This window comes from Furipterus horrens, unplaced genomic scaffold (genome assembly GCF_987537825.1).
Source record: "Furipterus horrens unplaced genomic scaffold, mFurHor1.1.pri manual_scaffold_11, whole genome shotgun sequence".
Lineage (NCBI taxonomy): Eukaryota > Metazoa > Chordata > Mammalia > Chiroptera > Furipteridae > Furipterus > Furipterus horrens.
In genome coordinates, this window is record NW_028327181.1 from 93,689,259 (window position 1) to 93,833,437 (window position 144,179).

Genomic DNA, 144,179 nt, shown 5'->3' on the forward strand with positions numbered 1-144,179 from the left:
TACAGTATAGGAGGAATAGCTCTGTCTTAAAGAAAGAGTTATTTGTATATTGGGATAAAGGAGTATTACTGGGGAGTGGCCCTGAGGTCTTAGAATAATGGTGTACAGCTTTCAGACCATATGATATTTGTAAATGTGAAATTAACAGTTTCTACCAAAGAGGGTTGCGGAACACAAATAATTCTCTAGGGCAAACAGGATGGGGTTCACTGAGACTAGGTTGGAAAAGATCAGACTGGCCTGTGAGCTGAAAGAGATGGAAGAGACTTGTTTGATGTTAGGGAAGAGGCTCAAATGTTACTCTATTACTACCTGTTAAAAATGTTTTCAGCTTAGAGTTAGGCAACATTTCTAAAGCAAAGTCCATGTACAATAGAGCCTCAGCTCTAATCCTGATGGAAAGTTCTTCTGGGACTTCATGGATTTGTCAGTCTTGTGAGTGATAATATCTTTCTGTTTAATATTTAAATCAGCTCTGCTGCAGATAAAACAGAGAAATGAAACTTCTTTTTCTATTAAAGGGCATATTAAAGTTTGTGTTATGGGAACTGCTTGAAAGAAGGAATCTGTTCAGAACATTGAATCCAGAAGCATTAAGTATAAAATCTGTACTCATAATTGTGGACACATACTTTGAATTACAGGACACTGAATCTCTAGGGGCCACTATTAAAATGTCAGTTCCAACAGGAAAGGCTACAGACATTATCATCAGTTCATAACAACTGGACAGGGGTGGATCCTGTAGCCTTCAGAGAACAGAGTGACACCATAACATTTGGTGACAAAGATTTCTAAGGCACATTAAGTGTGGCAGTGCCCAGGCTTGAAAATGGGACAGTACATGTGACCAGTTAGAGTAGCACAGGGGATAAATAATAAAAGAAATTATGAGGAAAACAATGATAAGCTCTGTTTGCATTTATTTATCCATCCAGCCAACATCATTGAGCATCTTCTAGGAGAAATCAAGCTTCTAGAGAAGCCACTTTGAGCAAAGCTGACAATAATTCATGTCCTCATGAAGTATGGTTTCTCATGGGAGGAGTTAAATGATGAATAAAACAAATAAGTCAATTTAACTACATTTAAATTAAGATCAGTGCTATGGATTAAAATCAATAAAGTATGGGATAATGATTGCTGATTTGGGCTTTGGACTAACATTCTAAACATGTATGTTGAAAAAAGCCTAAATGAGGAAGAGATGCTTGAACAAGGATTTGAAGGAGGTAAGAGATGGGACAATGCAAATATATGAAAAAACAGTGTTCTAGGCTGAAGACATAGCAAATGCAAAGGCCCTGAGGCATGAGTATGGCTGGAATATTTAAGAAGCAATAAAGAGGCCAGTGTCACTTTGATGAATGAGCAAGAATAAGAAGAGATGGGGGAGGGAAGTGGCATATCAATAGGGACCTTGTCTGTTACTCAGTGAGATTGGAAGACACTAGAAGTTCTGCACAAATGTGTAACATGATCTAACATATTTTAGCTTTTCTTTTTTTTTTTTTTTTTCTGCTATCAAAATATTTAGAAAAGACTGTAAGGATGAAATAAGGAGATTAGGATCCTAGAGGAGCCTCTGAAAGAATACAGAAAAATAATGATGAATGGTCACAGCAATTCTGATGGAAATGGTGAAAACCATTTTGTAGTTAAAGCCAACGAGATTTGCAATTAGATGTGACATATGGGAGAAAGAGAGGAATCAGGGAGGATTCCTTATATTTGGCTGAGCAACTAGAATTGTCGTGATTTGAGGTAGGAAAGATTTTGGAGAGCAGATCAGAAGTTCAACAGTGGACATTCTTAGCTTGAGATTGCTACTATGGAGACTTCAGGTAGGTAGTTGGAGGTATGAGTCTAGATTTCTGAAGGAGTGGGTGTAGATTGAAAGAAAAAGAGGTCCACAAACTGGACCCTTGAGCAGGCCTGCAGTTGGAGATTGGGGAATTGAGGAGGAACAAGCAAAGACATGGGAAAAATGCCAGAAAGATGAGAGAAAAGCTGTGTGACTATAATGTTCTGGGAACTCAGGACAAGGGCATGGTCAACCGTGTCAGATGAAGAATTGACTCTGGCTTAGAGAGCAGACCATTGATGATCATGATACAAGCAGATTTGGTGGAGTGGCAAAGGCAAATCCCTGATCAGAATAGTTTTATAGTAGAATGGGAAGCAAGGCATTTACGGTGGGAAGGAATACAGACAACACTTTGGTGCTCATCTTTCATACCAGAGTAAACATCATAGCATCTAGGAGTCCTGAGCTCGCCTCCATTGTCTTTCACTTCAGGCATTTGGTTTTTAAACTGACACCATGGACTTGGGAGGTCTTTGAAAGCTCTCCCTAGAATGTACTATTTAATCTCAGGGATCTTGTGGTTCTCTTCACTTCAACTTAATGCACCTGTCACAAACCAGAAAGGAAAAGATGCATCAACAGAGCTACATAGTTGAAGCTTCTCTGTTCTCAATATGAGAATATCAAATTACAATAAGAGAATCACCTTCCATTTATCGACAGGGGTTGTTGTACATGTAACACCTCTATTCTTCCCGTCGCCATCATGAGGGACAGAACCCCACAGCTATTGTTTGCACAAGTCTGAAAAATTCAGCCCACCATTTTGATCTCGGTGGAGATGTCCTACTTGGATAGGCATTGTGCATGCATGTAGTTAAAAGACTGTTTGTAGCACTGATAGTTTTCAGAGCTTGGGAGTATTATAAATGGCAATGCATTGCAAGACTTCGTGGGAACCTCAGACATACAAGTTGGGGTGAAACAAAGGGAGCATCACTCTGAGGAATGGCTTGCACATTCGGTAATATTGGACTCCAGAGGAAATAAGATGGAGCTTCACCTCCAATGTAAATATTGGCTAGTTCCTATCCCATTAAGTGTTCCTGAACATGAAGATTTTGGCCTATCCATCATCATAATACTCCCATTAGCTCTTAAGCAACATGTTTGAATAGGAAACTGCCTCTCCCTATCTCTCCTTCTCTCGTTCTCTATTTTTTTGTCTGTTGATGATTTAGAGACAGTAAGATCTCCAGGCTTATCTTGAAAATATTTACTCAGCTTCTTTCAGTGATTACAAAAGCATATGTTTCTCTGAGACAAAGGATGATCGGAGATGAGGAGCACAGAGAACCTCTGTCTGGCCTAATATTTGGGGGAAGGTGACAGAGATTAGAAAACCAACATACAGGAAATGTTTTTGAATATTTCGTTCATTCAGTGAAACAAAAATAAAGGTATAAACCTCCATCCGGTTTCATTTTATCTTCTCGCATTAGGTCCAGACAGACTCATACCTAAGGCTTTTCTGTTTTCTTCTTCCTCTTGTTTTGTCTGGTTATTCTCTTGTGTTTCTGACTTGTGCTTACCATTTGAGAAGCTCAGCTCTGAGTTTTTAAACATAACATATAAAGATTATAGGACAAGAGCATTAAAGTTGTGTTCTGTCTTCGCAGTGGAGTGAACCAAAGAAGTAGAAAGTCCTGGTTGATATAAGTGACGGTAAAGGACAACTTCAGGCATTATACTAGAGGATCACATTGGTCCTATTAGAAATGACACTTCCTAGGAGTTAAGTGTTTTTCCATATGTTAAAGCAAGGATGCTCTTATATAAGAAAATGAGTTATTGTTGTTTCCTTTCTGTGTTGAGAACTTACTATGTCCCGGGTGTATGTGAAGGGCTCTGCGTGCCATATCTCATGTGATTATTAGTTCAAAAATCTATCTTGCCTATAGTGTGACTCTCATTTTGTAACACCAGACAGTGAACCCAGAGAATCCAACACATCTTCTTAAGAACTTGGGAATCCTCACTGAAGGGCTGATGTTTCATTTGTTGCCTGGCTTGCCAAGATTTCCAATTGAGAAACCATGTCTTAATGATTGTTGATGGGAATCTGTGCCTTTGAAGTGGAGAATCCACCATTGCAAACACATACTCTTCTAACCCCTTAAACATGGGGTACCTCTTGTTGCCTGAAATCATCTTCTTGATGGTGAAAAGGGATAAGAATTTGCATACCTTAGTGCAGTCTTGTGGCTTAGTATAAATATCTACCGTTAAAACATGGGAGTTAATATACCTGAATGCGTGTGCTTATCTTTTTTTCTCCTGATAAGTTTTTAATCTCAACTATTACTTTTGTGATGTAAATGGTCTATATAATAATTAGATTTTATTTCAATATCTTTGGCTTAGTTGAGACTATTTGAAAACTGTGCAGTTGTTATTACATTTAAAGTACTTATAGGAATCCTAGAATATTTGGCAGTAAATCTTTGTGAAAAGAAGAATGAATGATGTTCTCATGGGAATGCTAGCCCATTGGAAGACACAGAAGGTAAATTATATCTCCCAGGACAGAGTTCATTGGTGGGAATAACAATATTAAAATCTCAAGGCTCCTGAATTCCAAATCATTTTGCCATGGAGCCATGATATTCCAAACCAAACCAAATCAAGTAAAAGACCTGAAAAATATTTATTTGTGGAAGAATGCAAAGACAATGTATGCAGATGGGCTAAGCTCTTGGAATCTTTGAAAAATATAATAAAACAAATTTTTTTGGTGGACAATAACTTTATAGGAGCAATACTTTATAGGACAGATATTGAAAAATTGAAACTTTTAATTATAGGGAGCTGGTTAATCTTTTTACCTTTTAATTATTCCCTGGTCTAAAAAATCAATCTTGAACATCTGGTGGCCACAGCATGTTTCACTGGAATACATTTGACAATAGGTAATAGATTTTAAAACTCCAATATTTGCCATTCTTAGGAGTTACCTTGCCTCAAAAAATGAAAGAATAATATTGCAAGCTAACATTCAGTGCATTGCAGAGATAGCGTTGTGGTCAAACCATGTTGCTCAATAGGAGCCTCCTTTTTTCTTGATACAGTTGAAATGAGTTCAAAGAACAGGAATGACTAGGAAAGAAGATGAGCCAACTGATTTATGAATAAAGATTAAAGAAGAAATTAAAGAGGCCAAATGCATACACTGTGCCCAACTTGTCTGTAAGAAAGAGTGTGAGAGGATTAGCAGTATACATAACTGAAAATTTTAAACATACATGAGAATGATTATGTGCTGCAATAAAGGAAGCACAGTATTCATGCTATGGTGAATGTGGCAAAATGTAAAAACAGTATCAAATGTGTTGAGTCACTTTCCTGTGTATAAAATGAGGTCTCTGGGGTAACAGTGGAAGCTGCTTTCTGTTTGGAGCGAGACTAAACTCAGTCCGAGATGAAGTGATCTATCTATCACTCAGGAGTCAGAATGAAAAAATAAAAAGCAATGCTGCCTTTTTTCCATTAGAATAGAAGATCATTGTGTGTTGACTCCTTTGAGATTAAAAATTTGAATTAATTATTATCAAGAAGTTCAGGCCTTAGCTTTTATCATCAAGAAGGTCAGGGCTTAGGTTTTTAAAAATACCCCTGAATATTGAAACAGATAATGTTGGAATAAAGAGAAATTGATCAGTCATCTATTGCTGTGTAACAAATTGCTTCAAAACTTAGTGACCAGTATATATTTATCACCTAATATGATTCTGATGGGACAGGAATTTAGGAATGGCTTGGCTAAGCGATTATGGCTTAGGGGTATCTCATGAAGCTATAGTCAAGATGCCACAGCATCTACAGTCATCTGAAGGCTGCATGAAGATAAAGTGTCCACTTTCAGGGTGGACCACTCACATGCCTGGCAGGCTCATGCTGCCTGTTGGCAGAGGTCTTACTTCCTTGCCACATGGATTTCTTCATAAGGCTGCTTGTGTAATCCCCATGACATGGCAGCTGATAGCCTTCAGAATGAGTGACCCAGGAAGCCACAGTGATTTATATGACCCAGGCTCAGAAGCTACGTCCCATAATTTCTGTAATATCCCGTTGATTTCACAGGCAAGCCCTCTTCAGCTTGGTGGGGAACCATTCATTAGCATGACCACTGGCAGATGAGGATCACTGGAGGTTGTCTGGGGGCTGGCTAGTAGGGAACCCTGTGTGATTTTAAATTTATTTGAACATCTGATATTACTTTCTTTTGCAAAACTGTTCTTTCCTGACTCCTCCATAATAGGACATCGGGCCCCAATCTAGGTTTTAATAAAACTATTGTTATTAACTAATCTTCCACACATATAGTAGTTGAGATTTAACAAAATATTTTACACGTATCAATCATTATCATGTGTTAAATGCGTGTTATGACCCACTTGATCTCCACAACACTCTTGAGCACAAAACAATAGATCAGGAACTTGAAGCAAGAAAGGTGAATTAATTTTCCTAAGTTCGCCAGGCTAGTAAGAGATGAGGGCAAGTTTGAATCCCAACCGATACAGCAGAGCCTGCGTGATAAGGTCAAGATCCCGGAAGGAAACAGAGGCACAAACACATGGGGAATTTTTGAATAGGTTTCAGACAGGGATTAGTACAAAGAGTTGGAACCTCCAAGAAGGAATGCTTTGATGGCTGAGGCCAGTGGCAGACAGCTATGTTAGGGACGTGAGGAGGCAGCAACTGTCAGAAGTTAGAGAGCAAACTATGCCAGGAGGACCTCTGATGGTAATTAGGAACTTCGTTAAGAGTGACACATCATGTGGGGTGTCTGAGAGGACACACACTCTGAGATTGCTCTCCTCCCATTCATCCAGTGCCTCCTCTGAGTCAAATTCAAGCAGAAGTCAGGGTCAAGGGAACCTTTTGATGAAGTCTCCAAATGGCTTGGGTGAAAGTCGAAGAGAGGATCTGAAAATGCTCAACATATTCACTATTGTCCCTTATGCTATATGCTTTCCCAGAAGTTCCGTTAACTTCACGATCCTGAATAAAATGAAGAAACTGAAGACCAGAGAGGAGAATTCATGTGCTAACACTCCTACAACACTCAAACATAGGCCGTGGACTTCAGGGCATTTCAGAGCACTTCCTTTTGCATCAGAGTGTCCCTCGGGAAGGGCCAAGCTTTTGGCAGAAGAGTGGGTAATTCCTAATTAACTGTAGTCCCTCCTATTTCAGTAATACTTCCTATTGCCATGTTCTGTTGGCATTGCTGCCATCACTGCCAACTTCTTCACATCCACATCAGTGGTGGCAAGTAAGGAACTATGTCAGTGGGTTCAATCTTAACACCTGGATATCACCGAGAAGTGGCCTTCCTGTTGGTGGGTTGAGTAGGTTATACAAGCGATGAGCTGGAGGGAGCCATGAAATCTCCCATTTGTAGTAAGTTCTTCCCAGCTCCACTGACCACTCTAAAATTCCAGACACCTAGCCCAATATCTGATATGTATTAAATTTCTGATAAATAATGAAGTGAATGAACAATCAAGTTCTATCTGATCCCCAGCTTTCTTGGTCAGACCCTAGCTAATTCTAATGACACCATCACCACTACCACCACTATCATCATCATCATCATCATTATCATATTATTTGTTAGCACATATAAGATGCTAAGCATCTTGCACTATGATCTCAATATAATGATTTCAATAACCTCATAAGCTTTCTTTTCTTTTTCTTTAATACACCAAGAAACTGAGGCTGAACAAGGTTAAATGAATTATGCAAGATTTTATACCTAGGAAGTGGTAAAGGTGGAATTTGAAGTCAGTCAGATTGTCCCTAGAGACTGCACATTTAACCAATGCTTATATTTTCTCACCACTTCGTCATTGGAGTTCAGGCATGAAAAACAGTTGCCTGTGACTATATTGTTGTTTGTGTTATTTAAAATGATCACTCATAGCTTGGCCTTCTTTCTATTATTTTTTCCTGTCTACTGGAGCATAGCTTCCTCTATCTTTCAACTCTGCTTAGATTTTGTCTTATTTTTAAGAACAATTTAAAGAATTAAAGTATCTGAGAGATAAAGAGAAAGCACCTACACTATTGTTTTCTTAGCCAGTTCATTATAACAAACTAGAATAAAGCCCTGGGAGAAAGTCTTCTTAGAGGCTCTTAGTTAACCAGAGACAGACACATTTGTAAATACCCATTGTTGATGGACTTGTGCTTGGGCTTAGTAATTTGAAATTAAATTTGCTCGTCATTTTGGTTCTAAACCTTTCTCTGGGAGAGAGAGAAAAAAAATGATCAGCCTCCATAGCACATCACCTCTCTGTCTATTGTTTTTTTTTTTTTTTTTTTTTTTTTTTTTTTTGCTTTGTATGCATTTAAACCCAGTTTCCATTCCCTGTGCTGACTCAGGCTGTGTCCATCTGCGCCAACACAAATAGTTAAAAAGGGTTAATTTCAGTCTAATAGTGATGGAGTTTAGTTGACAGAATTCTAAATAAAGTCAACTTCCATCTATCTGGGAGTCTTTTAGAATTGAGATATTCCAGATTGTAGGATTTTAACTCTTAATATTAGGCATTTTAGAAATTCTAACCATCCTAAGTGTTTAATGGACTTACGTTCCAATGATATATGTACTAGACACCTTGAAATACACTCCAGTATGAGTCATCTAGAACTACTATATAAAATACTTTTAAAAACATCTCCTGAGGTCAAAAATGAAGAGGAAACTGGAACCGTAGAGTGAGTTGCCATTCACTGTGGCTATCCTGAAGACTTCGGTTTAATGAAAAAAACTGGAGGAGAAGAGAGAGCCTTTGGTCAGCACAAGGTGGGAAGTTGGGTCTGTCACCATCAGAGGAATCCAGGATTTTTGAAGGATTATACTTCAATGATGGGGTACAAAAAAAATGTCTGCCCACCAGCAAAGAGGTATGACACGGAATCTTGGCTTGCTTATCCTGGCTCCAGATTAGAGGGTAAGCGAGGGAGGAAAACTCTTCTCTGAGGCCTCATAATAATAATGAAGCACCAATGCCAAGTTGGCATGTATCTTCACACTCCTTGAAAGGTCCTGAAAATCACAAGTCAAAAAAAATCAGCATGTGCACATAATGGTCCCAGTGTAATATTTCGGACAGAAGTTAAAAACAGACACATTTCAGAAGGATTTTCAATCCAGGTCGCATAGACTTTCTCCACACAAATCCCTCTCAAACATAAGGAAACGATAGAAAAATAACAAAATACATCCGTACTTGCTACCCAGACTGGCATGTGGACCCGCAGCATCAGGATCACCTGGGAACTTGTTAGAAATGGTGAATCTCAGAACTTAGCCTCAACTGAGTGAGTCAGAACATGCAGTTTCACAAGATGTGCATATGATTTAAATATACCTTAGAGTTTGAGACATACTGCTTAAGGAAACAAGCCACCATGAGCAAGATTCTAACAAACAACATGTTAGGTTTCCAGAAATATTCAATACAAGAATTATCGCATGCAGACTTGAAAGTAAACACATTGGGAGTGATGTAATGAAGAAACAGTGGACCAAAATATATGAACAAATATTATAGTATTGAAAAAAACATAGGAAGATATTTATCAATAAAAAATATGACTGTATAGTCATTGGAATTAAGGTCACTGTAAATGTTAAAAGATAAATCAGTTGGAGAGAATTAATGAACTGGAAGGTAGAGCTAAAGAAATTATCCAGATGCAATACAGAGAGGCAAAAACCAATTCAGTAAAAAAAGAGAAGCTAAGATTCCGTTTGCCTTCTTGTTTTCCTCTGAACATCACCCAAAGATCAAAAGTGAATAGCCTGGTTTATGCGTTGGGGGTACTGCAATAAATTTGGGTAAAATGTGGTCTGAGCAGTCAGTCAAAGATAAGCCACCATATGAACAGAAAGCAGATAAGCTAAAGTAGCAACATGGAAAGGATATTGCCACATACTGTGCTAAGGGCAAAGGTGAAGTGGGGAAGAAGGGTTCTGGCAGGCCTACAGGCTCAAAGAAGAAGGGTGAACCCGAGGAGGGGGGGGGGGGAAGAGGATGACGATGAAGGATAAATGGCTGTCCTGTAATGAGGTGCCCTGTGCTGAGGCAATTGTTTCTCTACGACTGTGAATTTAAGTGCAGTTTCAGTATTAGCTTCAGTATAAAAACGGCACAGATTTTTGGATAGCTGATCAGATGCTTGGTGGAGAAAACACATTTTTAAAAAATATAGGTTATAGCTTTTGAGAGGCTACTACTATATACAGTTTGAGTTTAAGGCTTCTGATGTTAAATGTTTCTCAATAATAAATGGTTTCTTTAATTTCCTGACTTGTGTATGGTAGCACAAAAAAATGCATAGAAATAAATATCAATAGTAACTTTTGGATTTTTTAGAAGGATTTTTAAACATTTTGTAATAAAATTAAATATATTTAAAAAGGGGGGGGGGAGCGAGAAAAGTTGAAAGAATTGGAGAAGATCCCCCAAATGTTTAAGAGGCAATGCAGAATGAGAGAAGGGGGGAGTCATAGGGCAGGCAATGTTCACAGACACAATAAGAACATTCCAAACAGTTTTATGATTCAAATTCTTAGATTCTAGAATCCAAATAGACAAAGTAATATTAAAAATAAAAGAATGTCACAATTAAACGACTAGTCAAGAAACTACAGAACCTCAGAGACAAGAACATTCTCGTAAAACATCAAAAGAGAAAACACAGATTAACTACAGAAGAAGGCCAATTTTACGAATGGAAAATGTCTCAAAAACAACTGAAATCAGAAAATAGGAAGTATCTCTGAAATGCAAGAAAAAGATAACTTTCAATGTCTAATTTCATGTCAGAGTGATGGGGGACTCAAATGTTGAAAAATTTTAGTCTCAGGTAACAGCTAATGAGCTTAGTAATCAATGCATGGAAGAAGCTATTGTTTCAGGAACTGGAGGTATGACCCACCTTAACTCCTTAACTCCTGCAGACCAGAAGCAGCTCTGCCTTGTGCCCCAGGAGGACTGCAGGCAATCAAGATGTTATCTGAGACATTGTGCTCCAGGGTGGGACAACCACCACCCAGAACACAGAAGAAAGAATGCTGCAGCTTCTATCCAATTAACTTTTTCCCTGAATTCCAAACCCCTCCCCTACACTTTTCTTCTTTTAAAAAGGGCCTATTTATGATGTAATTTAAGACAGTCTGTTAGGGTACAAACCCGCCGTCTCTCACCCTGGAGCACAATAGCTCAGAGACCATCTTGATGGCCTGCAGTCCTCCTGAAGCACAAAGGTTTGGAACTGCTTATGGTCTGCTGGAGTCAAGGTGGGTCATACCTTCAGTTCCTGAAACAATAGCTTTTTATACACATTAATTGCTAAACTTATTAGCTATTACCTGAAACTAAAAATCTTCCAACAGTTGAGGCCCCGTCATTCCCCCACTGTTAGTTTAAACTACCTTATTTCTGTGAGATCAGTTTCATTTGGAAGTACTGTTTTGTTGTGGAGCATGGATCTTAGCATTAGGGCTACATTTAATTGCAGATCCACGTAAGGGGGCACATTGCACGCAACAACACGCCATGATAAAGCACAAAACAGCCTTTAGCAAAGTTGACAAAAGGTGCACACTCTCCATCTGGGGCTACATTAGTGACTTTTAAGGAAAACATTTCCCTGTCCTTTAGAGTTACCACAGATCCCCAATTATAAATGTCAGAGCAGGTTATTTTCTTATTGATATGCTTAAACAAAGTATAATTTCAGAGGCTTTCCAGGGAAGTACAAACACCTATAAGACATGCGGTGAAGATCTGTTCAACAGAAGTCCCTCCTGCAGGACAAAATTCAGAGGTGTTTAGAACATTTTTGCTAAATATACCCAAATATTTTCATCTCGTTTGAAAGGAACAAGTTCTCCATAACATGGGGTTAAGCAAAAGTAATGAAAATAACATAAGTCATTGTTTTCGAAAGATGACTTTTGGGTCTTCTCGGGGCTCAGTGGCCCATGGTTCCTCCTGTGCTTTCTTTACTTTGCTGTGATGAATCCAAAGTTTTATCCCTGCCAACTTCACTGCGGTGGTGATGGCGAGGAGTAAGTCCCCAGGTCCAGTCCACTTTTCTCCTAGTTGGCTTTCTGGAGATCCTGTCTTCCAGGTCTTGAGTATCTCCAGGCTCAAAGGAATGTAGCAAACCCTTAGGGGAGAGGCTCTAATACAAGCAAGGTCATTAATTACAGCTAAATTCTGACTAAGCTCTCAGGTGATGCCTACGCTCTTAATCCAATCACCACATTTTGAATAGCAAGACTAGTATTCAGAAAGAAGAATATTGCACTTACCTGGAAAGAATCAAGTATGAAGCAGACATGGAAGAGAGCAATGTGGAAATAAACTGGAAAACAATGATGTGTGAGATGGAATAAGATAATGATACTTAAATATTTTAAGGTCGTTGTAATATTGGGGGAATGTTATTGACTGATTTTTGTAAAGGAAAGTGAAATTGGATCTTTATCTGTTAAACAGTAGATGATAGATTTATAATGTATTATTTTTACTTAAAAAAAAAATCAGCAAATACTACTTTATCTCATCCCATAAAGTTATTTCTATTAAATCTTCTGCCTGTTCAGGATGCTGCTACTTTGTGAGCTTCTGTCCTTTGCTCCTCTTCTCTTCAGCCTCAACCTTCAAGGAAGTACTGTATAGTCCAAAATAGTGCCTTTGGAAGGGATAAAGAATCCAGGTGACTCTCAAACCAGTAGGAGATCATTAACAGATGAATCATGGAAAAGGGGCGAGGAAATGACATTCCTCAGCTCCTCACACATATCTCTGGGATCAAAAGGAGGAAGACTGTCCTCATCAAACACAGAGAAATGGGAAGATGTAGCCAGATAACTTTGCAAATAAGTTGGAGATAGACCTATAACTAGATTAATCACACCCTGAATTAAGTAGTTAATTGTGTTAGATTGTGAACCTGGATAAACCAGTAATGGAGAGATGGGGGAGAAGGAGCGGGGAGGGGGAGCTAATCCTATCAGCGAGGGGGAGCCTGTTTTCTTTGTCTACTTCACACATGCCTGCCCCCGACTGGCAGTGCGCCCGACTCTGCAGACTCATGAACAAACACCTCACTTTGCTGCTCAAGTCCTGTGTCCCGGTGTTTGATTGTCAGTGTTTTTCACACCTTCATTTCAATATTATATACACACTCCTTAAACCCATGCCATCCAGCTTCCTCTGTCACTCTCATTGTTAAAGCTCACCACTGACAAACATCAGTGGCTCATTCTTTGTTAAGCTATAGCCTTTTCTCTGAAGTCTTGCTACTCAAAGAGTGGTCTGCAGACCTGTGGCTTCAGCATCACTTGGGAGCTCGGTAGAAATACTACAGAATCTCTGGCCTCACTCCAGACCTGAGACATCACAATCTGTTGTTTAACAACATACCCTGGTTGAGAAAGAACGGCTGTGAAGCACTTGACATTGTGGGCCACCCGTAGCACTTGAATTTCACTTGTCTTGTCTCCCACTTTCATTATTCTCTTCCTTAGTTATTTGCTTGTCTTTACATCAGCCTTAGCTTATTTTTCTCCTTCCATTACAAAAAACAAAACAAAACAAAACAAAAAAACCCGCAACTATTCTCTAAATTTTATCTTGGTCCTTAACCCCCACCCCACCTCTACTTTCTCTCTCCCTCTTTCTTAATAACTTCTCAAATTAGCACCTTCCATTATCTCCTTAGATAGGTGGTTGGTTCACTTCAAAATCACCCAAGCTTCTTGTTAAAAATAAATATTTAGGGCCCTCCCCAGAGCTTCTAAACCAGCAGGTCTAGTTTGAGATCAGAAATAGGCATTTTTTTAAAAGTACCTCCTCCCCCACCCCCACCCCCACCCCCAGGGAATGCAGATGCAGCCACTTCATACATTTTTATTTGGGAACAAATGCAGCGGATTAGAAGATGGTTATGTAGCTCTCCAGTCTGGACTATTTCATTAGTCGTTATAGGCTAGGTAGAAATAAACTCCCAAATATCATCGGTTTAAGGAAATAAATGTTTGCTTGCTTATGTTATGGTCCGCTCCTGAAGGTGTCTCTGTCCCTGAATGTGATCCAAGGATGTGAGCCTCTTCCTTTGTCTGGCTAGGCCATCCCAGCATACTCCCCTTTCAGACATGAACACGGTGGGGAGGGAGAGCGTGCAGTGATGTTTTCAGGACAAGCTTGGCAGGGGTGTACCTCGCTGCTGTCCATCCTGCTGTCCAGTTCGTCCTAGGGCTACAGACACGGTGCAAGCGACGCTGGAAAATGGAATCTCCCTGTGTTCGTAGGGGGAGTAAGTGGGACCGGGGAGCCCTGAGCCAGTGTCTGTCACGTGTCTTCATCTCTGGTCTCCCACTTCCAGCTGCCCACAGGATACGTTTCCGTTCCCTTGGATGTTTAGCTAGCATAAGCAAGTCACTCTATTTAAACAGAAGTCATCCCTGAGTCTCCAGGCTCCTCTCCCAGACACAACTTCCTCTTCAATTTATTACATTTGTCAACGGTATCACCCTTCTAGCCACAGCGGCTCAAAGCCTGGACTCCTTCCCTCACCCCCTCTCTCGCATACCTACATGCAACCGTTTGCCAAGTTCTGTGGGTTTTGTCTCTAAAATATTTCTTCAGCCTCCTACACAATCACATTTTCAGTGTCGTGGCTCAGTTCTGGCCCGTTATCTGTTTCTTAAAGTATTCCTCTATCTTCCGATGCAGACATTTCCGCCACCCATTCTCTTTTAGGTTCTTTCCCCCACTTGGCTCTACATTTCTCCTTGGCTAGTTGGCCTCCTGTTAATATCTTTTGCAGGATATAAAGTACTATCTCACAGTGACAAAGCACTAATTACCTGTCAAGCCCTGGGTAAGTGTTTTACATGGAGCGAATGGTATTTTCATCCCTTTATTCCCTGAATAGATAAACAAGAGTCAAGGATAAAGTAGTTTTCACTGGCTGGCAAGTGAGGACTAAAGATTTAAACCATGTAATTTGTAGGACCTCCCAAATGCTAACACCATTTTTTCATTATGAACAATTACTTCCTAGCACATGCTTCTTTACAATCGGCTCCACTCCACTTTTTGAAATTAATTGAAACCTAGCTCTATCCTGTGGACTCCGCCTTTTATTGAGTCTCGTCTACTGCTCAGTCCTTATTCGTTCACACAACATGTCACACACATGGTCCAAAATTAGGGCAAGCTTTCCCTCTTTCTGCAACATTCAATCTATTCTTGAAGACAAACAAACAAACAAACAATCCTCTTTTCCTTTAATAGGTCATATTAGTCATCTATACTTCACTCAACCCTTCCTTATCAACATTTATTAATTTCTCTACTAATAAAGCCACTCACCTTATTCTCACCAAGGACTTACAGTTGCCACCCATCGTAAGTGGATAATGTCTTTATTGATGTAAAGTCATATCCAACAGGTCGCCTTTGTATTTCCTTCATCTGTCACTCCAGTTAGTTCACCTTTACTCTTTCAACAACTTTCTTATTCCCATGACTGGCCTCTAGATTTGCCTCTTTTTGATCTTAAAGTCTAATATTTCAGTTTATAGCTCTTCAACTTCACATTTACTCATTCTCATTACACCTGATCTTTAATTTCAGTATGGCCTCAGTCCCCTGAGCTCCTATATATATTTTTTCAGTTTATCTAAGCATTGCAAAGAAACAATGCTCACTTTTCCTTTTTTTCTTTTTTTTTTTTTTTGAGTGGTATTGGGCTGCTGGAGAAAATCAACCATCAAGCAGATCTCCACAATTTCATCTTCACGGTAATACCACCCTTTATAATTTCTTTTACTTATACATCAGTACTCCTGTACACTTCTTCCTTCCAATTTGAGTCATCCATTCACAGCTTATCCCAAAGTTTTTTACCCTATCCCACTTCTGTACATGTCTGCAATTTTCTTCTCTCGCTTCAAATCTTCACTAGCTCTGTCTGCATCGGAATTTTAACCAACATGTCAACCAGCACATCCACTCCCTCTCTAGAAAATGAACAATCCTCAATCTGTTGAATCCTCATTACTGCTTCTAGTCATTTCTATCTTTACTCACTAATTTTCAGGTGCCAGTAATCTAATGCTATCTCTATTACTTCATCTATGGCATCAAGATATTATCCTAGAGAGAAAAGTCAACCTCATATGAAAAGAAGTAAGCTAATTCTGTAGACATGCAGTCATCCTTCATTCACCAAACAAGGGTCAAATAAAAACAGATGTCAAGAATTTTATCTATCATTAACTCATCATTAACTGATTTATTTATTATTAACTGATGGGTAAGATAAATGAGATGTTATGACCCATTGAAAGCACAGACACATGTACATGTACATATAAGTACACATAGATATATATAAAATTTAATTTAAAAAGCTAAGATTGCTGAATCCGATACGATAAAATACTGATTAATGTCATACAGGGCTTTTGGAGTTACTCTTTCATTAGCCAGAAATCATGTGGATCTTTACTGGACAAAAATCTCCAAGCTGCTCTCTGGCCTGTAAAGAGCTATAAAATAGGCAGACAATAGAAAATTAAGCCCAACACTTCCCTGGAAGAATTCCCAGTAACCTCTTTTGTCTATTTTGAAGTTTTGGATTATTTTGGATTATTTGAACTTTTTTCCAAAACTTTTCCCTGTCCACCCTGCTCCTGTGATCACAAAAAATCTTCAAAGCTTGTTCTTCTGACCAAGAAAAGCTGATCTTCTTACATGTGGCCTGGAGCAAGAATGTAAACAAACCATATAACCCTCCCTGAATTTACTCTGAAAATGCAGACCCCACAGTATTGAGCAAAGACAACTGCCAAAAAATTTACTTCTGTTCACAAGAAATCTTGATTGGATTTTGTAATAGCCTCTTCCATTTACTTTTCTATCCTGAGACTAGGAAACCAAGCCCAGAGCATTTACACCACAAAATTTCACTTACAGTATTTATGCATTTGAGCCATTTCTCCTGAAGTTTGAAAATTCTTCTAAAGTCCCCGACCTTCTAGAAAGTGTCTCCTTTATCACTTGTGAACCAAGACCAGGCCCTTGGTTTTAGAAGAATTTTAAGGCACTGGCTCCGCACATAAAACCAAATCCTTATTCCTTAATTACTGGGCTTGTCAGACCTGATGAAATGAGAATCACTCTTAAACATAACAGTCCTGTGTGATTTTGGTTGCACAATCCGTTTGTCCAATGGTGTCCTGGTACAAAGAAGAATAAATTCTTACGAAGCTCAGTAAAAGTATTTGTTTCTGAATTCTAAGGGACAGTAAGACCTAACACCACTTAAATATGTTTGATTTCAGTTTACAAATGCATGGCCTACTAAATTAATATTTAGAGAATGGTCAAGAAAAAGGACAAAAGGCCTCTTTATGTATCCATGAACATTATTTAAAAGTACTGCTAACTGTATTTCATTTAAACAAGTAAATATGATGTGATTTTTTTTTTTTTGTTAGTTCATTATATTTTGTGTAACATATTCATGTTCTGCTGGATATTGGGAGTGAATTGTCTGCTTTCATGAAGTGTGTCTGCCTCCGACTACAAGGAGTTCTGGAAATCCTGACTCAGCTATCAAAGTGGGCTGGAAACATTAGCTCAGAAACCTGTACCAAGAACCTGTAATGGACGTATCAACTATTCAGATAACCTTTTCCCAGGAGTCTGAGACCTGCTTTTATTGAAAACACAAATTCCAGCCTGTAGCGTAAAGCAGACTTCAGGCAATCGCCATAGGAAAACAGAAACCTATTTGATAATGAAAATAAAAGGGTTAGGGTTAATTTATGATATAGGAGCTGACTCTATAATGGTGGGAGTAAAATTTTATTGGACTATGGTACAAAATATTTCATAGAGAGAAATCTATATTTCCCTTTAGGATAAGAAAGCATTTTGAACAGAGAAAGCATTGAAAAATCCCAGTAAAGTACATCATATGGGAACAAAAACAAACACATTAATCACATGTTTACCTACATTAACTTAATCTAAGAAAGTCTCAACATTCCTTCTGATCTGCCAGTTCTTCCCATGCCATTTTTATAATAGAGTTATGCTAATTAGGAAGCATGGAACATGTGAAGCAATAACAATTATTTCTAGCATCTCTCTCCCTCTCCCTCTCTCCCTCTTTCCTTCTCTTCCTCTCTCTCTCCCAGTAAATAAAATAAAAGAACATATCACTGTGATTTTGTAGGGGCCCTTTAAGAAGTCTTAAAGATGGTTTTAGGTGTAAAAAGATGTCCTTATTTTATCCTCTAACTTTAAGACCTGATTTTGGGATGACAAAATCAAGTGAGTTAACAGAGGGGATTTTGTCACTTGATTTAGATAGACTCATGGGGTGCCTGAGAAAGAATCATTGGTTCCCTACTTAATAAAAATAAAATAATATTAAACTATTTTAAAATTAACATAGCAAGGAAACATGATTACAAAAAACTTTGTCATAAGTAAGGATTTTAAAAGAATCGACCTTATCTTGGTCATATCACACTTTGAGAATTGAACCAATGAACACCACATGCATGGAACATCCAAATAGCACTGCAAAGACTCTGGAATCCAAACTGACTTTGAAACCACAGTTGATAGAAGGCAGGTGATAATTTTCAGCTTGAAATTAACTAGATTAATTTCCAACTAAAACAAAAATATCAACATTTCCATAGGATTCAAAAAATAAGGAAAGATTCAGGGTCTTATTACATAATATTATAATGGGCAGCATACAAATCAAAATACGTCAATTTAGTCCACTAAGGAAAATATCAAATCACGTGGAAAAAGATAATTGACAGATGCCACCACTGAGATGACACTGATATTAAAATGATCTGACCAATATTTTACCCAGGTGTAATAGGCCATCACATGCACACTGAAACAAATAGAAATACAAGTATAAAGTCTCATCAGAGATATAGAAGGTATAAAGAAAAACCTAGTAGAAATTGTAGAACTGAAAAACACAATAACTGAAGTTAAAGAATTCACTGGATGGGCTCAGTGGCAGTGACAGAGGGAAGAGTTAATGAATTTGAATATAAACTAGTAAAAATTAACTAACCTGAATATTAGAGGGAAAAAGGATTGAAAAAATGTAGGAGAATAGCCAAGAGTGTAACATTATGTCATTAGATTACAAATATATGTATTTAAATAATAGCTGATAACTTCCTAAATGGGCAAAAGAAAAAGTCCACAGTTTTGAACAACTGAGGGACCCTGCAAAAGGATCAAACTTAAAGAAACTCATGTCCACATTCATCCTAACCAAGTTCCTGAAAATTAAAGATGAAAACACAACCTTGAAAAAATGCAGAGCAAAAACAATGCATTATCTCTAGGTAGTAATGATTAAATTCCTGCAGATTTCTTATCAGGTATCAGAAAAGGCAGAGAGAAACAGAACAACATGCTTTAATTGATGAAAGGAAATAATTCTATATTCAGTGAAAATAGCCTTCAACAATGAAGGTGAAATGAAGACGTTCTGGGTTGGAGGGAACTTCGCACGTTCTGCCGTAAGTGCTAAATGAGGTTCTGAGACAAAAAGGAAATGATAGCGGGCCGAAGTCTGGAACGTTGGGAACGGAAGAAAAGCAACTGAAACGGTAAATATCTGGGTCAAAATAATAGATTATTTTTATCTTTGAGGTCTTCAAAACAGGTTCACTAGGGAAAGCAAACATTGTAACAATGTCTGGCGGAGTTTTCAAGTCCGGAGAGGTACTATATGACTACTGTAGGATGAAGAACGAGTCCAAGATGCCTCTCTGCTAGTAAGGCTTCTATCTTCATCTTGAAGTGGTAAAATTTTACAAGTAGACTGAAAAAGTTTAAGCATGTCGATTATAATCCCTAGAGTCATTATGAAGATAACCACTAAAAGGTATAATCAAAATCTCAATAGAAACATTAGAATGGAATCTCAAAAAGGTGGCAGGGAGTTCAATTAACCTAATAGTAAGTAAGAAAGGGCAAACGGGGCGGGGGGGAGGGGGGCAGGAGGGAAACAGAGAGGGGGAAACAGGAGCATTTAATAATGGTAGACCTAACTCTGAGAATATCCACAACGGCATTAAATATAAATGTCTAAAGGCACCAAGTGAGAGACAGAAATTGTCAGAATGGGTTTAAAAATATGACCATATTCTATGCTGTCTGTAAGAAACTTACTAAGCTATTAAGAAAATGTTATTATGACCATTCTCCTAGCAAATCTGAATTACACAAGGCTTCATAATGAATTCTCCTTATCTCTTCCTCCCATGCATACTTCTTACTACTCCACTGTCTCAAATGTTATTATTTTTGTTTTACAGTGTTCTGTGGCTTATCACAGTGCCAGACACATGAGTCCTCAATATGTTCCCAGTATAAGAAAAAATTAATTTCTTCCAATTGCTTTGGCTAGAAAGTGCTTGCACGGAATTTGCTAATTTTCTTAAATCAGTGTGGCTTATTTCAGGTAGACCTCTAGATCAGATAGGTTCAAACCATCTCATACTTTTCCATAATGGCCTGTGATGCAATTTAAAAATGGAATATCATAACTAATAAATATAGTAAAATACAAATTATGCATGTAACACTGTGCTCTTTACTAAAATAGACAAATGCATTTGTATGATTTTTTAATGAATACTATCTCACAAAAAATACTTGCGTTAAGATCCCTCATTAAGTTACAAACAAACTAATCAACCCTTCACAAATATTTGCTTCCTTATTGAGGCTTTGACTATAATCACAGTATCAACCTTATCTAACATTACTGACCATGTTCTGTGACAGAATGTGCTACATGCTTTTCATTAATTTCCTCATTGAATGTTCGAAATCTACAGAATCAGTATGGAGGGATAGAAAATGAATAGGCTTTCAAACCAGAAGACCCAGGTTTGTGGTTCAGATAGTTAATTTACAAATCTCTTAAATTCTTTGAGCCTTTGTCTCATCAGCCAGAAAAAATGGCAAGGAAACCACCAGGCCCACTTGCACCCCAAGATTATTGTAAAGATCAGACTGCATTTGTATAGCACTTCATAGTCTTTAAGGGTTTTCACATATTTTATCTACTTCCAATTTAACGCTTTTCCTACTACATCAAGTAGCCATCTTTATTTAAGAGAAAGAGCCCTTAGATGATATGATTTAAGCTTATCCATGTAGGTACTAAAACAATGGTTCTTTTATACTCAGATTGTTCTTATTTTCATCAATACAATGTCTTCAAAGAGAGTTGTCCTGTAGGCCTTCTATGAATGCTTTCTTACACCCATGGAGGAGTCAGTACATAGGCCTGGTGCCAGGACACACAACAGAAAGGCAAGGGAATGCATGTGGGTGGCTTAACATGCCAGGCCACTGGCACAAAGAATCCAGGCTCTATCTACATGAGGTCTAACTAGCATTCCAACCAGAAAAAGTAATTTTGCCCGACAAGGGAGACTTCACTAGAAGACTAACTTCCTATATGTTTGCTAGAGTTGCCACAACATATTACGACAGAATGGGTGGTTTGCAGAACAGAAATCCACTTTCTTGCATTTCTGGAGACCAAAAGCCTGAGATCAAGGTATATGGGTAGGACTGGTTTCTTCTGGGACCTCTCTCCCTGGCTTGTGGTTGGCTGCCTGCTCTTTGTGTGCTCACATGGTCATCCTTTGGTTTGCTTTGTATGTTATGTGTCCTGATCTCCTCTTCTGATAATGATGAGGGCCCATCCTGGTGATCTTATCTAACCTTAATTACCTCTTTAAACACCGTATATCCAAACATAGGCACATTCAGAGGTACTAAGGGTTAGGACATCAACATATAAATGAGGGTTGGGGGTATAATTCAGCTCCTAAAAGCCATCCCTAATGATGCCTTACCCATTTTCATGGGTTGATAACTCTCAATTTCTTCTTCACTAACATTAGGAGGTTCCTGACTCCCTCAACATGGAATATGAAATAATCCATTGGATTATAAACACAACTCCCTCCAATGGTGCTGATGCAAAGCAAAGACATGTGCCACTGAACACACATCTCAGGACACTGAAGTGCATAGGACGTGGTCTTTTCAAGAATCATCCATTTGAAAACAAGTGAAGGTTATGTTTGATGAGAAACTTGGAGCAAACTCATTCTGTGCTGGACGGGAGTCTACTCTTGGCAATGCCCAGAAAGAAGGAGATGCTGCTAGATATATTATTGGGGTGTTGGTCCAACAAGCATTCATGCCAATTATATTCAGTGAGATTGAAACCACATCCAAAGTCATTCCACAAGGGGTAAACCAGAGTGTGCAGGCCAGGCACAGCGACCCTGGTCACAGCGCCTTCCACTTGAAGGCAACAGTACCTCTCAGCATCTTCTTTTCTCAGATTGTCCTCTGGGGTTCTCTTTTCTGCCTTACTAACATTTCAAGAAGTTCCTCTCTCAGGCCATCCAAAATAACAATTTCTATCATTTTGTAGTTTCCGAACAGAAGCAGATCAATGAGTCTTTCTTCTGCACCCGAAGAACAGGACAGGTTGCATTGTGCCTTATTAATTTTTTTTTTTAATTTCAAAGAAGAAATGAAGGAAAGGAGAAGGCTCAAGCTTAATGCAAAAGTCGTTTAGTACAGCAAATAAATCAGCCTGAGTCTAATAAACCTTTCTTTGTCTACAACAAAACAAGTTTGCAAACTGATGGTTGTGTCCCTGAATTTGGTAAGGAATTGCATAATAACATCAGTTAGGCCAAAAAGGCACCAATAAATCAATCTTTACTAAACATAAAATGAGACTTGGCAAAGTTGAAGAAGAAAAGGAAGAAGCCGAAACATGCGCATGAAATTTCCACATTAAAAACTCATCGTTCTTGCCTGGGTCCTGATGCAATTTGAAAGGAAACAGACAATTCTATAATTTTAGCAAAAATATTTATGGTACAGTATACAAGTTCACCAAAACATTCTCTCCCAAGTTCTTAAAAAAAAAAAAAAAAAATCAACATTCCTTACCCTAGCAAAGGGGCTGCTAAAATAAATGTAGTTTTAGTGCATTTCAGAACATTCTGGATTCTAATTACAAAAAAGTGCACAAGTGCTTCCATCATTTCTATCCCCCACCTCCATCAAAGGACTCTTTGGCCACATGCCCTGTGCCTCTTCTTTACTTCTTTATTCCACACTACTAAGGAAACATCAGTTTGATAGACATAGACCTGAAAATCAAGGTCAGTTGTTCAATGTTTCAAAGACAAGGTCAAAAATCACATTGCAGAGGAAAAAAAATAAGGAATCTAAATCAAAGACACTGTTTTTAAATTCTGGCCCTGAGAAAACTCTGTAAGTCTAGGTTTTAGGTATGCAATATTCGGGGGAAAATATATGTGCATTTATACAAAGAATATATAAAACAAATATATGAACACACGATTCTTGACATCACGCTAAGTTATTGTAAGGGCTGGATCAAAGGGGAAAGGACATATGGAAAGCTTTTAAAAATCATGTGTTTGTTCATTCATTTACACATTCAGCAAACATTTATTGAGAGTCTATTTTGTGCCAGAGGAGAGTACAATGGTCAGATGGATGTCTTTGACCTCTAGTGAGGGAAGCAGATGTGCCAACTTGTGTTTGTCAGTCAGCATAAGTGCTGGGGATGGAAGGACACACAAGGGTGTGAGGAGAGAACCAAGAGGGACAGATGAGAGTCAGCCAGGCAGACTGTCACCCCAGAAGAAAAGTATTTTATTTTTAATTCTTAAAGCTAGCACAGGACTGATTTTTATCAAACAACAGAGAGATGAAAATTAGTAGTTCTCTTTGGGCCTTGTCTTGTAATCCTCACATTTATATACCTCCCACTGAGGACATTCCTGCCCACCCTACCAAAACAAAAGGAATTCATGCCTACGATGGGAATCGTTTCTAAGGTGGCCCCCAATCAGATCATTCCCACTCTTCTTGCACTTTTGTGCACTCCACTACCCTTGAATGTGGGTGAAAGCTGGGACCTACTTCTAACTAACACAACATTAAAAACATAATGGACATCATTTCTGTAATTCTGTTGTATGAGCTAATAACCTGTTTTGCCAGAGGGTGTTCCTCATTGTTACTGAGCTAAAGATGCTCACTCCATAGGGTAATCTATTCAAGAACAAGACATGGTTCTTGTTAGGTAGTTTTATTTATTTGCAGCGAGTAAAGGAGACATGGGATTCATATCCAAAGCTCTGCCTCTCAGAAGGGCAGGGAGACTTGGCCATGGCTTATATACACTTTTTGGTAAATCACATGTTAATTTTCTCTTGGCAGTTGGCTACACTTATCCCATTGTGTTCCTGTCAACTCATCCTGTTTACAGGTGCATCTGCAAAAATATACTGTGCTACCTTTTAACATTTAGCAAGAAATAATATTTAGAACTGCCTGGACCTTGAGACCCTTGTCTTAACACTATGGCTGGCTTTGATAAAGCAAGATACTATGCAGTAAATTGCTCTACAGACAAGGAAGTGGTCATAGTCTTAGGCCAATAGCCTGAAAGAAACTGAGGACTCCAGTCTAACTGGCCATGAGGAACTTAACTCTGCCAAGAACCATGGCTGCACGGAAGCAGATCCTTCCCCAGTTGAACCATAAGATTAGACTGCAACCCCAGACAACATTTTAATTGCAGCCTTTTGAGAGCCTAAAGTGGAGGACCCTACTAAGCTATGCATGAACTCGTGACCCACAGAAACAGTGACATAATAAATGTATGTTGTTCAGCCTTTTGAGACCCTAAAGTGGAGGACCCTACTAAGCTACGCATGAACTCGTGACTCACGGAAACAGTGACATAATAAATGTATGTTGTTTTCAGTGGCTGAGTTTGTGATCATTTATAATACGACATGAGACAACTAATACTTTAGATGATAGGAAAAAAGAGGGACATTCAATACATAGATTCTTTCCTGTGTGAAAGTTGTTATTCAGTTCATCAAAGAAAATGATTTAAAGAATTTTCTCAGGAGAATGCCTTTGCCATAAGGAGAGCTATGCATGTTTCTACCATTGCTGAAGACTTTACTCCAAATTTCAGAACAAACACATTCTGACCTCAGAATATCCATATTATCCTTTTGCTACCTAACTCCCAGGCATCTGCAAATGGTAAAAATATGCCCTCAACTCCCTGTATCTCCTTTGGCACAATACATATCTAAAAATCAAAGCTCACTTCTCTCCATGGACACCTGAGAAATATGAGCAAATCCTGCAGCTGAAGAGCCTTTAAACTCTATGACTCCTGCAGATTCTTAACTCCCTTGTTTTTGAGAGACATCAAACTTAGATAATTAAATAAAGGTGCAACTCTAAACTGGTGGCCAGCAAACCTGTTCTGGAAAGGGCGAGATAGGAATTATTGAGGTCTTGGTTACAACTGCACAACTCTGCTGTAGTATCAGGAAAGAAGCCATGGACAATCCATAAACAAATGAGCAAGACACTATTCCACTAAACTTCACTTACATTGATACTTGAATTTCATACAATATTCACATCTTCAGAAATAGTCTTCTTTTTTTTTATAAGTATATTTTATTGATTATATTGTTACAATAGTTCCAATTTTTTCCCCTTTACTCCCCTCCGCCCAGCACCCCCCTTCCCCCAAGAATCCTCCCTCCCCAAGTCCATGCCCATGGGTCGTACATAAAGCTCTCCTGCCTCACCCTTTCATATATTCTTCTTCTTCTTTTAAAAAAAAATAATTAATTAATTATTTTATCAATAGTCTTCTTCTTTATTTAAAGATGTTAAAATGGTCTTTGCTCCTGAGACATACAAAAATAGCAGGTGAACCTGATCTGGCCTGACCCCTCCTCAAAACCATGAATTCCCAGGTGTGGTGTGGGGTGATCCCAGGGACTTGGAACTATCATAATTTTTCAAATTTTAATTAGTTAAACTCATATTTGTTTTTAAACTTAGTGTGGGAGGAATAAGAGGTGCTGGGAGATTCAAAGAGGAAGAAAGGGAATAAAGAAAGGAAGGATCAGAGGAGTAAATGGCATCCCATATCAAACAAACATTAATGGGCTAGTTCATTGTAAAAAAAGAAAGGGGGATTATTATTTTATTTTGTCATTCTTGAAACCTAAGGGAAAGGTTAGATGTTATGTTAAATCTGTATCATTATTGTCAAGATGGGGTTAAAGACTAATTTCTACTTTATTATAGTTGTTCCCAGAGGCACAGATAACTCTTTCGGTTCCCTTAAGGATGAACACGAGGTTGGAAATGAAGTGACAAATATGTATAAGCAGATAGCACAGACTGGCGGCACTCCTCAGGGCCCAGACCTTGGGTTCTCAGCCTTGCTTTTCTCCCACGGCGTTCCACCAGGCCGGCCAGCTAACCAGATTGCACAGGAGATTAGTATGGGTTGGCATGAGATGACACAGCCTTGAATGGGCAGAGCCATTCCAGAGCTTGGAAGGTCCCGGCTGCCTTTTAGAAATGTGAACCTTGTCCTAATATGCATGAGAAGACTGGTTAAACTTGGAAGAAACATCGCCAGCATTCGAGCAAACATTGCCTTGTTAATTTGTATGCTTTCATCTTTCTTTCTTTGTTTTTTTTTTAAGTATATATTATTGATTAAGTTATTATAGGTGTCCCAATTTCTTTTCCCCTTTGCCTCCCTCTGCCTGGTACCTTCCTTTTATCTATCTAGCTACCCACCTCCCACTCCCTTAGTTCATGCCCGTGGGTCATACATATAAATTCTTTGGCTTCTCCATTTACTCTATTATTCTTAACTTCCCCCATCCATTTTGTACCTACCAGTTACTCTTCTTGATCCCTGCACCATTTCCCCCATTTTCCCTCTTCCCCCTCCCAGCTGATAACCTTCCATATGATCTTCATATCTATAGTTCTGTTACTGTTTTAGTTGTTTGCTTTGTTTTTGTCTTTTTAGATTCATTTGTTGATAGTTGTGATCTTGTTGTCATTTTACTATTCATAGTTTTGATCGTCTTCTTTTTTTAAAATGCGTCCCTTTAACATTTCATATAATAAGGGCTTGGTGTTGATGAACTCCTTTAGCTTTACCTTGTCTGAGAAGCACTTCATCTGCCCTTTCATTCTAAATGATAGCTTTGCTGGATAGAGTAATCTGGGTTGTAAATCCTTGCTTTTCATCACTTTGAATACTTCTTGCCAGTCCCTTCTTGCCTGCAAAGTTTCTTTTGAGAAATCACCTGACATTCTTATGAGAACTCCCCTGTAGGTAATTAATTGCTTTTCTCTTGCTGCTTTTAAGATACTCTATTTATCTTTATTTTTATACTTTGGCATTTTAATTATGAAGTGTCTTGGTACGGTCCTCTTTTGGTCTAGCTTGTTTGGGCCTCTCTGTGCTTCCTGGACTTGTATATCTGTTTCCTTTACCAAATTATGGAAGTTTTGCTTCATTATTTTCTCACATAAGTTTTCAGTTTCTTGCTCTTTCTCTTCTTCTTCTGGCACCCCTATGATTTGGATGTTGGTACGTTTAAAATCATCCCAGAGTTTCCTAAGCCTCTTCTCATTTTTTTCAATTCTTGTTTCTTTATTCTGCAATGGTCAACTGTTTATTTCTTCCTTATGTTTCAAATTGTTTATTTGAACCCTGGCTTTCTTCACTTCACCATTGGTTTCATGTGGATTTTTCTTCATTTCACTTATTATAACCTTCACTTCTCCCCTTATGTGTTTGCTGTACTCAGTCATGTCTCTGAGCATCATTATCATCAGCGTTTTGAACTCTGCATTTGTTTGGTTGGCTATCTCTTCCTCACTTAGTTCTCCTTCTGGAGCCTTGATCGTCTCTCCCTTTGGGCCATACTTTCCTGTCTCCTCTGCTTGACAGCTTCCTGTGTTTGTCTCTGTGTATTAGGTAGAGCTGTTGTACCTGTCACATTGTAAGGGCAGAGCCTTAGGTATTCATCAGTGCTGGGTGACCCATTTCACCACCTTTTGGTGCTGTATATGGGGGAGGGGCCAGAGAGGGAACAATGCCTCTTGCTCAGCACTTGCCCCTTTTCTGGTCACTTCACCCACTTCCTATATGCAACTGGTGTCCCTCTGGCTGTTGCCCTGGCTGTGGTTCCCAGAGTGGGTGGGTCTGCGGACATTCTAGGACCATGAGGGTCCTCTAAACGACCTCTCCTGAGAGAGCAGCAGTCTTGTCTGCCACCCCAACCCCCACTTGTTTTCACAGCCAGAAGCAATGAGGCTTTATTTTCCCAGTGCTGGAACCGTGAGCTGCATATTCTAGCCTGGGGCTGGGATTACTCCCAAAGTGTTCTTCCTGGATTTTACAATATGTGACTGCTCCCTTCACTAGGTGGCCAAAGCCATTGCCTTGCCACCATTGCTACACTGCATCCTCTCTGCCCTGGCTCCCGGGTTCTGCCCCTCCTACCTGTCTGGATGAGTATTACTTCTTTATATCTTTGTTTGTTGGACTTCCATGCAGTTTTGTTTTCTTGTAGTTCTGGTTGTTTTTTTGTTTTGAGGTAGATATAATTCTTCTTATGGTAGTGGAAGGAGGTGAAGCATGTCTAACTATACCACCATCTTGGCTGGCTCATGTTTTTTGGGGGGGTGCCATATCACTTCTTTAGCTTTAGGTGTTGCCTTATATAAGAAAAAGGAAATGGGGACAGTGAGTAGAAGAATAAGGAGATCTTAATAAAGGACCTTGAGTAGAATATCTGTCTGGTCTCAAGGCTCCTTCCAGTTGCAAGAATGGAGCTGCTTCCCTTTTACTTCTCAAATAATCCACCCCCAGAGCTCTCCTCCTATTTTTAACATGCCTAAGACTCACTCAGTGCTTTCTGGGTGTTTATTAATAGGTATGCTCCTTGCTCTTTTGTGAAGAATCACCTACATTGTCTTCAGCTCTGGGCACCTGCCCAATCAGAGGCATGGATCTTAAATTCCCTTTTCAAAGAGGGTAAGATTTAAAATAGCTGTTAAACAAACTCAGTGATGACAGTGTCCAAAGGCTTCAGTCTGCACAATCTTCCCTTATAGCAATTGTAATTAAATTAATCAGTAGCAATATTTTATTTTTTAATGGCAAGGGGGAAAAAATGAAGATTCATATTAGAGAAAATAAATTACAGAGTTGGAAGAACTCTCTAGAGACCATCATTTCATTTCTCTGATTCTGTGTAGATCTGGGCTTAAGCCATCTTCTAAAAGGCAGGGGACAAGTCTCAAAGAGCCCAGACTCTCAGTGAAAAATAAGCAGACTCAGGTAGTTATTCCCTAGGTTTATTTTAAATCCCTCCCACTGTAATTGTAAACAGAATGTATATTGAGACATTAATCAATGACACTTAGCTTCAAATGGAAAGAACCCCTGTCCTTCCTGAGGTGAGGGTTGCCTGTGGCATACTCTCTCCAGAAATTATTTTTGTCTTCACCTACGAGCCAAAGTTCTGGCTTAGAAGAAGGATACTGGGGTAAAATTACAGACACTTAAATAGACCTGGAAGGAACTTAAAAGAGCTTAGCTAGAGGATCACCAATCTTGGAAACAACATTCTAGAGTATCCTGGCAATTTGATGCAGTTTGCTCAGCCCGGGAGTGGATATACTAATTGGATTAAACACTGTTTTGTTTTTGCTTTTTTTTTTTCAATTCCAAAAGTGGATCAATTAGATTTCTTTTATTCTTCCTGAAGGGGCCTTTATACAGAGAGAGCAGACTCCCATTATAGAACTAAAACAAAAGTCAGGGTTAAAGCCACCTTCCTTTTTCATTGTTGACCAGGTACTGTCAGCAGGAGGTTAGACTCTGACAAAGAGCTAGAGTTCTATTTGCTTGACACTGAGGGTATTGGAGGAAAATGGGTCACCTCTGATGTCATATAAAGGGCCACTATACAGCTAAAGAAAGCAGAAGACACAACTTTCTACCACATTGAGCAGAGATAGAAAGAACCCAGAAGTTGTGAGTGCCAAACGCCATGCCATGTGAGGGAGGTGCCACATCCCAATGGGAGCAGAGCAGGTATTCAAGTCACTCAGTGTCATGAGTGCTTTGGTCTTCTTCATTTTGATAAAGTAATTTCATTTCTTTAATTTTCTCTTCCTGTAAAGGAGAGAGGGGTAGAGATCTAAGCTCATGAGCAAGAGGTGATATAAATGACCCATTATAAATGGTATTATAACAGCAAGCAGAAATGCATAAATGAAAATTATTGTAAATAAATAGTGATGTGGGCCCAAGAATACATCTGACATTTGCAATGGTTGGTCTCTTCTGTATGAGAAGGTTAGCAAGTTAGTGTGAAACTTTATTTCATATGCATTCATTCCCACTGTTTTTTTTCTAACCCCAATAAGCATCCATACATTCTAACCCCGTGTTACATGTCTGCATGAGCACATGAACACATAGCAGTAGACTTTCTTTTCTTTTTAAGTCCCCAGAAGTCCTCGCTGAAAGATGGTTAAAATATTTGCTCCATTGCGCCAACTTGACTTTCTCCTTCACAATCTCTTTGGGAATATTTATCTTTTATGAGTTACAAAAAAGAATCCTGGCCTTGGAGGAAAGACAGATGAACAAATTAACCCCTATGGGATTATACTGGCTGCCTCTCTGGTCATGCTGCCTACTGAAACCAGTATCTCCTTCCTCATATCCCCGTATGTGGTATGTGATTTAATGAAGAAAATTATCTTCGTTGAATATTTATTAAGAAACCCAGAGGTCAATGTTACTCTCCCCTTATCCCTTGTTGCCAGATTAAAAGAAAGAAAAATTGGGAAGCCTTATTAGGTGGCATTTGGTACTTACTGTGTGTGATAAGGTGTTCATCCATGTTTGTTGGCATCGCTTCTACTGCCTTTATGTCTCAGCTTGAGTATTTACCATACATTTCAAATTCATCGTCGGCAGCCGTCCGTCTCGAGAGACGATGGTGTAGCTTCTTAAGAGTCTATCTGCACCGCCGAGAATGGTTGTGCAGTCCATTTCAAATTACAATTGCAATAATTCAGCATTTAAGGCAGAGCAGATTCTTTCAGACTATGTACAACAGTCTTATATGACTCTATTATGGTAACATTTAGGATTCAGATAAGCTTAACATCTGTATACTGACTGTTCTTTAGGCATGCTGAGAGAACTGGGAAGGAAAACAAAATAATGATGGAAAGACTTAAAAAAAAAAAAAAAAAAACTACCCTCGCTTGAATTCGTTTCCTGGCGGTAATTCAGATTTATAAATCCCCTACTGGCTAACATAAGATAACAGTATGGAGCTGAACGAGACCATGAGAAAGGACATGATCCAGTTGTCCACTTGAATATTTAAGCTCAGATGGTTACGCGTAGGAATCGTATTCAGAATGATAACTGCTTTGTCGTGCACACCAGCTAATCAGAACGGGCGAGGGTTGTTGCTCTGAAGAAGGGTACTGGATGGCCCGTCTTGCTTTAGATGCTCCTACCTTTTGTTGCTGGATACTGGGGAGACAGATGGAGGCAAACTGGGGGTGGAACTAGGGGGGCTAGGGTACCCTGAGGATTCAGGGGACTGAGGATAATAGCTATATATCAAACAATTTGGACATCTTGTAATATTTTGACAAGGTATATGAGTATTCTGGAGCAAACCACACAAATATTAGTCTCAGCAACATGCACTTTCTTAGAGTGAGAGTTCCCTAATGGGACATTTTCATCTGACATGAAGCTCCTTGGTGTATTCATCTGAAATCTCCCTCAATGAACTGTCCGTTCTATGGACCTCTTACAAGAACTCTTCACTTATTTGAAAAGAGTGATCGGTTTTCATTTATCTTCTTTTTTTCCAAACACTGTGTGTTGGGTGGGTGGGGATCTAAGGAACATTTGACCTTTGGGGTGAGGTAGACGTGAGTTTGAATCAGTCACTAGCCGTGTGTCTTAGTGTGTGATTTGATAACGCAGGGCATCTGTTTCCTTGGCTATGAAAGGGGCTCCTTGTGGGAATTAAATGACTCTTTGGACAGCGTCCTGAACAAAAAGGATATCCCACAACTGTTTCATGGAATTTGTTCATTAAGTTTACATATTCCTGTAGCATAACCACAAATATTTATCCCAGTTTTTTTCTCCGTTAATGCCTAAAGAGCAGATATTTTGAGGGACTGTGTTTAGAGCAGTTTGTCTTCATTTCTGCCACCTAGAACAACACCATGTAGGCAGTTAATACTCAAACAGCCACTGAACAGCTCTGATTTCATTCTATTTTATTTTTAGGGTTTACTTTGTATCCATTTAATCTGTTTTTCCTTTTTCCTGGATGCATACCAGATTCTCAATGTCCTTAACATGTTACACTGGTCACGTGCCTTCCAGGGCCACATATTTAAAGAATAAAATTGTGTCATTGGAATCCATCTAAATATTTTAAAGATTCTTATTTCCTTAGCTCTTCTCTTTAAATCTTGTTAATCTTGTTAATTTGTGCTGGCTGAGCCTTCCTGTCACTTCAAATGTCACCACATAAATTCCACACACCCTCTCCGCATCCAAAAACAAATGAAGGCTCTGAAATTACCCAAGAACTTTACTTTATTAATCCCTTTTATGGTCATGCTAAGAGTCAGGACAACAGAACTTTAGAAATATGAAGGTCTGTCCAGAAAAAGCACAGCCAGTGTTAATACAAGGAGAACAGTTTACGTGACATTGATGTAATCTGGCAGCCAAGGGGAGTGGACTGGAATGTGCATACATGAACAGTGATGATTTCACTGTGCTAGTTAGCAGGAGCATTAGACGATTTTGAGAGAGCGTGTGTACTGTGTGGCTGTCGCATTCAAAATGATTGAGTGAGCAGAGCAACAAATATGCATCAAATTTTGTGTTAAGCTTGAACATTCCTCTGTAAAAACTCTTCGGATGATTTAGAAGCCCACAGCTATGGAAAACTGGTGATGGGCAGCTTCATCATGACAAGACACCTGCTCATGCATCACGTCTCCAGCAGAGTGTTTTGGTGAAATGTCAAATCACCCAGGTGACTCAGTCCCCCTACTGCCCAGATGTGGTGCCCTGTGATTTCTGGCTTTTCCCAAAACTAAAATCACCTTTGAAAGGGAGGAGATTTCAGACGTCAATGAGACTGGGAAAAATGGGACTGGGCAGCTGATGGCTATTGGGAGAACTGTGTGAGGTCCCAAGGTGCCTATTTTGAAGGGGACTGAGGCGTCATTGTCTTGTGCACAATGTTTCTTATATCTTGTATTTTCTTCAACAAATGCCTCTATTTTTCACAGTATGTGGATGAATACTCTCTGGACAGACCTTGTACAAGGGCCAGGAGTATGTATGCGTTCAAATCTGTTCTTCCATTCACTAGTTTTATGACTTTTAGCAAGGCAATTGATACCTCTATGCCTCAGTTTCCCCATAATTAAAACAAGGCTAAAAATAGTAGTTATTTTATAGGGTCATTTTATTTATTTCATATATTATTATTGGGGTGACATTGGTTTGCAAAACCACGCAGGTTTCAAGTGTACAAGTCAATAAAACATCATCTGTGTACTGAATAGGGTCATTTTGAAGGTCGTTTAGTCAATTCCTATAAGGAAATTAAGAGAGTACGTGGTAAACAAGCAATACTCAACAAAAGTTGCAGTGATCACGACATATAACTACTCTTCCCAGCGTTTCAGGTTAAATTAATAACGCGTGTATTTTCTAGTTAAACTTGAATAGGCAGATTATCTGGGAATTTCTGAAACAAAGAAGTATCCACAGGGTACCACTAGGATATTTAGTACAGCATTTTAGTAGAGTAGCAAAAATTAGCCATAATCTAAATGTCTATTAATTCCCAGGAGGACAGTAAAATGAACTAGAGAAACCCACCCTGTAGATTATCATGCAAAGACTGAAAATAATTAAAATTTTCCAAAGTTTGTTGCTAAGTCTGTGGAAGCACATCGTAGAATAATATATTATGTCACATAGGTTAAGATATTAAAAGTACAAACCATGTACTGTAATTTTAAATAAACACTCCTGTATTGAAAGCAGTCTGAAAAGATGCACACTAAACAAAAAATAGTGGTGACCTCTGCAGAAGGCAGTGGAATTGGACATAGTGAAATATTTCTTGTGTATTTTATTTACTTTCTTGATAATGCAAATATATTTCTTTCATAATGAATAATCAAAATAAGAATGAGTGAAGATTAGAAACTGAGAGCTAATTGGAGTAGTTTGATTTAGTGGCATTGAAAGCTATTGACTTTTTGTTTTTTAATGCTGAGCTTTCTTTCCAGTATTGAGAGAAACATCATGGGGCAAAGTCAGTTTATTGATCAGTAAGTCAACTGGACTAACAAGCTCAACTGATTTGACTCGATGGCCTTGTTTCCTAAGCGTGTGCGTATAACCAAGTCAATCCTACATTTTCAGGTCAATGTTAGGAGGGCTAAGATTTAATGTTGGGTTTCTCCACGTGCTTTTATATGCACGCACCTGTTCTCTATGAAAAAATGAACCCAGACTTCAATAAATCTAAGGAACTCGTCTTTGCAGCTTCTCTCTGCCAATGGAAACTGTACTCCTTCCCGTGGTGAAGAGGTTTTGTTGCGTGCAGAATGCAGTTCCTCTCTTTAGTATCTGGGAACCTGATTTCTCAATGGGGACCTTTCTCAAATCGAAAACAAAAACATCACTATGTTTTTGAGTTGGGGAAATGGTGACATTATGACTGCTCTGATTTTTTCCCCTTCTGCTTTATTTTTGGAAAGCGCTGTATAAACACGCCTTGCTGTCGGTCACCCATGCTCGGAGGCCAGCGGCGTGTTTATGAGCGAAGCCTGAGCTTGTGCTGCACCAGCTGCATTGTCCTTCCCGCCCTGATAGATCGTAATCTGTTTTGTGGACAGGAACTCTGCCCTTTGTTGTGCTGACCATTCTCGTAAACTCAGACAAGGAAATGTGAGCGATGGCAGTGCGCAGGCATCCTCCCGTGAAAACACCAGGTTTCCTGGGATCACGCTGAGGGCTGAGGGAAACCGGGGCCCACAGAGGCAGGAGAGGGGAAGAGTATCGATCACACTTCGCAGTCCCAGCCAGGGTCTGCTACTGCTGCAGCGCCCCACCGCTCCGTACCTGGGGAGTAAACCACGAGAGACGGCATTCTGGGGCTCGGTGGGAGGGGAAGGGCGCGGCCGCTGGTGGACCTAGGGCCCATTCCCATGTAAAAACATGCGCGGATTCTCAAATTAGAACACACAGCCATCAGACTGGAAAAAACTTAAAGCCTGCCAGTTCCAAATATGGGGACGCACATAAAACGACGGGAACTCTCATGACGCTGCTAAAAAAGAGGGTGCGATTGGCATCACCATATTGGAAATTAATTTCATCATAAGGTTGAAGGGTGCACATCTTTTTAAAATATACACCAAAATATTAAACATGTATACAAGGGAACATATATTTGTATGTTTCTACAATCTCCAATATAATCCCATAGTTCTGTTAAACTCAACAGAACCATCTCTAATGACATGGGCCACAAACATAATACTAATCTGTACATGCACACACACACAGATTCAAATCCTTGCTTTGCCATCACCACATGTATACTTTGGATCCAGGTTTTTTTTATTTTTTATTTTTTATTGCTTAATTTTCTCTCTCTGAGTTTCAGTTGTCTTATCCTTAAAACAGACTCAAGACTAATTTCATCAAGGTTATTCTAAGACTTTAACATAGTACATCTAAGGAGAACCTGGGATCTGTAGCCGTGTAGCGCTTTTATTTTTTCATTGGTGAAAGGGTGACAATAGAAGTGTCGCTAAATTAAGAAAGTGTGGTCAGTGCGACAATGTTTAGATAAGATAAGACTATTAAGCATATAAAAGTATTGTGATGACATTTAACATGGGTAGTTGTGATATTATGCTTCGACACTCCACACATCTCCTTATTCAATATTTATGAGTCTGTTAAAATAAAGCAAATGGCTCTCATTGGACTATTGTTTTTCACTATGATTTATCATGCTATCATTGCATTTTTGCAAACGTAAGCACTGCTATATTCAAACCCATCCCAGCAGTAGAGAGACTCTGTTGCCCAGGTTTTATCTAATTTACCCCCCAACCCAGGTATTGAGCACCTCCTGCCAAGTAGACATGTTGCTATGTGCTGCGGAGCCAAGCAGAAATAAGGTGTGCCATTGGTTACCTAGTAGTTTACAATCTAGTGTAAAGGTGGGGGGAAAAAAAGAAGGAAAATCCAATGAAACAAAGCAAAACAAAGCAAAGCAATAGGGCAATTAGTCATGTAGCATCATAAACAAAGAGCTTTGAGAAAAGAAGGAACCCGATTTATCATATGATTCTCTTACCCAACTTGATTTAAATCTAACATAAAAGAACTTTGGCTTGGCATACAAGAGCCCTCAATTCTCTCCTACCTCTAGTGAGCACATCCTCGTGTCCACTTCTGCCAATCCACATCCCTCTTCCTTCGTCTCCGTGAATGGCATTGAAGACCCACAGCTTCATACTAATAACAATAGCCACAATCCTGATACATGACTAATGAGATAAACTTGCTCCTTGTATAGATTCAACATGTATTCATTCTTCTAGAACAAGCTCATACCTTTGGTCTCCACTCTTCTCAAGTCTCTATGACCTCCAGTTACATCTAGGTCAGAACAACTTAGTTTAGCACTTTATTGGTCCCCGAATAGTTTATGCTGCCTTTTAACTTAATAATTTTCCTTTTATAGTATTTGGAACTTTTATTATAAAATGTCTCCAGTTCACTTTTAAAAACGCTAGTTTGTTCGATCTATGAGAGTAGAGAAGAACTTTTCTCACCAACAATCCTACTCCCGCCTGAATCCCATGGTGTTAGGCCCGAGGAGATGCAATGCTGTAAAACACATGCTTGGATTTACTTTTGTTCTCCGAGCTTCCTGGGCCACTGAAAGATACCAAACGAAATCGCTTCCACGTTTGTCTAGATTAACCATATCTAGCAGGAAGAGTTTCCAATCATTTTAATATTAAAAATGAGCTTTAATAAAACAAGTATGTTTCTTACTTCCTAAGCGTGTTCAGATATCTCAACTAGCAATATTTTGAACTGAAAAAAAAAAGAAAAGGACAGAGACTACTAAAGTAATGACCCCAGGTGAGCTAGATCCAGTGCACGATAATAGATCTTTGCAGGTTTTTTGCTGATGAACCCTCTTCGTCTGTCCCCACCTGCCCGTAGAGCTGTATATTCTCACTTCTCACTGTTGTGTGGGAGAACAGCCCTCTCTACGGAGCATGAATCAGCTGCTAAAATAAGTGGCAGGGTAACTGGGGTATGTCATCTGACCTTCAGATTAATTCTCTCGTGTCTACTTCCTCTGTCTTTCTTTGCAGCCTCCACCTCTCTCTTTCCAGTAAACTTCTGCTAGAAAAAAACAAAAATTAGATGCAATTCTAAAGATTTCCTTAAACTTCCTCCTCTTGGATGTCTAGAAACACTCATTCGTGAAAAGCATGATAATTTAATCATCTTTGCAGTAGCATAAACACGAGTTGCAACATAAACACTGTATAATTCCCTCTCCATTGCAGGCAGAGTCTCTGTCTGTCACTGTTCTTGTCAGAATGTTCCTTGGAGTCTGATGAACATGAACATGGAGATTGGAGATGTTTCACTTAGTCTCTTTTGTGAAGAGTTAAAATACACACATTGTATTTTATACATTGTTGTTCGAATGCATACATTGCTTAAATGGGCCAAAGCAGGCAATACCCGTTGTGAGGAATTCCCACATCCTTTATTATAAACCATTTGAAATCCTTCTGGTGACGAGGTAACACAAAAAAATAAAGTCCTCTTTTGAAGACCTTCAAGGAGAGAGATGCTACATATGTAAAACTTGGCTTCAGGGCCTTCTCACCCCTATTTAAAAGATCCCTCTGCCTCTCTAAGCTTCCTGTGACTCTGCGTTCACAGAGGGAAGGTTGGAATGAGATGAGCAGTCTCCGTGAGGGCTTTGCTATTGCTGCCCCACCATTTAAGGGTGAGAACAGGAGATGGAGCCCAGAGTGGCAGACATTACAGGACGTGATGGGGGTGGGCAGTCACCTACAGCCAAAGCAGAGGAGGCACTAGCATGGGATAACTCGGCAGGAAGAGCTGGCGTAAGAAAGAAGAGGAAGGAAGGAAGGAAGGAGGAAGGGAGGGAAAAGAAGGGTGGCAAGAAGGGAGGAAGGAAGGAATAGAATTACTCTCAGCTAATTTAGAATCCAGAAGACTATTAAGTTGCCTTCATCCTGAAAAGAGGCTGGGGATGAATTTAAAACAAATCTCAGCCAAGCCCTTGCCTTGATGTGACCAGGACACTCCTCCGGAAGTTGCAATCACTTCTCTAATTACGATAGGACTCACATTTTTGGCCAATGGTGCAGGACCAGGAACTGTAATCCAATAAGTGTTCTATCTTCAATCGTATATTCCCAAATTAAACTGCAGCTGTAACCCAGGTCAACTGGATCTGCTCGGAGAGTCTCTCAGGGACCAAAGGGACAATTAGGGTAGAGAATATGTTAGGGGTTGGTGGGGGGAAGTCTGTGACTATTTTATGGACAAAAACTTGGAAGACTGAAACAGCAAGTCCATACACATCAATCCAGTGGAAGTGTGTTACTTTCTAAAAAGACATGTTTTCTTCTATTAGGCTCTAAAATTCAGAAGGTGAGATTTATGTAACAGCTGTCCTGTATTCAACACGGTGTCTCACAAAATACATCCTGTTACAGAAGGGTCTTAAATACCTGTTGGATGGGTGTCTGAACGACGGACTGAGACATAACATTCCATGAACCCCCCCACCCCCACCCCCACCCCAGGTAACCACGTTCATCCTGCCGCTTGCTCCTAGAAATCCTGTCTTGGTTCTTCCCCCTTTATAGCCGTCAGGATCACACTGTCCTATATTTGGAATAAAGGAGAGCTGTCAGTGTGGCAGATGTCTGGGTTAGCAATCCAATTGCCTCCCTCTTTTGTGAATGCTGCCATCAAACAGTGGGTGAGTTCAAAATGAGGTGAATCACCCCTTCTTTTGTCACGCGGTTTGCCCACCTGCTGACAGGGAGAGAGAGATTCACTCTTAATGAGAATCGTCCCCAGTGAAGGGAATGCATTCCCATCTTATTGGAATAACCTGTGTTTGAAAATGATGGGTAGAAATGGACATTTAGCTGTGCCCTTTAATATATTTTTATCAGTGAATGTCACCACCACCACAGCAATTCTTTGGTCCATGGGGAGTCATCTCCCTACTAGTTCTCAAAACTTTTAGGGTGTAATCATTGATCACAGAATAAAGTTCTCAGATGGCCTGTCCTTCAGGGCTCTGGATAACTCCTTGGCTTGTGGTCTCGATAAATTTTATAATTTAGCCACAATGGGCATGCTGTGCCATTTTCTTGCTCATGACTTCCATTCCCCACTGTTAATGGGGTTCTCTTCCTATCTGGGTTCCTTCCCTACCAACTCATCAAAGCACCAATCATCTGATTCAATAAGTATTTTTCACATCTCCCTGGCCATGATTAAATTTCCCTTCCCCTGAGTTGCAATGCATTGCTGTGAATTTTCATTTTATTATTTATTACTTATCGCTATGTGCTTATTCCTTGTTGTATGAAGAAATAAGTGACAGAAGATTTGACTTCTGTCACTGCTAATTGAGGAAGTTTTATCTTCCTCTGACTCAATTCTGAACTCCCTGAGAGCAAAGATTGTATGCATATGTTGGTTTTTCTCTTACTTAGTGCTTTGTACTACCCCCTTATACAAAGTAGGAATTCATTAACTACTCTTTGAATTGAATTGTACTGAACTGCTTTTATGGAGCTTTTTGATATAGTTAAAAATTTTGGAAGATAAAAGAGATGCAATTCATAGACATCTTCCAGAACTGTAAATTGGTAAAAACTTTTTGAAAAGAACTTTGGTTTTATGACTCACTGATTAAAAAGAGATGCCAGTTTTAATTTTTCACAAAGCAGGATAATAATGACAAACAATATAGATGGCTTTCCTCATAAGAATACAATAAGAGAAATATACATAGATTTTTATTTTTTTTAATGGACCAAGGGACCATGACATAAAACAAAGATGAATAGGGCTGGAAAAGAACCTTAGGGGATGTCTGATTCAACTAACCCCCAGATTAATAATCAAAACAATAACCAGATATATTAATTTGACATTATGATACAGAGACCATACTAAGGGCATCACCTCTCCTTTATTTCCTGTAATCGTCCTCTGTGCCCTCCCACTTTTCAAACGAGGAAATTTAGGTGTGAGGCCACCGCTTCAGCATGCGTGTGAGCAAGCTGACCACCCACAAAGAAATGTGACTTGTGAGAAACTATAGGGCTGAGTCAAAAACTCCGCATGCTGATTTCTAGTGCAATTTTTACTCTGTGTGGCAATGCAATACTGCACGTGTGTATACGCATGCACACAGACATACACGCCTACACGCATTTTCTGATCAAGTCATTTTTAAAAAATAAAATCCCTTCTGAATCAAAGGTTAGGTACCTCCAATATACAATGCACAAATACAGAAAATTATCAATACATTTAGACTCCTGTAAAGATTCCATATTGTAAAGTTATTTATAACCCTCCCAGTTGTGACAGACAGAAGTAAAATAATTAACCATCATTAACTGTCATGCTCTTTCTTGTTCCCTCATCCCAAATCTGTCCAACCAGATTACACCATCCTTGTGCTCCCTTTGCTGTGATGGGCTCCAATTCTGGCTAAGATTCATGTGGTCACATTACATCATGTGGTGACTGTCATAATTTTCTCCATTAGCAGAGCTCCCTGTCAAAGTGCCCTATACCAGGCATGTCATTCTGTATTTTCTACTCTGTTAGTGACATCACAACCACATTTTCTCCCCACCCAGACACCACTGATTGCTCTGTCCCACGTATGATTTACACTGAGGGCGTGTGTTTGCTCAAGTGCAGTACTCTGGAATCAAGAATCCAGTAGTTCATCTTTGGTTTCCCAAAAACCAGTGGAGTGTTCCATACTTGTGGGCAAGTTACTTCGTCTTTATAATTTCTGTAAGATGGGACTAAGGATCTACAAAGTCTTAGGGATTTTATCAAGATTTACATTTATGGCATGCGATTGTTTCTCAAGAAATGTTAAGTTTCTTTTCCAAAATCAGGTTCATTTGTGTAGAACTTAGGTCACCCTTGAGATCTTGCCTGCATTGTTACCATGGCCAGAAGCACTTCTCTTACCATAGTTCTTATTCTACATTAATATGGCATTCCTAATTAGCTCTTCATCTACTTTGGAAGGCTCACAGTAAGGACAAAGCATTCACATTTCACAATCTAAGTTTGCTTAGTAGTTTAGGGAAAGAGCTATAACTTTCCATTCTTTCTATTCGCTTTTCCCCCTATTACCTTATTTGTTGAAGATGGAATTTTCTAGTAGGAACAGAAGTGGAAGGGAAAGATGCATCTCAGCTTATCATGGTCACAGAGTCATCTCTGAAGGCCTTGGGTTGATACATGTTAGGTGCCAAAAAAAAAAAAAAAAAAAAAAACAATCAAAGAAACCATAGCAGATAGATTTTTACAATCGTGTACGATGATGGAAAAGATTTTGGACTCATCGTTCTGATAAGCCATTTGTGCCAGGGTAACTGTCTGTAGAGGGAGAAATAAATAATTTTTTAAAACCCCACTGCTCCAGAAGCTGGTCCCAGGCCACCACCCTGAGTGCCAAGTATTCCATCTGGCAAGAGCAAGCCATGGAAAAGCACAAAGGCAATTTACTCAATTGGCCTGGGCAGAAAGTTTATTCTTCAATTATTTTTTGTGAGTCTTCCCTCAGAGTGTGGTTCAGACAGTTCTGCACTAGGATCGGTGATGGGGCAGGGGTCAAGTAGATGAATACACAGGTTTTTTTGTGGCAGTTTAATCTCACTCCTTTTTGGGTCCAGTTTAGAGTTCTGCCTTCCTCGCAGGTTAACCCCATTTAAAATAGTGTTTTTCAAAGAGGAAATTCCTGATATGATCGACCATCAAACAAGGAAGGTATAGAGTAACCTACCATTACAAAATATCAAGGACCTTTGAAAATGTAGAACCCAACAGACTCACTTCCTAACAGGGCTTCTGTGGTGAATGCAATTATTTGGTGACTTCCTCTTCACTATCATTTTCTCTTCTTTTTAGCCAAAGCTTCATTTAAAATTGAATCTACCTTCCCTTCAGTCTCCTTGGAAACCAACCGATGCAACAGTTTGTTTTGCTGCGTTGGTTAGATGATCTATTTCTTTGGGAGATTGCCATTTAGAGGATTAAAATGATAAGGCCCCCAAAGAAGAAATTTTTTCAACAGCAAATCATTTTATGTGCCTTTCAGAGAGTTTTCTAGAAATGTCCCTAAAACAGCTGAGTAAATGTAGTGTCTTTTCAGGACTAGGACACGCAGCTCTGATAGTGATTCTAACCAGCATAGTTTGAGAGCGCTCACCAGCTGGTTATTTGCAGTATGTGGTATGCACGTTCTGTACTCTAGACGCATGAATCACTTGTTCAATTAAAAATAGTATTTCCCTAGCAGTTATTTGATCAAGAATGAGCATAAGTCGTGAGTGCCATTGTGGCCATTTGCATTCCTATCTTGGAACTGTGCCTGTAGCTTTGTGACATACTGATCAATTTTTCTCTCTGAAACATAACCCCAAAGTTAATGACTGCAGATTCTTCTAGGATTTCCTTGAAATTAAGTCAAGTCTTTCTAAGGTGGGAGTGAAGTGTGTGTTTCTTGTTGAAGAATTTCGGGGGGAAATCAGATGCCAAGGGACAAAGACATTACAGACCTAGTCAGAAACAATTCTACACTGAATTGTATCTAATCTTGCTTTGTTAATTCAAAAACAAAGGAATGTAATTACTCCATAGGGTTATAGTCCAGAAATTTGCTGACCAATGACAACCTCCAAGTTTCACACTTCAGTTTGCAATATCACTTTATCCGAATTATCAGAGATATCCCTTCCATCATTAATGCATTAATTTTGCAACTCTTTATTAGGTACCTCCAATGTGTTAATCTATAGATGCTTGGGATGCATTGTGAATGAAGGCTTTAAAATGCTCAAACCATTGTTTGTGAAAGATGCATGCAAATTAATACTTATAAGACAAAGAATGTAAATTGCAAAAACAAAACAAAACAAAACACCAATACAGCATCAATCAACTAATTCTCCTGTACTGCTTCGATCTCTGCTTTTAGATTTGAAGCGTGAAAAAGTAAAAAATAGGAAATTAGATTAATTTTAGATAAAATAAGAGTATGCAAAAGTCATTGACTTTTGAAAGCTTGAGACATGATGAAAAATTTGTAAATGATTTTCTATAACTGAGCATGGACTAAATGGATGTAAAGGAGGTGAAGAGGGGCCTTCTGTGCTAGGTACACTGTATTGACTTAATTGTCTCGGTTATAGATATCAGGGAAAAGCTTTAAGCAGAGAAAAGCTAGGATACCGTGTGCACTTTTAGAAGACCAGGTATAACAGAAAGATTTTAGAGGGGAGATAGACTAACGAGTTAGACAGTAAGGCCCCCAAAAGAATGAGGATTAGAGCTGAAATTAAAATTTAGGCCGATGGAATTAAGAAAAGGAAACTGTTTGCTAACTGTTTGTGAGTAATTGAATTGAGAAGTGATGAAGTGTCAGAGCTGTTTGTAACTTTAGTGACGGGGAGAATGTTCATAAACACTGATGTCATAAACAGAAGAAAAGGGAGGAGTCAAAATAGATATTTGCTTCTTGTTTGCTCTTTGTGATTTGGCATATATCCACTACGTAGTTATTTACTTATTAATATTCACCTATTTATGTGGACACATTTTAGTATGAAATCAGGAGGAAGGAGGGAAAACGATGATGTATATAGCTTGGGTGGGGAGAGGGCTGCATTATCATCTTGGATGACTATTATATTTCCTGGATTTCTGTTTGGGAAATTTGACTTAAATTTATTCCTACCATCCTGTATCTGTTCAGTGACTATTTTTGAATCAGAAAGTTAGGCTTTATATTTATTCTCTTATATATCACTGCTACATTCTGGTGAGATTGTTTGGAATTTTGATTCCGTGATATTTTCTGTCAACTGTGCCTTCCAACTTTGTGTCATGTAAAGTTGTGGGGCAATATTTGTGTGTACATGACTTTATCCAAGTCACAGACACAGTCTTTTCTACGGAACGACTCCAGGAACATTGTGCTGTTGCACAAAACCAAATACTTCACTCCAGTGAGACTGTAAAGAATGAACCACCTCTTCTAGCAGTTACTCAGGACTCGTAAATCTATAAAGTGCTGTAATTTGGACCAAGGGAATAAAGGGAGGCTATATTGAGTGCGTTTTGCTTCAATCACTACCTTGTAACTTCTCATTCCTGGTCAATCATAGTTCAGGGCTGGTAGTAGTAGTGAGTGTACTTCATGTTAAGTGTAGAACAGTTATAGCTTGGTGTCCTTATAGATGGTTCAAAGTGATATTTCTGCTTTCAATATTTATCTTGGTCTGGTAGATTAATGCCAGGGAAAATCAGGTTTTATGGTATTTTTTTTAATGATTAGGAATAAAGAGATACTTCACTGTAAGCTTGATCCAACTATAATCTACTGATGTTATCTTTTATTAGTTAACTAAAATTAGCTGTAATCATTATCGATTCAGTGCTTACTACTTGCCAGTCATTAATTACCTAAATTTATGATTTCAGCTAACTCTCACAGCCATGGTATAATTTTAGTACCATCCTTAGCCCCATCGCATGGGGGAACACACTTAGAGGAGTATGGTAGTTTCTCAAGAGTTTTAGGTAGCTCAGATCTGGGCATCTTCAGAACCTGAACACTTTATTGAATAGTATAATGGTACCCGTTAATAGCCCATAGAAATAACAAACACCTACATTTATTTTTCAGTGCTTCTGAACTTAAGAAATGTGAAAATGCTCCCAGAGTCCCAAGTCTTACATACATAAGGTGAATTCACATATGAGCAGAACATGGAATCAAATCTACTCCCCTACTGTATATTTTTAAAAAAAACAGTGGACTGCTGATGAGGGTGATACAATTGAGACAGACATTTTCTAAGTGAAAGGAGGGAAGATCCGATTTTTCTGCAGACCTGTCTTTCTGGTGGTGTATCTGTGGCAACCACCGTTCAATTGTTGATGATACATGAAGTCGTTTGCTAAATGGGACACTCTTTTATGAGCTTGTTCTTTCTTTGATCTAAATTTAGATTCAATACCTATCTCAGCAGATTTGAAACATCAAAACTTCACTGATGATGGCTCCTGCTCTTCAACGCACTGCAGCACTTTTTTTCTGACAGGCGAGCCATCCACAGAGATTTTCTCATTGTAGCCTCTCTTTCTTATTGAGGAGGGGATTGGTAAGACAGCTTGTGGCTGCTCCTGGCCAAATATTCAAGGATCGTTTTCAAAGTTTTATTTGAAGCTCTAGCCTAGGGCTCAAGGCCCATAAATATATTCACACTTAAGTGCAAAAATACTCTCCAAAGCCCCAAATTATATAAATCTTATGCATATACATTTTCAATGACCCACTTCATTATCGCTCTCCTTTAGGGAAATACACAAGGCCTTATCAGTGTTCTGACTTTCAGTAAGTGTCTGTGAAATTACCACACTTACAGAGAAGATAACAGATCAATACCTTCCTTCCTGAGGGCACATTTACTTTAGTTAAGAAAAAAAGAAACAGCACAGGGCATCTGACTCTTTACAGATTTCCTTGTAAAGAGAGAAGTTAAAAGAAGCATTCTCAATCACTGTGAAGTAAAGAGGAAGGAACGTTGAGAAATGGCTGACTTTTGAGGCATGAAACAGTACCCCCCCAAAATAAATAAATAACTTCACAAGGAAAAGGATCTTTGGGAATTGAAATATACTAGACAATGCATTAAAGGGTGTAAAAGAAAAAGAGAAAGAGAGAAAAAGAAGGCCAGGTAGTTGACAACGAGATTTAGAGAAATAAAGTCCTGACTGTCCCACGTCGGGCCACTGAAACACAAGGAGACAACATGGAGATCTGCATTCAAAGTCCTCAGAGAGAACCAACAGGGTCGCGTAAAAAATGACGCAACACATTTCAGTGCCACCGCCTCATTTCCATCTGCTCGCATTGCTCCCACCTGCTCTGGTTTATCAGAGTCCCTCAAGTGTCATGTGAAGGACAGCGTGGTGCCTTTGGCCTGGTCCGAGCACAGCTATGCGAGACGTTGGACAGACTTCAGCCTGTACTCAGCTCCTTTGTGCCGTTCCGCAGCCAGGCCCATATCGTTTAGGATAGACTTTCTTCCAATCAAGTTTTCCCCTTCGATGTACATCTTTGTTCACTTCTTTAAAAGTAGGATCAATTTTGGTATTTCTGAGTTTTTCCCACACCAGAATTTGCTTTGGTAAAGATAACCGGGCAAGTCTGGGAGAAGATCCCTTCAATTCCTAAAGAATATCACGCACTGCTGTCTTCTTTCGGATAGGATCGAAGAAATGAGGACAAGTCAATCATCTCATTCAAAAAGAAGACACTTTTTTTCTTCAGGGACAGCAGAGAATCAAAGTTTCTAATCAGGAGTCAAAGGTCAGACTTCCATTCACGGCCACGTCAGAGGCTGATTTCACGGGAAGTGCACTGGGTGCGCACCCTGCTCCCCCACTTCTGAAGGGCCCCGCGAGTTTACAACTTGTACATAATTAAAATTGCACATAGGAAACCAAATTTGGTGTCATCAGGAAAAAGTGTAAAGTTGGGGTTTCCACTTCAAATCAGATGACCTATATCAAGCTACCCCACCTCTCTTGGCTTTCAGTTCTTCATCTAAAAAAAAAAAAAGAAAAGAGTGTATCAGCACTTTTCAACCATAGCTTCCCCTGAAACTCATATATAACTGTGGATACAAACTAAATATGCCATACATATATAGATATATACAGATACATAGATATCAGTGGTCAAGTTCTCCTCCAAGATTTCAGATTTAATTACGCAAAGATGAGATCCCGATATTAGAAGAATCAGTAGTATTTGTTAAAAGCCATCCAGGTACACCAAGGAGAAGCTAAGCTTGAAATCCCCTGAAGTTAATGACATTTAAGTGATCCCTATTCTCCAGGTATGAAAAGTCTATTTAATATAATTTTAGGGAATTTTTATGTACATGGCAATAGGACAGGAAGGAGGAGGAGGCAAAAAGAAGAATAAATGTAAATTATTACCTTTTACCTTCAGAGCCTTACAATCTGATGAGGAACACCCAACAATAGCACCACCACAATAATACAGCTTATCATGTTGGTTAATCAAAAGAGTCTATGGCCAAATCCTTACCCCCCAAAGTGAAATAAGCTATCCATAAGAGTTTATGAAGGAGATGGGAATCAGCATGAACTTGAATTAGGACATGACAGAGATTTATAGGTGAGCCTGGGAGGTCAGGTAACACGTGGTTAACAGCTGTGAGAGAAGACCCCTCTAGACATACTGGACTCTTTCCTGTCCGGGTGCATCACGGATAGTCATGCCTCCAAGCCTTTGCACACATGTTAATCTCTATTCCTATCACTCCTCCATCACCTACTCTTAAGTGTTATCTCCTTTTGATATCTTTTCCTTCCTTGTATAAGGATCTGAATGCCTCTCATCTATGTTGCTGGAAGACTTACTCATGTTACTTTTATGGTACTTACTATATTTCAGTAGAGTACCTTATTTGCATGGCGGTCCCCCTCTAGAGTTTTTGAAGAGCTCTGAATTTCTCTTTGATTGTCAGAATGTAACACAGAAAATATTATTGAATAAAAACTAAGTATAGGCAGGAGAATGATATAAATAAAGAGCTTTACTTGGGAAGAATTGGGGAATACATCCGTCGGCAGCCGTCATCTCGAGAGACGATGGTGTAGCTTCTTAAGAGTCTATCTGCACCGCCGAGAATGGCTGTGCAGTCCGACTCGGGAATGACACGGTATCTGTCTCCTCCTGTGTTGAATCGACATCTTGCGATGACGCTGGAGTGTCTTCTCCAGTGGAGCTGAAGCTACAGAGCCTGGGCAGGGTGATATGGAGGGTCTGCTGTTGCCCATGCAGCAGAACCCCCCCTCTCTTCGCAGCTGAAGGATCCAAGGGAAAGACGGAGTCAATACAGCTTGGCTTCAGGTGCGCCGCAGGAGTTGCCGGTGTTGACTACAACGTCAAACCGCCTTAGGGACTCCGGCTCCGGATTTTCTGTCGGGGTTTACTCCCTTAGCCTTTCCCCTGAAGAGGTATGCCGCAAGGCAGCGGAGGTTTTTTGGAGTCAGAGTTTTCCTTCTCTGATGTGCCCTGACTGGAAGATCGAACCAGCGACACTTAGCTCTCAGGCCGACGCTCAATCCACTGAGTCAAACCAGCCAGGGTTTGGGGAATACATATGGATACAAAATGAGGCTGGAATAGGAAATGTTTGTGTTCTGAGCAGTGTCATATTTGGAAACACAAAAAAAAATAAGTGAAGTAATTTGAGGCTATTGCAGTTGAAGTTCTCTGAGCAAGAAAATGACAGAGTTGGAGGCTCGATTAGCAAGGGAAGGAAATAAAGGTAAGGACTGTTCAAGAAGGATCAATAGGAATTGGTGACTAATTAGAATAGATGGAGATTCCGCTCTAATTTTTGAAGCAGAGGATATTGTGGTCTTACGTACTGAGATAAAAAGGAAGTTAAGAGTGAGAGCAATATATGGAGGTAACTTAGGAATGTGTGGTTATCTGTAAGATAAAACCAATATGTTTATTGGGGCTCATGAAGACTATCCATACCAAGACATTTTATGTCCACTGGAAGGGTGAAAATAAACACTGAACTTTGCAGAAGACGTTGAGGCTGGATTTGGGGATTTGAGAGCTGTTAACACAGGAGTGATCATGAAAGATATAGGAAGAACCTAGAGTAAGCACCCTCCAGAAATGGCCAAAGCAGGACTTGAGAAGAAGGACGCACCACCACGTGCGACAGGGAAAGAGAAGTGAACGATTAAAAAGAGAAACAGAAAGTGTCCTGTGAGAAGCTGAAAGAGAGTTTCCAAAGGGAAGAGGCGGTAAATCCTGTTTATTTTCTCAGACGGGGAAATACGTCCCGAGAGCATGCAGTCCGTAGGGTTAGCAGGAAGCAAGCTCCACGAACCCCCTGAGAAACCCAAATCTTCCAAAGAGAGAGGAGCGGACGGAAGCTCAGAGAGGAAGGCTGTTGTGGGCATCGGCTGAGTCACGGGATCGAGGAGGGAGCTGAGAGAAGCGGCAGAATGAGAAGTAAATTGTTTTTCAAAGAAACGGGAGTCAATTTATCTAAAAGTAAGAATAAGCATTTCGTTCCATCCATCTATACATGCCCATTCCATTGTTAACACGACAGGGTCTTCATTACAGAAATTTCACGGGAAGCCTTCAAGTATGTGCTGTGGGTCCTCCCACGTTGTTTTTCTTCTTCACAATGGTTTTGCTCATTCTAAGTCTTTTGCTTTTCCATGTAAATTTTGGACACCACTCCATTCTCCCAGCAAAGGGACCAGGTGGGAGACGCCATTTGGGATCCTCCAGCCCAGCTGACAACACAGGGAGAAGAGATCATACGCTTTCCTGGCTGAGCCCTGGCAAACCAACCTACAGAGGCACGAGCAGACTCAATGGTGGTTGTTTTGGGGTTGACTGTTCATCAGCGACAGATAACTCATATGACCTGGATTTTTTCTGAGTAAAGAACCAAAGGTTTGTTGCAAGATAGAGCAGAGGAATGACTTCTAGGAGGCAAAAGAGAGTTGAAAATATTTGTTAGTGCTTGTGGGGACTTTGCTAGAGAAATTCAATCAGAGATAATGCCACTGCTCAGCACTATTGAAAGTTCATAGAAGATGGGCAACATTCAATTGTAAAGGACAGATTGATGGTGGGATACAGTTACATTAAAAGAGTTGTTGACAGCAATACATTTAAGAACACCATGAAACCAGTTTTAACAAGCTGAAAAGCGATGTTGATGTTTTTATCTTCTCTTTGCTATGTGGTCAGGGAGTCCCTTCACAATCCTTGCCCAAGAGCCCACTTGCTCTTTAGGTAACTGATCTCCGCTATGGGCATTTTTCTTCTTTGAGATGAGACCCAATCCCTGACCACAGCTGTCTGTCAGGCCCGGTTCTCACAGTCACTGGGCGGGTCATTCTGTTTTCATTCAACCTGCCATTTTTAAAGCTAACCAGGCCTTTGTGTATTTAGAGCATCAGGCAAGATGTAAGTGGAGACCGTTAGAACCGAATCCCCCATCAGAAACACAGCACCATTGAAGGATGCAGAGAAAAAGACAAGAGAGCAGCCCTTACCAGGCCAACTCCAGATGGCAGCTGCCAGTCCTGGGCACCTGGCAGGCCAGCTGTGCCTTGGCTCTGAATCATCTTCTCCACCCCCAGCACAGGCTGGGATTTTTTGGCAGCTGAGTATCACAAATGACTGTGCTCAGTGTATCAGTCATATTACGAAGCAGCCCTAGAGACACGGAGGGAAGAATGGTGTTCTGTGGGAAGCGGTCCGTGGGGCCTCGTGAGATGCGTTATGCAGACAGACAGAAGGGGAGGTGGCTGTGAGGTCCCACATCACTCAGGAGTTATTTCACATTCACAGCACAGAAATCTGTGCTCACTTGTTCTACCTGAAATGACATGGCAGGAACAGGGATTTGTAATGGAAAAATTTCTACCTGGGTCTTTTTTATGATGTCTGCAAAGATACGAACATCTTCATGTTTCACAGGAGAATAGAAACTGTTAGACTTACATCCAAAGAGGCTTTGCCATCTTTCAAGGTGGGGAGCCCCACAGACAAGCTTCTGCTTTTTAGAGTCTAAACCTTTCAACCTGAAAGCTGCCACTTGGTGGTCGTTTGCTTTTGATCTCACTGAAAGCATGGGCGAATCTTTAAAAGTAATAAAATTCAAATAGTGCCCATCAGGGAGGAGGAAAGCACCTTCAGGGGAGCTTGATTTGCTCAATTTCAGTCATGTTAAGTTTCAAGAGAGGGCAGGACAGGGAAGCCAGACAGAAGATGAACCGAAACAGCTCCTCTGATGGGAGAGAAATGACCTTCAATGTTACCCCCTTCGAAAGGGCTTCTCATGAACCCAGAAATGTAGGCAGGAGCATCAGCCGGTGAAAAGGAAAGTTCTGAAAAGACGCGCTCCTAGTCAACCTCTCCAGCCATCATAATTTCTACATCTTAGTATTTCCATTTGTATGCAAAAGTAGGAGAGCCTTAGTCAAGACTAAGACACATCACACTGTGCTTTTCTGAATAAATTATGTAAAAAAGGGGGGAAAAAGTGAAGCCTGATGCTTTGTAATTCTTGAAAAATCAAAGTGGCCTCAGATGACAGTTCATACATTTTCAGTCGTTTATTAGTTATGTGCTATGACATTTAGACACGTAAAATAAATTTCCAGGACAGGAAAAACAATAAAATAAAGCAAAAAAAAAAGAAGTTTCTGCTTAGGTAGCCAAGTACCTGGATGTGAACAGCCACCCAGGAGCTGGAGCTCCGAGCTCAGCGAGGAAGCTGCGTGCGGGTCCCAGGGCTCAGGGTCACATGCCAGTTTAAAGCCACACAGCTGGGCTCCTCTCCAAGGCTTTTGGCTCCAGGGCTGTTCTCTTTATGTGACATTTTTCTATCAGAGAATGGTGATGGGAGAGAGTCAGAATATTATTTTGAGACTTGGGATTAGTACCTAACACAGCAAAAGAGGTGCTGGAAACATTTGATTTAACTCAATTGGCTAAAGGAATCTCAGCTCAAATAACTGAGTTCCCAGGGGTTATAAGCTCTCTCCACCCTCACCTCGACGTAACATGAATATGAACATTTCCCAGTTCTTTCTCCCTCGGGGTTCTTTCCTTCTGGAGGCGGAGCTTCCGACTTTCAGGGAGCTGGAGAAAACATAGCAACATCGGACCTTAAACATCTCTCTCCTCTCCTCTAAGTTCTTCTGTGGGAATAACGTCTTCTCCTTTCCTTCCGTAGAGTTTCTGCCTTTCAGGAGACTCATTTTGCTGTAGGAACACAGACTGTATCCCGCAAATATACTTGATCTGAATATAGAATAAATTAGCCAAGGCGGACTCAAGACAGCTTGAAAAAGTATGATTAATATATTTGAGATACATGGTAGGTGTCTGGTCTCACACTGTGAGTTTTACTTTAATGGATATGATTTTCTTTAACTTTGAAATGTGCTCAGTGGTGCACTTCTGGTTATTATCACCCCCATTTTAAAGCAGAGAAGAAGAAGACCAATAAGTAAAGACCATGAGGTTCTAGCGCCGAATTCTTAACCCCTGCAGTACAAGGAATGTAACTAACGCAGGTGGTAGGATTTTTGTCTTTGCAAGAACATTTTGGTTTTTCAATTTCAGTATCATTACACTTTGTAAAGGCAAAAGTCACCCCCAAAGTAACACCTGCTTACATCGCTTTTCTTCTTCCCAGCAGACAACCCTCCATCAAATAGAAGGAATCCACTATTGGACTTGTGTTGAGCGGGAGCCAGGGAATTTATTTTAGAGTCTGAGGTTGCAGAGGCAAGCCCTAATTATGTTCTAGAAGAACTGACTTCCTGGCTTCAATTCACTAGCTATTTGTCTGATCTTCTCTTCAAAGAAAGGCTCCAAATCACCTGCTGCAGGTTCAACCCAGTTTTAAACACGGAGGCCATGATCCTGTGATCAGAAATCTTGTCACTGGCATGCATCCCCCAAAGATCATCTAACTCCGCCCTCATGTTTGTATTATAAACAGAACATGTGTCTGTCTCACAGGGAGTGAAACTGCCAGTAGCAACTGCTTTCTTAATGGCATCAACCTATTCTTCCGAGGGTTGCTGAGGACTCTGCAGAGGCAAGCCCAGCCGCGTGGGCTGGCAAGCCTCCCCTCTGTGGCTTTTTTGTTAAACGGTAGGTCAGGAGATTGACTCAGCCCGAGTTTTGCATTTGTGTTTTGAACCTGTGCCCAGAGGTCTTAGGAGCAAAAGCGTATTTGACACCTATTTATCTTCGTCAGGGCGTTGTCATGGGAGCCAAGGCGATATTGACATCCCGGAGGTTCTTTGAGGAGAGGTGGCGGGGAACTGGATATATCAGCCCGGTTCTATTTTCATGCCTGACTACCATTTGCCAAAAGGTTAAGTTTCTCCCACCTCTCCGTCAGCGCTTGCCTACATTTTTCTTCTCCTGTGGTACACTTGGTAAGACCACAGGAGCTGAGGCATGACAGGTGGTAGTGATGAAGACACATATGGCCGAGGGGTGCGCTTCTGTGCCCACCTGCCCCGGTTGGAACTGTTTTTCTCTTGGCCTTTACGACTTTTTATGTCAGTGGGCGGTGACAGACACCGGAGAAGGACAATAGAATCCGAAGGAAGAGGTCTCATGGTAGCCTGAGCAATTATAAGGGCAGAAGCTAGAACCACAGGGAAGCAAGAGTTCATTGACCTTTCACTTAGATTCTGAGTCTTTGAAATTTGAAAACTCCGATATGGCTTCCTCCATAATTTCAGTACACTTTGGGGAAAAAAAAATGAGAAATGGATTTTAAAAGTTTTAAATCTCAAGCTCCAAATTTGTAAATGAGCTTTCCCATGTTGTTTTCTAAGCTTAAAAATAAATCAATATCTCCGTTTTCTGAAAGCAGATGCCCAAGATGAGATAACTATAAAAACAAAGATTTTTTTCAAAGCACTCTCAACTTAAGCATACATGCACACACACACACACACACACACACACACACACTCACACAATAACTGTCTCTCTTCCCTATCAACGTTTATTTCCTACTTGTAAAGTTCGAGTTCTTAGTATGTGCCAAGTACTGTGCTAAACATGGTAGTTGCATTGCCACAGTAATCTTCGGGTATATGATGTCTGTATCCCCATTTTACAGATGAAGCCACCAAGGCATAGGGCAACGGCAGAGATACGTATTGAAATCTGCTTCCTGAGTGTAGGTTTGAACTGCCATGCCATTCTCTTTCCCAGCCAACAAGACTAAATAATAGAAGTAAGACATACTCTATTAGTTGCCTCTATTTCCATTCATAATCACATTAAGAAATGTTTAGAAAATGCTTGCCTTCTATTTACTTGTAAAAAAGTAGATTATTATTCCTCATCACCCAGTGATGACTTTATTTTCTAGTAACACACTCCTGGTGTGTATGGTTAGGTATATAGCTATATAGATTTATAGATGTACAGCCATCTGAGAAACTGTGATTGCCTCCAAAGGGAAAATAAAATTAAAATGAATGAGGGTGAGAAGGTTGATGTGTGGAAATGTCTTATATTCACTTGTATTACCTAATCAAAAACAGTTATAAAATCCAGTTCAATCCAAAAACAATGGAAACTTATTCTCCTGGAAGAAGATTGGTTTTCAGGTAAACAAACAATGACATGTGCTAACTTTTATGTATCATCAGTAAAACATTATTAGCTACGTCCTTTCTCTTGTTTGCAAGTTAACTGTTGTCATTGAAAATTAATTGCAGTGATCCAGCAATTACATTTTAAGTCTTCTAGCATGTGCCAGACTTTCCTGCCTCTAAATAAAAATAGATGGGTTTTGTTTAGATGCGTTGATAGTTGTGATTCTGCCAACAAGCCCACGCTTTATGAAAACTTACTCAGAAGTTCGAACGTTTAACTTACAACATTCAGCTTTGAATTTTGGATTCCAGCAAAGTCCTACCCAACAGGCTGCATGCCGCAGGACAGAAAGTGAGGACTCCGTTTCTTTGAAAGCGTTAGCTGACAACAAGGTGCGAGGCATCAGTACTCGCTCGCTCATGCTTCCATTCATTCTTGGACTAGAGCACAGGGTTAACTAAGTCCCTCCCCGATGTCCAGTCTCCTTCAGGTCATGACACGACATGGAGGATCACGGGAGCAAAGGATGGCATGTCAGCAGAATGACACAAAAGCACTTCTGTTAACCTGTGATGTTCCCGGACTCCCAGCTGCTCCTCGCCGCAGATGACACTGTGAGGCTGGCAGGCTCTCTCCTTGCGCAAATGCCAGGCCTTCTTTCTCGCTCAGGGGCGGCTTAGCTGAGCTTTCTGTTGGATCGCTGAATCATGTTTGTGTGTTTGTTGTCTTGAGCCTGCTGCAGTCTTTGGCTATAAGATGTAAACATTTGCTGGAGGACTCAGGCTGTGTCCCTCTCAGACATCGCACCTGACTGAGCAATGAACTGGATCTGTTTTTCAGGTTCATTTTAAAAGAGTTGATTACACATTACTTAGCATGCAAAACCTGTCGTGTCTCTAGTGGCCTAATAAAACAGACATGAATAAAATATTCTTCGGGCCGGAATAACAAATTGCATGTCTGATCGTCATGGGTGGAGGGCGCTATTAAATGGGTTCGACTCTGCGCTCTAGGGTTTCACTGCCTGGATTTGAACGCTGGATTCGCCCCTAGTTAGGCAAGCTAATTAAATCTCTGTAAGCCTCAATTAGCTCATCAAAAAAGAGGGTTTGTCATAAGGATTAAAATAGATAGTGTCCATAACGCTCTTCCTATAGTGCATGGGGTTTGCTAATCACTCAGCGAATGTTCATTCTTATTTCAGTGGCTGGGGATCTTCTAGGAGAGCAGCAAGCTGCCCTTGTGTGAGCATAGGCTGGGATAGTAGAGAAAATCAAAGAGCTGCTCTGGACCGGTAGGTTAAAAGGAAAATTTCTTCCCATAGCTCAGATTTCTTATCCTGCCTGCTAAGTCCTCAAAACGACATTCCTAATCCAGACTCAGTTTCAACCCTTTCCCTACACAGCCCTCTGAGTTAGCCCGGCTCAATACTCACTCACCTCTGTGACCTTCCCTAGGGAAGAAATGCTATCTTCTTTTAAACCAGGTTCAAATCACTTCAGTCTTCAAAGCCAGCTCAAATAGCTTGCCAGTGAGGCTCTTCCTAAACATTATGTGCTGGCCTCCCTTTTCCCAAATGTCAATAGAATAATTATTTTTTTGCCACATGTTTTGGTGGTGTGTTTGTATTTTAGGCTGCCGTGACCCATGACCACAAACTTGTTGACTTGAAACAACATGAATTTATTATTCTACAGTTTTATCGATCAGGGCTCTGAAATGAGCCTCACATGACGAAGACCAAGCAGGTAGCAGGGCCTTGTTCCTTTTTATAGGAATCCTTTTTCTTGCTCATTCAGGTGTCAGCAAGATTCATTCCGATGCAGTTGTAGGACGAAGGTCCTTGTTTCCTTCCTGGCCGGTGTGGAGGCCCTCCACTCCCAGAGCTCGCTTGGGTCCTTGCACATGATCTCTCCATCTCAGAACTGATAGGAGTTCCCATCCATCTCACGCTGCCACTTTTAGACTCACTACTCTGCCTTTCTCTTCACATTTTAAGAACTCTGTGAGTACACTGGGCCCACCAAGGTAATCCAGAATAATCTCCCCATCTCAAGACTTGTCACCTAAGTCACATTTGGGACATGCCTTTTGCCATGTTAGGGTATGGACATGTTTAGGAGTCATCATCGCGCCTTTGTTGAAATGCATTTAGGGTTTCAATGACACACAGTCATGTCTGAATGTCATGTATTTTGTCAATTGTGTCAGCATCCTGCCTTTCTGTCAAGGTTCTGGAGGGTAGGAAGGGACAAGGGATGGCTCATAGTTTCATTGTAGCCCTAACCCGATCCACTGCAGAGTTCCCGAGATCAAATAGATGATTAAGAAACATTCAGGCACACTGTTGAGTCATTGGTTCAAGAGAATCTTGAGGTTCTTAGTTTTATACCTTAAACAATCAAATTTTAAAGTATTTGGTTTTTATTAGAAGACTCAGTTCCTTCTGATATGGACTCTTCCTTCGACAAATGCCATAAACTTGATGACGCTTGGGCTGATTTAAGTAACAGGTGTTACGAACTTGAAGCTGAACTTCAAGGTTGAGTTTATTTGCTTAGAAGAAATGTTAGTCGAAGCAGCATCTATTGAAAGCATGCACTGCAGCGATGGCAAAGGAGATCGCGTCTTCTCTGCATAATAAACACTTGTTCTCCAGGAAACTATGTTTACACATCCTTCATGTTTGCGTAGTAATTTTATGAATAGAGCAATTACTTGAGTTCAACTCCAGGAATCACTTAAAAACGTTAGAAACTCCCTTCTTGTGTTTTTCCTCTGACATTCCCTCATAGTTCTCCCTACTTCTATCCTGTGTCTCTAGATATAGGAAACTAAGAAATATTTTAAAAAGGAATTTCTAAGCCTTTGTACGAGTTGTTCTCCTCTTCTAGAATTTTCTTTCTTCTTCCTATTTCCCACCAAGAAAACTTTAAATTATCTGTTGAAACCCCACTCATATTCATTTACAAGCAAGCTTTCCTCGATCTCCTCCTATCTACATGAAATGTGAAGCATGTCAGAGTTATTTTGTATCCCTAGAAACTAGTGCTATATTAAATACCATGAATCCAAAATATGATAGGCTCCTAAAAGTTACCAGTGAACAAGTAAATTCACAAGATTATATCTCTGAACTTTAGCTGTAGAATAGAATCCTAATCAATTGTTGCTTCTTTTCTTCCAGTTTGATCAATATTATTTGTTATTGTTTGTTTGTTCAATATCTATGGTTCTTTAGATTATGAAACCTGATGGATGACTTGGAAGTTAGAGAAAAACTTCTTGTAGCACAGATGAATATTAGCTATATCCAGAGAAACAATAATGTGGGACTATTAGCTCAAAGCTGATAAAGAATTCTCATGTTCAGCTGATCTTATCTATGACACTAAGTGTCCTTATCATGTTGAATCCCATGTTCTACATACTGTGGAAATGACTCAGGTCATTACAAAATAACCTCTATCACTCTGTGACCAGTGGCAGATTATGTTATACCATGATTTTATCTATCTTTTAGTTTCTTTTTTTTTTAATGGCTTTGATCTAGTACTCAGATGTCATTTTGCATATTCCCAGTGCAGAATAAATTCACTGTTTACCTTTTCAATAAGATGTTAGATTCCTGGATTAAGTATCAGTGAACTTTACACAAACACTAGCAGGTAAAATGGGGTTAAAAGTCACCATATGGAAATATACTTATATATGTATTTATATATTTGTCTCCATAGAACGTTACATCCTGAGGCAAATCTTCATAAAATCATTTAGGAAAAAACAACCACCACCAGCCTGAACTTGGCAGCTGATTGCGGATCCCAATATTGTATTCTCCCAGAAACCAAAAAAAGAAAAATGATCTCAGAAGGGCCTGTTGTTTTGGCAAGCGGTGAAATGCAATCACATTGGTACATATTGAGCAGCAGTTGGTGTTTTATAAATGGTTAATGCTGGTGTGATTCCAAGAGGCATTAGAAATATTAGAGCTGGGAGCACATTGCAGCTCAGCAATTCCGCACATCATCAGGAGCTGGGCAGCATCCCCGGAGAGTATTTATTACATCGCCAGGCACTTGAGAATATGTTTTTGGAAGCGAAATGAGATGATGATGAGGGAAATTACGTGATGAATGGTGCCAAAATGGGTCTAAAGGAAAATTATTCATTGGGAAAAATAAATGCATCGGGGCATGGAGGGCATTTCTAACAATCCACCGACCTGGGGAAAGTAACCCCTGTTCAAATTTTAAGGAAAACAAAGGGTGTTGGCAAAGGCCGTAGAAGGACAAGAGGTGAGTTGTTGGTAAGTGTCAACTTGGTCATGTTTTTCTTCGAATCCCTCACTTCAGCATTTGGTTATCCGCGCACACACACACACACACACACATACACACACGTCTGTGAATGTATTTATGTATACACATACATATGTCCATATGTTTGTTTATATGTATAGTTATATAGTTTCGAATTAATGAATCTTTTCAAAGAGGACCCATCTCTTTTGTTCTTCTGGCTTCCTGTTGAATGTTCCTTTTCCCATCCCCCAAATATAGACTGTCCACCTTGCCCTGTGGTTCCTTGGACCGGCTTGGAAGCTCAGCTTGCTTTCATGACTTGACTGCCAAGTGCACCAACACCTAGATGCCTTTACGCTATTTTCTCTGGGACCCCTACGCTCTCCACTGTTCTGTTTTCTTTGTTTTCCAACTGCTTCTTTGTTCCCTTCACAACAGGTTCCCACCACCGTCTTTCTTCCTCGTAGAGGTTTCTACGGTGGGTTTCCTCCGTCTTGCCTCTTCCTCCCAGGTACCCAGGCTCCAGATCCTCTTTCTTTCTCTCCCTTGTGATTGCTGCCCCGCCTCCAGAATCTGCTTAGAGTTCTCGCATTGTCCCTTACGTCTGTCCAAACTCTTCCATTGCTGTATCTGTAGCCTGTCACTTCTCATCGAGTTCAGTAGTGTGATCACTGCTCTCCCTGCCTTTACTCTTCCCCGCTTCTCCTACTTTATTTTAAGCATTACCACCAAAAAATAAGCAATCACATGTGACATAAACCCCATGCTAAAAAAAAAAAAATAGTGTTTTTATTTTGCTTGCAGGAAAAATCCAAATAACTTTGCCTGTCATTTATCAAATGTACATATTGAACTCTATCCTTACTTGATATTTTGGGTGAAGGGGTACAAAATTACTCTTTACTTTTTGTTCGTACAATTCATGTTTTCTGGAATGTTCTTCCCCGCACATCTTTATTTATCAAATTCTTACCCTTTTCCATAACATACAATTCAAGTCTGATTATGTTTGATGAATTAATTCCATTCAGTTGTAGTTAAAAATGTTTTCGAGTCTGTCACTATTAATCACATCCTTTATGGACAAAAATTTTTCGTGCAATGGAAGCAAACTGTGAGAGGAAGAGGGTGTTGTCTACATCTTGGTCTGGGTGGTGAGTAGCTTATAAGGCATTTCCTGATTGGTGGGTGGCAGATGAACAGTGGTGGGTAGCTTTGAGGCCAAATCCTAGATCCCCTGACTTGCAAGCAACATATTCACCCCATAATGTGAGTATAGAGGCAACGTGGCTTACTCATTGAGTTCATCCCAGCCAGCAGGCGGCCTGGAATTCAAACCTGGCTCTGCCACGTATTAGGACTGTGAAGTTGGACAAGTCTTCGTATCTCTGCTCCATTTTCTAATCTGTGAAATGGGCCCAACAGGTTTGTTGTGAGGTTAAACAAGGTAACACAGGTAACATATTTAGCTTAACACCTGCAAGGACGCAAGACTTTAATGATGCCAGCACCTATTCCTGTAAGACCATGACTAGACAAAATTGACATCCCCAAGTACCAGTGGCCTAAAGATGGAGTTCCTTTTAATTTCATGCCTTCATTAAGAGATGAGGTGCTTTCCCCTCCCATTCTAGATGGGATGGTTTAAGTGTACCAATGCAATCCAGTATTACTCAAGTCCATCAGTTTTCCATAATTGGCAGATATTCCTTGGGCAAACATAATTTCAACAGTATTTTCTTAGTGGTTAACAGCGTTTCACTCCTATAACTGAAATACTTTCTTCTCTCTGTCTCTCACCAGCCCAGGCCAAGAAAATTAGAGCTACAGCTTGCACACATTTTCAAAAAACTGTTTCATACCACAGATCATTACTTAGCCTGGAAAGCCTACAATTAAAATATTGGATTAACCCTCATCTCCTTGAGAACTAGCTACCCAATTGCCAAATTGTACCAACAGAGAGGAGTAACATTTGGCTTTTGGAAAAATTCTAAGTAATCCCAAACAGTTAGCAGCGGGCAGTATATGCAATAGCTAAATACTTACTTTGGACTCAGATCCCCTGAGTCTAAAATCCTGACTGTCATTTACTGCTATGGAATCTTCAGTACGTTACTGAACCTTTCTTACTGATTTCTATTGAGTTTTTATTTTGTAGGATTACTTTAACATATCAGTGAACTAGTATATATAAATCACTCAGCACAGTTTCTGTAATATAAGGATGTAAAGCCTAAATGTGATTGTTATTAATGTCATTGTTATTATTATGTTTTACCCAAAGATGTGCTCTCCTGATAGCAGCTTCTGAATTCTCCATTCTTTATCCTGTAGACTGATGGGTTTCTCCTTTTTTTTTTTGGTCTGTTTTTTTTAATAGCTAAGAAGAATTTCACAAAGTTCTAAATGGGAAAATCCAAATATATTGGGGGTGGGGGGGTTGGTGATATTCAGCATTGGGTTGAAGGTCTTACTCCACATGTCCATGACTAGGAGGGATATTAGATATAGAGCTAACTAACTTCTTAAAAATATGCCATGGATGGTATTTGAACAACCATCTACTGATAAATGGCTAGCGTGTTCTTTGCCTTTCCATAAAGGGAGTCTTGTTAAGTAAAGTGGATAACTCATGGCAGTGTAATAAGATTTGGCAAATCAGTGCTCATCTGGAGAACAGGACCATGCTTTCTGGAGCTAGACCACATGTGCTTGGTTATTTAGAGGGACTCTTGTGCACCCAGCCCATCAGCTCATGGACAGGGCTTCAGACGTCATGGGGGTTGCCTATCTGAGCCACTGAGAGAGGGAATGTTCTACGTCAGACTTTAAAATGTGTAGCACATAATGCCCTAAAGTAGCTCTAATTATCCTCTGGTCTAGGCTTTGCCTTAATTCTGTAGAGGTATATAGACAGAGAAATACTTGTATGCAGATTTTATAGTGCTTTCTATTACATGAGATTCCTCCTGATTTATAGGAGACTTTGGTAAAATGTGTTTCTATGGGACTATGGGACCAATGCCCACGCTCTCTGCTACCTGCCAGCTCCAGGCCCTCCACTCACCTTCCCACTCCCCTTTCAGTGGGCCCATGGTCCTGAAACCTTCTTGTGCAGGAAAGACCCTTGGGATGTTTAATAAAATGCAGATGTCTAGGGCTTTATTCCTGAGAGGTTGTGACCCAAGCAGTCCAGTGACACATCCTAAAACACCTGGCACTCAATTCAATCCCAGTAATGACTACCCTAGATCCTTGCTTCCAGGTAGATTCCTAAACCTGGACTGTGCAACCTCTCATGGGCATTATGCCTTACTCAAAGATGCATGAAATTCTCAGCCTCGACTCTTGGACTACCCTCATCCTGGTTACAATATGTCTGAAACCAGAGGGCTATTGTGTATGAGAAAGTTTAAGACATTGATTTTTTTTTTTCAAAGGGGAACAAAGGGTCCTTCCAGCTGTCCTCCATGATTGTCCTTTAGTCATTTATCTCAGCTCATTGATCCTTCATCTGTGTGCTCTGCCAGGCCATAATTTAAAATGTTGACTATGTGTCTAGTGAATTGAAATCACTGATGCTCCATTGCAGGTGATGGCTCACGTAATTGCCAACCTGTGGTCAGTCAGACAATGAGCACATCCTTGGCTTCATCGTGCCAGCTAAAGGGATTTTGAGTCATCTTATACCTGACCGAGAGTCATATACACCTGATATTAGGACATCCCCACCTGGGCTGTGGGATTCTACATGCCTGCTGAGTTATAGCCAAGTCCTAGTCTAACAGAGTGACTTGGTGATATGACTAGATTCCTACCCTTGTATCCTGGCAAGGTACCTAATGGAGCTATTTCGATATTAGTGATTGCCGATGACTGGGATGTGAGAGATCATACCTCTCTGACTTTGGTCTATCCCACAGACTAGAACTTTTAATATCCCAGTAAGCAGGTGTGATTTCCTAGACAAACCTGTAGCATGCCAGAGATCTTCATATTCTTCCTTTACATGCATTATACATTGGAGAGTCTGGCTGTCCTTGCAGGGTCTTGCTTTAGACCCAGATTAGCCTCCCTAAATCCTTACCCGACCCAGCTTGATCCTCCATTCCAAGTCCGTAAAGTCTTAGAATTACTCTCTTCTAGTTATACTGAATTTTGAGATAAATCATTTATTTTTCACTTATAAACCAGTAGACACCATCAAGTTTAGACTAAAGATAGTAATGTAATTGAGGTCTGATCTTTTCTCTAGATCAACTGTGAGCTGAGGAGTTGGTCCAGGCACCTATTCCAAGAGCTAGAGCTAGGAATATAGAACATTTGATTGGCTGATCATGGCTAAGAAATATGGAGAGAAGAGAAAATTAATTTATATGGGAGGACTGAAGGGCAGGGTGAGTCTAAGTCCTCTAGGGAGCAGGAAGAATGAGTGAAATGCCAGGGTGCCATCTAAAACCAATGGTTGGCTAAAACAAAAGTTAAATTGCAATGGGAGGGTGAAAGGATGGGTTTAGAATAGTGAATTTTGAAAGCAGAGCTGAAAAGTCTCAGAAAACTACCATGCACAGAGGGTATCAGCCTTTAATGGAATCCTTATTTATTTATTTGTTAATCCTCACCCAAGGACATTTTTTCATTGCTTTTCAGAGAGAGAGAGAGAGAGAGAGAAAGAGAGAGAGAGAGAGAGAGAGAGAGAGAGAGAGAGAGAGAGAGAGAGAGAGAGAGGAAGGAAGAAACAGAGAGGGAGAAAGAGAGAGAGAGAGAAACATCGATGTGAGAAAGAAAGATCCATTGGTTGGCCTCTCCTCTGTGCCCTGACAGAGGGATTGAACCTGCAACTAGGGTAGGTACAAAGACTAGGAATTGAACCCACAGCCCTTTGGTCTATGGGATCATGGCCCAACCAACTTAGTCACATTGGTCAGGGCTTTTTGGGGAATGCTTATGGCTGAGCCCTAAGCTGGAGGCAGAATTTAAGCACATTGACCAGCCTGAAGAATTCTGGATTCCTCTACTCTCAAAGAAGCATCTAATCGTTCAGCAGCTTTTTGATTACTCGCCAAGACCGACTTATTTCAGCTGAGCAAACTCACCACTGGCAAGGGCACTTGAAAAAGATCAGTAAAATGACGCAGGCTTGATTGTTTGAGTAAAGACGTTTAATGTTTGGTTAAGCTATGACCCTACAGCCTGCTGGTACTTTGCTAATAATATACTTAGTCATTTTATTTTTTTCTCTACTTAAGTCGAATACATTTAGCCCATTTGAGCAGGTTATTGTCTTTCAGAGTATTGACTCCCTGTCATCTTGAAAAATATACCCACAACTAGCAAAGAAGTAAAATGTAGGGGTCATTAATTTCTAGAGAGACAGTTTTTTCTTTTGCATTACACTGCCCCCAAAGGGATTTCAGCAGGAGGAATTAAGAAGTAGCGACCAGTTTGTGTGTGGTTCAATTTCTCTTTGCTCTGACAATGTCTACCTATACTGTATCAATGATTTCTTCACAGTTGGGCTGTCCATCACAATTTTATTAGTGAAGGCTACCTACCTAGGGGTCTCTAGCCCAAATAATCCTTTATTCTGTTCAAAGATCTTATATATTATTGATCACTATAACCTCTTGGGGGTGTCTTTTAATAAACATGGGGCATCACAACAGTCTAGTAAGATGAGCAGGGTTTGCGGTAAGGCACAAATGAGCCTGAAAAGATATAGCAAAATCAGCTTGCAAATGCTTTGGGTTCCATATTTCAGAATGTGGTACTTCATCTGGAAAACAGTTAAGAACCAGAAGGGATTTGTAAGCAAGGAATCTCACTGATCAAATCCTCCCTTTATAAAGACAAGCCTAATAGGAATGCAGTGAATAAACCGGATGGAAAAAGAATGGCTAGTAAGCCTCCATTTGGAAAGCCATTGCAATAACCCCCACAACTGCAATATTCAAGTTTAAGTTTAGAATGTGTGTTATAACGAAGAGTTAGAGATATTCTTTGCACTACTCTGTACTTGGCTACATTCCACTCAAACACATCTATGTTTAGGTGCTAGCGGTAATGGGGTCAGGTTAATTCATTCATTATCTAATTATTCCATATCTTCCTTGCACAGAATCTTGCTAACATGGACATTCAGAGGTTCGAACCTACGTAGAGCTGTGCTGCAGCATCAGAGGAGAATATATGTGTGTGTGTGTGTGTGTGTGCATTTGGGTGTCTATTACTAGGTGAGAAAGGTCCACCTAAGATTGAAGGTATTGAGGCTCGGCGTTAAATTCTTACTTCTTATTTTAATGTGGATTGAAGATCATTGACTCAACGTTGAAGTGTTGTCTAAATATAATCTGATTTGAACTAGCTTTTTTTTTTTTACCCCTAGTAGCTTGAAATCTGATTATATTTTGTTCTTGACAATCATTTAATCCACCAGGGCTAATACATTGATTTCTTTTTACTTTAAAACCTATGGGGCCTATTAAATACAGTTGCTATTCATTACCTGTTATTATGAAGGAGGTAAGCCATTTCAGGATGAATCGTATAAAATGAACCGAGTGGGCACAAAAACCTGAATATTAACAATGACAGGAAAGAAATAAGTGCCAACTAGTTAAATCTTTGCTGACTGCCTGGTGGGGGTTGAGATCCTCTGGGGGTATCCCAGGCCCCTCTAGCTCACTTTCACAGGTCCTCTCTAGCTCATGTTCAGACCCACAGATTCACCCAGGTCTGATCAGGAAGTTATTGCTGGGGGTTTAATTGTAGTTCTCATTATTTCAGAGAACAGACAGACTCATGTTGTATCATCCACAGTCATCTTGCTTTTAAAAATATATCTGTGCATGTGCCAGAGACTCACTAATAAAGAATCTGTCATAAGCCAAATCTTTCATTGGCTGCAGGACAGTGCCTGTCTGCATCAGAAGCAAGACTGAAGTGAAGTCCAGGCCATGCCAAGCACAGGGCCCACATCTCTTTTCAAGGGGAGCCCAGTAGGGTCATCGATCATGCTAGTCTAGAAAGGGAGATAAACAAGTAAGCTATTTTTATTAATGGACATATTGGAGACACAGAGGAGAATAGGAGATATGTCTTTGCGTTGGTAAACATTTCATTTTGCATTTAGTCTAACTCATGGACATGTCAATGTGACCAGGTCAACGTTGTTGGAGAATTTGGAGGACGATCTGTCCATTTCTCTACTTACAATTTGCCACTGAATAGTCCACTTTCCTTACTACTACCTAAATTGCCCAGTCAGGGGCAGAAACACCTGTCCCTAAAATGTGAGTTTCCCCAGCAAGATTGAAAACAGATCAGTTGGGTAAAGAACCTTACAATCCCGTCGCAGTTATGTAAAGTGTCTCGGAAGGTTAGACAATCACAGGGCACGACAGGGTTAGATTCAAATAAATTAAATCTATGTATTTTTGAAGTTGCTTAATATAGGAGTCCCTCTCTATATTGCGGTTCACTTATTGCGGCCTCACTGTATCACGGGATTTTAAAAAATATTATATTTAATTATTTATCATGGATTTTTCGCTCTATAGCGAGATTTTGCAGTACTGTATACGTACGTTGTTAAAGTTTCATAGGTTTAAGAGTGTAGAATATGTTTAAGAACATAAGTAGTGTTTATAAAAGTGTGGAAAAGATTAATAAGGGAGTGGGAAAGATTAATAAGGGACTGGAAACGGTTTATAAGTGTGTGGGAAGGTTTTATAAAGCCTTAAAATATATATAAATACTAAAATAAATGTGGTTCCTACTTCGTGGATTTTCACCTATCGTTGGTGGGGGGGTCTAGAACATAATACCCATGATAAGTGAGGAAATACTGTACTTTGAATGACAGTCAATGGACAGAAAACCTTTTTTATTTATATTTTAAAAATTATAATTTTTAAGATCAAGTTTTGCCCAGTAGTTTCTCCTGCTCATCTATAATTTCCTGGTTGTAGCGCGGCCTGTGACTGCCAATGTCTGTATTTCGATGTGACCTGTGTTCTAAGATGCCAAGACGTCAGAGCCCTGAAGCAAACCTAGTCCCTGTTTTTTCTAGGAAGCTCAAGTTCTCACCATTAACTGGGAAAGAGTTTACAGAGAAAAAGAAGGGAGGGGCAGACTTCCATTATGAGGTCCTTTGTCCACCACCCCACCCCTCGCCTCCCCCCTGCCTTGCCCGCCTCCCCCTTCACTAAACCTCAGATTTTTGGACCACCTTCAGATTTTTGTTTTCCTGAAAAATAGGGACTGCTGGTGTGATTCTCTTCTAACGAACCACATGTTACATAGATATCATCCACCAAACCGGGGTAAGCCTTGAGCTGGGTTTCAGATACAAGTTGAAAGCTATCCTTCTAGAATGATGTGAAATAAGTCTGATCATGTTTGAATAGATGATGCCTACCTAGGATTTCAGAGCCCTGTGTACACACGTCCTGCTGACTCCCTGGCGCTTAAGGGCACTGGGTTGTTAATCAGGGTTGGGTGAAGGTCTGACGCTGTGGCCGCTGTGAAACAAGGTAGCGTCAGATGGCCCACATCGCCACTTGCTGTGTTAGGTGACAACGTGGGCAAAATAAGATTCTGCACAAGATTCCCTGAAATAATATGAAATAATAATGAAAAAGAGCCAGCATACTCTGTCCCCAGGCATTCCTGTCCTGTGCACAAGGAAAGAGAATTAATCCCTCTAGGATGACTCTTCTTCAATTTCCTGAAATAAAGCCTTCTTGCAATGGAAACTTGAAAGTTCTAATCATGTTTGAAATAACTGTGAAAATGATCCTATTAATATGTTCTAAGAATCTCCGGCACTAGGCACTGTGCTGACCAGACCTCTTTTCAGTTCCTTTTCTTCTGTTTACTTCCTCTTCTTGTTCCTTCCTATGGACACTTTTCTCTTTAGTTTCCAATTGTTGTCTCAAACAACTTCTTTTTTTTTTACATAGACCAATAAAAGTGACAAGAACAACCACAAACAACAACAAAAAAGATGTGCAGAAAGGTCGGTCTATTTTTCATCTACATTGTTACTGACAAATTCACAGTACTTCCCATCACATATCGAAGGCTCTGGTTGGTATTCACAGATAGTTTCTGGTGCTTTGGGTTAGTAACACTAAACCATAAAGTCATATTTTCAGTAATAACACACAACTTTAGAAGAAGAAGTATTCTAATGGAGGAAGATGGCATGAGAGGAATCTTCTGTTCATCTAAGGTGGCCTAAATGGCAATGATGCTTGCCTACTTTCAGAGAAGAGAAATGCTGTTATAATTGTTAGAGACTTTAAATGCTACATCAGGTTTAAATCTTCTCCTTGACAAGCTGCTAATTATTTAGAGGACAAACAGGAAAAGAGATGGAAAGCAGGTACGGAGATTCTTAGTTTCTTGGTTAATTATGGAACTGTACTGAATTACCGCTTCAGTTGAATAGCAAACATTTTTTAAAAATCTCCTTGACTTACCATTTTAAATCAGCCAGTCAAACTTAGTATGTCACTCTGTAACAAATTTTAAAATTAAAATCTGGACACTTTTGAGTAAAAAGTTGGTTAGCAAATATAATCTTGAGGCTGAAATTTGGGCATGCTCTTGGTTTATTTCAAAGCACCTAAATCCCCTTGAAAATGTTACATCCTGAAGCATTTTCTGCATCTATGGCTGCCGCAGTTGTAAGAGTGACATTCTACACAGAATGCTAATATTCATTAGAGTAAAAGTGGGGGGGGGGATAGATCAGGGATTGCCAAACCACAGTCCACAGGCCAAATCGGGTCCTCCACCACCTGTTTTTAAAAAGTTTTATTGGAAAAAAGCTACAGTCATTTGTGTAGATATCGTCTGTGGCTGCTTTTGCACTAGAGTGACAGAACTCAGTAGTTGTGACGGGGCCTATGTGGCTTGCCAAGCCTAAATACCCGATACCTACCACTTCCCAGAAAAAGCGTGCCGACCCTGCTGTAGAGCGCTGAGCTTGGAGCACTGTATTTATTTACAATTCCTCTTTGTCTTGGGTACGAAGACCAGAGTAAAACGCTCATGTCTGTGTTTGTGCACGTGAGGCAGACAGTACATTAGTGATCACATGCCACTGAGAAGTAATTTGGCATGGCAGATATAAAATTAGTCCACTGTCACAGATTTTATTTCTTCCTCTGGGCAATATTCCTGCTGTTGCCAAAAGGGAACTTACCGCTGAGAGGGCAATGAGTTGCCTGTAGAGTAATCGGTCCTATTTTAGGTGAGTGACTCAGATTGCACAGAATACGGATCTAGGATCATCCTGGATTTATGCTCCCAGTATGTTGTTATTGTGCATCATAAACAAGCTGAGCATCCTGGGAGACTCCAGATTATGACCACTAATCAAACTTGGATCCTCAAGTTAGGACCACTGTCCACTGTTTACTTTTATTGTATTTTTTTTTTTTAGACACAGCATGGCACACCAAGGCCAGCAAAATTGGGCAATTGTTGATACTAGTTTAGAATTTTAGACCTAGCCAGGGCTTTATCGTCCTCTACTATTTTGTCATGGTGAATATTATTGCAACTGCCAAGTCTTATTATCCACATACAATTAAGCAATTACTGCTTCCACCTGCTCCACTCCACGAATGAGAACGACTGTTTAAACAACAGTATGAAGCTGTCATTAAAGCTAAGCCAACAGTCAACACAGACGCGGATGAGAGGTGACTTCAGGTGCCAGTAGGGACGGTCACTCTGCAGCAACTGAGCTTGGTTTCACTTTTAACAACTTATAAACAATTTCACATCCATCACCTCAGGTAGCCTTTACTGGAACTCTGTAGGGGAAGGTAGGGCAAGGATCACCATCTTTGGGGTAAGTTCAAGGGAGACTCCGTTACCTTACAACATTTTAGAGTGAAACTATAAAGAATAAAAGTCCTATGGAGAAAATTAACAACAGATAGGTAGAATCCAAGAGATTTTCTATTTAGATTTTCCTGCAGGATCACATGATTAAATGATTGTTTGAAATTGCATGTGGTTAGGAAGTGGCTGAGCTGGGATTAGAACCCAGGCACTATGGCTACAGAGCATATGCAGTTAATGCCTATACTGCCTCAAAAATAACAAATATCCATTGAGCAATTATTGGTTAGTCACATGTTAAACACACAGACCACATGTGTTGAGTTTCTGCTTTGTGCCAGATACTAGGAAGGCACTGAAGGAAGAGAGAAAGAGAAGGCATGAACCAGACATGAATTTATTTAGTTATTTCTAACCTATTCAATTCTGATGGCTCCTTGAAGAAAAGAAAAGGGTGCTACTGAACATGTAGCAGGAGGTCCTGACATACTTCACAGGAAGCCAGTTTTCATGTGTGACCTCTACGATAAGTAGGCGTTTTATGAAGATTGACAGGAGGGGGAGGCATAGATGTAGGAAGAACATTCCAGGCACAGGGACTGGTAAGTCTGAATACACTGGGCATAAATAATCATGGAAAACACTCACACATTTTCCTGAATTCCAACTCTACCAAATACTCCACCTACGTAACTGAATTACCCCTTGCCAACCCAACCCCCATGCCAAGAATGCAAATCCGATGATGCCATTCCATGTGCACACTTACATTATCCTTAGGATAAGATGGGGGGCCCAGGCCTCCGTTCTATGACTGCCACTTACAACCCCATCACCCCATTTCCTGTCACTCCTACATTACCTATATTCTCAACTAGTGATAAGGCCATACTCTTTTCTGAACCTCTACGTCTTTTCTTTTGCTACTTCTCCCCATTCTTGCTTGACGATCTCCTACGCATCCTCCATGGCAGGACCCTTTCTATCGCTCTGTATCTTCCACAGGTCAGATTATTCTATTACGACTCCACAATCCTCTATTCCCCACCCCCACCACGGTCACATTGCATTCATTGAAGTATATGAAATTGCTTCTCGAATTATTTGTGAATACAGGACACATATCTCTCTAGCTTATCATTTAGCGTAGGCACGTAGGAACCATGTGATAAACACTTGTTAATTTACACGCACGCATGTTATAACTCTCAGTGTCCTATTCTTGTAGTATCACGGAATAGCATGTGGTTTTAGATAAGAGGCAAGTTTGAACCTAGGGTTTGTCACATATTTGTTGTATTGGTCTTGACTAATGACCGAAGTTCTCTGAACCTCAAACTTAACCTGTAAAATCCACTCACAAGGAGTCACATTAGACACCGTGTGTCATTCCTCTGTAGAACTTACTCTGTTCACCAATACAGGTCCCATTTACTGGTTAGTCAGGCTAAGTGGCTTATTGCTGCTATCACAATCTTCCATAAACTTGATTTTTTAATCAAATTAAATTTATTATTTTATATTTCTGGAGATTTGAAGTCTGAATAAGCCAACTGGGCTAAAATACAGGATCAACACACCTGTGTTTTTTTCTAGAGGCTAGGGGAGAACCCTTTCTGTCTTTCCAGCTTTTAACGGTCACTTGCATTCCTTAGCTCATGGTTCCCTTCTGACCTCCATCCAAGTCAACAGTGGCCAATAAAGACTGTCTCAGAACACACCCCTGAGACATTGACTCCTCTCCTTCCTTCTTCTTCATTGAAAGACCCTGGCAATCCCACTAGGCTTGTCTAGATGCTTCGTGATAATCCTCCTTTCTTATAGTTATTTAATTAGCCAGCTTAATTCCATCTGCAGCCTTAATTCTCCATTGCCACGTAAGGACACATATCAACAGGTTCCAGGAGTTAGGATGGGGACATCTTTGGGAGGACATTATTCTGTGTTGGGCACGGTACTCAGTGCTTTGTTGACATAAGCCCAGTTAATACTCCCAGATGTCCTATGAAGCAACTACTATTGATTCATTTTACAGGTAAGAAAGAGGGAGCTCTCAAAGACTTGCTGTCTTGCTGGCTGTTGACGGAAAGGGGTTCCAACCTCTTTAGGCTGCCCGTCACTTTCTTTGTTCTTTACTTGAGGTCAAGAAGCCTCCTGTGTGGCTTCTGGTTCTATCCTCTCCCATCCTGATCCGACACTGGCCCCAGGGGTTTGTCCCGGTCACTGCGAGATGAATTTTCTGTGCTGACACTCAGAGAGTCACCTGAGATGCATTTTCCTCCCCCTTTTCTAGAACAACAACATAGGAGAACCCACATTCTCAAGCCAACTCCCATTTTCAAGTAAGACATAAGAGCATCCCTTGTACAGAAAGACAAAAACTTAAATCTATAACTTGTGAGGATGAAAGCAGTTTTATAAGATTGTAAGCAGAGCGATGCTTTGAATATACACCGGGGTTATCCTGGAAAGGCCCCTATTTCTTTTTCTTTTATTTTTTTAGGCCCCTATTTTCTTTTCTTTTTTTTTTTTTTTTTTTTTTTTGCTTCTAATGTCAATATGCTATTGGAAGATCTCTTGCAGTGAATGAAATGACTCCGCTCTCACACACTGAATTCTGCTGTAAATGTCATTGGTATGCATTTCAATTTGCTTGACTCATCTATGGAGGTGTTTAAACCCTAGGTATGTTTTGCGAATCAGATGTTACTGTGTTAATAAGATAGGTGCCAATAAAATTCTAGGTCGGGAAATTAAAAAAAAAAAACAGAAGAAATATAGAAATCATTTTTACAGAGTGACATCTTATACACAACCCAAATGCCATTTAATAAATCTCTGCATGTTTTTAAGTGTAAGGAAATGCTAAATCATATCCCTACACCTACAAGGAAATTCTGCAGATGAAATGAAATGTGTGACTGTCAGTGACCTTAGGAGGTAACCAGGAGGAATGGAAATTTCCCTGCTACCCAGTTCATTAAGATTTCTGTTCTAATTCCTTTATGAAACCTTTCCTTCCCCATGGTGCAGCTACGGTGCTGCAAGCTTTGAAGACAGACTTTGCTTTAGTCCCTGTTTCCTGTCACCCTTGAGATTTGGGGTTGCGGCACAGTAAAGAAAAGAAGGGAGTCAGAGTCACGATTATTCCCGTGGAACTTAAAGGCAGGTCTAACCTTTACTCCAAGTTAACCAAGTAGAATGACAGTACAATTCTTTTGTTTCTGGTTTTTCTTTTTTCTGGAGGAAAAGAGCAAGAAATAATGTCCCACCGCACTAGAAAATACACAAGTCCTCTTGGGACGACAAACATAATTCATTTTCACTCCGGTAACCGGTGAGATCACTTCCTGGTTGCTGCGCTTATAGGTGGAAACCAGTGGGGTTTTGTTAAAAATAACCACATAATAGATCTGCCCCGTCTTTTAATTAGGATAATGGTGGTAACTGTCTTAAGGGTTGTTTTCTCCCTTGTAAGGCAACTTAAAATCCCCAATAATGCACGTGTCATGCAGGGCTGAGCGGAATTGATATAACCCTGCTGAAATGGAAGATCAGTCGCTGTGGGTTTGAAAGAGACAGTGTGAAGTCTTTGAGTGTAGTGACAGGTGCTAAGTCAAGCCAACACAATGTTACCTTTGCATGAATTTAAACTTGTCTAAGACATTGAGCAGTTTTGAACTAAACACAGCTCTTTAAACCTCTCTGAGAGGGAACAAAACCATTTTCCCAGTGTATTTTCAGGTCAACTATAGGTGTTGCCCTCACTTTGTACTTTAAGAATATTCAAAAAAATTGTGTTAACACAGAAGTAAATCTGAGTGCTCTGTAAGGGCATCAGGGCACTTTCTTGATTAAAGCAGGCAGGTGGTGACACCTAAAGTCCATTTCTTACACAAGATCACGAGGTCCCCTCTTTGTAAATAACTGTGGCAGTGACAACATTATCACAAGCCCCTGGGCCTGAAGTCACAGTCCTGGGTTCTAGTCCCCAAGATGCCTCCTACTTGATCGGGTCTTGGGAAATGGCAAACCCTCTTGACCTTCAGTTTCTTCATCTGTGAAAGAGAAACATAGTACCAACCTTACAGTCTTTGTGTGACTTACGTCCCTTCATTTATCTGATGTTAATTAAGCAATGACTAAAAAATAGAGTAGCAGCAACTACGCCGTATTAAACTCTTTCTGTCCGTCTGGCACATCCTGCCTAGATATTGACCTCTGACTGCAGGGAAGCAGGAATGTCCAGGTGACTTACCTCTGCCTGTGAGCAGCAATATTTTTTTCAGTCAGTGTTGGCTATAAATACACCCATTCTCTCCATGTTCGAGAGCATGGAGGATGGGGAAGCATACTGATACACATTATACCACTTAAGTTTATTACCACACATTTTAGAATTAAGGAGATGGAAGCACAGAGAAGTTAACTACATTGATCGAAGTTAAGCAGGGAATGGCAAACTTTTCTTGTAAAGGACCATATATGAAATCTGTTCAGCTTCGAAGGCCATATGTGAACACAGAATTAAACAACGTGAAAGGGAATACTTGTTTAATTTTAAAAAGTGACCAAAGTGATACAGCAGGTAAGAGGTAAAACTGTCATTTGAGTCTAAGTGTATCTGACTATGATGATTCATTTTATGTGTCAGCTTCACAGCCTCAGTAAGGGATGCCCAGATAGCTGGTAAAGCATTATCTCTGAGTGTTTCTGACAGAGATCAGCATTTGAACCAGTGGGCTGAGTAAGGAAGGTGTCCCCTCACCAGAGGGGGCTGCCACCACAGCCCTTGAGGGATGGAAAGGAACAACACAGGTTAAGAAGGGAGGGCAAATTCTTGCTTTCTTTTCTGGAGCTGGGACATCCATGTTCTCCTGCCCTCCGACATCAGAGCTTCTGGTTCTCAGACCTCAGACTTTAGAACTTACACCAGCATCTCCGTGGTTCTTGTGCCCTGAGCCGAAGACTGGGATTACACTACCAGTTTCCTGGTTCCCCAGTTTGCAGACGCCAGTTTCTTAGACTTCTGGGTCTCCATTGCCATACAAGCCAATTCCTGTTATAAAGCTCATCCTATCTCTATCTATCCTGTTGGTTCCATTTCTCTGAAGAACCCCAACTAATACACCGATCAAGGGTATGCTCTTATTTACCGAACTATTGCAGTTGTCACGAGTAATGCTGTTTTCAGTACTTCTAGATTAGCCCTCTTTCAGGTGCATGGTAGGATGTCATTTCCTTGCCTTCTTGAGGTTGGGTGTGACCAGTCACTCACTTTGGCCAGTTAAGAAATGGAAGTGGCTTGAGTTGATGCTAGAGGCTTCCAGAGCTTCCTTTCTCATTGTGGCAGTAACCACAGAAACCAACGTCAAGATGATGCCTCTGTCAAACCAAATGTCACCCAAATAGACCCCAAGGAATAAAGCTGTCTTGTGTAGGACATGTCACGTAAGCAAGAAAGACACTCGTGTTGTTTTGTTAAGAAGCTAAGATCTGAGGGTGGAGGGTGAGGTTGTCACCGCAGCATAACCCCATCTCTCCTGAGACAATCATGCTGCTGTTAGATATGTAGCAATAAGTGGCCAGTGGTATGCTGGTAAGTCATCTCGGAGGTCAGAGGAAACCCTCATTTGTAACATTGGGTAATTTTTATGGTGCAGAGACTCCCACTGTGGCTGAGTTCAGGCTACTGGGTGACAGCATTGAGTGTAGAGTTGGGACAGGATGGACAAAATCAGCTCTGACCAGCCAAGGGGAGGCCAGCACCAGTGTCCCACGGGATCGGGGTCTACGGTAGTGAGTGAAATAGATGTGACTCCCGAGCTCATTGTGCTCACTATCTAGAGAAGCAAAGTTTCATAGGATAATAGAGAAAGATGTATACGCATTCCATTTTATAAAGAACATAGTGACTGAGATAAGGATCTGCTCTATGCTTAAATAGCAATCTTTCTTAACCGGGCCTCCAGCAAAAGGAAGGTGCTGAAATTGTCCCACATGGTCAGCAAACAACGACATGCTTATCACAGTCAACATGAATTCCAAGCCCCAGATTCGCTTTTGTGTGTGTGTGAAGAACAATTAGTATTCAGTGCATATGAGGTTTATTTAGTTAGTATGTGCACGGTTTAGTGTAGGCTAAGTGCTGTTACTTAGTATGTATGTTGTTTCGTATATTTTATGGCCACTTGCTGTTATAAATACCTCACATGAATGATCTCCTTGAGTCCTCAGCACCAACCCCACTTAAAAAGCATTCTCATCAAACTCATCCACTTTCACAATAAGGAAACTGAGGCCCAAAGAATCCTAGTAATGTGCCCAAGGTCTCAAAATCAATACAGATACAATCAGGATTTCCACCCCAGCAGCCTCCTTATTTCATAAGGTTATACAGCTTCCGTATTTATTTAAGGTACAGGTTTCCAGGAGTCCTCGAGGAAAGAGTAAATACCAATAAAAAGGACAAGTCGCTAAATTATTATTAGTTATACGTGATAGATCTTTGTAATTTAATTATTTACATGCCTAGAACTGAGACACGAGCCTTGCCTTGGAAGACTGGGTTATGGTAAGACAGGATATAATGGTGAGGGGCAGGAAGGGGCCGGAGCGAGAGGAGCTCTCAGGGAAGGGCCCTCTGGGGGAGCAGCCACACTGACCGTGCTCCTTGGAGCCCAGGAAAGAAGCATAGGGACAGTGACTGTCTTGTGATGTGGGGGGAGGATCTGCTGCTTCAAAAGAGAAAGAGAAAGCAGTCTGGTGCCAAGAAATGATTTCTCCTCCGGCTGGTCTTTTCCAACATGGTGTTAATTTCTCTCCGTGACGCTGACTCACAGTGACAGCATGATAACTCACTCGGTTTTCAAATGCAGTCTGATGTGTTTGGAACTGTACAGCCACGGGAGCATGTTTATTTGATAAAATCGTAGGCAGAAAGTATTTACTTTGCCTCGAAGATGGTAGAATGGGGGTATGTCCGTGACTTCACGGTCAGATGACTGGAGGTTATCTATTTAAGCGAGTGTAGTCTTTAATTAAAATTCAAAATGCAAATGCTATCGGCGTCTATGTGTGTTTCCTTATTCGGCATCCACGCTTTTAAAAAGCTGTATCTGTAATTCTTTGAGGTCCAGCAATAGAGGAAGCCTGCATTTTACTAACGGTTTTCATTGTTCAATGCACTGGCTCCTCGGGAAAAATTGAAAGTATGATTTTTCCCCTATGTTATTAAAGAAAACCAAATTTAAAAACTTCTAGAACGGGTGTTCCTACGTGAGATGATCACTTACCCAAGCTACCCAGCCCCACTTTCGCTTTCCCCCGGACATTCTCATGGTTGAGTCAGTTCTCTGACTACTTGCTGTATAAAAGGGGGGACATTTGCAAGGGCCGATAACAATGTTTATTTAAATAACTTTGAAGCTCGGTAGATCTCTTTCTATAGACAGGGGCTCTTCCTGTTATTATTTTGCCCAATTCCCTGGGTGCTCTGATCTTTGTAGTATAAAGACAAAATGCCTACACTGAATCCTGACATATCATGAGCTTGATGGGGCTAAATGACCTTTCAAAAGCCTGTCTTACTAAAAAAAAAAAAAAAAATCTGTTCTGATTTCTCAACGGCTGAAAGAGGGCAGAACTCACATCATAGGTGACTCATGAAAAACAAACCCATTGTCCTTCTCCCTTTTCCCCCCGCCCCTTAAAAATTGATCATGTACCCAGTCACTTTCTGACTAGTTGAAAGTATGATACAATTCTTGAGTGGGAGGGGAAGATGTATTAGGTTCAATTTTTCATGATAATTCAGCCAGTCACCCAAGAATGAGGGAAAGAGCGTTTATAATTGTACCATGTAATGACATAATGTATATATCAGCTACTTCCCACCAACGTATTTCTGTATAACCAATTAGCTATAAAATGGGTAATCATGAAAAAAGAAAAAAGTAAACCCACTCCCTTCTCTCTCCTTCTTTAGCTATTCTGTTCAGAAGTACTGACAGCTGTTCAACTAGCTCCATTTCTACTCCCAGACACGGGCAGTGATGGGGTGGCTGAGGAATAAAATCACATTACACATCCCACCATTCTGGGATTGGTGTATGGTAACCCTGATAAGTAACAAAAGCTACTTAAGAGGTCTATTCCTATTTCAAACAAGAAAAATCAGTGTTTGATCTGACCTTGGATTAGAAAGTGGGGTCTGGTATATAAATATGCCCTTTGCAATTTAATGGCATCATAGCCATGCTTTTATTTTGATGTATGATTAACACAAATTCCCTATTTAAAATACAAAGAGTCCTTAGTGAGCACTTATTGTATGCGTGCCAGTGACTGGGCTAGACCCTGTTGACAAATACGCAGGTGTTCGGCATGTTTTCAACTTGAAAAGTCTCTGTGGATGTCCCTTCTAAACTCTACTGCATCTAAGGGACTATAAGCAAAGAGGGGACTTCATCTTTGGTGGGGGAGGCCATGTACCAGTTCCGGAAGCATTTTTGTTTGTCACACCTGGGGAGGGGATTGGTGCTACTGACATCTAGTGGGTAGGGGCCAGGGACGCTACCCAACATCCTAATAACAGTAGTGGTGAGATTAAGAAAACCTGGCATAACACAACACCATGAACTATGAGAATGGGGGAAACAATATCTGGCGTTTCTCTAAATAAGGAAGTTCTTTTAGAAGAATAAAATCTTGTATTGCTCTCTGAGGACAGAAGAGGCAGCGTGCGGCCAAAAGTAGCCTTCCACATAATTGAAAGGCCTTTCCAAAGGCTCTCACCCTGTGCTGGTAGGGACCACAGTTGTGGCAAATGAAACCTACTCACCACTAGTCCTGAAGATAAGAATAGCTACACATCCACACCAGCAGCTCAGCCATACAGAGCGCTCATCGGGAGCCGACCATTGTTCTAAACATGGCTCACGTTAACTCCACAGCGGCACTGTCGATGTGGGCACTACAGTATTATTACACATCTTTTATAGATGAGGAAACTGAGGCCTGGAGGCGTTAATTAGTGGGCCCGTGGTCACGCAGCTGGAAGTGGTGGAGCCTTGATTGTAACCTACGTGGTTTGGATTCAGCGTCTGTTCTTCCCTGCGAACAGCTTCGCTGCCTCTTCTGCTGTGAGCTGTTGAAACTTTATTTCATCTCAGCTACAGTCCAGGTACGTGAATTTAGACCGGTTCTTTTCTCTGGGCGTCAGTTTTATCTTCGTGTAAGTTAACGTACGATTTGATTTTGGTTGCGGTGTGGTTTAAATACCTGAAATAAGGTATTTGTAATGGGAAAAGAGTCAGCTCTCAATAAATTCCACCCGTAACGTTGACGATAATTGTCCCCACGGCACGTGCATCTTAGGCGAGCCTGGCAGAGTCGGGAGAACGGAGTTGCTTTTGGAGTCGAGCAGAGTTGGTCCGTATCTTTTCACTGCCTGTGATTAGCTGTGTGAACTAGCCCAAGTGAAAAAGCTCCTGGGTCTTGTTTTTCTTCCATGCTTTTAAAAGATTTGCCAAATAGAAATAATCTTTTGGGAAAAAAATAAGTTTTTCTGTAGAAATGCACAGTGCTGTACCTGAAATAAATCAACAGAAATAAAATTTTAAATGCGGTGAGCCAGTGGAGTGCCATCATTTCATATGAGTTTTCCTACTGTCGCCTTACCTGTGCTGGTTAAAGGCGTTTTTCCCTTTTGTAAAATCATCTGTTTTGAGAATATTGCCTTATGTACTTGGATAGTCAGTGTGTGGTCACTGAGAAGTCTTGTATGATTACAGTACATTTGGTGTGTATGTGTATGTGTGAAGAGACGTGTGCATGCAGAAAACCAAAGCTGAGGGCAAAGACTTGACCTTTCTCATCTACTGGAGGCAAACACTTGACGTGTCTCGTCTGCCGGAGCCTGCAGGCACAAACCCTGTTAAGAGGAAATCTAGGCGAGGGCGTGATGGAAGGTGGGTAGTGAAAGCTGGTTGTGTTGGATGGTTTGAGAGTTTATTAGCTTTCACAAGATGTACTTGGCGTGGTAGGAAACCAGGAGCTATACACATTATCCAGGCTTTTATTATAACAGAGTGGTTCATAACCAGGTATTCATCCTTAGATTCCTGATGTTCTTCTACAGCTTGTTTGTGTTATACACTATGGTTGTTTGCTCTTTAAAGTTTTAAAATGGAGAGCTCTCTCTCTCTCTCTCTCTCAATATGTGTCTTCAAACAGGGCTTTTTAGGAAAATGAACTATATATATATCATTGGTTAGGATGGAAGTATATGACTTGGAACCAGCATGACATGCAGTTAAAAGACGCCTGGGAAGTCACTGACTAACAATGCTGGCTGCATTATGAATTGGTTATTGTGGCATGAAGAGTGAAGAATACAACAAGGTCACATTCCTTTTGGGTCATTAAGTGCTGCTTTGATGCACTGACTGTTCTCCCCGCAAAAGGACATTTTTATGCCAACACAGGGAATCATTTCCCCAGATGCGGGCTTGCAAGAGGCAACCACACATCGATGTTTCACTCCCTCTATTTTTCCCTTCTTTCCCCTCTCTCTAAAAATAAATAAATAAAATCTTTAAATAAAAAAAGACAATAGGAAACATGATAGTTCATAATTAAATTTTTTTGTGTGAAGAGTAAATGATATAAAGCATATAAAGTAGCAAAGTAGCTGGCTCTTGGTAAGCACATGGTAAATATTAGCTATTATTATTGTCAGTAATGTCATTGAACTTATAAACTATACCTGAAGTTTCATCAAGGCAGATGCATCTTTGGAATATATGATTAAAGTGTTCACAAATACAGATATGTCTATATTTCCAGTTTCTCTGATGTTGATTCCCGTAAGTGGCATCTGGGTGAGTGTAGGTGTTTATCGTCACTACGTGGATCTCATTGGCTAAGCTAAAGGATTCGGTTACTTGGATGCTCTGTAGACCTGGAGTAAACTTTATGACTTGATATTTCAGGAGAGTCAATCTATCAGCACATATGGTATATGAGTATTTTTCCTGCAATAACTAAATGTTTTACAAAGCCAACCATGCTTTCTCCCTGACCTTCTAACAAAGAGGAAAATGTAAACAATTCGGAGGAAGCAGTAATGTACCAATAAGCAAGCTTCTTTATTTAGCACATGCTGATCTCCTAAACAACCATGAAGTGCTCCATTCATGAAATATAGTCAGATCATTACAGAGAGAGCTGAAAACAGGTGCAAAGCTTCGTTTCCAGAATTCAGTTCATCATAGATACAGATTATTTTTTAAGTCAATTAATAAATGACATAGGAAATGGGGGAAGGGAAGGATGTAGGGGCCACTAAGAGTGAGTAATAGTCTGGTGAGAATATTTTTAAAATTTATCAGGTGAAGAAAACAAACCAAGACAACACTAAAGGACAAACCACAGGTAAAACTACAAAGCGTCACCCCTGGGAAATTCCCATTAGAGATGGCAAGAGAAAGATGAAGAGGTAATGATTAGTAATAATGGCTAAGGACTTACTAATGGCTGTTCTCCATCTGTTCCCCGGTGCTATGAAACCATAAACATCTAATTATATTAAGTTCGATGTCTTGATAAAATCCCTTGTTTATTCCTTTATACTTTTAAAGAGCAAATTATTATTATTTTTTTATTGAATTTATTGGAGTGTCATTGGTTAATAAAAGTATGTGGGTTTCAGGCATACAATTCTACAATACATCATCTGTATATTGTATTGTGTGTTCACCATCCCAAGTCAGGTCTCCTTCCATCACTATTCAAAGAGTGAATATTTTATTTGAGGAAAGGTTATACAATTGATATCGCTATGGATAATTTTGATAGGCACCAGGTTTTCTCCTCAGCTTCTATGACTTGACTGATCTTGTTGTTTCTACATAATGTACTTTAGATAAGAGCTATCACTCTTTTATTTCTTCTAACATAATTAGATCCATTAAGTAGAGCTAGCTAATGCTGAGGAACATTGCAAACTTCCTGGTTTGCTCCGTGTTCCTGGAAAACACGTAGCCTTCCGGTCACTGTAAGAATTGCACCTGTAGCGATTTGCATAGTTAATTCCTCTGACCCCAAAACTGACGCGCTGCTCCGTCTTGTCTTGGGGCTTTGGTGTTCAGGTGGCTGCAGCCTAGGACTTCGCAGATGTAGGATTGGGCCCCAGGGTTTTGCTTCAGAGCCCAAGTCGCTGCCCAGGGCCTCCGGGCTCCTGGAAGGCTATATATTGGTGGCCACGTGGGTCAGTTCGCTCCGCGCTCTAGCCTCGATCCGCGCGGTCCCTGCACAGCCTTGGGCCGGAGCCTGGCCCCTGCAGCCCGCAGAGGACAAGGCACCTCCGCAGCGTGACCTACAGGTGCACCCAGGATGCACTGACCAGGCTTGATAGGGAAAAGCTGGGGCCACGGGCCGCCCGCTCCCGGGGCGACCGGGTGTTTCTCATTCCAGGCCTCTGTTGCCGGCCCATAACAAAGGACTGGGGTTCCATTTCAGACCCATGACATTTCCAAGGATACTCCTATATGGCATTATTGTCATTTAAAGTCAATATTTATTTAGAATTACCCATACAATTACTCTTTTTCTCTATTCTTTAAATTTTATGCTTCTAGTTGGGATCATATACCTTTGAAGAACTTTTCAAAAAGTACCTCTTATCTTTAGTCTAATGTTGAGATGCGAACAAAATTTTAGAATAGTAAAACAATATGTAGTTGAGTAAATATTGTTTAACAGTAAAATATTGCAATTCTATTCTAAAATTAGGAAAAATTTAAAAAGGGAAGATAAAGAATGAGGAGCCATTGTTGGTAAGGGTAGGATGAGATATAAAATAGGCATTCTTACAGAAAAAAAAGTGTATACATATATCCTATGGGGATAGTAAAAAATGTATAATGAAGGTAAATATAATAAAATTAAATTATGTAACCTATAGAGTGAAATATTATATTTTCATTGTAATGATGGTTATAAGAGGCTTTTTGCTTCTTTTCATATTTCCATATTTCTTATATAATAAATAACATTGTTTTGTAAGTTTTTAAAAATCTCAGCATGTCTATTTTTCAAAATAATGCATCATTTAAAAAAAATCCTTGTCCAAGGATACATGTATTGATTTTAGAAAGGGTGGAAGGGAGAGAGAGAGAGAAAGAAAGAGAAGCATCTATGTGAGAGAGAAACATTGACTGGTTGCCTCCCGTACAAGCCCCAACCAGGGATCAAACCCACAACCCAGGCATGTGCTCTGACTGGGAATTGTACCTGCAACCTTTCAGTGCACAGGATGATGCTCCACCCAACCAAGCCACACTGGCCAGGGCTATAATACTCCATCTTAATGCTTTTATTCATATTACCATCAGGACTATCTCTGAGTTCTCCAGAGGAACATGGTCAGCTAGAGGGTTCTTGCATCTCATATAATAGATCCTTTTGGGGGGGTACTCATTTCTTGGAGTCCTTCGGTCCCTTCTTCTGCACACGGCTAAGGTGTTTTGCACTCTCTCTGTATCATTTAATATCAGCCATTTAATTTTCTGCCAAGCTTCCAGGGCCATCCCAGTTGCGTGTTAGGGTCAGCTAGACCAGCTCAAAAGGCCCCTGTCAAAGCATTGAATCCTGAATCAGGGGAATGCATTCTATCTGACAAACCCTCCCCTCTTCGATCTTATGTTCTTCCTTCCTCTGTAGCGCATCCTCAAGTTAGCTTCCAGGCACATGCTCTCTGTTCCTAGCAGTACGTACAAATACACTCTGCAGCTCAGTCTGTATAATCCCCTCCTTGCTTAGCAGGACCCACACTTCCCAGGTGGGTCAAGCCTACACTTCATCCTCACTACAAACCTAGTTTCCAGGAAAGCGGTGGGATAAAAATATCTAGGGGTGAGCAAGTGTTGTCTTTGAAGGCATGAGCTGTCTGCCTCACCTGCAGGTGAGTGAGTCATTGCTGTGCGCCAGCAAGAGATGGCGGGTGAGCCATTAAGTCCACGCTGGCTCTTGGGTTCAGAGTCCGGGGGTGCAATGTACTTGAATGCATTCACCTTGGGAGCCCATTCTAAATTTCAGGGTCCTGGGTCTTCCCTACAGGGTCCTGGCTTCGTCTCAGGAGACTTCATTAGATTGGCTGGAGTCTCCTGGAAGTTCTTCTCTTACAATGAGTTCCTTGACCTGCTCTTTTAGCTAAGTCTGCTCCTCAGCTGCGGAAAGTTGGGTCTTTTTAAATATCGACATAGTGGGTCTTTTTTTCATCTTCATATCATCCAGGAGGATGGTCACTGGCTGGACTGAGCTTGACATTTTTTCTCTTCAGTGCATCAGTAGGATTCAGCAACCTCCAAAAATTTGTGGTCCTGGTAATTATTCACCCTTCTTCCCCCCACACCTCCTACAAATTCCAAATACCGCACAAGACAGTGTGGTCCAACACTCATTTTGTGTGAATATAAATAAAGTGTTTATTATTTTACAAAAAATAGTGAGAAGAGAGGCCTTGGTTTTCCTTTTTTTGAGATAATTTCTAGACAATCGTGAGTATTCTTTGATATTGCAGCATTACTCAACAAGTGGTAATTTCTTAAAGGTTATTTGCAGCAGAGAAGCTAAAACCCTGTAAATGAATGCCTTGTGCTGTTATATTGAAATTCATTGCTCTACCCTGCACTTCAAGTAAATCTCTTTTCTTCTGCATAATTTTGTGTCTTGATGCATTGATCGTTTAGAAAATATTGATTCATGGAGTTATGCAGATCTTTCAAATATTGACACGTTTCATTCCATAGCATAAAAATGTGGTATTTGTTAAGAGTGCCATCCAAATCAACAAGCATCTTAATTATCGTGAAGCTACAACTTCAAAGTGGCCAATATGTTTTCCAAGATTCCAGTTTTCTCATGAAAGCTCAACTTTTGTCATTGGAAGGAAACACTGTCACTTTAATTCCTTGAACTGACAGCCGTCCTTTGTTCATTTTTCAAGAAAATGTCTGCCAAATACCGAAGCCTGAATAACCATAGTTGTCTGTCAATTGTTCTTTCAAGTAAAAATAGTGTTCCCTGAAAAAAGAGCTAGTTCAGCTCGTCACTCACTCACACGAGTGCAGACGCATAAGACAACTGCTGAACTTCATGAAGCTGCACAGCATTTCGAGAACGCTTCCTATTCCAGCACACAAAATAATGAGAAGTATGTATGCTGATGGGTGGGAATTTAATATAATTAATGAATTTAATATTTCATCGAGAATGCCCGTAAGTGAAACTGGCATTTTTTTGACTGCACATGCATGCATGATCTTGAAAAATGCAATGACTCCAAGTACAGGTTCGCGGCTCTGCCTTGACTCACGCTAAGGCGTCAGGAGCTTTACCCTCCATGCCTTTTCGGTCGTCAATGAAAGATGCACTTTAATGTCTTAGCATTGTTACAAAAATGTCTTTGTCTCTTAGACCTCCTGACAGGACGTTGGGGTGTCCAGGAGTCTGCAAGCAAACTTGGGGAACTGCTATAACTCATTCAGTTCTGTAATGGGAACATCCCTATCTAACAGATATTGAAAGAGTGACAAAGGGAGCTTAATGACAGGCCTAAAGTCATAACATAGTGCCCAAGTGCCCATAGTCAACAGGACGGTCATGTGCACTTCAATACTGAAGAGGGCAGATCTCATGTGAAGTGTTTTTGTTACACAGAACACATACACACACAGAGACACACAAAATGAGACACAAAGAAACTCTGGGAGGTGTTGGGTATTCTATTACCTTGATTGTAGTGATATCACAGGTATTTGTATATGTCCAGACTCATCAAGATATGTATAGTTCACCATATATCAATTATTTCTCAATGAAGCTCTTTTTTCTTTTCTTTTTTTTTAAATGAGAGGGCCTGTCACTATAGTCTGAGCTATTAACTACTGTATTATATATTACCCTACGGTTTTGGGTATTTTTTGCATACTTTAACTTCAGTTCAGTATTAAAATATTACTTACACTATTATTGGGATACACTTTCCATATTTCTAAATCTTTAACTTTTGTTTGTATTGTATAATTTTATTTTAAGATTGATAATGATTTCCATTTCTTTTTTAAAAGATATTTATTATTATTATTAATTAATTAGTTTGTCTATTTATTTTACTTTTAGAGAGAGGGGAAAGGAGAAAGAGAGGGAGAGAAACATCACTGTGTGGTTGCCTCTCACTCGCGCCCCCAACTGGGGACCTGACGTGCAACCTAGTCATGTGCCCTGACTGGGAATCGAACCAGCGACACTTGGCTCGCAGGCCTACACTGATTTCCATTTCTTACCCTGTAAGAATTTAGGTTTGTCGCTGGGCTTTTAATATCTGCTGTAATTTTTCCTTGAAAACATATCTGACATGTTTATTTCTAAAATGAACCTTTTTGGACTTAATCCTTAGTAGTGTTCTCACTTTAGTTCTTTTCATTGCCCCAGGACCTCTCATTGCATCTTCACGTGCACGTTTCTCTCCCTCCATCGGGTCACTTGATTACAACACCTTGACTTCTCTTCTCTCTCCGATGGAAGTCTCACATCCGCCTCTCCTTGCCCTACTTCACCCAGAAACGTCTGCAACCGTTTTAACTGCGAGCTCACAGTCTCACTGTGCTTTGCTGTCTTATATCGGTTTTTATCTCATAGCCTTTACAGTGGGCTTTCTCAGCTGTGCTGTAGGTGCCACCTCTCCGGTCCTCGCCCAGTCCTCACCCTCCTTCCCTTTTCTAGCCATTGCCTGTGAAGGTGGGTCCCTATTCATCACGGCACACGATGTCTTCCATTCCCCAGCCACAGCCCCTTGCAGTGGAGTGGACCTTTGACCAAGAGCAGGCCAGCCTGATCGCTCCCTGGCAAACTTCAATGTTTCCTGACATATGCAAGTTGGTGTTTGATGGTTGTTGGAAGGCAAAAGATGCAAACTCAGAATCTGCAGGGACAGCCATGTTTAATCATATGAGCACTAAAAAAAGAGAAAGAAAATAACGCGTGGATGAACAGAAATGAGTCAAGACATTGGGTAGTTTCCCGAGTTTTGCTTGGGCCTTCCCGAGACAGGCTGCTCTTCCTACTCCTGTGTCCCATGATGCACCGTGGCAGTGTAGGTATTTTGGAAATAGGATTTTGTGACTCGTAAGTATTTTATGTTTTAGGTTAAGAGGGGTTTTCCCTTTAGGCTGTGCATCATATGTGTCCTATTAGATTGATTTTAAAAGTCATAGTAGAGATGGCATTTCTTATAGAAATTTATGTCAGGGAAGAAAAGGACGGTACTTTTTGTTACAAAGCTAACAGGCTAGATAGGAAACATACACGAGCTTTAGTGTCAGAAAAACTTGACTTTGAACCTCCGGTATTCACTTTACTATCTGTGAGTCCAAAGGGAAGTCCTGTCCTTTCTCTGAGTCACCAACTCCTCTGCCTTATTTACATGTATTCTCAATGTTCTTCACATCGTCCTTCGACTAGTTTAACAGACACTCAAGTGCTAGGACATTAGATTTGCCAAGGGCATTTTGGGCAGAAGTAAACACATTTTGATTTCCTTGCATATTTTGACTACTTGGGAAAAATGACCAGAAATCTGAGGGATTGTCATAGGTTTCTGTGGATGGAAGTGTAGCAAATGGTCATAGATATGGACAAAACGGTATGGAACACCTACAAAGAGAACAGATGCCAATGTAAGATTAGTTAGCTCTTCTCTTAGACATCTTCTCGTTAGAAAAAAAGTACCAATGCATTCAAGTCATCTCCCACATGGGAAATGACATTTCAAATGACCATCTATCTACCTATAGATTTAAAAGATTTTTAAGGTATTTGTCATGCTCAGTTTCTTAACTATTTGTAAATTAACTTTAATAACCAAGTCTCATGTGATAAAGATAGACACAAGGATTTGCTTTCTTTTATTTTCCATGACATTTATTCTCAGAGAATGGTGATCCCTGCCCCCCTCCCCCCCCCCCCCGCATTTAAAAGCGTTTTCCTGCACTTGCAATGACGTGTTCACTAGTGTGGTTACTTCGTTAATGTCCACCCCTGGCATCGCCATTAGGCCGCCAGCTCCATGTAAGCAGGAATCATCCCAATGATTGTCCAACGTTTTATTGTTAGTGCTGTCTGAGTACCTCAAACACATCAGGCATTAAATAAATAATAGTTGTTGAATAAGTAAGTGAATGAATTAATAAATGAGCTTGAACTCAGGGGGTGACATTATATCATTTTTGCCCCCTGAAAAATGCATTAAGGGCAGAGATGCATATATCATTTATTCAGATTTATCCAACTGCTAATACCTGCCTGGAACAAAGTTCTTACTTTTTAAAGTTGGCCCCGAATAACTTTTCCCAGAATGGAAATTTTAATAATTAGCTTTGTTTCATACATCTGTTAAACATATTTATATAAAATGGTGCATGCATTCCAATTTTTAAAATGTTCCTTAAAATCATATTTTAACATGTGTTAGCTGGTCCTAACTACTTGCAAGTCACCTTATCTATGCCTCAAGTTATAGCTAAGATGAGTTTATAGACAGTATCTGTCCCATATATTTAAAAAAATCATTTTAGACTAAAGAAAAGATGGGGAGTGATGAATGAATTAGACTCATTTAACCTGGAGTTGAGAAACAAACGATAAAGAAGCAAATTGTGTACATGAAGGGATGGAAACAGTAATAAATTAGTGTAAACAGATATAGAAAAATGTGGCTGATGCCAAAAATATGGACGAGAGTTAAACCATTATTTTCAATGGTCCAGAGCCAAAATACCATGTAAAACAGACTCCCAGGCTGGCAGATTTATGAGAGAGTCATAAAAACTCGTGATTATAAAATTGTTAGAGGGGAAAAAAAAAAGATCTAAACACCATTTACTTTGATTTGATTCAGGATAAAACTGAACCGAATCTCCTAGGTGAAGAGGAATTTTCATCCTGTAAATGTCTCTATAGCATCCATCCACCATCTCTAGCAGCCTTTTTATGAAAGATAACTATTGGGACATGTCATTTGATCTTCCACTTTTTAAAAATGATAGTAACTAAGTGCTGATGCTATGGAATGTGAATTTCAGATCAGGCTCTTCAGCTTCAGTTCTGTCTATATATGACCATGGTAGACAGGAGCCCCCATTATTTCTTGCTTGAATTACTATGTTAGCTACCCAGCCTATTCTACTATAGCTTATTTTCAATAGTCACAGGAATTATTATAAACCATAAATCAGACCATGCCTTGGCTCTCCTAAAACCTTGTGATCATTTCCTGTTTCACCCACATTGAAAGTCCTTTCAATGGCCTTTGAGGTTTCCATGACCTGACCCTCCATTAATTCTCTGATTCCGGCTCTTTCTCCCTTGCCTCCGATACCTTCATCTCCTTGTTCCTCACACCACCAGGGAACATTTTCAGCTTTGCTCCTTAACCTTTCTTTTCTCTACGTGGGATGCCCTTCACCCAGATATCTTCATGGCTAATTCCCTGACTTTTGTAACTTTGTTTTGTGCAAATGCCACCTTTTCAGAAAGGATTCTTGTTCTGAAACACTGAACTGCCCTCTGAAATCTTCCCCGAACACTTCCCATTACCTCCTGAACTGCCCGGTCTTTACTTTTGACCTTCTAACATGTTAAATGTTTTACTTATTTATTAATGTTTTATCAGCGCTTTCCAGACCTCACCAGAAAGCCAGGTCATCAAGAACATGGAATACATTTGTTCAGGGATCTGTTCCTAATGCATAGATCAGGGCCTGGCAGAGAGTGTGCTAAGTAAACAGTCAGTCAATTACTGAGTCCTCACAACCGTCCTCTGGGTGGGTCTACTATTGTCAAAGCCTGTGTGGTTAAGAACCTGTGGCGAGGTTTCTTGATTTCCCATTGATTTTAAAATTTAGGCAGGAAACTCTCACTCTTCCAAATTATTTCTACAATGCAGTTTTTACGAGAAGATTTCGATTATAATTACAGGAAACTTTTAAAACATGAGATAGCTTGATTTTTTAAATGAATTGTTTCTTGCTACCAATGGATTTAAAATTCCTGAGGCTACTGTGCAGCTAATACACATTTTTGCTTTGAAAGTTGTTAACACAGTGATGAAAATTCCCTTCAAAACATTCTAATCAATCTTCCATTTCTGTTTACATCTGAGAAGCCTGACTCATCACCTGCATTGAAGACTGCAGTCCTTTGCTCCTAAATGAGCTTCTTGGGCCCTGCATCACAATCGTAGGACAGCGTTGCCTGAAGCCACATTACAGAGGCAGAAGGCTGGCAATGAACTTCTTCTGCAGACTACATTTCTGCCAGGGGCTTTGCTCCTCTGTCTAGCTAATGGTGTTCCAGACTCTTAATTGTCTCACTTCAAGAGTCTCCAAATACTTAAGTGTCTTCATCAGAAAAAAACAAAGGAAGCTCAGTGTCAGACCTTGGCATCTGTCACATATTCTAGAATGAGGGAATCTGCCTGACTCTGCATTCAGCCCAGAGAGATGAGAGGAAGCTTCTTAGCAGTTTGTAACCCCCTCTGGGGAGTTTCCACCTAATCAGAGAACTTGATTATTTTTCTGTTCCAACCCCACTTCCCTTCCCTCCTCTTCCTTTCGGGTTCACTTAAAAATTTTGTGGCCGGCTAGGAGGCCAGAGGAGCTCAAGGAATTTTCATAAGCTGCTGTAACTCATGACAATCTCTGTCAAATATATTTTCCAAACCAAGGAAATTTTGAGGAAAAATTCAGGAACAGCTTCCCTGGCTAGAGAGGCCCTTATCGGAGCTGAACATCATGAGAATGGTTTAGAGGCTCTAACCCTCATGTTACAACCGTGGTTGGTACACAGGAAGCCCTGAATAAATAGCTGTTGAAAATAGAGGCAAGAAAAGTAAACAAAAGTGACTAAAGACAGCATAGTACGTAACAGGCAGTGATCGTGATGGTGTCCAAGCAGACACTGTATACACTCACTCCCCATGCGAAGTCACAGTGGGGGTATGTGATGCCAAGTGTCTTAAAGACAATACATGTGTTACCTCTCCAACAGAAAGTTAGAACCTGGTTCTTGGAGAGTTTCTCACCGGCTTCTCTTAAACAGAAAGCACACTTGGCCGCCTCAGGTCTAATTCGGGAAGCATCAGAAACCATTTCTGTCCTTAAATAGCTTCTGCACTTACACGCACAGTATGAAAAATTCCCGCCTCAGAAGTTTTTTTTTTTCCTTCTGGTTACTGTTTATCTCTGGTAATAAGATGCTAAAACATTTGTTTGTGAAGAATGTTAATACTGATGGAAGAGCCACCTTTATGTGCCCAGTTAATATATCTGGATGGTGTAGATAGTAAGCCTAAGGGTTTAATCACTGAACAGTCATTATAAAACCCTGTAATCATAAAGCGATCGTATCTGCAAAACATATGCAGTTTGATGGCAGAATGAAACGGGAAACATCACCAGCTGAAAGTCGGGCGGCAGAGCTGTTGGAAACACGTGAGAGCATCGCCGGTGACGGGCCCATGACCGGCTGTCAAGGTGACATCTGTAGCATTTGTGTTTTGCATGGTTACTCGTCTCCTCTGATCCCCAGTACTTTAGAGAAATAGGACTGCTAGTGATTGCAGTTTGAGTTTTGTGGGGTATTATGCCCCAATTAATGTCAGGCACGATGACATCCGTGATGGATTTTGCAGGTTCCCTTTGTTGGGGCTCCATGCTTTCCACCGGGACAATGACAAGGGTGGATGCTCGGGAGTGAGTTAGGTCGGTGAGCTGGATGGCCGCTTTTGGCCGTGGGAGAGCCAATCCTCCCCATCGCACACGCGGCTCTGTGCCTCCAGAGGACGACTCCTGTAGTCTTCATCAACAAGTCTCCTTGTCTTCTGCCTTCCACCTTCCTTCTGAGTTCAGGTCATAGGGGGCGCGGTCCACAGGGAAGCTCAGGGCTGGGAGGAGAGCGAGGTCAGCTGTGAATCCCATTGGTTGTCTCCCTGCAGATCTGTGGGTAGAGACTGGCTGGTCCCTTCTTCCGAAGGCAATAGCTCCTCACTTAGCCCTGTCCTATGGTTCTGATTTTCTGTCGTCGCTCTCTCACCGTGCTCATTTAAGCCGGGGCTGCTAACAACTTTAGACGATAGTTAGCCACAGGGGGCTTCACCAGTCCTGTGGTTTCCCTGAACCTCATACATCTTTGTAAATATTCCCTTTTATTAACTTTCCTCCATTTCCCCACTCGTTTTCAGCCTTGTCCTTGACCAAGTCATACCATATAAATCGTAGATCATATTAGCTATTCGTGGTGCTAGCATACTCCTAATAATAGCTACTAATTAAGCCAATGCAGTTTGCTATTTATTATCTTTCCCTGCACATCGCTATTTATGTGTTGCCCCCATTTTGCTCTCATGATGGGGAATGAAAAGGTTCGATCACTCTCCTCATTTTCCATTTGAATACACAGAGGCAAGTTAAATAATCTGTCCAACATTAATCAAATGGTTAGGAGCAAAGACTTGAATGCAGGAAGTTTTATTCAGTATTCACTATGAATTGAAAAGCCCTTTGTACTGAGGAAGGGAATAACTCTAAAAACAATTTAAAAAATTAAAGGACCTGAGACAGCGGATGGTGGCCCTAAAGAATGAGAAAGGACCAAGAATCTAAATTTATATGACAAATGGAAACAGTGTCCAACACCCCGTGTAAATAGGAGAATGTAATAATGCATTATAATGAATAAGCTAAAAGGTGCCCAGTGCCAAGTACTTTTGGAGTGAAGGCATCTCTCAGTTGAAACATTATTGTCTGCAAAGGAATGCACTTTCAAAAAAGGAGGCTTTGAATTATCCCAGGATAAAAATCTTATTTCAGTGGTATTTTCACATTCTTGCTCTCTTTAAAAACTTCCTCTTAAAATTCTCTATTTCTCCTGAAACACATTCTCTCTCACTGATGGGAAAAAGGGAAAACCAAAAAGAAGTGTTTCCAGATTTAATCTACATTTAAGTAATCTTTTATTTCTTCTGTTTTCAGTCATATAACATCAAACACATTTTTTTTCAGTTTCCCTTAAAAAATGAAGACATTCTTATAAAATATCAGTGTCCTTGAAATAAGATAAAATAAAATCAGAATGCCCAAGGATATGAAACTTTCTATTTAACAAGAATTAGGAAGAAACAAGTCTGCTTTCTTTCTGTGAAAATATTTTAAGTTATTTACAAATGATCTCACCTCAGTAATTTCCCCATAATAAACATCATTAAAACTTTTTAATTTTTGAAAATGTGTTTAGTGCATTATAGTTTGGATTATAATTAGGCAAAGCAATAGGTTTCAATGGTATATGAACCAGGAACAAGCTCTTAAAATACTCACTGGCTATCACTGGAGATTTTAGATATGTACATAAAACATACATATATCCTCACCCAGAGACATTTTTCTCATTGCTTTTAGAGAGTGAGGAAGTGAGCGAGAGAGAAAGGAAGAGAGACATATTGATGTTAGAGAGAAACACCAATTAGTTGCCTTTTGTAAGCTCCGTAACTTGAGCAAGTGCCCCAGCTGAGACTCAAACCCATGACCTTTCATTTTACAGGATGATGCTCCAGCCAACTGAGCCACACTGGCCAGGCTGCTGTATGTGTACTTAAATGATTATTGAAACCCAGGTTTCATTTATGAAAACTTAGCTAATGTATATCATGATAACGAATCATGTATTTATTCTATGGTTGAATGTTTACACTGCATTTTAATTTGTATGTTCCCTCATATGAGGTGAAAACTATTATGGGGTGTGTCAGTGCTCTCTTTTTGTAAAGGTTGTCCGTTAAGTCAGCAAGTCAGCATCAGATTTGGATTTCGTTTCACGCTGGTTTCTAATAGAATTCTCCCCTCACCCCTTTGCTGTAACCCATGTGAAACTACTTCAGTCAGCTTGAAGAAAAATAGATAAAAGGGATTATCAGATAACTCAGAATTAGGCGGAGTGTTGGGTCTCATCAAAAGACAGATCCTGCAAATGTCTCAAGGTTCTGTTTGGAATTTGATTCTTTTCCCAAGCCTGTCTCTCCCTCCCCTGCCCCTTCTTCATCCTCCTTCCTCCCCAGGTTTACTTTTTCCTTCTTGCTCTTTACTTGTGATTATTCCAGCTAAGCCAGACCCCTCTCTGTTCCCATTCCAACTTCTGTACAGAGAAAAATGGACTGATCAGTTTGCGCAAAGAAGTTGCCTATGGTCCACTAAGTATGGCAGGGCACTGAGGGGCACTGCTCAGGACAAAGGGACATTAACAGAGAAACGAGGAGTTTTGGAGTGACCTGGGAGGATGCACAGGTCTTTCTACCTGCTCGCTCATTAACTGTGCCTGAGCTCAACCTAGGACTTGTTGTAGTGTCCTGTTTTCAGAATGTTTTATTGCCTGTCACTTAAAATTGCTTTTGAAAATAAGTAGGCTATAAGACTTAAAGGTACAGGTAAAATACGATCATCTTAGATTTAAAGCTGGAATATTAGAGGAATAGTTGGGAAGGTGAACACATTTTAATGGCTGATTAATAATAATCACATTGACTTATAGTTTATTGAAATCTTTTATTACCTCACTCTTAAGATGGTTTCCTTTTTTTCACTGCCATGATTAACATCAAAATCAACATGTTTTGTATAAAATTTTCCCTGTAGATTTTGATATTTTAGTCTTGATTTTCAAAAATGTACATACTAAATAAAACTATAGATGCATTTTATGAAAAATTTCAAAAATATTCACTTACATTTTTGATAGCAATGCATGGGTTTCTATTTTACTACACCTACTTAGAGATGGGTATTGATTTTTTTTTCAAAAAAGGTGTTAAAATGGATTAAAATGTCTTATTTTAATTTGCCCATTTATTTTTTAATGGGTCCTATTGGATAATCATTTAGGAATTTTATTTCTGAATTTGTGAGTTTTATAGCTTTATATTTGTGTTTTGAATAAGTTGTGGGGAATTAGGTCATGCTGTAAAAATGCACTAACCCCAAAAGACTGGTCGTTTAACTCATAAATATTTATTTCTCATTGATGTGAAGCCATTTGGGATCCAACAGCCCTCTTGGGCTCTTCCTTGCAATAGGGCAGGGAACAGGCTGTCCCCAACTTGTATGTCTAACATGTAGAACCCCTGACATCCAGAGTCGGTGTGTCGGGGGAAGAGAGGATCCCACGAAGCCTTGTCACTGCCTCAGCCTGGAAGGGACACATCTCTCTTTTTCTCACGGTCCATTGGTCAGGACAAGTGAAATGGCTCCACCCAGATACCAAGAGCAGCAGAGAGAGGAGCAGGATATTTCTGAGCACCTGCAGCCATCCTGGAAATACATATTCCAGCCTTCATCATTTTACTGAGAAGCAACCTAAGCACACAGCCTCTTTGTGTCAAAATAGTAGCCGCTGACTCTCCTTTGCTGCAGACCTCTTTTTTTTTTTTTTTTTTTTTTTTTTTGACATTTGCTGTTTGCCTTTCAATTTGCATTCTATTCTGAGTTTGCCAAGAGAGCTTTCTGTCACAAGTACTAACTAAACTTGCTTCGGAAGAATCGGGTGTCATTGTATTATTTATAAAGAATATGTCAGAGGAAAGCATGTCAAATCTCAAGTGAGCACGTCTTTCAAGAACTCTTTATCAGTTATGTCCTGAAGGGGGTGAAGGATCCAATCAAAGCAGCTGACTTAGGGGTCCCAGGGGGAAAGGAACAAAGGGCATAGAACAAAAACGGTTCGATCAACCTTTGTACGTTACGGTATTTGATTTGAAAATGAGCAGTTCAGGCACTGGGCTGTTCGCATGGTTCTAGAACTTGCTTTGCTTGCATTATGTCTAAATTTTCCCCAGGAGATCATTTGGCTTCTGTCTTCTGGGAAGATCACCCACACGAGTGAATTAAAATATAAGATAAATTCAGCTTCGTTCAAATGAGCCTCCACCTAGTGTCTCTCCTCGACTCCCCATTTCTCTTCCCACCCACACCACCAGGAGAAAGGGAGACAGTGGGAATTTATTCTTGCTTAAAGGTAAAAAGAGCTTTAAAAATCTTTACTGACTCCCTGATATCTCTAATGACTTATAATGGTGGTTGCATTTAAACATGAACAGTTATTAAAACTTTAATAGCCACGGCTCTGGGCCTAGCAAGGCAAGGAATTTGATGCAAACATTGCTATTTCTGTATTTTAGGGATAAACTCTGCTGAGGCATTTCCCATGCTTTTCTTTCATTTCTCTTTTCCAAGCTTCTTGCAACAAACATTTTATTAAATTGAACACATCATCTTCCTGCAAAATTTATTACGTAGGTCAAAAATCACATGCCATTTTAAAACTGAAAACAACCGTTTTAGCTGAGATAGTCCAATGCATTTACTCTGGGGTTTTTTTACTGCAGATTTTGACCTAGAAAAAAATTTAATTAATTTAAATTTAAATTGAACTCTTCATTTCTGAAATTGCTTCCCTGTGCTTTATATAATCTTTCCTTGAGTTTCATTACTTCTGCCATTTCATTTGCTACTGAGTTGACAGACTTAGAGTAACCAAGGATCCAATGTCTCTACCCTGCTTCATAAAGGCGGCTGGTGGCTGACTCAGTTTTGCTAAAGGAATGATTGTTTAAATAGGACAAAAAGGAATAAAATCTCAACAAGGTAATGACTCACACTGATTCCCATGAACTTTTACCCAGCAGAGCGAGCTGATCGAAATCAGAGTTGTTATCTACTAGTAGGAGGTGTAGGTAGGAAGGCAGCAGTTTCTCTAATAAGATAGCATGTATTAGTAGCTAAGTCTTATAGAACCTGTTCTCCTGAAATATGCTCAATGCATCCACAGAATTAAAGGGAAAGTGCCTGATGATATTCTGACGGAAGAAAATCAAAGCAGATTTTCAAAAGCCAAACAAGACAAACAAGAGTGGAGAGGAGAGATCTCAGGCATATTTAGTTAGTTTTCAAAAAGGAGCCCCTTCCCCTGTGAAATGAGTCCTGAGAGACTATGGGTAACTTTGTTACAAATTACTGTTAGGTAATCTTCACTCTTAGGAGGATAGTAGCATTAGGTAGAGTGTTTAATGTGGAGGGAACCACGAGGAGGGCAATTACAACCTTGACCTAAATTGGCTAACACAATTCTGGAAAGACAGTTCACAGACTCACATTTCACAGTGATTACGTTTAGGAAGCTCATTAAGATCTAGGATCCTAGTAGGAAGAGTGAGAATACAGAAGTCTGTCAATTTGCCAAATTTCTAAGTGTTTTTAGCTCTTTGGTGGCCTAGGGGAAGAGAGTTTTGTTCACAAACATATGGCCAAAGTTGATAAGATCTAATTATATGTTTGCAGCTGTTCCAATCTGTAAATATCTAAAGTTGGTCAACATTATGTGTACACGACAAAAGCAGTGTAAATAAAGGAAACTGGCTAAAAATTGAAACAGCAACAACAATCCCTTTTGAAGAGAGGAAATTAGGAGCTGAGTTTTCTAAGTGTGACTTAAACAGGATAAAGAGCAGGAACAATAATGCCCTCTATACATGAAAAGTTTGCACCTCATTAACAGGAGCCCTGAAGTGAATTTTGTGTACTGGAAAACCTGAGGCAGACTGCTCACCCGTGGGCTGGATATGGCTCATGAAACGTATCTGTGTTATTAAAGGACTGCATTGGTCATTTAGGTCATTTGGACAACCTTTAGCAATATACGTGGAGTTTTGTAGGAGGCTCTCGCTGAGTGATTTTTAATAGAATGTGACATTTAAACTTACAGACTGTCCAGTGAAAGATTATATTCTGTCCTAACTGAATCTAAATGTGGCTAAATAGGCAAGAGTGGTAGTTCCACTATATGAGATTATCCGTTCTCCAAAAGACTTATTCTTCATCTATGTTTGAGTGTGTGTGTGTGCATGTTTGGGGGTGAGAAAACATGCACATATATGTATCAGAGAAAGGAAAAAATGAACCTGAATAATATATATTTAAAAATCGATTATACATACATCGGCCTTATTACATCCATGAGATTTTATCAGTTGACTACATTAACGGCCAAAAGAAATGTCAGTTCATTCTATAAAGCAAAGATGTAATCACTGTTCTCTAATTAAATGATATATACCTAGAAATTAATAATAAACTTCTCCCTAAGCATTTAGAAATTAGAAAGTACTTGTAAATAAGTCTCAGGTCATTGAGAAAATTAAAGCTGCAGTTCTAGTCCTTTTAGTGACTATCAGCAGTTAGAAAAGTGTGGGCAGCCCTCGAGGTTCAAATTCATAGCATTAAGTAATTTACATAATTTTTTTAATCACACAATGAAAATAAATAAATAATCATTTATCTGAAGACATCGGAAAAAAAAACAAGAATAAAATGGTGAGGGGTACAGGAAGAAGAAATTAATAAAGAAAGAAATCAGATATTAATGGTTGAGGTAATATAAACAGTGGACTTGCTAAGGAAATTCTTTTCTTTTTTTACTTTAGTACACCAGAACAATATAAAATGTTAGGAATGAGAATCGTGATAAAACAACTGGTGAAAAAGTATTTTTAAGAAGCACCAGGGACGAGTGTAATTTTATGGGAAAATGTGGTTGCACAGGATTATTGCCCAGGAAAATATAAGTTCCATAACATAAATTATATAATTGTCTCATTGAAAATATGAAATGATATTAAACACAAAAAATAGAAAAGCAACAGGAATAGAAGAAAAAGCAGCCGATACCAGATCAATTTTCCTCTAAAGGGCTAGCCTCAGTCTAAGTTGTAATGCAGTTGTAGGAAGAGCAGGAAAGCTATGACTTGGAGACTATTTAAAAACCCCGTGGCATGGTAATCAGACAATATTCAAGCCCTAGCCTCTCAAAGACAGAGGCCTCCACAAATATTTGATGTTGCGTATCTGAAGGGCTTTTAACATCCCCTTCAACTGGTTTGATTTCCCTTCTATTAATTTCCTTTCCTTCCGGACGCCAAAACCACCCGTGTCCACAGCAGTGCAGAAGCTGACATGGAGTCACTCAGGTACGTGCGAGGACCAGCTCAGGAAAAGAGGAAACGTGTACCCTTGCCTCGGAGAGGTCACACCTGTCCTTTACTAATGAATGATTCCACATTCATTCAATACCTACTGACGTGTCTATAATGAACAGACCGTATGTTCAGTGCTAGAGGTACTCCCCGAAGAGAAGTAACTGGAAGAGAGTTTAAACTGCTTATGCTACCAAGGGAGAATGTATTCTCTTCTTTTTAAATTATGCTTCTGTAGAACATTTAAGTTCTCTGACTTGGTTGGGATAGAGCTCAAAAGCAGAAGGATGATGGTCAAGGTCACACTTATGCTGGTTGGAAGTGTAGCAGTGACGATGCTAATGGGAGAGAGTTGGCACATGGAAATTGGGTAATTAGAACAGCTTAAAAATTGGGGGGCTATTTGCAAAGGTGTGGGTAGAGTTTAGAAAAAGTAACAAGGAATGCTGTGCTGGTCTGAGGCCATCAGGGATCTGTGAGTTACTTGTATACGTGAGCAGTAAAGGGCAACAGGAAGGACCATCCCCAGAACCTGACCCAGGAGGAATGAGGTGGGACTCCTGGAAGCGGCTGTGGTCTTCAGCACATAGATGCAGCACACGAAGCAGGGAGCAGTGGGCCTGCTCTCTCACACCCCAAAATGTCGATGCCAGCCAGAAGCCAGACAACAACAAATCCATCAATGCAGTTCACACAGGTCTGCCCCCGCGTGCAGACAGCAAATGGGGCAAAGGGTGCAGCTCGAGGAGCAAACCACATATCCAGGACAGAAAGAATTACTGGGAGCTGATGTTTTTCCTCAACTGTGGAATCTTTCCAGCTTGGCAAAAATGCAATTAGCATAAACTGGATTATGTAACATATTAATGTTCAATGGCTTTTTGGAAAGACTGCTGTGCCCTCTCATTGCTTGGCCACCTGATACAGTTATAGAGCTGGCGTATATATTTTTAAGCGTTGGTCCTTGGATATGCTCTGCAGATACGACTTCGATACCAAGCTCATTTCTAACATTTGCAGGGCCCGGAGCAAGACTAGAAAGGGAGGCCCACATACCATATGTCAAATATTTAAAAGTTACATATCAAGCTAACAAACTGTTAAATAAAATCTGTTCTACTCTCTATTCTTGGCAAATATATCTTCATAATTATAAAATTGAAAGATATGTTCAAAGGTTTAGCTTTTACATGACTGAAAGTTGGCAAAATACCAAAGATGAGTGAATTTACTTATTATTGTGCATGCCTGGTGCTTTATTCATAAGACAGCAATATTTGGATGAGTAGTGAAATGAAGATATACATAGTTCAGAAATGATTATATATTTTAATAATATCTATTTTGATTGCTTTCATCCTAGTAGAATCAGTTATGTTTATATAATCAATGTTTTCACCTAATTGGTATACTATTGATATGATTTAAAGACTTAAAACTTAGTATAAATGTAGTGAAAGTATATAAAATTATATTTTATTATACATTATTTTAATTATTTAACAACTACTTGCATAATAAATCATTATATGAATGTAATCCAAAATATATTTTTTAAAAATTAATTTTCTTATGCATTTTAAAGTTATTTTTCTCATAAAATACTCAAAAGAATATATTAAAAGGTAAAATAATGTATAATTAGTAAATATCACAATTTAAAACAAAAATATTTAAACAAAGATGAAGTTGAAATTTATATTTTAAAAATTGAAGTCATGTTAAATTTACATTATAAAATAAAACTATTAGGGATTTAACATTCAATGTCTATTTAATAATGTAAAGAATAAGTTTTCAAAGTTCACACAGTTAAGACTAAGAGGTAGATATTTAGAAGTTCAAAATTATTAATAACATTTTGAATTATGCTACTATTCTGGGTATGTTCAGGATTATGGATTTGAGCCCAAGAAGAAAAAAAAAAAAAAAAAAAAAAAAGAATTTCAGTGTTACTGAGAAAAAGATGTTAACCAATAATTTATTGCTCTCATGTTATCCCAGAAGGGAGATTTGATGAGTTGCTTAATTTATCTTTTTACACTGTAAGCACTGGCTGTTCAAGCCACCTCTCTACTCTGACCAGCGTCTGTCCATTGTATTGGTCATGGCCCAAACCAACAGATTCATGTGTTTGGACTCAGCAGACTTCTGATACAAGAACACGGTACAAGAGATGCAGAGATGTGCTTTGCTGGGCCTGAAAGGCCGATGTGAGCAGAGATACTGGAGACTCTAGACAGTGCTGTGCCCACTGAGTGCTAGCTTCTGTGTGAGGCACCCACGTGTTCTCGAGTGACTCCCTCGTGTGTCCTTGTGCTGCAGAGCCATTTGAAGCTGAGGCTCGAGCATGGGCCACACTCGCCCAGAGCTATGGGTGGTTTGACTTGACCCTTCAAAAGAAAATAATTAAAAAAACCAAAAAGACAAAAAGATGTGCATTCAAATGCACATGCCTATATCTCTGTGCTTTCTCATATCTCTACTTTGTCTCTACTGAGGTTTTCACAATCTTTTTATTAGCCTGTAAATGCAGATTTACCTGATAAATGTGCTTAACCCATTAGATAATTCCTGCAATACTGGAAAGATGGCAACTATGCAATGAACTTCCATCTCTAGCATGGTCCTGAGTCAGTTACCTAGTAATGCTCTTAAAGAGTTATAAGACTTTGGTGGAAACTGCCCACAGCCCAAAGCTCTCCTAGCTCTAAAGTTGGGAGGGATCCTATTTGAGAAGGAAAAGGGATTCATTAAGCACTGATGGGAAGATTTTGCCATTGCAAAGCTTTTTTTGTAACTAGAATTGCATTCTCCAAATTTAGAACTTACTCGAGATTCCTATGTTTAGAGTTACAACTAAAACTCTGTCTCACAGTGTTCAAATTAGTTGATGCTAAGCCAAATGAGATTCCTGTTTTTGTTTTTTAGGAAAAAGCTACAAAAGTTGGCATGGGCACCCCATTCCTCCCTTTTCCTCTCAGAGAGAAATCTTCCAAATTACTTAAAAATAATTTAGAAGATATATCTGTTTCAATCTTAAAAACTGCAGGTTAAATCACAAACATTTTGGTCTTAGTAAAAGTCCCCAACTCTTAAAGAATATCTTTGGTAGTTTTCTGAACCTGAACTAAAACTTATAATCATTTCTTCTTTCTGTAGAACTATTGAAAAGAATGTGGGCTGATTACAAAAAAATAAGATGACAATTACAAAATATGAACTGTATCACCAAACAACAATTTTATGTATACTCCAGAACAAAGTCAGTTCCTTAGCCATGGAATTCACTTAATCTGAAATCCTGAACATGAGCAGTTCAGAAATATACTTTCAGTTTAGAAGGTCATTTAGGGATTTGAGGTTGACCCACATTTCCTATTAAAATTCGACTCTTTCTCTGATTTTCCTCTTTTTATGAGAAAAACTAAATTCAAGGAAAACTAAACCAATATGATATAAATTGCAATCTATAAATCTCACAATCCTCTGGGTGGTGGAGGCACAAAACATAAATTCTACTCATGAATGAAGACAGTTGGAACAAAAGTTCAGAGTTGTTTTATTACACACAGAGTTCATGACCAGAAGCTGTTTAAAGTTCTTTTATTATGTAATGGAGATGGGGTAGAAAGAAAAAAAACTCTTTAGTGTGGGTTTCCTTGCTGAAAAAATGAACTGTCCTAGACCCCTAAACATTTATGATACATATAGGGCTTTGCTACTAATAACACAAGTTCTCTGATGGTTGAAACAGATTCCTGGTGTTTCAAAAGGAACCAGGTGGTACTTTACAAGAAATAACAAGGCTCTCTATCAGCAGCTGGGCATATGTGTGATTCCAACAGACACTAACATATAGAGAACATCAAGTCTGAATTAAGAACTATAACTACACTAATTATGGTGAGTTTTGTAGGGCTTCTAAGGTTTCCTTTTCCATTTTAATTCTTTTGAAGTGATATTTACTGCAAGTTTTGAAAACTGGTAATCTACTGGACAAATTTGTCCAGTATTCTTATTTTGCTTGGCTTACTCAGCTTTAAAAACATAATGAATTTAATTGCTTTTAGGTAGTTCTGCCATCCCCACAATATCCTATTTTATGACATCAATCTCATTGCAAATTTCTAGCAATTATTTTTGAGTTTTGTTTCTCCACCATTTCCTCTTTCTCCTTTTATGAAAGCCTATTATCTGTCTAGCTATCTCTGATTCTTTCCTTCATGTCTTGAATGGTTACTTAAAAAAATTTTTTTCTTTATATCTGTCCTGATTTGTGGGTGAATTTATCCTTCGATTTTCTGATTCTCTTTGAAATGTCTATTTCAGAGTACACCATCTTTTGAATCTTTTGTTTAATGACTGTAGATTCTATTTCCATAATTTAAAAGTATTTATTTTTTATAGATACCTCTTTTTGTTTCATTTATGCCTGTTTTTTTCTCCAAAAAGTGTTTTCAGTTATTTTTACCTTATCTCTACAAGAATCCTGAATTCTTTGGGGTGTGCAAAACCAGACCCTGGATTTATACTGGCCCTTGAGCTCCCTCACTACAGTGATAGTGCACATATTTCAGGCAGTGTGGAGAAGCCAGGAGGGAATTAGGCCCCCCATACTGGTTTTGACCCAATCCCAGTTTTCCTTCTAGATGTACTGCACTGTCTACACTATAAACCTTTCATGCAACACTTTTAGGCCCTGTTCGCATGACAGGAATTGAAATTCCCGGCTGCCTCTGCCTGGATGGTCACTGTCAGGTAGCCTTGTTCTGAGAAATCACCTGGAGACCACTCTAGGACTAAACAATGGGTTTATTGAAGGAAGAAGGGGAGTGGGGTGGAGGAAGGAGAATACTCCCAGACTAAGCCAAGTGCCCTTACGAGCAAGGGAGGCAGGGAAAAACGTGACTCCTGGTCTACCTCGTGGGCCTGTAGGAATAAAGGAAAAGGAAGGGGGGTGGAAACTCCCAACTACCCACGTGGGCCCATAAGAATCACCTGCCTGACCTGCTGCGGGCACCGTCTCCACACTTTGCCAAACACACATTTCAGATAGGGTAAGTCTGTCCATCAACACATCCAGTAGGTCATTTATATCTCCCTGCTTTCTGCGCTCCCAGGCCAGTCAACATTTCGGGCTAGGTCCCTCTACATTTCCTCTGGGAACAGAGCGAAGTCCATTATCATTTCCTATGGGAGGGTCTAGGACCAGGTTGATTCGCATACAGTTCATTTGCGTACATCAGTCCAGCTGTCACCAAGTTCTGACAGTTACGTCACTCCCTTTTGTATATATTAAGTCATCAAATATTTAAGATATCTTTATGTCTCTTCAACTTTCCCTTTTCTTTAAGTCGTTGCTTCTTGTCCCCATTATTCTCCATGTGGTCATTTCTAGTCCAACTGGTCTCTTTCAGAACTATTTTAGTGTGTTTATATATTGTTGTGGGTTCCAGAAACATGACATATTAATTCAGATTAAAAAATCCAATTGGCAAATAAATGCAGTTATGATAAATACTATATCTGTAAAATATGATAGAGCATACTATGGATTCATAAAAATCAAATACTCCCGATATGATTTAATTTATAAAAGTGCTGAATGTTGATGAGAAAGAGAGGCAGAAAGGGAGCCTTGGAGCAGGCTAAACTTAGCACGTATGACCTTGGGCTTCATGATATGTGAGCAGAACTGATGGTATCTGCTGATCAGCAATGTCAGCAGTTTCAATGCTTCATTCTGCAAATGAATCAACTTCAGGTCCAAACAATTTTGTTAACGACAAAGCTAGAATCAAAACCTAAGCCTTTAAATCATTGTCTCATTCAAAAGAGCAGATAAATTAGATGTAACAGTTTCTATTGAGACAAAATGCTTACTTTGCATAAGTTTCAAAGGACGTTATAAGAAAACATGCCATTTGATGTGGGGTCTCTTAAATTTTCACAAACCCCCAAAATATGTTAGAGACTTTCTAATGGTTGAAACCAATCTCTTCCTTCCATCATTGATATTCAGTGGAGTCACTGTTGAATATCAGAAATGAGGGATGAAGTAGGGTCTGGAGATGATTTGAAAGTCTAATTTATAAAAGGTTTTTGGTATTGATCATGCATATAAATGCACATATACATAAAAAACTTAAGTGGTAAAGGTCTTGGTGAGAGTAAGATGTCATAAAAGGATCAATATAAAATGTATCATATTAACTGCCATGTCTGTGACTTTTTTAAAATGTATCAAAATAGGTTTCATGATTATAATATTGATAAATCAAAAAAATTTTAATAATGATACCTAGTCATTATGGACATCCAAATTAAAATCACCATATGGTTCCACTGCACATATCACATACCTTCCAGAATGGCTAAGATAAGAGGGGAAAAAAGGACAAGGAATTGAATTTTAGTAAAATTCCTTTAGGGAAGTGGAACGAAACCATGAATATAAGGAGAAAAAGTCCTATCACATTTCTGGGTATTGAAAACCTGGTTTATGTATTACCCAAGTAAATAATGATACTTATCAAATCACTTTGGAATTTAGGTTATGTAGATAAAATTAAGAGTGAGGTTAGGGTGTTGGTTAAAATATTGACATTTACCATACACTAAAAAATGTATTCTGTACCACTACCTAAACTGTAGATGAAAACTTAAAACTATCAACATGTCTACTTAAAACAAAAAGTAAGAAAGAGTTCCTAGTTCTTTTATTATTTTAAAATAATCTTAACTGAGGCTAGAGTCCAGCTCAAAGCTCTAGCCAGACACGGCTTGTGAAATCGCAACCACGGTGAAATGCTGGTCTCCGTTTTGATCATGCCCAATACAGCAACTGTAACCCATCAGCTGCCTATTTGAACCATGTGGGCAGATGTCCACGAGTGCTGGAAGAGGCCTCCTTGGTATTTTATTGGCAATAACTCAAAGCTTATTAAAATCCAGATGGAGAGAGACCTGCAGCATGTTTAAGCCCATATGCCCAGTTGGGTATGGCACTATTCATTGCTTACATTTCAATCATGATTTCTTTCTTTTGTCCTACTTTGATTTTCTCCAAAGTGTTTATGTAAGCTTTCAGCTGATGTCTCCCTGGATCATCTTTAACACTGGTTCCAATGGCCATCCACAAAGCAGTTAGGTTAAATTCCATGTATGATAGTTTTACTATTTTTATATTGGTGTTAACATTGAACTATGATGGGGCAATTGGGTGAGTCATTTATGACTCTCTGTATATAGCTCTATTAAATTAAAAATGTCTGGTTTTTAATCCAATAATATTTTCCTGAACACATTAAGGCTGTTATGCACACATGGCATGTCATCTCTGTAGTTTGAATAATTCGTAGGCTAATTCTGTCATTGCAAGTATTGTGTTCATTAACTGATACCTAGAACATACCTCATGTTAGTTAAGCAAGCCAGTAGTGCTATATAGTTATGATTTTAATAACATGAAATCAAAATGTGATAAATAAAAAAACTCATTTTGTCCCAGTGACCAGAAACTGAGATCTCATAATTCTATACATAGTCATTGGCCTTCTTGTCTTTATCTGTTGCCTGTGACTCAGTCCCAAATTCCTTATGTCCTACGTTCGCTCTTAAATTTTTACAATGGGCCAGAGAGCTCTTTTCTATTAATTCCTATTATATCTAAAGGGTCTGACCACTTACCTTACACTTAATCTTGAACTTCCGTTAGTTGTTATTTTACGGCTTCCTGACTTTGTATTTTCCACACTTAGATGCTTCTGGAATGGAAAGGATCATCTTCTGTTCTTCTGTAGCCCATACAGTGCCTGCGTGTCCTGATTTACAAACCTTGCAAGAAGGTGCTATATTGAGTGTGTTTCCATAGCATGAGATTTATTCCGATACTAGTTCATACTATGCTATATTGTAATTGTCCACTTACTACTCTGTAATGCTCATTTAGTGGTGTGTTTTTTAAGAACAGAGTCTCTGTGTGTGCATGTGTGTGTTGGCAAATTTGCTCTTTTATTATTTTAAAACTAGGACTTAGATAGTTCCAGAGATAAAAATATGGGTCACACTCGTCTCTGAGCCACTTGCTGAGAGAAAGGACATAGGCAGCGATGGAACGTTGGTGGTTTTTCCTTGTCTCATTATTGAGAAATTACCAAGTCTCCTTGAATGTATCTCTTTGACTGACTGTCTTCATTATGACCTTGGAGAGGTCAATCAGTAGGGAAACTCTTTCTAATACTATAGAGAGGAAAACAATCAATCTCTTTTAACTCAATTTTAAAACTCTCATTCCTTTTATTCCTAATTCTGACATGGCACTAACTAAAGATACATCTTAAGGTCACTTCAAAGCCTTCGACCATTAAGAATGTGGTAGCAAGAGCATTGGCATTGAAAATGTAGTAAATGAGCTTACTGACCTAAATGACACTTCACCAAAACTGATGAGAAATAGAATTAGAAAAAGATGTCTAGAACAGACAACGGACAAGTAACGAAGTCCTTACACTAACCCAACAGAAATGAAAGGTAAGCAGTTAAGAAAAAAAAAAAAAAAGATAGAAAGAAATTGTTAGACACAAGCATACCAAGCACGGATAGAAAGTATAATGAATTGCAACTGAGAGAGTGAAAAGGCAATTTTATTTTTCACAAGTGTGATAGAACTTGAGAGGCATATCAGTTCTTTCTACAGAGTGGGATCAGAGGAGATGGATGAGGGGTACATGTCATTTATGTGTCAAGGAACTGGGACTATATGTTGATATGTATCCCTCAATTTCCCCCAAACCTCCATAACCAGGGACTATGGACTGAATTCTGTCTACCTCACTCCCAATCCATATGTTGACGCCCTAACCCACAATGTGATGAGGACATAAGGACATGGTTAGGGTTAGAGAAAGTCATGGAGTTAGAGACTTATGGAATTATTGCCTTTATAGGTAGAGGAGGAGACACCAGATCTCTGTCTCTCTCTGTCTCTCTGCCCTGCACATGAGGGCACAACAAGAAGGCAGTAGTCAGTGAGCCAGGAAGGGAGCTCTCATTAAAACCCAAGCATCCCATTACCCTAATACCAAACTTCCCAGTTCCAGAATGGTGAGAAAATAAATTTCTGTTGGTTAAGCCACCCAGTCTATGACATTATGTTATGGTGGCCTGAGCTAAGACACCAGGTGGCAATTGATAATGATGCCCTACGTGCTATTTGTGCACCTAAATAACTAGACCCTCCCCGCTGTGTCCTGAACTACATTCCTTACAGAATACACAACACTATGTTGAACTCAGGGATGCAATGGTCCCATCATTTTTTAGGAAAAGCGTCTTGGTGTATTCATGTGTGCGTTCCCAGACACTAGCACAGTGACAGACACTTAAAGCTTTCACTGACACAGAAAACCTCACAGAACAGCTCTGTAGCTTAACGAATTAGCAAATGACAAGTCTTTTTTCTTCCTAATTAACTTGCAACTTATCTGTTGAAGAAATCAGGTCATTGACACTTCTTCTCCATGGTCCTGATTGTGTTGATGGTGTTCTGATGGTGGACTTTAACACGACCTGCTGAATTTTCTGAGCATTGGTGCTTGGATTCATCATCTTGATCAGATTCTAGTTTGTTGACTTGGGCACTACTACCTCATTGCTGGTGAGACTATTCATGAGGGTGGGAGACTCATAGTTCTGCTTGCCTTCTCTTCATGAGAAGACAACAACACCCAAAGCCTCATCTGTTGGGTTGTTTCTAGTTGGGAGGTATTACAAACGGTGTTGCTGTGAAAATTCTTCTGCGTGTCCTCTGATAAACATGTGCTTGTATGTGTGTTTTATACAGCGAGGGGCGAAATCACCAGATCATATGGGATGCTTATGCGTACCGTCAGCAGGTACGACCAAACAGTTCCCCAAGTAGTTTGATTTGCTCAGAAGCAGTGTATGACTCCCACCAATTGCTCTACATCCTGGCCAGTAATCACTTAAAAAAAAAAAAAAAAGTTATACATTCTAGTGTGCCTTGTATGTGTTAACAAGTCATGTTATAAGGAAGGTGATTGTGTTAGTGAGGGTTCTCCAGAGAAATGGAACCCAAACGATGTGTCTATAGATACACAAAAAATATTTATTATGGAAATTGGCTCATGCAATTGTGGAGGCAGAGAAGGCAGAAGATCTGCCGTCTGCAACCTAGAGAACCAAAGGCCTAAGAGGTGGGGGGGATGGTGGACAGGGTGGAGGCTGGGTTTTGGAGCTGAGATGCTGGTGTAAGTCCTGGTCCTGGAGCTGAAGGGTCAAGCACCAGTGGCCCCAACATTCCATGTGGATGGACAGGAGAGATGGATTCTCCAGCTCAAGCAGAGTAAGAATTCGCCATCCCTCCACCTTTGTGTTCTGTTCCTGCCCTCAGGGAACCAGCTGATGCTTTCCTACATCAGGGAGGGCCATCTGCTTTATTTAATTCTCCCATTCAAGTGCTAATGTCTTCTGGAAATAATCTCACTGACACACCCAGAAATAATGTTTTCCAGCTCTCCGGGTATCCCTTAGCCCAGTTAAATTGACACAAAATTAATCACCATCATGGTACCCTATTTTATGAATATAGAAATTGAAGTGCAGGTTGGTTAAGATACTCACCCAAGTCCACAAAGCTGGCCGGCAGTTTTAACTGCTGCAGGTGACAGCTTTTAACTGAGGTTCCCTTTTCCCACTCTGCTTCTAAGCCATCTCTCTGATGCCTTGGTGATGCTCTATGTGGTCTCTCTGGGGACGCAGCACTTGCTTCCTCTCAGGAGCAGGCATTTTTAGATCTGGCTCCAACATTGGGTACTCCACATGTTTCTGTGTATAATCAAGCCCATGAAACATAACTCAGCAAATTGAAGCCAAGGCCACCTCGTATTGCCACCATCCATTTGGCTGGAGAAGAATTACCCACATGGATTCCTGAAGTGGGTAGCTGGGGATGGGCCTGCAGCTTTCATCCCTAGAGCCTGTTGAGGACCAGTATTTCTGGCATGTACATCATAAAACACTGGCTGTCCTCACCTTATGGATATTCTAGGCCTTGAAAGCATTTCTTCCTGCTGTGTCTTTTCTCTGCAGAAGTGGTTGATTTTCTATTGAGTGATGAGCTGAACATGCTAGCATGCTAGGTTCCTTCTAATCTTATTCTTGCTTCCTTGGGGAGCTCTTAGTAAGAAGTAGAGAGTGGCCAACATGTTTAATATAAAGGGATCTTGAGAGTGAGAGAGAGAGAGAGAGAGAAATTGGTTGAGGTGCTCAATCCCAAACACCCCAAAGAGACAAGGCAGATTGCTGGGAGGTGTTGCTAGGTTGAAGGCTCTTGTTGTTGTTTTTAATAATAAAAAATGATAATGCATAAAAGCAAGGAAGAGTAGATTAGTTGATACAGAGAGGCTGATTATGCAACTAAGAGAAGAGAAAGTTGGCCAAATAAGGTTCCTACAAGGTTAGGGGTGAACAGGATATCAGGTGTAGGTGAACTTAGCACTCCCACATGTCATGGGGGAATGGGAGTGGCATCAAGCTGATCCGCAGCGCAGGTATGTGGATTTATGTAGCGCACGGAGAGAAGATGAGAAGTTTTCCATCTTATAGCTTCTATCTTTTAAAGCAGTAGGTGAAATTGTTCACTCAGGGAAGAAGGGGAGGGGGCAGTGGTGGCAGATTTGGGAGGCATCACAAAGTTAAAACAAATCCATTTCCGCTCAAAGAAAAGTAAGAGAAACTAAGCGGGCCTCATCGTGCAAAACGCTGGGGAACTGTAGGCTGCCTGCAGGACCTGTGAAATGTTATACAGCGTGTATCCACTCTTTGACTGAGTTTTAATTAACTTTGTTATATCGCCCGTTTTCAATGTGTTATCTATCAATTTTTCGTCTTTCAATGCTGTCTTATGTTTCTTCGCGAGCAGATGCTGGGAGGTCTATTAGGAGATCATTTTTGAATATCAAGTTCTGTGTGTCAATAGAACTAATTATCTTAGAAAAAAGCAAGTGTGCCCAGTGATGTCAGCCAAAGGCTGCAGCCATCTGTCTCAGCCAGTGAAAAAGCATTCTTTTCTCTGGCTGAATATCTTCCCTTCCCTTCTGTCTCCCGAGAAATTAATTTCAGTTGAAGAGAACCAGCCCTTTACAGCTGGGTCTGATTCGTATCTTTGTGTTTCATTGGTTTATTCTAACCTGAGATTCCATATCTATTTCTGCTATACCTGAGTGATTATAATAATTATTAGCCAGTGCCTGGGTAAAGCTCATCTAAGGTCCGAAAAATAGTTTGTTTGTTTTTATTCTTGAGAAAAATAAGCATTTATTTTTGTTTATAACTTGTGATTCTAAAAATAATCTTATAGTTTAATAGTGTAAACCAAATTAGGGAATAAACGTTGTATAATTTGTTTTAATCCTAATTTTTTATGAAATGCATTGGGACGGTATCGGTTAATAAGATTCTGTAGGTTTAAGTGTACAATTCTGTGACAAATGGTCTGTATGTTGCATTGTGTGCCCGCCACCCAATGTCAAATCATCTTCTGTCACCATGTACCTGACCCCCTTTGCCCTTCACCCCTCGCCAAGCCCCTTCCTTCTGGTGACCAGCATACTGCTTGTGTCTGTGAGTTTTGGTCTGTTTGTTTGCCTTGGACCTTGAGAACATTGTGCTGAGTGAAAGAAGTCAGGCAGGAAAGTTTAAGAACCATATGATTTCACTCCTACGTGGGATATAAAACTGAAGGCAACAAATGAACAAAGTAAAACATGAAAGGTAGTTTAGAAAGAGCAAATACAGAGAAAACAGGCAGCAGGGGTCTGCTTGCCGTGTTGGGGGGGGTGGCGGGGGGGTTGGGGGGGCGGGGGGGGGGGCGGTGAGCCCAGCGGGCCAGGAGCCGGCAGGAACCAGTCACCTCTCAGCCCCCAGGCAGCGGCCCCCTTCCCATCCCCAGGAGATAATCAGCGATAACCCTGAGCTGTGCCTCCTAAGCCTTCAGGCTGATCTCCTTTTCGAGGCAAGCTGGGGAGGGGATGAGGTTAGCGTGGGGAAGGGAAGAAAAACCCTGTCATGTTCATCAACAGGTGAAGCCTAAAAATTTCACTGGAAAAAGTTATGGAAGAAGGAACAGCTGCAGCCCTGTTTGGAGCAAGTCAGAAGAGAAATTTCCATCTGACGTCTATTTCATCTGCGGGAGAATTTTTTTTTTTTCCTTTTTAAATAAGGCTTGAGCTGCAAGCCCACTTTATTTAGGAGATGCTAAGCCCAGGGATAGGGAAGGCTTTGCAGGCTGCCAACACACCCTCGTTGTTTCCCTCTTTACAAACCACGCACCAGCCCGTGCGCGTGGGGGTCAGTGGAAAAAGAACGTGCAGAGATTAAAATAGCTCTCGCACTAGGTGAGAACCTTCAGGCCACATGTGCCCTCTACATTTCTCAACGAGAGTTTCAGCCAGCGGAGCATCAAACTGGATGCGGAAGGTGCAGAACTTACTTTTGTACTCAGCACATGCGGCCCGACACGCAGTAGACATTCAATAAGCTTCTGTGTTTTGGAATCAATGAAAAAAAAAAAAAGAAAGAAAGAAAGAAAACAGCGAACAAAGTCCTTATTTTATATGATGTGAAGGCGAGAGCCATGCCATTTTGTAAAAATGAATCTAAGCGTAATATTGCCCTTAATTTATAAAGCGGTGGGCCAGTGTGCTGGATAACCTCTCCAAGGAAGGATGACAGCTACCAAGAACCTGGGTTCAAAATTCAATGTATAGAAACGAAATCCACGCTGGAGGCAGTGGGGGTTAATCATCACAAAAATAGCATAAGCAACAAAAGAACAAGAATGTAGTTAAAGAACTGGGTCTCCCTAGGAAACTTTATGACCCTGTAACTTCAAAAATCAACGGAATGAAAAAAAAAATCTCATTAACTGAAGTAAAATAGAAGGAATGCAGATATCTTTTCTACAAAAGTGAGCTATTCTTAGGATTGTGTTCAATCAACTTTAAAATTCCTCTTTCACTTGGTATCTGAGAGACCACAATGACAAATGCTTTACTGAAGTCCTGGTTAGGCACAAGTAATCATTATAATTACTAAAAAGATGGGGAGAAATAACAGCTAGCGAAAGGTTAAGGTTAGTCAAAGATAAAACTCCATCAGATACGATATGGCGATATATATATATATATATATATATATATATATATATATAGACTTAAAATCTGCAAAACCAATATTTTGTCTCAAAATAAGAGTTGATTTAAAATCATTCTGAACAAGAGTCCCTACCCTAGGGAAATCCAATTTTCGCATTTTTTCTCTAGAATATATTTCTATTTATACACAGGTTAAACTTCAAGTCACTTCAATCAACCATCAAGCTAAGCTACTTCATGGCTTTAATCAGCGGACAAAATAAACTTAACCCCCTTCCCCCCGGACTACTTCTAAATTTAAAGAACATCTTTCTAGCTTTGTTAGGATCATAACACTGGGTCAATGAATAGGATAAAGGAATCAGAAAGATTAATGGCCAATTATTCTTTTATTTAGTATTTAAGAATCTACTGCAAGCTTATTGAATAATCATGGTAAGTATCAGGCAGAAATCTTTTTTTTCAGAATTCCTTTTGGGAGGAATGTAATATTTGTTTAGAAAATGTGTTTTGATCAATTGTCTGGAACCGTGACTAACACTGCAACTGAATATTAAAGTTAAAAATAAAAAGAGCTGAGAAATATTCAAAGGAGAGTAATGGTCCTTCCTCTGTCTGCACAACCACCCTGTCTGTGATGCTGAACACACTTCTCACACTTGACAGTGTGAAGGGAACACCTGGGGGTTCTGATCCAGTATGACTATGATGAACCTATGTCTTTATTTCTAAAAAGTGATGCCAATGCTGCTAGTCCAGGAACCACACCGAATGAGCATTTTATAGAAAACATCTGTTTAGTCTTCTCTGCACATTTGGAGGTAAACACGGGAGGAAGAGAGTGAGTGACCCTGTATAACAGAGGACCTATTCTGCACACAAAGAAAAAGATAGAAGTTGGGGCAATTTGGGTCGTGCCCACTGTAGCGGAATTGTTGAAGAGGCTCAGTGGGGCCCCATAGGTTACTAAGGCCGTGTAAGCCCTTGTTTTGAGGTGTGCATAGAAAGTCCTTCTCCGTCATTCATAAAATATATGCAATAAAACACGCCCAGCAGAAATAAGAGGTTCTGACTGTTGCATCCAGGTAGCCCTGGGAGAAACCGCATGCAAGAGCAGGAAGCCAAAGAGCAAATGACTTCTGAGTGATGAAATAATAACTGACGCTTATTGAGCGTTTATCTGTGTCAGTCACTCTGAGTGCATTGCATTTTCTACCATCATTATTGTCATTTTATAAACAAGAAAACCTAGGGCATAGAGAGCGTAGGTCTGCACACAGGCTTTCTAATTCTTACCTGCAAAACCCAAAGACTACATTCAGCCCCTCAGGAGCTGAAATACATATCTTCATTTCCAAACTAAATGAAGGAAACTCAGCCTCTCCCTCCCCCTGCTTCATTCCCTCTCACTTTTTCTCTGTCTCTGTCTTTCTATCTCCATCCACTCCAATAATTTGAGAGGAAAATTCTCTAAGAATTCCCAAAAGCCACTTTCTAATTCTTATTCCATCACCTTTACAGCATGTTTTTTTTCTTCCCTTGGTGAGCTGCCACACCTTCAAACTGTATTAACACACTTTTCCTCTGTTAACTCAGACTTCTAGGGCGTCATAAATTCATTTCTTAAAGGGAAATAAAGTGATCACAAAGGAATCATAGCAAGCTTTATAGATGAATAGCCTTTTTAAAAGCTGAAGAAATGGAATATTACCAAGAGCTTTGAAGCTCCCGAGTACCCTTCTCTGAAAGGTAACCGCTATTCTGACTTCTACATTCATCAGTCCTTTGCTTTGCCTTATAGCTGGGAATTAAGTGTTCCTGTCCCTAAGATAGGTGTTTTGCATTTCTAAACTGTGTATACATGACATCGTATTAAATATCTTCTCCTATAGTTTGTTTTGTTCTGATCAATGTTAAGTTAGCCCTTGAAGTAGACTTGTGTGGTCGAAGTTCATTCCTTTTTTCACTGCTGAGCAACAAGACATTATATGACTTATAACAGTTAATTAGTCCACTTGCTTTCAAAGGACATGAGGTTAGTTTCCAGGCTGTTTTGTGTTCTGTTGTTACAAGGTTTTTTTTCTTAGATACATAAGTTCCTCAATCTATTTTTTCTCTACTGGCTATGCTATAGTCATTGTCACCTTGTTTCAGTTCAATGATTCTCATCTTTGGTTGCTGAGATGAGCAAGAACTATTAAAATCAACTGGGGAATATTTTTAAAATCCTGATGCTCACATTGCACTCTAGACAAGTTGTATTAGAATCTTCGGGGGTGGGACTCAAGTATTAGTAATTTTTAAAGGTTTTCCAGGTGCTGCCCATGTGCAGGCAAGGTTCGTAACATTGCATTAATTCCACGTCATTTGGATGGAAAAATTGCCTTCTTTGTTCCCAATGCATTCTATATAATTTCCCAGAAACCTGTCCTCAAAAGTCAGGAGCTAAATGTCCTATCACAAACCTAGGACTCCATCCTCATTAGCTGTATTTTTGTTTTGTTTTGTTGTTGAGCTCGATAGTCTGCGTGTCCATCCACCTGCTCCTGTCCTCTGTGCGCATTGGTGACATGATAGCTTAAGACACTTCCGAGCAGTGGCTTCTTGAAGAAGCATACTTATTCGTGATATGCTCTGGGTAAATCTGCAAAACAGAGCTCTTGTTTATCCAGGGCTGGAGGAGGAAAACCCAAAATTCAGCCCAATCCTTTCGAAGTCTAAAAAATAGAAAACATCACAGCATTTTGCTCGGAAGTCAATAAATATGAACCATAGAGTCACCTGATCTGCTCTGATCCTTTGCAAACCACAGACACCATCCTTTTCCAGGAAATATGCCTGGTTAGCCACTAGCCATCTCTTAAAGCAGAACTCTTGCTGGGGGAGGCACCCATGGGGTGCATGGTGACTGAGGCTCCAAGCCAGACAGAGAGGGAGTCAAGCTAATGCCTTGAGAAGTAGCCTGCTACCCTGTTAGGCAAAATGTAGCCCGATAACCAAGAAAACCATTATCCAGAATCATCCACAGGCTGGAACTAATGTCCTTGTTACCCTGGTGGGACAGCTTTAGATAAATAGCTCTCATCGATTCTTTAGAGGGCGTAATAATAACAACACAGAGGTAGTTCAGAGTAGTAAGTGACCAATATTCTCTAAATCAACCTGCTAGCGGTGACCTGTATCTTTTGGAGTGGGGGTTTCATTAATGTTCTTCGTCAACCATGTCATGTATTTTCCCTGAAGGCTGGTACTTCCGGGATCATTGGTGTTAAGACTTACTCTCATCCATTCTATCTATCCCAAACTCTTTCTTCTTGACTACCACGCCATTTAAAAAATCAATTATCATATTCCCAAGAGTAAAAAATTTGGGTAAAAACACCTGCTGAAACATACAACTAAGATCTAAATTATATCTACACAGCTCAATTATGGTCATGTAAAGTTTACAGAATATTTAGACCATAGTGAATCTAATGTGTAGCCCAGGCATTTAGTCAGGCAACATATTTTAAGCAGTTGGTGTTATTTGGTGTTAATGAAACACTAATGTGACTTCTTTTCTTGGCCCAGTGACTGTGCTTTTGTCCTTCACATTCTTTCAGATATGGAAGTTTGCAGAGATGAGATAAAGGATACTTACTAAAATTTTCTAATTTCCGTAATCAGAATGGCATGTGGCCTTTGCCTGTTTTTTTTTTCTACATGGCTATTTGTATCATCAGAAACTTAGATAAGCCTAGATTAAATGTGCACTTGATGGGCATACATAAACCTATTCTTGGGTAGGTGGGTTTTGAACCATTTCTCCACATGCCACAGTACTAAGCCCTTGATGATTGCATACTGGCAGAGAAGAAGAAAAGTAAAAATAGCTTAGAAGAGTTAAGGCCAAGGGGTTTTTGTTTTCTTGTGTTGAAAACTAAATGCGAGGTTGATAATGAACATTCTGCTAGTAACAAGTAATATTGCTAGGTATCATAGTTTTTACACTTACTTGCACATCTAAATGCCTCAGTATGCTCAAGAAAGATCCAGCATCACACCTACATGGTCCCTATACTTGGGTAAAGAAGAAGAAGAAGAAAAAATAAATCAGATGTGCAAAATTTATATAGTTTAATAATCCAAGAGATGGTTCCATAAAGCTATCAGCTATAAAATGTGTTGAGGGTGATTTAGTCACACAGGATGTGATAAGTTAAAATATGTACACATAAAAGGTGGTAGAAGGAAAAGAAAAACATTCTGGTAAAAAAAATCAGAGGAACAGGGACAATTCTAATTAACTGTTTAATTTTTCTTTATTTTTATGTATTTCTTTACTGATTTTCTTAGAAGTAGTATCTGGTTAATAAAGAAACATGAAGAATATTCCACTACACTGAAAGTGTTTTGTACAAGTATTAAGACTAAAGGAACCTGTACACACATTTTTATCTGGAGGCTTTAGAATTTAAACTTCCACGAGTGGACATAATTTCTACACAAAATGAACAGCAGAGCAAATCGTGCTTGTGTTTAGTGGGGCTTTGCCATTCCATTCTTCTGGCTATCTGCCTCCCTATTGCCATTTAGTGAGAGTTGTACGAACATAGAGTAACCCTATACTAAGCAATTGCTGACATCATTTTAATAATATTTTATTTACTATATGTATGCCGTGTGATCTAAATTCAGTGGAAAGGTGAATAAGGAGGAAAGTGTATTATTCCAAACTTGGCTTTGTATTGTGCATCAGACAAATTACTTACAAAAGTTAATACTCTCCAGGTATCTGGAGAAGCAAATAAGTGTTGAGCTCTAGTGGTGGATTCTAAGTAGACTTCTTAAAAAAATATTTAAGTGGTTTTCTGTGCTGCTGTATGTCATGTATCATGTGTGTGATAAAGCAGTATGCTACATACATGGTGGCATACAAGACTTGTTAGAGGATCTCCAACTACATCTGTACAGTGAAATTTGATGGCCATTTGAAACAACATTTTTTTTAAATCCGAGAGTTAATAGTGTCACATGGAATGAAAATTAATTCATTCTTTTTCAGTACCGTGAAGCATGTGTCCTGGAGTTACCAACCACTTATTACCAGGGAGGTATTGCTCTTTGAAGTTTTTATAATTACAGGAGAAGTTTAACTCCCTCAGCTTGAGTGGGTTTTATGCATAATAACAGAAGATTATTATAATTCTCTTTAATTAGCGGAGTGAAAAAAGTAGCTGGAAGAATATTTTCTGGTCTTTGCTCAGGAGCCATTGTCAAACTTCCAGCATGATAATTGAATGTCCCTGAAACGTTATATGCCAACACGATTAAGTATCATTACAAGGGGAAAATTTTATGCAAGGCAAACACCGCACTGATCATGTTCACTCACTTACAATTAAAGTGAATGCACCCTAATAGCAATCAGCACCTTTTGTTTATTATGCACAATGAACCAGGTGCATTACACTAGAACAATTCACCTTGCGTACACCTGAGACAGTAACTGATATCACTCTGCCTTCTCTAGTCTTTATTAGAGTTCCATTTATTTGGCAAAGCTATGGAAGAAAATAAAAACAGGCATATCCCGTTAATACAACAATGCCAACCTCTTTCCGCGCAGCCTTGAATTGTCTATGCAGCTCCACGTATTCCAAATATATTCCCTGGGCACCATTTCCTCTTGCGTCCAATTAGAGTCCATTCTGTATATTTACAAACAGGAAGCAACAAGGCCGTGGCCTCTCCATCCTCACTCAGGGGGCCTCCTCAATTAATAGGAGGTGTGGCTTTTATTTGGGAATAAATGTTGGGGTCATCTTAAGTTCTCTGTGTGACAACCACCAATAGCCTATTTTTTCTAAATTAATGATTACAATCATGATATTGTTTTCATACTGTTAACTTGACAAACAGGCATTTTTCTAGAAATGTTAATAACCTAATCCGCAAGTCTTCACAAATAAATGGCTCATAGTTGGGAATCATGAGTTAGAGATGAAATGCCTAGGGTTAACTTGAAGAATGAACTGATAAATAATGGTATTACATCAGGATGGGTGTGGATGAAGGTAAGTCAAAAACACGCACATTTTCAAAGGATGAAGAAAGTAATGCCCACCTATCAATTGATACCATCCTCATAGTTTTTGTAGTAATTACATATGTGAATAATTCCCTGAAAGAAGGTAAGAATTTTAAGATGATTCAAGAGAACAAATAATATTTTTCTATTGTTTAGTGTAGACTAGCACTATTTCAATAATCAACTTTACTTCTCCACAACCTAAAATATTATCATTCTAATAATTTTGATTTAACTATAAGAAATTTTATCTTTACTTTTTACTTCCTTTTATATTTTCTTTTAGGCTGTAGCACATCTAGATATTGTTTTAGGGAATAAGTTTTGTGCAGCTTTGAAGGCTTGGTGAGAGCCCTTTTCATCCTGTAATGGGTGTTTATGAACTTGTTCAAATGGCATTTCTGGAAAGCATATGTTCCGAAGAACAGACTCATGGAAGTTACTTATTGATAATATTTTGTGTTGACTTTGGATCATCTTTGAGAATTTGGAGCACCTGGTGCATTTGTATGTGCGTGTGTGGCACACATTTAGTTTTGGTGTAACCAAGCAACTTGTACACGTTCAAGGTTTAAACCCAAGCATCATCTTTCCTTTCCAGTGAAACAGAAAGAAACAGGAACCAAAGGACAATAGAGAAATGTCGGTACCTCAGAAGATCCTACAGGTTCGGTTGCTTCTCCCACCGAGTGGTAGGGTCCAAGTAATCTTAGGCAAGAACATGAATGCTATATAAGGTTGTAGCATTTCCAGTGCCCGGACAAATTTTTATCTGTTTTTGTTTTGGGTTCTTTTATGGGCCCGTTCAACTCAGTTTGCAGGGTTTACTATGTGAATCCCCTTCACCCACTCACCTGGGAAGTCCATATTATGAGGTACATAATTTCATCATATTTTGAGGGGGGAGTAAGCCATTCCCCAATAGTTACAGAAGAGATTTCAATGAGCAAAAGGTGGTAGAAGAAAGAAGGTATGACTTAGAGGATGCTGTTCTCTGTGGGCCTGGTGGGTTGAAAGTCACAATCTGTAGGAATGCAGAGGATAACAGAATTCCTCACCCGCAAGTCACATACCTCTGCAGCCCCTGAGATGAGGGCGTTTAGCACTGTAAGTATTAAACAGCCTAAGTGAGATGGCCAAACTGTCAGAGTGTCACATTAACTTAGTCTTAGAAGGTAGTGTCCAAATAAGGTTTTGAAAAGCGATGTGGCCACTGCAAATCTAGAGAGGGTTCTTTTTCCAACTGGTTTTGCATGTGAGCTGGAGGTGATACAAGAGGCCACCATGGAGGAAAGACGGTGTAATTGCAAAGCACAGAGTTCTTATCGATGTCAGAAGGGGAAACAGCGATGAGGGGATAACTCGGAAGAGTGGAGAAACCAGACACGTAAAAATTTATTTGTACCAAAAAAAAGTCAAAGTAACTAAGGCAGATTATGGGCACTGTTTTAAGAGGGAAGAGGGAAAAAAACTGGAAGAGTAAAAGAAATGTGGTAGCATGAATTTCAGAAAGGATTTATGGACATTTGATGCTGAGATAATAATGTTGGATTTTATTTATATGCTTTGTGTTTGGAAACCCGAGCCTTACTGGTTCCTGTGGCCTTCCCCCTAGTTAGAAAGAAAAAAAATTATTTCAAAATACTCTATTTTAATCCCTAAGGTTAACACTGTGATGAACAGGAGGTTTTTTTTGTTTGTTTGTTTGTTTTTTGTTTTTAATAAAAAAGGGAAAAAAACCTAAACTTTCCCAGGCTTATTTTGAGTGAATTGAAATGGTCAGGAAAAGAGAAAACAGAAAAATAAAGAGAAAACCATGTGGATGACCTGTCACGTATTTCCATTTGCAAATGTTCTTATAAAGATGGAGGCTTAGGTAGACATGCTTTGACTACTCATGCAACCATAGAAAGAATTACAACCAGATCTCAAAAACAAATAACAAGCAGAACTATCAAAAAACTGAGCGGTATGGAAGTCTAACAACCAAGGACTTAAAGAAGCCACATCCACCCAGATGAGTAGAAGGGGTGGAGTTGCGGAGACAAGGCAGGGAGGCTTGGACGAGTGATAGTGGTGGCAGTGGCAGAGCAGATTGTCTCACATTCACATGAAATGGGTAAAAATTGGAAGAGATAACCTGGGAGTGAGCAAGTCCAGCCCCAGGCCAGGCCACACAGCCCCGGTCTCCAGCACCGGGAAAATGGACCTCCATTATCTCTGGCTGTAAAAACCAGTGGGGCTTGGGTGGCAGAAGAAACTGCTGGATTTTCCCTATTTAAAGGGCCTGCATGGTCTTAGAATGTACGATAACCTCAGGGCAGCAACTGGAAGGGTGCCAATCACATACAGGAAGTGGGTGAAGTGACTGGAAACAGGACAAGAGCCCGGCAAATCGCCAGAAGCCAGGGCATGACATCGTCCCCTCTCCAAACCTCCCACCACCAACAGAGCCACAAAGTGGTGAAGTGGGTAGCCCCGCCCTGGCAATTACCTAAGACTCTGCCCCGCACAGTGTACAGGTGCATCTGCTATATAGGCCATGCTACTAAGGGATTAAAAGTAGCTCTACCTAATACACAGAAACAAACACAGGAAGGCTGCCAAATTGAGAAGGCAAAGAAATGTGGCCCAAATGAAAGAACAGAACAAAACTCCAGAAAAAAGAACTAAATGAAGCAGAGATAACCAACCTACCAAATGCAGAGTTTAAAACACTAGTAATAAGGATGCTCAGAGAACTCATAGAGCATGGCAAGAAAATAAAGGAAGAAATGAAGTTTGCATGAAGTGAAATAAAGAAAAACATACAGGGAACTGACAGTGAAGACAAGGAAGCCAGGATTCAGATCATTGATTTGGAACAAAAGAAAGAAATCAATATTCAACCAGAACAAAAAGGAGAGACAAGGATTCAAAATGTGAGGAGAAGCTTAGGAACCTTTAGAACAAGTTTAAATGTACCCACATCCAAATCACAGGGTGCCAGAAGGAGAAGAGGAAGAGCAAGAAATTGAAAACTTATTTGAAAAAAATAATGAAAGAAAACTTCCCTATTTTGGCAACAGAAATAGACATACAAATCCATGAAGCACAGAGAGTCCTAAACAAGTTGGACTCAAAGAGGACCTCACCAAGACACATCATAATCAAAATGCCAAAAATGAAAGATAAAGAGAGAATCTCAAAAGGAGCAACAGAAAAGCAGTGAGTTACCTACAAAGGAGTTCCCATAAGACAGTCAGCTGATTTTTCAAAAGAAACTTTGCAGGCAAGAAGGGACTGGCAAGAAGTACTGAATGTGATGAAAGGCTAGGACCTACAACCTAGATTATTCTATCCAGCAAAGCTATTATTTAGAATGGAAGGGCAGATAAATTGCTTCCCAGACAAGGTAAAGCTAAAGGAATTAATCATCTCCAAGCCACACCAATCAAAGAACATATAGTTCATCTTTGGATGGACCAAAAAAAAAAGTCAAGTAATAAAAGGTGATGGTGGAGGATACAGACACAGACTCTTCTGGCAGAATATTTCTGGAGAGCAATTAAACTGTGATGATTCTTTGACCCATACTCACACCATTAGAATATTGTCTGAAGACGTAATTGAACAAACGTTCAGAAGGATACATACAATTTCATGGCACCATTTCTTCTGCATTAATACTTTTATTTTTATTTTTAATTTTTAAATGCTATTTCCATATTAAGGATATTTCTATTAAAAATGGAAAAGAACGTGAATGTTCATCATCCAGAGGATCGGTTAAGTGAATTATGCTACCTACATGCAATGCAGCTATTGAAGATCTAGCTATTCAACATGCTAGTATGATTCTCTTAGGTAGAGAACATTATACAAGTATTAATATTTCTGACACATAAAATCGTTTACTCATGAATGTTTTTCTTCTTGCTATTCATTTTTATTGATTATTAGAGAGAGGGTGTGTGTTTGCTTTTCCGCTCTGTTGTGTGTCTGACCTCAGTGCTTGCTATCACAGAACCAGGCTGCTGTCCCAGAACTTACCTTGGGCATTCTGTTCCAAGTCATTGTCTCAGCAATGCGTCCGATGTGCTTCTCTTGGAGACAGTGGGACCGTAGCCAGGACACCGGTGTGTTTTTTTTTGTTTGTTTGTTTTTCCTTTCTACAAGGAAGCCATGAGATCTTGGGGAAACTCATTTTGCTGAAGAACCCTAATGCCACAGTAGGAGAGCTATGTGTTGACCGTTTTCTGTGAGGCTTGCATTGCGCTGTCCATCTTTGGGTCTAAGCCCATGACCTTGTGTGAAGGTTGATCTGGTGAAAGTCAACCCCACTGTTCAATTTAAGAAACATGTATGAACACTCCTCATAGGACAGGTACAGAGTTCAGTATGTGTTTCTTGGAGGGTTTCCTGTCACCGTTCTCTCTCAGGAGCACTCGGCGTTTGTACTAAGATATTGAATCAGACTTGAGTTGTTTTTTTTTTTTTATCAAAAAGACCATTTGGGTAAGCTAGGAGTAACATACTAGTATGTCATTTTTAGGTAATAAGAGGATCTGGGCATCTAACTTGTCCTTGTTAACGTACCTGTGCCTTCTGGATTAGCCTAGTACCACTTCTGAATGTGCCTCTTCATCTTACAAGATATCCCTGTTGTGTCTGAATGACCTTATGGCTCATTGCTCAGCACCTGAGAGGCAGTTGCCATACTACAGTCATTTGATGCCTCTTTCATGGGTAGCTGCCCAGGCTGTAACAGGGTCTGGTGCAGGTTATTGAACTGCCTCTCAGGCAATGAGTAGTTCTCTGATGAGTATGGCATGGACTTGCTTGAGAAACCCAGCGGTGTTCCCAGTGGTGTCCTGGAGGCTGACCGGTGAGTGCCCATGAGAGCTGATTGTCTACAACTCCTCCCCAACTCTGCTTTCAATGACATTAAATCGATAGTTTGAAATTGACCATGGCAGAGTATTTACACCACGCACACTGCCAAGCACCACACAGGGCCTTTGTTTCCAAGTTCCAGTTTACCAGCCCATCTGCGGATTTCCGCAGGGATTCTCTTGTAGGAGCTTCCCAGAGAAACCCAACAGCTTGCTTCGGGACCATTCAGGTAGCTACGCTCTAGTGAGGGGTCCGGCTCAGAGTCCTATCCCTAGGGGCTCCGTCCTAGGGCCATTTCTAATACCAATTGCTTTGGTTTGGGCTTCCCAAGACTAACTCTGAGACAATGATTATGGTACCAGGATTTTAATTTGATAGATAATCCCAGGAACCATGGTGGGAGGGTGAGAAAGGAAAATAAGAAGGGAAAAAAGACAATACACCAGAATGTTATCAAGCCTGTTACCACTGTGGGCAAGTGGGGTTTGTTCCTGCTGAGAACATTTAAAAACCATACAAGACATATCTTAAAGTTATCTCAACTAGGGGGAGGACCCTGGGATATAACAAATCAGTTCCTTGTGTATCACTGATTAAGGGCTGCTTCTGGAAACTTCCATCTTGCGTTGTGCACAAGCAGATTGTGTTCCTTGGGCCTGAAATCAAACCTAGGACAAAGGTGTTTACAGGAAATGGCCTTTGATGAATAAAGGTAAATTCTGTGGGTATATGAAGGCACCAACAGTTTTTATAACAGGAAGTGACACATTTATTTTTCATGTATTTTCTGTTATATATTTGGCAAGTAATTTACATTGAATTGCTATAAACTCAAAGCCCGTGGGATCTCAACAAAGGGAAATCTACCTAAAACAAAAAGAACAATGTGTGAAACAATAAGGCTCTCTGAAGGAAGAAAACCACAGCCATAAAAGAAAAAAAAAATAAAAAGAATGACATTGTTGGCAAGAAAAGTCACCTTGTATAGAATCTATATGCAAAGAATTACTTCTTGTTAAAGAATAAAATCAGCCCGTGTCAGAGGAGCCCTAGAAAAAGTGTTAACATCTAAAACTCCCCAAGAAAGTGTTCTGAATTTGAACCAGGGGGCTTCTTTCCAAACATGTGACTACACACTAACAAAATAAAAGGCAAAGTCTTGCGATATTTATTTAGATCTTAGCGAGGCTTTGACAAGGAGCAGCGCCGAATGGAAACTCAGACTCTGGATGTTGTATCTTTACAGTAAGTGCTGATGGATGGGCTGCTGAGGTCAGAGGCAGCCCTCGAATTGTATCTATTAAAAAAAATCAAGACAGGAGGGTTAAAAAGTACTAAATGCAGATGTGCAAAAAGATGAAAAGTTCCCAAGATGCTTCACTCACTATGTAGGTTTAAAAAAAAAACATTTTGATACCTTGTCCAAAACATTCACATTCTCTCTGTCTCTCTGTCTCTCTCCTCTCGTTCGTGTGTGATGGAGAGAGGAGGAGGGAGACTATAGTTCTTTTTCAGCATGGAAATCCTTTTGTCTTATATTTCTGTTTTTAAATTTAGGGAATGTATCAAGTTCCACTTCCTTCCACCCCTTTCATGTAGGAAGGGGCATTATCTGTTTGTTGATGGTCTTGTCAATTCTCCATGTTTCCCAGGCGTTTCTAAAGGTCGTTTTCTCTAGTTTCAAGTGGAATCAGTTGGACCTATCTTCCACATGACTTATTCATCTTCTTAGAGAGTTGATTCGGACCCCTATTGCTTTCAATAGCATTGTCTCCATCACGTCCATAATTCTCTCGGCTCCCCTTTAATTTCCTTCTTGTTCCTTAACAACTTGCCGGCAATGAAGATGAACCTCGACAAAGCACCGCAGTTATGATCACAAGCAGCTTCACGAAGGAGGGGACAACTAATTCCAGACATCGTGATGTAAAGATAAAAGTAGAAGATGAAGTGATAAAGATTTCTGGGCAGAAAGAATGACTGAGCAAAGACAGAGATAAAATAACATCTGTCTGGGAATTAAGATAAATCCAGTTGCCTAGAATGGTAGGTGTATCAGGGGAAGTAATAGAAATAAGATGAGAACGGCTTGGGCCATGGTTATGAAGATAATGTAACATATACCTTTCATGCAAGGTGCAGTGGAAGATAAGACCATCGTTTTAAACTTCTTAAAATGCACTCTGTTCATGGTCCGCAGGGAGAAAAGAAAGAAAGAGGGACCCCACTGATGAGAAGTTGGGTGATTCTAACCCCTAGTTTCTCAAAACAACAAAATACAGGCTTCCTGTTAGACACAGTCACAACCTAGGGGCCGTTCAAAAATTGGATTTTTATAATCACATCGGGTGTCCTTCGAGTCATGGGTGGCCAAACTTCAAAAGGCCCTTTTCAGGAGTGTCGATAACATGCATTTCTAAAAGATCACAATATTTGTTCAGTGTTGTTTTGTTTTGTTAAGCAAGTCTCTAGCCGTTTTCTGAGACTTTTGCCTTATATCGAACTGGTGGGTTACATTTCCCATTGCCCTGTACCTATGGTGCTGACTTCTTCACAGAGACCACGAGGCAGGCTTTTTATCTGAAGCCCTCATTCAGGCATATCTAATACTACACTTCAAAGATTTCAAATGTCCCTGATGGGAAACACCTTAGTCAACACAAAAACACGGGTCCATGAATTCACCATCAGCATAGGCATTCCTGATTGTGAATCTATTACTGTCTTGTGGAATTCACACTGAAGTCTTCAGAGCAATGAAACCAATCAGATAAACCTAAGTTCAGACACAAAACAGCAGAAATAGGTATAAACTTTAAAGGAAAGTTATCCTCGTGCCCATCCCCTATCATGGAAACTTTCTAAGGTATAAAAATAAAACAAGCCAATAGCATTATAGAAAATGTGATATCCAAATAGAATTGTTTATAAATAGAATGTTTTCCAAAGTTTCCATGAGGCATCAGCTGTCCTTTAACCCCTTGTGTGCTGACATTTTCCAGCCCACTAGCTAAATTAAGGCATAGGAAAAAATTACCTATGCATTGTATTTTTGTGTGACTGGTAATCTATTTTTATATGCTGTGGATGTATAACATCAGTTCATTATAAACTTATCAGAAGATACCTCCTAGACACACCACAATACATGTAGATGGGCAAACATGAGGAAGAATATGAAATCATTCTTTCACTGTTCTGTTGCCAAAAGAACTGTAATCAAACCAAAGTCTAGAATGAGCAGAGGGAGAGAGTGTGCTTGATTTTCTGGGATTGTCTCCTTTTTTTACTGATCTCATTAACAAGATCTCCCTCTCATTTCCACTCAAGTGTCCCACTTTAGGTGGTATATTCTGTGGTCGTTCCCAGTGTGAGACAATTCGTCAGTTCTTTGTGAGTTCCTAGAGTATTCAGAAGAAGCTGGATTAGAAATACTTGCGTGAATGAACTGTCTAGTGGAGAGAACACCATTCAGTTAAAACCAGATTTCAAGAGAAATCTGCCCAAAGGGTGTCATCGCTGTTTCAGAGGCAGCTCTGTTATCTTCATGTTCTGCTCTTCTATTCCTTTCTGTCTTCGACACACACATACATACATAACATGCATACTCCAGTGAGAATGCAGTTTGCTACACAAAATAGTTTGCTACATGGCAATGATTTGGCTTATATGATTATGCTCTGGTATATATAATAAGCCTAAATACAGGAAAAAACAAAGCTTCATTCTTAATGTAAAAATCTCAGGTCTGTTCCCCAGATCCTGGCACTAACTTTTCTTATTTTCAGTTCACAATAGGCAACCACACATCGAACAAGTGACCATAGTTCTAATGAGGTTGATGTTTCTGGCCCTGAATGTCCAAGGTAGAAAATGAACAGTGTTTGTTTTAAAGTTTATTAATGCCAGGTTTTCTTTCCTTAATTAACTTAAAATGATTATATAGATGTGTACATGAGGATATGCTAACACATACACCACAACCAAAATGCATGAAGATTTCGTTTAATTTTAATTATTGTAACTTTTCAAGGGTATGTGATTTGTTTATATAGTTCTTATTAACTGGACGTTTTGCCTGGTTGTTTGACTTTCTGTACAGCCCGTAGGAAGTGAAAACATGCAGATGACCAACCTATGACAGTTTTATGACCACCCTTGTGATCAAGAGGACAAAGCAAAAGGTGTGTGCAGACGAAATCAGTTTACTCCTAAGATACTCAGTAGAACCCATTATCCCAGAGTTGGAAAATCAAAGGGACATGAACAGACATATTATAGATTTTTCTGTTTAATTGGTGGTAATGAACTGGAGACATCCCATTCTGTGTACGTGAATTTAGTGAGTGGAAAACAGAGTTTTCACGACTGTACAAAGCGAGAATGAAAGTTCAAATCTGGGGTCAGAAATATAAACCGAAAATTTGACAACATAAGGTGTGCCCAACATTCAGCCCCTTCATCAATCCCAGAAAAGATCTTATTTTGCAAGTGAGCCTAGGATAGATATATAACACATGACATATGCAAAGAGCACAGACATTGGATTAAACAGTCACGAGTTCAAGCCCCATGTCTCCAAACTTACTAGCCGCTTCCCTTGATTCCATTTTTCAACTTCTCTCATTGTCGCCTGTAAAATGGTTCGAACGACTTATTGGTATAAAGCGCCTAGGACTGCACCTGACATATAATTAGGACTCAGCAAACGGTGTATCTTCTTTGTAGAGTATTTCTGAATAGAGAGAATCCCACTATTCTTATTGCAACACACTTCTTACTTTGATTGGTAAAGAAATTTGTAAAACAAAGAATAACTAGAGTATCACCCATTCAAGAGTCTTCCCTAAAGCCAAATAGGTTAGTAGCTCAACACTCGCTTATCTCCTTCCTTCTCTAGCTGGTAGCAGCATTACATTGGCAGGCATACGCTTCCCTTGCCCGCTCAGTAGGCAAACTGACAGTTCCCTGAAACTGTTTTTAATTTTCCCAGACATCTGCTTTTCCTATAATCTTTATAATTACATTTGCTGGGCAGATTGGGATGTGACCTTGGCTTTGGGAAAGCAGATTTCAAAATATTCATAGAGAAAAAATAAGTATGATCCCATGTCAGAGAGGTTCTTTTTTTAAAAAAATATAATACTGATTTTGAGATCACAAATAATTCCAATGAGAAAGAATTTTTTTCAGAAGATATGCCAAGCACAGACTGATCCCATACAGGAAAAAAAATAAAAAAAGATATATTTGAAAGGTTGGAGGTGGAATCCAGTTAAATAAAAGTCCAAATGGTCCAAACGGTTCTTTCAGGGACTACTAGGACTTTGAAAGCATTTCTCTAGAATAAGAACAAGGCAGGGAGAAAGAGATCCACAGTGTGAATAGGCCGGTGTCCACCTCACAGGTGATGGAAGGCAGAGCAGCTTAACCTGGGTTTTGTTTGGCAAAGGAAAATAAATAAGTCAATAGAATGGGAGGTACAGAGAGGAATTGAAGAGAGGATCCCATAGTGATACTAGTTAATCAGTTTTAATTCAAGTCACTCCCTACACCTCAAATAATAATGCTACCAATACAGAAGCAAGCACATGGGGACTGGCATCTGCTGGGCCGGTTCTCAATGCCGTACATTATGAATCGTCATTATAACCCCGCGAGGATCACAATAGCCTCAGCGGACAGACAAGGAAACTGAAGTACAGAGAAGTTAGACCACCGCAACTTCCTCAAGAGTACAGCGTGGCACAGTGGCGCGGATGAGTTAGTATCAGGATACAAAGTCTAGAATGGGCAACAGCAGACCCTCCATATCACCCTGCCCAGGCTCTGTAGCTTCAGCTTCACTGGAGAGGACACTCCAGCGTCATCGCAAGATGTCGATTCAACACGGGAGGAGACAGATACCGTGTCACTCCCGAGTCGGACTGCACAGCCATTCTCGGCGGTGCAGATAGACTCTTAAGAAGCTACACCATCGTCTCTGGAGACGGATGGCTGCCGACGACAAAGTCTAGAAGCAGGAAATAGATTTCCCCACCATGTGATCATTTTTCAATGTGGAGAAATTTTCTCAGGCATAGCCTGGCAGCCCTTCTCAGAATCAGGCCTTTCTTGGCCACTGGTAAGGAACATGAGACCACACTGATTGGCTTGTATCAAACAAGACAGATCTCGGAGCCGAGAAGGGGCCCCGTACCCTCAGAAGAATGTGACCTGCAATGGAGGTGAACAGCTTGGGACTCTGACACCAGGGAGAAGGAAGAGAGTGCCCAACGGACTGTACTTGCTATTTTTAGTAATAAGTATCAAATTTAGTTTTCTGGAATTTAATACAAGGAACAAAAATCGTAATAAAACAGAAGGGTTTGGTAACTTCAGATAATTATTTCTTCAGTACAAGAGTTACTACTTTTTCTAAGATCTCCCCACCATTAAAAAGTGTAGAAAACTTTGAGACTGGGTTTTTAATCTTATATTTTCAAGTTTTATGCATTTGTCTTCTATAATAGTAATTCTCCCAGTTGTTTTGTGTGTGTGTGTGTGTGTGTGTGTGTGTGTTAAATGACTGTAATACCTAGTGTCAGCTATTTCACCATTCTTAAATTCTTTACATTAATAATCACTTGATTGGTTAGATTTAATCATTGATATATTATCATTGTACCTACATATTAAATTCCCTTATGTGCTTTATTTCCAATCTTCATACTTTTTTGATTATCTAATTTCCCCTTGGCACTTGTATCTGAGTTTATCTCAAGTGTTTCAAATGGGGTCTACCACGCGTATCTCACATACTTCTCTCCACGAACTCTTCTCCCAGCAGAAGAGACTCAATTAAAAAAAAAAAAAAGAAAGAAAGTAAAGAGAGGAATTCACACATCTGAGAGGAGGACACAGTGACAATAGCTGATCAGTTTTCCTACAGAGAGATGGCATATTCTGCTTATCAAAGTTCTGGCACCTTCCATAACTGTTCTTCGCGGTTGAGTTTACTGCTTCCCAGGTGAGTGTACGAGTGTGCCTTCTGAGTTTCTGGATGACTCACAGTGACTTTATTTTATCCTTACTACTACTTGGTGATTTAGGTGGGAATCAAAATGTATAGTAAAGAACTGTTACTAAACGGTTTAGGCAACACTCTTGTTTTCTAGTAAGTAACTTGATTTCACTTTCTTTGTAGGTGACGTTTTCCTCTCTTCTCTCTGTGGGAAGTTTCAGGGCCTCCTCTAAAATAATGATGGGTACACGGAGGCTCTTTCTGCCTGGAAATCCCACTCTGTAAATTCCTATATGTTCTTACTGTGAAAAATCTCTCCTCTCCATTTCGCTATTCCCTTTCTGGATCCCCTATTACTAATAGGCTCGGTCACCCAGACACATTCTCTATGCATTGCATTTTTTTCCACTCCTACTGGAAAAAAAACCTTTTTGTCCCACTTCGTAGATGATTTCTCATTATTATATAAGCTTCCCATTCCTTGATAAGAAACTGTTTGGTATATTCATAGAGCAACAAGAAGTAGCTGGACTGTGATGTGTTCTCATAGTATGTAACCACAGAAATAAGACATTAAAGAATATTACATGCCACTCTATGGTAACAAACTTAAAGAAGATAAATGATTTCCTGATAAAAATAAATTGCCAAATTGAGGCACAGGGTTTTTACTTATCTTCAATTATTTTGGATTTTTATATATTTTATCATATACCAAAATTTCTCTTCCTAATAAAATAATATAATTACTTATTTTATTAATTTATAATAGTATACTTATCATGATAACACTTTATAATGGTATATTAACATTATCGTTTAAAATATGGATGCCTTTTTTTTAGAATGAGATTACATAAAATACTTATTTTCAGATTTTTTTCCATCCCGCTAAGGGTATCCATTCAGAATATTGTGTTTCAAACCAGCTGAAATAATTCCTCATTGAGTATTTGTGCCTCCGACTGAAAACAAAGAAAAGTTCAACTGTTTTGGTTTTCTTTTGATTTTCATGAATTGACTTTAACTGTAATTTTTTACGGTTGCATAAACTATTTATGTGACTTCCAAAATCAAATATACAAGACAAAGTAATGTAGGAAATTCTAACTTTTCCCCGTTTTCCCTACCACGTTTACTCCCTCCCACTCTTTAGTAACCTTTTGAAAAGATCATTTATCTTTTTACTATAATTTTTCATAAGAATCATGTACATATGCTCATATCCTCCCTTTGATAGATAAATTGTATTATACAACGCACACTCTGTTTCACCCTGCTTTTTTGTCATTTAAGTTTATAGCCTGAAGATGATGCATGAGAAGTTACGTATTTCTCTTTACAGCTAAACAGTTGGTAGCATTCCACAATATGGAATATCATACTTTATTCAGCCTGTCTTCCATCCAAGAGTGATAAAATCACATATTGTATGGTTGTCATTATGTCCAAGATTGAAAACAAACAAACAAACCGTAAGAAGAAATTTTTTGATAGCAATTTATTGTAAAAACTCAGATTTTAGTTGGCATTTATTTCAAGGGAGAAGATGTAGTTTATTAATTACAAAAAAAGGGCTTTGCACTCAGAAAAATGCGCTGTGTGGCATTGAGCAGACTTCTTTATTTGACCTTTAGTTTTCACCAATAAAAATGAGAATTATAATAGCACCTGTTTTGAGGGCATTTAAAAGCTATTAAGGGTCAAGGATATATAAGGATTAGCACAGTTCCTCATTTACTATGAGCCAACAATGTGGTGAAGCCGTTAAAAAAAATTGTGATTGAATCCACATGGAGAATTCTAATGTTCCAATAATGAGCTGCAGGAAACCCCAGTGAACTGTTCCAGAAGAAGACATCCTTCAAGACGTACGCTGACAGACTTCTCTGACCAGAGTGGAGGAATGGTCAAAACAATCCAAGTTCACATTGGAAAACGGAAGGCTAAGGCGTGAGGGACCTTTGACAGCTTATACTGCTGCAGAGGGATGCGATTTATCCTGCTCCTCCAATGGCGGGGCTGTGACCAGCATTAAGTCCTTTGGGAAGGCAGATTTCATCTCAGTGTTAACACGGACTTTCAAACAATTAGAACAATCCAGCGATACCGTGGCCCGGTCTGGGACGTAGTGATTGCCCTATCACCCAAAGCTTTTAAGCAGATGTTGACTTAGTTCTGCTGAGGATCGTTATGGAGGAAATTCCAGCACGGGGTAGGAAGTTGGACTTAGGTGGCCTCTCCTGTCCCTTCCAGCATTCAGGTTTAACTTTGTGGAAATTCCATATATGGGCCTCTTTTTAAAGCTATACTCAGGAGCTTTTTTCCATGTGGATTAAATGGATATAAATTCCTCATTATTTAAAAGGTGAGTCAGAAGGAAAATAGCATGTACAATGGCACAGCGGCCCAAACAGCTCATCACGCACCTTAAAAACACAAGTCAGAGTAGCAGACAACTTCAAAAAGGACCGCACCGCTGCCAGAAATGCTCGCCCGGAAGCCAGCTGCTGCTGGAAAAATACATTTCCCAGCTTGGCATCTGGACCTCGTGATTGCTGTACAGAGAGGTGGAAGAAGAATGGGTTTATGGGCCCCCATAAATAACGAGGGCACTGAAATTCTGAAAAAGGGCCAGTTTCTTCATCATGATTTGAGACCCACCTAGGAATGAGCTACGCCTCCAGTTCAAAAGTAAGAAAGATTTAACGACCCACTTTCAGAAAACCTAATGAAAAGCATGAACTACTCCGTATTGATAGTCAATCAAGTGCTCTTCAGAATTCTCTATGAAAGATCTTGATTTTATATACATAGATGTATATTTATCTTTGAAGATATGGAGAGGAGGAAATGGAGATTATTTGTATGGGACCTGCAAGGCATGCTGGCCATAGACAATATAACTGTATCTATATAATCTGACTTTAGGCTTATTTCTAACATATTTCTAACACTTATTTGGAAACCAGCACTTTTGGACAAAGAAGTACTCATGACTTAGCCCCTAAAACTCTTACAGAATCCTGGCATTCTAAATATGCATCTTGTCCTCTCCATGGAATGTCTTCCCCCCTCTATTTATTCATTAAACACTGGCTGGTGTGGCTCAGTGGATTGAGCGTCGGCCTGCGAGCTAAGTGTCGCTGGTTCAATCTTCCAGTCAGGGCACATCAGAGAAGGAAAACTCTGACTCCAAAAAACCTCCGCTGCCTTGCGGCATACCTCTTCAGGGGAAAGGCTAAGGGAGTAAACCCCGACAGAAAATCCGGAGCCGGAGTCCCTAAGGCGGTTTGACGTTGTAGTCAACACCGGCAACTCCTGCGGCGCACCTGAAGCCAAGCTGTATTGACTCCGTCTTTCCCTTGGACCCTTCAGCTGCGAAGAGAGGGGGTGTCTGCTGCATGGGCAACAGCAGACCCTCCATATCACCCTGCCCAGGCTCTGTAGCTTCAGCTCCACTGGAGAGGACACTCCAGCGTCATCGCAAGATGTCGATTCAACACGGGAGGAGACAGATACCATGTCACTCCCGAGTCGGACTGCACAGCCATTCTCGGCGGTGCAGATAGACTCTTAAGAAGCTACACCATCGTCTCTTGAGACAGACGGCTGCCGACGACGACGATTATGTCTACTCTGTTCTAGGCACTTTTCTAGGTGCTTGGCATTCAGAAGTGAGTAAGGCGTGGTCCTCGGTCTTTATAATTTCAAAAAAGAAAAAGTAGTGCTTATCTCAAATTGCTTTGCTATCTGCTCGGTGGTTACACAGTTTGAATAAAAGGGAAGTTGGTAATGAGGAAGGGGAAGTGAGCGGAGGGTCATTTGTCTTCTCCTATCTTGTATTATTATTTTTTTTTTTTTGCAAATGGAATAAAGCCCAATAACTAAACTTTTAAACCATATGAGAGGTGCTCACAATCCAAAGTTTGTTATCAGTAACACAGTTCTCAGCCGATGGTGATTGATGCCCACAGGAACCCCTATTTGGGGTGCAGTGAGAAAGGAAAGTATATTCAGCACAAACAGCTCTATTGTGATACTGCAGGGCTGTGCGAACGGTGTTACAGCTTAATTAAGAGACAGCCTGGCTGTGAGGTGGCCCTGGGGCAAGGACCCTCTCTTGCTGGACAGCTCTGCTCTGCTCTGTTTCATTCTCTGAGTTTCAGCTCCCGCTGGGGACACACACTTGTCCGTCTTTGGTGGAAAAGCCAAGTGCTCTCTCTGAGCCAGAGGGGAGCTGACTTAGACAGACACAAGTCCCTGCATCTGATCCCCGAATGGTCCATCCTCATGCAGTGGAGGACTTCAAATCCTCGAAATTTAATTGGTCAGAATGGGGCTGCCTTGAAGGGTCGGTGAAGAAGCTGATGGAGATAGAGCTATGCAGCTCTGATTGAATGGGGAAAGCCTCAGTCCTACTGGGTGAAATAGGATTCTAGGAACTCCTATAGAAGGTCTGAGACAGCAGGAACACAGTGCAGGCAGGTGGTTCGGTTCAGGCTTCTCCCTGAAGCATGGCTTGTGCGCAGGGTCTCTGAATAACAACGGCTGGGCTGCTGGGTTCAGTGAACCCAGTGAGCCACTAGGAGCCCTTCCTGGCATCTAACACATGCTTCTTTCCACCTTGGGTAATGCTAATTTTTCTTTCCTACGTTGGTTATCAACCCTTTGTGAAGCAAGCTCTCTAGACTATGAGCTACCCTGTAGCCCTGTCATCCATTACTTCTCTTCTTAAGTTATCCATGGGCAGGTTCTATGGCTTGTCACTAAGGATCTTCACTGATAGAAATACTTTGGGGTAATATGCTTTCATTCAGAAATACCTCATTTTGTCTTCCGATCTGTCACATAGCCTGACTTATAAGTTAGGGGACTCTGGGGCCACAGGACAAGTTGTCAGCACGTTGAAATAGCTTCATTAGTCAAGTAGGAACTAAGAGACCTGATAATCCAGCAGGCTTGCCTTTTATCTGGGCAGAGAGGAGGGTCCAATGCACACGTTTTGAGACAATGGTAGAATTAGGATTGAATTAGGGCAATCTTCAAAACTAAAGATGTATACAATATTATGGATGTGAGAAATAGCAGTAGGGACCTGGAGGAGAAAGATTACTTGAGGGTATTATTATGTTCTTGATAATATAGAGTCATTCACAGAAGAAAAGTTGTATTGAGAAGCACAATGAGCAGAATCCAGCTACAGTACTTAGAAAACGTAGCAGGCAAGCTTGAAATCCCAACATTGCTATCATGCCAATGAAGATCTGAATAGTTTTAGGAAAACCAGGGAAAGTGTTAGTCTCATGGCCTAAGCCAGGAGGCTGAGCTTGCGGAAGCTTGTGAGCTCATAGGGATCACTAACACTGGGCCAAAGCCAACAGACCGATGCCAGGCAGTGGGATAACCAATTCTGCTCAGTAGGTGCTCTGAGGCACCTGTTGTCTTTTTTTGCTATAACTTCAAAGTTGGGCAACGTTGAATCCAGGTGGAAGGAGCTTGGTCCATCATTTGGCCAAGGTTTGAGAAGAGACTGATTGATGTGGGCCTTGATTAATCGATATTTTGGAGCATTCTCCTAAGAATCTGGACAGGATGTTCTCAGCAGACTAAAAGCCAGATTTATATGGCATGCAATCATTTGCATCACCTTTTCAGAACATCATGACACACTGGTCTTCATACTTGAGTACTCTGGGATTCAATCAAGCAGGTCATAAAATGTCTTGAAAGACGTTCTAAATCCTCACACATGGAGTTGTTATCAGATTTTAAAAGCAACAGCAACAATATAGAATACTCTGCTCTTAGGCAGGAAGGAAAAAAAGGAAGCCCAGAGAACTGTGGAGCTGGGAAATGATTAACAATTCAAAAAGTGTTTTGAGTTAGGCTCACATCGCGGTCAGCTCTAGATTGAGGTATGAAATAGCATGAAGAACAACACTAAAACAGATGACGGCTGTAGCTCTGAGTGCACCACAGCCAGGACTTGACAATGAGCAGAGACCTGTAATAGCAAGATCCTGACAATGACCAGAGACCTATGAAATTCTTATTTCTTGACCATATGGCACTCATTTCTCAATCCTGTTTTCTCCGTCCACCTCTGCAAAGCAATGCTACTTTTTTTTCTGACCCCATGGGGTTTTTCGGCCTCCTTTGGCATGGAGTTTCCCTGGTTATGTTTTCAGGATACCCTGAGGGACACGAACAATCACATAACAGAAAAGACACAATCCTCATTCTTGTTGCCATTAGGTTAAGTGCACCTCGATTATGTTTCCTATTCTCCTGTTTGTTGTTATTACCCTTCCTGTATTTGTTCCCAGACACCTTCAGAATATGAGTCAAGATCACTTTTGAAGTGTTGGGTAGGTGGGAACAGGGAAGAAAAGTGGGTAAGAGGACACAGAGAATTTTGCCTTATTTATTGTATTAAATGTATTAACCACAAATCCTAGGAGTTAGGCTTTGCATCTGTTATATCTGTACCTTTATTTGTCTATTTGATTGCTGAACCCGGATGCATAATCTCTCAGTACTCAGACAACACTATTTTTATTTTAGTAATCGATTTACTGTTTTCAGTGTCAAAGGGTTCCTTTTATACACCCTCGATGTCTTGTCTTTGACGCTTTGGATGGTTCCTTGAAAGTCATGTGTTATACATATAACGAGGAAAAGATCCACGAGATTTGTATTTCCTAGGCATCTCACTCACTCTCTCCCCCACCTCACCCCCCACCTGTGTTTGGTGTGAGTGTGTGCACTTACTAGTTAAAAGCTCTCTTGTAAAGACCAGATAGTAAATATTTTCAGCTTTTCAGACCATATAATCTCTGTCTCAAATGCTCTGCTATTGTAGGGTGAAGCAGCAATAGACAATACCTAAATGAATAGGTGTGTCTGTGCTAGTAGAAAAACAGGTTGCCAGGCAAAGTCTGGGCTGCAGTTTGTTGTTTTTTGAGTGTTAAGCTTGAGTTTGACTCTTATACTCAGGTATGGTCTGACTCTCCAAATATCTGTGTGTGTGTGTGTGTGTGTGTGTGTGTGTGTAGGAATATATATATATATATATGTATATATATATATATATATACAAAAAAAAGATTTAAAAGGTAAAGCAATTGATTATGTTAAATTCACTGAGCCCATTCTCTGTAGTGAGAATTGCCCACATTTACTGAAAACAAATGACAGGTGCATCCAGTTGACTTTAGAATCAGTTTCCTTCTTTAAGCAGCTGGGTGACAGAGGGACTGGCTCTCAGACATTCCAGGTGTGTGCCCCACATGCCTTGGGGAACCTAGGTTCTGGCTTCAGCATCATTCTCATCAGTCACAGGACCTTTTTAGTCCTTGCCTGTTTCTCTCTGAAATTAGTGCCGTGGGTGAGCATTCCAGGACTATGATCTCTGCTGCATCCTTGCTCATCCATACCCCACAGACAGACTGGATGGGTGAGCCTCTTTAGTTGAGGAAGGTCCCTTTCTTCTTGAAAATAGAGTTGAATATAAAATTTTATTTTCCAGAAGCATGATGTACCCTATGTAACGTGTGCATACACTTCCCAAGCCCCACTCCCTCCAATGCAAATGGGAACTGGGGAAGCTACTCTCAATTACTTGATGTTTAATGTGTTATATCTCTTTCCAAAACCTCAAGAAGAGGGGAGGCCATCCCGGCCTTGCTACTCAAAGTGCTGTTGGTGGGCCAGCAGCAGTGGCAACGTCTGGGAGCTTGTTAGAAATACCAAATCTCAGGCTGCATCCAGAACTGTTAGACATTATTTGTATTTAACAAGAATCCCCTGTCTATTCATACGCACATTAAAGTTTAAGAGGCATGAGTCTGAATAACCCATAAATTTGGTCATGATTAAATGGACAAATGCTGCCTTGGTCATGGAAATGACTAAACTATCTGATCACATTTATAGAGGAACTTAGGCAAACGATGAAGTGAAATAAATATTGTGAAACCCATTACGAAAGTGAAAAGAGCACAGGCGGACAGTGTAGAATGAATAGCACAGCCATTTGGTGACACATTAGTGATAATGCATAGAATCCAGTAGTATCTCTGGCTGGTGTGGCACAATGGGTTAGAGAGTTGTCCTGTACACCTAAGTCTTCGGGGTTCGATTCCCAGTCAAGGCACATACCTAGGTTGTGGTTTGATCCCTAGTCAGGGTGTGTATGGGAGACAACCAATCAATGTTTCTCTTTCTCTTTTTTTCTCTCTTCCTCCCTTTTGCTCTCTCTAAAATCAAATAATGTATTTTAAAATTAGAAAAAAATTACACAGTACTATAGTCTCAGTGAGATGCTTTGAAAATTATGTTTATTTACTTTGTCCGTAGCTTAAAATTCTTAGCTTTCATTGGTAAAAATGTATGGGAAACTGTTCTTTAAGGAGATTGGTTGGCAGCTACACAAGTTATTGTGTATATGACCATTTCCAACTATTGTTCCAACTGTGTGAATTGAAGAGTTTCCTGTGAGCCCGCTTGCTCTCGCTCTCTCTCACACACACACACACATGCACACACACACATACACTCACACGTTCCAACAGATACACACAACTGTATGAACAACAGAAAAATCTTGGCTTAACGATGTGGTTGGTTGAAAAACGTCAGTTTGAAGAGATGACATTTTCAATCCTTTGGGATAAAAAATACATATTGTTCAGCTCAGAAATACCATGATTTTCAGAAAGAGGTCATTTTCCCTGAAAGGAGCATGCAGCAAAGATGGTCTTAGGCCAAATTTAGTTTCAGCATATAGATAAAACTGCATTAACTTTATTGTAAAGATAGACATCATTTATTTTCATAGGTTTGAGGACCTCTAGACTAAGGGACAGGCAGACTGGTCTACAATTAGCATGACATGCTCAGCAGTAATGAAGAAACAGGATATTTCAAAACTTACCATGATTTCATGAAGTAGGTGGGTAATCAAGAGCATATTCCGGGTGTTTACACTCTAGCTACAGTTTAGATTTCATGCAAGATGATAAATGAGTAAACACTGTTTATCTCTAATATACTGGCAGTTGGCTGAAGAGGGAACCCACATTTAGAATAAAGTAAAATAATTCATGTTAATAACATAGACATGATTATTTATATGAACAAGTTTCTAGTAGAAGTAGGAAAGGGGTAACCCAAAGACAAGGGTGAATATTTGCTGTTGATAAAAGTTAAGAATGGAGTCTATATTTTAGTTTGAAACTAGAATTGCATATTTATAATATAAATATAAATCATGTATCTAAGAGCACTTATTTTAAATGAAAATACTGCATTTATATCTCTAGAAAAATATCAGGTTTTTAGTACAAAGATAATAGGTAAGTTGAACATATTTGCTAGTCTTTCAAAATTATACTGAGTGCAATAAAACATTTAGGAAAACTAGACAGTTAACAAACAAATAATTCAAACAGGTAGAAGTCATAAATATGATAAATAATTTAAGATATCGAAACTATTTAAGATTAAAGAAAAATGACATTTTGTCCCTCTGAAACCAAGTGTAAGATTTACTCCTGATTAACGCTAAAAAAATGTTATGAAGCTGGCAAATATTTTAAATTATTTTCAACCATTTAAGAAATACATTTTGAAACACACTTAAATAAATAGTAATGCATTTCTGGGAAATGACTCTAAAGTAATAAAGAATAAATGAAGTGGCTTAATGCAGCCTGATATATAATGGGAATAATGAGAGGAAGTGAAATTCATCATATTAGAACCACATAATCTCAAGGAAGTATTGCAAAACTACCTAAGTGATTATTATGTACACCTGCCACAACACAGACAATATTTATACAATTAAAAGATTATACAATAAAATTGGGTCAATGAAGATTAAATAGTTAGGATAAATGAAACAAAAAATGTGCAATACCTATATGAGAAAAAAGTTTAAACACTACTGAAAGACATCAAAGTAGACTTAAGTAAATAGACAAGTATTCATTCCCTGTTCTTAGAAAGATTGAATATTTCAAGGATGTCAGAACTCCCTGAATTAATTTATGAATTCAAGGCAATCTCAATAAAAATATTAAATTAGCTATTTATGGACTTCGATAAGCTGATGACAAAGTTTATTTAGACAAACAAACATGTAAAACTATCCAGGAAAAAAGACACAGAACAGAACAAAAAATGACCAGGGGAATGAGCTGAATCAGCCATACTATAGAGCTTTCATAATTAGAAGTTGTGGTATTGGTGCATGACCCGAGAAGCAGACTAGCAGAATAGGATAAGAAGCTCCGAAACGGACTCAGATACATACGGAACTAGTGCGTGCTAAGGCAGCATCTCAAATCTCCGTGAGAAAGAATGTCTCTTTAATAAATGGTCCCTGCATGTCCTCTAATCTCCCATCATCTGCCCTCGTTTTTAAGCATCACCTGACTTCGCGCTCGCCCTTCATTTCCTGAAACGTGTTTCATGCAACTCTTCATCTAAACCACCTAAGATGCTTCTCAGGCTGCTTTCAACTTCTTCAAACCCTACCATCAGTTATACTGTCATCAGAGACTAGCTCCCTAGAATAAAAACCAAAAATAGAATTTAGGCGTCAACCACGTATCATGGGCATTTCCATGGAGAGGCCAGGGTCAGCCTAAGGCAATTAATTCATGGCTGATAGTAGACAGGCAGGTAGCCTAATAAGTGGTTGATGTATCTTTTAAGCGGGGGGTGGGGGGGTGGGGGGTGCTAATTATTTTACATTAGCCCGAGGACACATATATACACAACGGAAGAGCTCACATTACTCCCTTTTTACTGAAAATATTTTCTTTTGGGAACATAAAACAGCAATAGAATGATGCTTCCTATAGGAAAACTGAGTCCTGGAATATTAAATTTACAGTTTATAAAATCAGAAACATTTCTAAGAAAGCAAAACCAAAAGCCAAATTATTCTCATTCCCTCAAAAGTAGCCAGTGCTTATTGTGCCTGGCTGAAACAACAACAGAAGTGAGACATATTTAGGTGAGCGAGAACTGTGGGTTCTCATAGCCCTTTCACCCCCATCACTCACTCCATCCCCTGTCCTCCCCAAATCCTCAGGGGATGCTGAATGCGTACGTTTTCTAAGATATATCTATGTCTTCAGATAGGTTGTGAGTCATGTTTTTCATTGATTTTGCTGACACTTGGCTACCAAGCTTCTGTAAAAGTCATTTTACTGTCTGGGAAAGATCAAAAGAGAGCCCAACCTGTGACAAAGCTTATGATTTGTATCATTAAAGACCCAGGCTTCTGTGGTTTGCCAAACCACGTACCCCCAGCTGCCATGACATCGTTTCTTCTGGCTGACATTCTATCCTTGTCGATTTCCTTCCATTCCTCTGCTCCAGCACAATCGTCTTTGCCATAGGCCTTTGTACTGCCGTTTCTTCTGTCGAGAATCTTCTGCTAGCTCTTCCCGTGGCTGGTTCATTGATGATCTTCAAATTCAGCCCAAATATTTCCTCAGATAAGTTTTCTCTATGTAACTCTTTGTAAAGTACCCTCAACCTCGTCTTTAGAAGTAGTTTTCTATCGCAAGGCATTCTATTTTCAAGGTGCTTGTCACGTTTCCAAATCATGTATTTATTTTTTGTTTTTTTGACTTAGTTCCCCCATGAGAAAGTAAGTCCCATAAAAGATAGAGGCCATGTCTGCTTACTCTGTTATAGAGACTGTCCTCACAGCTACTCTGTGAAGTTGAAATTCTTGAGAAATATGTGTCAGAAGTTAAAGGTCATGTCCAGGGTCACACACTGAATGAGTTTCAGAGCTAGAATTCAAACGCAGATGGAGAACCCTGAGACACACTTAATAGCTTTATTCAACTCTAAGGATTAAATAAAATCAAGTGCGTGAAGTATTAAGTGTAAGATCTGACACACGGCACTTAATAAATAAATATTTGATCTCACAGAAGCCTCAAAATCACCCTCGGGGAAAACAAAGTATACTCCATCCTCATGTAATAAATGAGAACATCGTTGCTGCTCAATGAGGTGAGTTGAGTTGCCCAAAGAGGTGGGACAGATGGAGGGACGGCTCGCTCTGGTTTGCTCAAAATTTTCCCAGGACTCTCAGCCCTGCTAAACCAGAACAGTTGGTCAGCCTCGTAGAGTCTATACTCCAATCGGCTCTACTTGTTTCGCAAACCCTTTCCATCTACCTCCCAATATTATATGAGATAGGTGTGTGCCGAAAGACCCGCACTGAATTTGTCTTCCTGTATTAAAACTATGTGTTCCTCGGAAATATCCGAAAACTGGACATGTTTGTGTGAAGACAGATGCGTGGAGGCATGTAGTAGTAAGCTCATCCTTAGAACCATGAAAAATGGTAATTTTATAAGGACCGCATCAGGTCCCATGCAGAAAGGAGTAAGGTGATTGCTTTTACAGCCCCCACACTTGAGTGAAGGCTCTTTTAGAAAGAATGAGACACCCTGTGGGCTCTGGCCACGCCTACTCCAGGCCTTCACACAAGTGGGCCCATCGCTGGAAGCAGCGGAAGCAAGCCTAAGACTTTCCGACACAGGAGAAGCTCAGTGTCGCTGTCAAAGGGACATTGGGGATGAGAAAGGTTTTCTTGAGCAAAGGACTGAGATCTTTTACTGCTTCTGAAAAGATCGAAAGAGAGAGAGAAAGCAAGGAATTATTTAACACTATGTGTCTGATTACTAGCTCTCCCTGCCACTTCAGATTTTTAAAACATCTCTTGGCAGAATGAATGAAAGAATTGAAAGAATTGTATTTGGAATTCCGTGCTGTTTTAACTTTGATGATAAAGAATATATTCTAAGAGCCTTACCTGTCCAGCTGAATATTTCTCGTGTCTTCTAAGCAGAGGATAACTGCAGAGTCTCTGATTGGCTCACCTGGCTACTCGCAACGCTGACTTGCTGAAGAATGGTCGATACAATCAGACCCTGGAAGCTCGTCTCTGAGCCACTCTGCCTCCGGGGGTTATCTCGGGCACACAGAACCTTTACGTCACACTCCACTGTCATCTTCTAACCTTGAACTCTTTGGTGCTGAAAACATACCTGTCATTTTTTAAATCTGCTTTAGAGTTTGGAATCCCAAGATTCAAAAGTTGGTTAGATTCTTCT